This window comes from Protomyctophum parallelum (assembly GCF_964188405.1).
Source record: "Protomyctophum parallelum genome assembly, chromosome: 9".
Taxonomy (NCBI): Eukaryota; Metazoa; Chordata; class Actinopteri; order Myctophiformes; family Myctophidae; genus Protomyctophum; species Protomyctophum parallelum.
The window spans coordinates 48,438,398-48,582,576 of record NC_139706.1 but is presented as its reverse complement, the minus strand read 5'-3'; the positions used below and the strand labels follow the sequence as shown (position 1 = coordinate 48,582,576).

Sequence of the window (144,179 nt, the reverse complement as noted above, 5' to 3'; positions counted from 1 at the left end):
TAGTTGTGTGTGTTATTTGACTTTAGTTGGTGCTGAGAAAGAGAGATGTGCTCTGCTGTTTATTTAGTGGTCTCATCGACATGTTTCAGGACGTTCGTCAAAAAGTGTTTTTTTGTAGGGGATAATCTTTAGTAACTTAATTTTGTTTAGTAAATTAATTTGTTTAATTTATTTTAACATATTTATAGAGGACTTTGGGCTGTTTGATGTTTGTATCAAGTTTAATATATTTGATATTTCCTCTTGCGTGTTTTGTAACGGAAATAAACTTTTTTTCTTAAACTGATTTGCTGGTTTGTTTTTTCCTGTGCTGATATTTGGGTCTCATTTAGTTCTGTTCATACCGGGTAGCACACTGTTCATACCGGGTAGCACACTGTTCATACCGGGTAGCACACTGTTCATACCGGGTAGCACACTGTTCATACCGGGTAGCACACTGGGCAAGACCTACGCTGTAGAGAAGTTGTTCCCATACGTTTTCGACGACCCCCAAATTGACAGCAAATACCCCGAGGACCCCATTTGTAAAGGTAAGCCAGGGACACCATGAGAGATTTTTATTACGGCTCTAGCAGCGATTCTTCATTTGGACATGCATTAGTCTACGGTCCCCCATTTTTAATGGCATTTTTATGCCGGGACCCCAATTTATATCGTAAAATCTAAGTTGATTTAACTCAAGAGTGTACAAATGCCATTTGGTTCCATTTGTACACTCTTGTGTTACAGACCCATTAAGGTCCATTTGGTTCTTAACTACCATTTAGCTGGAGCCCCTGGAACTCACTCAAGGACCCATGGGGGTCCCCGGACCCCCACTGTGTACTAGAGTGTTTTGGCGGAAGTTGAGGCTTTACATTCTTACATTCTCCGTGAATTGAAACAAGAACTGCATCTGACGGATGTTCTGGCCGCCTCGACACTTTCACCGAGTGCCTGACACTCTCTGCCTTAGGTTGTGACCAGGCTTTTCTCTCAGTCTTATAGGTTGTGACCAGGCTTTTCTCTCTATCTTATAGGTTGTGACCAGGCTTTTCTCTCTGCCTTAGGTTGTGACCAGGCTTTTCTCTCTGCCTTAGGTTGTGACCAGGCTTTTCTCTCTGTCTTATAGGTTGTGACCAGGCTTTTCCCTCTGCCTTAGGTTGTGACCAGGCTTTTCTCTCTGTCTTATAGGTTGTGACCAGGCTTTTCTCTGTCTTAGGTTGTGACCAGGCTTTTCTCTGTCTTAGGTTGTGACCAGGCTTTTCTCTCTACCTTAGGTTGTGACCAGGCTTTTCTCTGTCTTATAGGTTGTGACCAGGCTTTTCTCTCTGTCTTATAGGTTGTGACCAGGCTTTTCTCTGTCTTAGGTTGTGACCAGGCTTTTCTCTGTCTTAGGTTGTGACCAGGCTTTTCTCTGTCTTATAGGTTGTGACCAGGCTTTTCTCTCTGTCTTATCTTATAGGTTGTGACCAGGCTTTTCTCTCTGTCTTATAGGTTGTGACCAGGCTTTTCTCTCTGCCTTAGGTTGTGACCAGGCTTTTCTCTCTGTCTTATAGGTTGTGACCAGGCTTTTCTCTCTGTCTTATAGGTTGTGACCAGGCTTTTCTCTCAGTCTTATAGGTTGTGACCAGGCTTTTCTCTCTGCCTTAGGTTGTGACCAGGCTTTTCTCTCAGTCTTATAGGTTGTGACCAGGCTTTTCTCTGTCTTATAGGTTGTGACCAGGCGTTTCTCTGTCTTAGGTTCTGACCAGGCTTTTCTCTCTGCCTTAGGTTGTGACCAGGCTTTTCTCTCTGCCTTAGGTTGTGACCAGGCTTTTCTCTGTCTTATAGGTTGTGACCAGGCTTTTCTCTCTGTCTTATCTTATAGGTTGTGACCAGGCTTTTCTCTCTGCCTTAGGTTGTGACCAGGCTTTTCTCTGTCTTATAGGTTGTGACCAGGCTTTTCTCTCTGTCTTATAGGTTGTGACCAGGCTTTTCTCTCTGTCTTATAGGTTGTGACCAGGCTTTTCTCTGTCTTAGGTTCTGACCAGGCTTTTCTCTCTGTCTTATAGGTTGTGACCAGGCTTTTCTCTCTGCCTTAGGTTGTGACCAGGCTTTTCTCTCTGTCTTATAGGTTGTGACCAGGCGTTTCTCTCTGCCTTAGGTTAACTTGTGACCAGGCTTTCCTCTTCGCAGATGATGAGCGAGGCTGGGGCCGAGGCTACTCTAGTTGGGTCTGACGGAAATGTTGAATCCAATAATACATGGACTCTGGGAGCTTAAAGAATACGGTGAGCGGACATCCTACCTTCTTTCTGTATGTATACGTTTTTTGTTCAGCACCCGTCATTTCTTTTCTGAGAGATTTTACTCTAGCCCATTTTGGGGGGGAACCCCTTTTGGTGTTTTAAGCATTATGTTATACTTTAGCTATTGAAAAATAGAAGATCTACAAGCTCATGAGATTGTAGATCTGCTATTTTTTAAGCATCGTGAACATGTGGCGCAAATCTTTGAATATTCTTTCAGAGTGAACGTTTTTTAACTCAAATCTTTGCTTCTGGGAGGGTCCCTGGAACAACATATTTTCAGATAGGGGTCCGCAGCCAAATACAGATAATTCTGGGGGTCCTTGACATGAAAAAGGTTGAGCACCACATGAGTTTTTCAGAAAACTGTCAGGATTTAGAAGACGTTAGAAGATTTGTAGAATCATCTCGGGTCTAAATGGGCTAGTAGTCTCTAGTTTTAAAAATCGCTCCAGTCTACGTCACAAGTTGCTGAGTTAAACTAGTTAAACTTGGCAGTTAGTGCTAGGTGTGAACGCTCCCTATAAAAACTAAAATATAACTCTGGTGTATGTATACACATTCCTATACACGTTATTGCCTCACATTGTGAATCCAAATGGTCGTTATGTAATACACTGACTATTATGTACCCTGTCATACATTACACACCCCATTATGTCTTGATTTGCATGAATTGTGGCAATACATTTAATTGGAACCTTGTATTGAGATTGGGTGACAGGAATACCTGTGATTTAAACTGTTGGATAAAGTACTATAGCAATTTGTTTTAGGTAAAAGTATCATTACTGAGGCCTGGGCCGTGGCTCAGCGGTCCAGGCACCTTGGCTGGTAAATCCAGTCTGGCAGTGTGCCGCGGGTTCGACTCCCGATCCCGACAAACCTTTACTCCCCCCTCATCTCTCTCCCCATTTCCTGTCAGCCTACTGTCTGTCCCTCCATAAAAGAATTAATAAAATAAAGGCCGAAGCCGCAAAAAAAAAAAAAACGTCTCAATACTCCAATGTAGAAATGCCATTAACCAATTCTGACCTGAGATCAGATTCATATGAGGTTTCCACTGGACACACACTGCATGGTCTGATTAACCCATTCTGACCTGAGATCAGATTCTAAAAATGTCAGTCGTTCTTCTGGCGCGATATGAGCTTGTAGATCTGCTATTTTTCAATAGCTAAAGCATACGTAACATGATGCCAACACCAAAATGGGTGCCCGGTCAGAATGGGTTGAAAGTATAAGTCTGGAAGTAGAAATGTACTTAAGTAAAAGTACAAAAGTATTGGTATGTCCCGTTGCACAAGTTTTCAAATGCATACGTTTTTCAAATGCTTGTAGACTAAAACATAACATAATGATAATGTACAGTTTGTGTCCATTGTTTATTCTGCATTCCAGCCACGACGGAACCACCATTTGACGAGATATTGTTGTTGTTCTTGCATATGTTTTTTTTTTGCAATTCCATGCTGTACTGATGTTGGTATACCGTTAGGAGATAAAAATAACAATTATTCTACATGCTATAATTCTGTTGACTTTCCTGTAAATTAAGTAATGCACATGATTAACAATAATGTAACTCTTCAGAGAGCGTCGAATGAAACCAACGGGTCCATTTAGGTTTCATTTGACGCTCTCAAGCGTTAAAGGAGAATTCCATGCTAGAATGCCTTCTTATCTTTCTTACCTTTCTTTGTAGTTGTTACGTCCCCACCAAAGAGGTCCAGGTGTTTTTTTGTGCAAAAACTCCTTATTGACTATTTTCCCTACCATAAGCCCTCAATGAATTGCATTGCATTGAATGGGAATTGAATGGGGCTATGGGGTGTTATGCTAGTTCGCTTATTTCCATCGAAAGAAATAGTAAAGTGAGCCGCTTGGGATATTATTTACATTATGAAGAGAGGATATATACAAAGAAATTATAATTTTAGCGATGGAAATAAGCGAATTAGCACAACACCCCATAGCCCCATTCAATTCTCATTCAATTCAATGCAATTAATTTAGGGCTTATAATAGGGGAAATATAGCCAATAAGGAGCTTTTGCACAAAATAACACCTGGACCTCTTTGGTGGGGACGTAACGACTACAAAGAAAGGTAAGAAAGCCTTTTAGTATGGAATTCTCCTTTAAGGATCTATAAGGGTCCATTTGGTTACCGACTCTCCAGCATAATTTAGCGGGGGGACCACCTGGAAACCCCCCTCGAGGACCACTGGTGGTCCCCGGACCACTGGTTTAGAGCCACTGACCACTGGTGGTCCCCGGACCACTGGTTGAGAGCCACTGACCACTGATGGTCCCCGGACCACTGGTTGAGAGCCACTGACCACTGGTGGTCCCCGGACCACTGGTGGTCCCCGGACCACTGGTTGAGAGCCACGGACCACTGGTGGTCCCCGGACCACTGGTTGAGAGCCACTGACCACTGGTGGTCCCCGGACCACTGGTTGAGAGCCACGGACCACTGGTGGTCCCCGGACCACTGGTTGAGAGAGCCAATAACTGACCTATAATGACATGCCTAACGTAGTGATGCCAGGTTGAGAGTAGCTAAGCTGCAAACACACACACACATACACACACACACACACACACACACACACACACACACACACACACACACACACACACACACACACACACCCCCCAGTGAGTGTCCACCGAAGCGTGGCCCTCCACTTGTGTTGCCATGGCGATGAGATTTCATATGGAGATAAGAAGTCCTTTGTTTGGGGGGATTTGGGGGGATTCCCCCAGCCTTCTTCTTCCACCGTCCTCCATCCATACATCCATGTTCTGGCTTTCATCCGTCCATCATTATGCCTTCATCCTCATTGTTTCTCCTTCAATTACCCCCCCCCCCCCCTCCCCCCCAGGCCCCTCCTTTCCCACTGTAAGTCCAGCTGAAGGCCCCTGAAGCAGTATACGCTCTAATGTCATTATGCAAATGCCCTCAAGTCGACTATTCAACTGAGTAAATCCACTAATGGCTGACCTTGTTGGTACTATAGTAGTTGATAAGAAAACTAAACTAAACTATTTTCCCGGCCTATATACCAGTGTTGTTTTCGTCGACTAAAACTAAGACGAAAAATGTTCGTCGACTACCTTTTTTCACTGACGAAAAGTAAATGGAAACTAAATGAAGAATAAGATATGATGACTAAAACTAAGACTACATATATTGACAATTTCGTCAACAGATAAAAACTAGACTAAAATGCTAGGAAGGGACTAGTGGACAAGAGATCCAGTATAAGTCATTTTGCACATGGTTGCATGCTGAAAATAGCTGATCTACAAGCTCACAAGCTCTCGTTGTGAGCTTGTAGATCGGCTATTTTCAGCAAGTGTAAAAACACTCATTAAGACGGCATCAAGACCCGCCAAAATACATTTTAGTCAACTAAATCAACTGTAGATTTAGTCGACTAAAATCTTATGACATTTAGTCGACTAAAACTAGACTAACACTAAGACTTCCCAGGTGACTAAAATGTGACTAAAACTAAATGAAGTTTCAGTCCAAAGACTATGACTAAACTAAAATAGAAATTTGCTGCCAAAAACAACACTGCTATATACCGGTACAACGTTTTTGTATATAGGCCTCAAGATCAGATAGAATGCTACATTATAGTCAACGATGTACACAGTTTTTAAATGTACAAAAAAAAGGAGAAAAAAAAAGAAAAGCTTTTTTTTTTACATAATAGGTTTGACCTGAGACCAGATTCTATAAATGTCTTCTACCTCCTGACAGTTTTCAGAAAAAGCTATGTTTCTATGTCAGTCGTTCTTCGATTTTTTTCAAAAATAGCAGATCTACAAGCTCGTAGCGCGCCACTCGGTGGCGCGCTATGAGCTTGTAGATCCGCTATTTTTCAACAGCTAAAGCATAACATGATGCTAACACCAAAAGGGGTCCCCGCCTAAAATGGGAGTTAAACAACTAGTCTACTAGTAAACTAGGCAACTAGTCAACTAGTTAAAAAGCCCTTCACATGCTCTCTCGTTGTTGTTGCCGAGCCACAGGTGTAAATACTAACTTATTCTTACGACCACTTTAACCCTCTATATTTGTAGTAAAACGGACCTTATTGTATACCGGTACTTTACCTGATGATTTTCATTTATATTTTGCTACTTTATACTTCTTCCCTAACATCATCAGAGGTATTGTTTACTCAATTACTTTGGTGGTGTAAGTATACATGCTGGTGTCAATATGTAGGCTACATACTTTTACTCAAGTAACATTTTGAACAGGTCTACTGGACTTTGTACTCTGTAACAGAGTATTTTTTTTACATTGTGGTATTGCTAGTAAAAGAAAACTCAAGTAAAACATCTGGGTCTTCCAGTCGGCTTCTACAACAGGATTTAAATACCCCAATTATTATTATTATTTAAACTTTAACCCATTTTGCGTGGGAACCCATTTTGGTGTTAGCATTATGTTATGCTTTAGCTTTTGAAAAATAGCAGATCTACAAGCTCGTAGCGCGCCACCGAGTGGCGCGCTACGAGCTTGTAGGTCTGCTATTTTTCAAAATCGAAGAACGACTGACATTTTTTAGAATCTGATCTCAGGTCAGAATGGGTTAATCAGACCAGTGTGAGTCCAGTGGAAACCTCGTATGAATCTGATCTCAGGTCAGAATGGATTAATGCGTAACACCTGTTGCTTTCGTGTAAAACCAGGCACCATAAAGGGCCCGAAATCAGAAAGTCACCTGACTCTCCTCCACGCGTTTACAATTCAAATGTAAAGTGAGTATATGTTTGATGCGAATATACATTTTCAGATTTCTTTTCCCTCCAGTTATTCTGCTATAAACCACCTAACTCCAGTGTTGTTTTCGTCGACTAAAACCAAGACGAAAAAAGTTCGTCGACTACCTTTTTTCACTAACGAAAACTAAATGGAAACTAAGCTAAGATGACTAAAACTAAGACTAAATATACTGACAATTTCGTCGACAAATAAAAACTAGACTAAAATGTTAGGAAGGGACTAGTGGACACGAGATCCAGTATAAGTCATTTTACACTTGTTTGCATGCTGAAAATAGCAGATCTACAAGCTCACAACGCGTCACAGCGCGACGCGTTGTCAGCTTGTAGATCTGTTATTTTCAGCATATGTAAAATCTGCCATTACGACGGCATCAAGGCCCGCCAAAATGCATTTTAGTCGACTAAATCAACTGTAGATTTAGTCGACTAAAATCTCATGACATTTAGTCGACTCAAACTAGACCAGCACTAAAACATTCCGGGTGACTAAAATGTGACAAAAACTAAATTAACACTATTCCAAAGACTATGACTAAAACTAAAATAGAAACTTGCTGCCAAAAACAACACTGCCTAACTCCCACATCTTTCAGGAAATGAAGAAAACCTTATATTTGGAAAACAAAATCTGCCTCATCAAAGTTGGCGTTGTGACTTGACTTTTATACTTGTGTCAATGTCTTGCAGGAGAGGGGGAGAAGTGGTGGAGTTAGCTGCTATAACAGGAGAGGGGGAGAAGTGGTGGAGTTAGCTGCTATAACAGGAGAGGGGGAGAAGTGGTGGAGTTAGCTGCTATAACAGCCTGAGGGTCCAATGGAGTTAAGAGGTTTTGCTTTGCTTTTTTTACTACTTTCCATTGGCTTAATATCCTTTTAACCAACACACTGACGTCTAACGGTAAATCAATAGCACTGATTTATGTGAAAAGAAAAGAAAAGAAAAGCTAAAAGAATTACAAAAAAATCGAAAACCTAAAAAATGCATGGAAGCTATAAAGAGCAAACTAAAAGCTAATAATTATCTGAGAGAAAGTCAACAAGGAACTAAACATGGTCCACGGTATAATCCATAAACCTCATGCAGTGCTAGAAGTTATCCATTTGTAACTGACAGCTGACAAATGTTACCAAATGGACCCTTACGGCTAAGCCTTGGGTCCAAATGGACCCTTTTGGTGACCTTTGGAGTCAATTGAACACAGACAACTTTATATTGCACCTTTCCTCATTGCTCAACCATTGATTTGTAGCTGTAACAAAATACTAATGCTGGTATGCACGCACGCACGCACACACACACACACATACACATAACACACACACACACACACACACACACACACACACAGACCGACCATTGTCTTGTAGTCACTTTTACAATTAAACGGGTTGGCTGGGAAAGGGTTAATGGCATGTTTCTGTTTGCGAGTGCTGCTGTGTGCATGTGAATGCAAGCACGTGTGTAAGTGTCTGTGTCTCTGTGTGCGCGTGTGTGCGTGTGTGTGTGTGTGTGTGTGCGTGCGTGTGTGCGTGCGTGCACGGTGTATTGTTTCTCATAGACATTCTCCCACAGTCCCTGCCCTGTGGGACAGAGGTAAGACAGGCAGATGGCTGCATTCAGCTCTGCTATGGGTCAACATATGGTCCCCAGAGAGTGTGAGTGTGTGTGTGTGTGTGTGTGTGTGTGTGTGTGTGTGTGTGTGTGTGTGTGTGTGTGTGTGTGTGTGTGTGTGTGTGTGTGTGTGTGTGTGTGTGTGTGTGTGTGTGTGTGTGTGTGTGTGTGTGTGTGTGTGTGTGTGTGTGTGTGTGTGTGTGTGTGTGTGTGTGTGTGAGAGAGAGAGTTTATTGCTCTGTGAAGGATGAAAGGATAGGAAAAGGAGTATGAACAAAGTGACAAGAAGTTATCTGAGTTAAGAAACTCGACTGAGGAGAGGAGAGACTGGAGGGACCCTTTAATAGGTCCATTTGGGACACATTGGGGTGCATTTCTACATTCTTAAAGCATTCTGACCTGAGATCAGATTCATACGAGGTTTCCACTGGACACACACTGGTCTGATGAACCCATTCTGACCTGAGATCAGATTCTAAAAATGTCAGTCGCTCTTCGATTTTTCAAAAATAGCAGACCTACAAGCTCATATCGCGCCACTCGGTGGCGCGATATGAGCTTGTAGATCTGCTATTTTTAAATAGCTAAAGCATAACATGATGCTGACACCAAAATGGGTGCCCGTTCAGAATGGTTAAAGCATTACAATATGAGGATTAATTTGACTCGTATGAATCTTAACCTGTGACGAGAAATGGCGAGGAGTGGTTTTACGGGAATGATGAATTAGTGAATGAAACATAAAGTGCTGTGTGTGTGGTGTCAACGCGTCGTACTGTCTGTCGTACATTGCGAGCTTGTAGATCGGCTATTTTTGGTGCGTGACACTAGTCTAATTATAAATTCAGTTTAAGATAATTAATTCTCCGAGATCTCCCTTAAGGGTCCAGCATGGATGGATAGATAGTACCTTTCAGCCTATTGACATTAAAGGAGCAGTTTGATGCAACGGAATGAGAAAGATTTCCCTAAACGATTACTAACGCAATACATTATTTCAACAGGCTAGCCCCCCCCCCAATCCCTTTTATAACAATTTGACCAACACCAAAACGGGTTCCCCGATCAAAATTGAAATTAAACGACGATAATTAGCATTCATTTCATGCCGTTGCGTCGGGTGGGGGGGGGGGGGGGGGGGGGGGGAGAAAAAAAAAGTCCCATCTAAAAAAAAGCAAGCAAATGTAAGTGAGTGACTTTGCAAAGAACAACCCCAGGGCCCTGCAGAATACCGGAAGACTCGCCCCGGTGCTTGCCCGTTTTTCCTCCCGGAATTGTCACCAGTGAGGGGGATAACTTTGTAATATGCTATTGGCTGTTTGTATTCTTTTTGGAAGAATATAAAAAGATACTCCTGTAGAAAGGCTATATTATATTACTTATATTGACCCTATAAACAATTTAGTATTCTTTAGTATTATGTAAGGTTTTGCCCACTCAAACGGTACCTCGTCAGATAATCCCCACATATCCTACAACAACTTCTGTGAACAGACTTCACTGTAGTAGCTTTTCATAAATTATATTTGTACTTAGGCTGTTAACTATACTATAAACTATAACTATAAACTGAAAGTTTATAGTTAGAGAAATTCAAAGTCCAGCCGTCTGCTGTCCAGCCTCTCCCACCAACCCCTCACATTGGGGACATTTCTGGGAGGAAAAACAGAAACGGGGTGAGTCTTCTTGTTACCCGAAGAACAACCCCAGGGCCCACAGATAGATGAATGGCACGTTAGCTGTCACCTTCCCGGCCGGGCACGGCCACACAAAAGAACTGAATAATATAGTAGAGGGAATCTAACTGTGTGCGGAGAGAGAGAGACTGTTACTGAATCGTAATGAGTCATCTATTAGAGAGAGAATTGATGCCAGCGTTGTCCCTTTATATATACCATCCTGAACGGGAACCCATTTTGGTGTTATAGCATCATGTTATTGCTTTAGCTATTGAAAAATAGCAGATCTACAAGCTCGTAGCGCGCCACTCGGTGTAGGTCTGCTATTTTTGAAAAAAATCGAAGAACGACTGACATTTTTTTTTAAATCTGATCTCAGGTCAGAATGGGTTAATCAGACCAGTGTGTGTGTGTGTGTCCAGTGGAAACCTTGTATGAATCTGATCTCAGGTCAGAATGGGTTATATACCCCCCCCCCCCCCCCCCCCACCACCACCTACACCTCTCCTACCATTCCTGCTCTCAATAATAACCCACCTCCCCTCCCCTCCCCCCATACACCCTCCTCCCCCTCCCTCTTGCTGAGGGTCTATTGGTGACATTGTGATGCAGGACAGAGGAAGAGGAGGAGGAAGGGGGATGGGGGGGGGGGGGGGGGGGGGGTGTGGCCATGTAGAACTATGTAGCTGACAACAGCTGTTCCTTCCTACCCCCACCCACCCACCCACCCACCCCTCTCCCAACAACACACCCACCTATACCAGGCATTATCCCCCCACCCACAGCACAGACCCCCGGCACTCGGCCCCAGCCTTTCTTATCCACTTACAAATGGACACCAGTGGCTGCTGTGTAAGAGACTCCAACCCAACACCCGCCGAGGTCGGGGCGAGAGCCCCATCTGGATGTTTTCATCTCCTCCTTTCTCCTTCTCCTTGTCTTCTCTATAGACGGTATGCGCATGCTTAAAGTGAATGGCACATTCTGTGTGGAGTTTGCATGTGTCCCCCTAGGGTAGATATACCCTCACAAAAAACATGCAGTAATCCTGGTCACTAAACTGCCTCCCCCTGCTGGCCAGCCGGGGGCGCCTGATGGAGGGGAAAGGAACTGGTCTCTATACTGCCTCCCCCTGGCCAGCCGGGGCGCCTGATGGAGGGGAAAGGAACTGGTCTCTATACTGCCTCCCCCTGGCCAGCCGGGGCGCCTGATGGAGGGGAAAGGAACTGGTCTCTATACTGCCTCCCCCTGGCCAGCCGGGGCGCCTGATGGAGGGGAAAGGAACTGGTCTCTATACTGCCTCCCCCTGGCCAGCCGGGGCGCCTGATGGAGGGGAAAGGAACTGGTCTCTATACTGCCTCCCCCTGGCCAGCCGGGGCGCCTGATGGAGGGGAAAGGAACTGGTCTCTATACTGCCTCCCCCTGGCCAGCCGGGGCGCCTGATGGAGGGGAAAGGAACTGGTCTCTATACTGCCTCCCCCTGGCCAGCCGGGGCGCCTGATGGAGGGGAAAGGAACTGGTTGGAATAACGTGTTCCTTCCACGCGCTACGTCCAACCAGGGAAACTCCCCCCTGTCAGGTGTAAAGGAGCAACTTGGACACTCAGGCATGAAGGAAGCATGAGTTCAAGTCCGTTGCTCTCCCCAGGTTGGTGGAGGGTGTGTAGAGCCCAGGATCACATTAGATGATTGACACAGGGGTGAAAAATGGGTTACAAAATCGTAGGATAAAAAAAATATATAATTATATTAAAAGTGAATGGCAAATTGAGTGGCAAAGCAACAGGCAAAGTGAGTTTAACATTGTTGAATGCAATCGGATAGGACCTTTCTGTGTGGATGTATGGGGTGTCGGGGCCAGGAAGTATAGTTTTCTGTGTGGATGTATGGGGTGTCGGGGCCAGGAAGTATAGTTTTCTGTGTGGATGTATGGGCTGTCGGGGCCAGGAAGTATAGTTTTCTGTGTGGATGTATGGGGTGTCGAGGCCAGGAAGTATAGTTTTTTTGCCACTCAGTAGGCGTTCCTGAATAACTTCCTGGTTTGATGATGATGTCACGCGCATATCCTCTATATAGCCCACCTTTTCCCCTCCTCACTTTCACCACTTAAACCGCATCTCCGTATCCTATTAGCCTGGGAGGGTCTAACCCATTCTGACCGGGCACCCATTTTGGTGTTAGCATCATGTTATGCTTTAGCTATTGAAAAATAGCAGATCTACAAGCTCATAGGTGGCGCGATACGAGCTTGTAGGTCTGCTATTTTTGAAAACGACTGACATTTTTTTAATCTGATCTCAGGTCAGAATGGGTCAATCAGACCAATGTGTGTCCAGTGGAAACCTCGTATGAATCTGATCTCAGGTCAGAATGGGTCAATCAGACCAATGTGTGTCCAGTGGAAACCTCGTATGAATCTGATCTCAGGTCAGAATGGGTTTAATCAGACCAGTGTGTGTGTCCAGTGGAAACCTCGTATGAATCTGATCTCAGGTCAGAATGGGTCAATCAGACCAATGTGTGTCCAGTGGAAACCTCGTATGAATCTGATCTCAGGTCAGAATGGATTTAATCAGACCAGTGTGTGTGTGTCCAGTGGAAACCTCGTATGAATCTGATCTCAGGTCAGAATGGGTTTAATCAGACCAGTGTGTGTGTCCAGTGGAAACCTCGTATGAATCTGATCTCAGGTCAGAATGGGTTTAAATGATCCTATTGGGAGCGGATGATAAGTTATACGTCACGTTGTAGTCAGTCACTGGTTTGTACTTTGTAGTCCTCAGGCCGGACGGAACCCCCAAACTGGAATAAAAATTACACCAAATAATTCCCTGGATCATAATTTTAGGGCTGCGACGCGTTGTGAGCTTGTAGATTGTCTATTTTCAGCTCTCTCTCTCTCTCTCTCTCTCCTCCTCCTCTGGCTCTCATTCTTCGCCACCTTTTATTCAACGTGAGATTTGCTCTCCCAAGTGCTTGGTGGACGGGTCAGAACAGTGCTTGGTGGACGGGTCAGAACAGTGCTTGGTGGACGGGTCAGAACAGTGGAGAGAGACTACTTATTCTTCCCTATAGCTGGTGGACGGGTCAGAACAGTGGAGAGAGACTACTTATTCTTCCCTATAGCTGGTGGACGGGTCAGAACAGTGGAGAGAGACTACTTATTCTTCCCTAAAGCTCCGTATCCTTTATCTCTTTCTTCAGGCTCTCTTTGCGTTCCCGTCTAATGGACGCTCTGATCATCACACTGCAGCCAATTGCTTCGCGTATACGCTTGTGCATCGAATTCGTTGACGACATCTACGTCTGTGTTTTAATTAATGTAACCAATTTCAAACTTGGTGTCCCTATTTTGAGGTTGTCAACAAAGTTAAAACGTTTTAAAAATCACACCTGTGTGAACTGAGTGGTGCCCCCCCCCCCCCACTCTCTCTCTCTCTCTCATTAGCAGCCAACAGAGCAGCCACTATCCCTCTCTCTGTTTCTGGCGCCCCCTACTGGTACTAATAAGTCATATAAACGTATGCTGGTTGTAGGAGTGGTTGCTGCACCACTCAAAAATAATAATCGTCAAACTAACTTCAAACTAACACGTTATAGATCAGCTGTTGGAGCTTGTATTTTGTGTGTTTTACTTTGTTTTTATTCCTTTTTACAGGTTAATACAGAGACAGGCAATTCAGACCAACATCTGAATTGCTGAGTGTTAGTGCTTTAGGGTCCACCCCCCCCCCCCCCCACCCCCCCCACCCCTTCACACACACACACACACACACACACACACACACACACACACAAACACGTTCAGATTGATGAACACTCTGGATTTTCACCGTGAAGTTCTAGACCGGAGCATTGAGATGCAGTGCAGCGCCGAGTCATTCTCTTCCTCCTCATCACCGAGTCCCCCCCCCCCCCCCCCCTGTTCTGTGTCAGCCATTGATACTTTTATGGCACTTTCTTTGTGACCGAACGTAGTTTATCGTCGGCTGCTGTGTGGCGGATCATTAGGGAACATAAAGGGCCCGTTCTGACTGAAGGACAAAGAGAGCCTCTCAACACAGATGTCAAGTGAGCCAAACTCTCGCTAACCCTGTCAACGTTATCCCATTCTGAACGGGAACATCATGTTATGCTTTAGCTATTGAACAATAGCAGATCTACAAGCTCATAGCGCGCCACCGAGTGGCGCGCTACGAGCTTGTAGGTCTGCTATTTTTGAAAAATCGAAGAACGACTGACATTTTATTTTAATCTGATCTCAGGTCAGAATGGGTTCATCAGACCAGTGTGTGTCCAGTGGGAAACCTCGTATGAATCTGATCTCAGGTCAGAATGTGTTATAACACTCTGAGGACCCTGTCAACATTATAACACTCTGAGGACCCTGTCAACGTTATAAGAATCTGAGAACCCATCGTCAAAAAAAGAAAGGAACAAAAACAGTGCCCTCTTTTCCGTGAATTGATGCGAGTCAACGGTCCGGTCTGTCTTGAGAGACTAACGTTATAATACCCAGCGGTGGAAAAAAAGTACTCAATTTACAGTATCTCGTTCAATAGATTTTAATAGCTTGATTGAACGAGATTATAACGCTCCTAAATGCTCTAGCCGAAAAGACTATACGCTCCACTTTATTTGCCCTAGAGACGTGAAAAACCGAAAAACACAAAACAAATGAATTATAAACATGTCCTTTTTGACAGTCGAGTTAATTTCATGAACCTGACTGATTTGTGTTTAAGCAAATTAATTTCCATTGATTTTATTTGAATTGTTTAATGTAGTATTATTTCAATATTATTTTTAGTTAATTTGATGACATATGGAAAAAAAGAAAAAGAAAAAAAAAAGATATGGACTTATGGAGGTATGGAAAACCCTTCCCTCTCTTTTGATGACGATGAAAATGTAAAATGTGAAATGTATCTCGTATCCTTTGTAAGTGAACCATTGTATGTTTGTGCGAATAGTGTGTTGTGTTTTGTGTACTGGACCCCAGGAAGAATAGCCATGCTTTTGCAAATGCTAATGAGGATCCATAATACAAGTAAAGTAAAGTAAAAGCTGTCCTTGGATCATGAAATGTCCATCAGATCATACATAAACACAATGAAATGTCCACATTCACATGTTCACAAACACATTATCCACGGGGCGGAACTGTTTACAAACAACCCAAATGACAACAGTTAACGTACCGTGTGCGCCTTCTGCCGATTATTTTAGGAGAGTTACGTTATCTTTGTCTTATATTTCTTTATTTTAAAGGACACTCTTAGTGACACAGGAAGGGCATACACCTCCCAAACTCACTTTTGAATGGAGTTGTCTTTGAGAATGTTTAACCCAAAGTCCACGAATGGTTTAAACCAGTGGCTCTCGAAGCATTTAGTCTCAATAATGTAATATGAAATAGAAACAGGACTCTGATGAAGACCGCGAGGTCGAAACGTTAGTCGTTTTTGTATACTCAGCACCTAAATAAAAGGCTCTAAATGTCCGTGCTGCTCCAGTCTCTTCTCCTTATGCAACTTTGGATGTCCTTATGCACCTTGTGAAGCACCGGATCAGCCGTTTCAGGCTTGAGGCGCGTTGGTTTGACTCCCTTTGTATGAAATAGAAACAATTACATATCCAAAAGAAAACAAGTTATTGTGCAATGAAAGGAAGAAGCTTGCTAAAGCCCAGTTCCTGAACGCATCACTGGTGTGGTGTGCCAATAATCACGGTAAAAGCACACCCTGTCGAGTATTATTGCTTAACCCATTCTGACCTGAGATCAGATTCATACGAGGTTTCCGCCGGACACACACTGGTCTGATGAACCCATTCTGACCTGAGATCAGATTCTAAAAATGTCAGTCGCTCTTCGATTTTTCAAAAATAGCAGACCTACAAGCTCGTATCGCGCCACTCGGTGGCGCGATATGAGCTTGTAGATCTGCTATTTTTAAATAGCTAAAGCATAACATGATGCTGACACCAAAATGGGTGCCCGTTCAGAATGGGTTAATTCATAATGAGAACAATAATCCACGTGACGTTTAATCGACGTTTAATAATTCATTATTAAAAGAACGATGTTGTCCTATCGCCATGGTAGGCCTAACAGTTGCACGGTTTACCCAGGATGCATTGCACAATTCATTTATTTGGTTAAAACCTTCATTAAAATGTTTTGCATAAAACAAAGATTCAGTCATACGTTCACTATTGCACATTATAGACCGACACCACAACGCGTATTCAGGGCGGAGTCACCATCCCCAGGGGAGTGCAACAAACCATGTACAACCCAGATTTGGCACAAACAAGGGACTCAATTATTTTCGCTCCTATGCCACCAAAATGTGGAACGCCCTACCAACAGTCATTAAGACATGTGAATCCCTTGACTCCTTCAAAACCGCTCTCAAAGGGCACCTACGGACGGCTGCAATTCGAAACTGGCCTCTGTAAAATCTGAATCCCCCCCACCCCCTTTCCCCTCACTGTATATGTATCTTTGAATTCCTGTTCTGTTCTTTAACTACATAGAAGTGTCTATTTGTATGTCTCTAAATGTTTTGATGAATTGAACAATGTGGACCCTGTTGTAAACAAGTGTAATGCTTAATTGGGTCGTCCACTCACAGTTAACAGTCTTTGTATTGAGTTTGTGCTTGAAATGTACTGTAAATTCTGCAAACTGTTAATAAATATTTCAATCAATCAATCAAAAGTTGTGATTTGCTCTCGTTCGCTGCCATGCAATTTGCGGCATTTTTCCAAAACAATATTGCGCAGAGTATAGCGATTATCAAACGTATTTGCAATGCCATACGTTGAAAGATCTGTTGCCCGTGGACAAGGCACGTTACCTCCGCAAGTTAGATATTATCGGCATAGATGTTTGTCCGTATGTGATTAAGGATTGGAAAAAGTCGCATTGGCAGCCATAGAAAATTCTGCCCAGGGAAAAAAAAAACGGATGTGACGTTTTTGGGCGTTCCTGTCTGATGTGGTGTCAGTGTATTATTGTAGTGGTTCTAAAAGTGTTACCTCAGGGGGTTCCAAATGGACCCTTACAGGTCTTTAAATACAAATACAAATCAAATACTCAAAACATCGGAGTACTTTTTTTTAATCAGACCAGTGTGTGTCCAGTGGAAGCCTCGTTATGAATCTGATCTCAGGTCAGAATGGGTTAATCAGACCGGTGTGTGTCCAGTGGAAACCTCGTTATGAATCTGATCTCAGGTCAGAATGGGTTAAAGCTGGGCGTGTCCCTTCCGCTTGAAGTGACGTGTCAGGTGGTGCACGAGAGCGAAGCTCCGCCCACACTGGGCACAGTGGTAGGGTTTCTCTCCGCTGTGCGTCCTCCCGTGTCTCTTCAGGTCGTTGGCGCCGATGAACCTTTTCCCACACTGGTCACAGCCGAAGGGTTTCTCCCCCGAGTGGGCGCGCTGGTGATCCTTCAACGTGCTCGACGCCCTGAAAAGTATTATATAAATGTCACCGTTAATGGGTTAATTCTCAAACGAAAAACATTTCAGATGACTAAACTACAATGTTTTCTTTTTTAATTCAAAGGACTATGAGTAGAAACTTAACCAACACTGGTGTCAGAGTCCTGCACGGGTCTAATTTAGACAACCTGTGCCCCGCCCCGTCAATAATCAGGTCCGTGGATCGCCCCGTCACCCATGATATTAATAATAATAATAATAAACTTTATTTGTATAGCACTTTTCATACATAAATGCAGCTCAAAGTGCTTCAGAGGGCAGGACACAAAAATAGAATACAATAAAACACAAGTAGTTAAAATGATAGAACAATAGCAGAGAACAAAACCGAATATAAGAACATAAAATAAATAAAAACACATAAAAAAATAAAAAAAAAACTCAACTAAAAGCAAGGGTGAAGAGGTGAGTCTTGAGTTGGGATTTAAAAATGTCTACAGAGGGTGCGTGTCTGAGCTCGAATGGAAGTTTATTCCAGGCTGTTGGGCCATAGAAGCAAAAAGCTGCCTCACCATACTTTTTTGTGCACATTCTTTTAGGCACTTCAAGTAGGCCAGCATTGGAGATTAAAGGTATATTCAGTGATTTCACTTAATTCAAATATCACTTATTTCTTTGTTTTGTTGTGATAATCATCCTCTCTACTATAGAGTGTGCTGGCCATATAAGGAGTTCCTCCCTGTCCCCAGTTAACCCCTGTGGGGGTCAAAAAACCTTAGGTTTCGTTTTTGGCTCTCTATCCTGATTGGATGAAAGGCTTTAATTGCCACCTAGCCAAAAACGAAACCTAATGGTTTTTTGAGTGAAATCACTGAATATACCTTTAAAATACAAACTAGACCCCCGGGTACCCGTCGGGTACCCGTCGGGTATCCGGGGTACCCGACAGGACCCGTTGCAGGACTCCTGACTGCTGCTGGTAGGGCTTTCTTCTCACCTGAAGCTCTCCCCACACTGCGCACAGCGGTAGGGCTTCTCTCCCGTGTGACGTGTCCGGTGCAGCTTCAGGTGGTTGAGGCTCCTGAAGCTCTCGCCGCAGCGCTCGCAGGAGAAGGGCTTGTGGTCCGCGTGCATGAGGCCGTGGACCCGCAGCTGCTCCGACCGCACAAAGCCGCTGCCGCACTGCGCGCAGCGGTAGGGTTTCTCCGCGGAGTGAGTGGCTCGTCGATGCCTCGTCAGAGCGCCTCTGTCGCCGTAGCTTTTGTCGCACTGGTCACATCGGTGGGGTTTCTCTGCTGCTGCTGCAGTGTGAGTGGGTTTTCTGTGACTCGCCCGGCGGTGCTTCTTGAGATGAGAGCGGTGAGCGTATCTTTTGTCGCACTGGTCACATTGGTGTGGTTTCTCTGCTGCTGCAGTTGGAGTGGGTTTTTTGTGACTCGCCCGGTGCTTCTTCAGATGAGACGGCCTGGCGAAGCTTTTGTCACAGCGCTCACAGCAGTGGAGTCTGGGCTGAGCTGATGCTCCTCGCTGCTTCCTGACTGAGGAGAGAGAGAGAACAGGAAAGACTCGTTAGAAGAACAAGGATGAACACGTTCCACAATAAAAAAGGACTATGTTTAGTTATTTGACTAACAACTGACATCAGCAGCGCTGAGTTGTTGATAAAAAGGTGACGGAACTAAAGATTATTAGAAAGATTATTATTTATAACTACAACCAAACGCAAATTTAAAAATAAAAATGAAGTGAGGGGTGCTCTTATTATCGTCAGACATCATCATGCATGGTCAACAAATCAAATCATCACAAGCGTCGACTAAATCAACTGTAGATCTAGACTAACCTGACGCTGCCAGATGGGGGCGGTATTGGGTAACCATGTTCCCCAACACCACAACCATCTGGGACCTCTCAGGGAGTTGAGCTAACACCGAACCGCTCCCGGTTCGAGCCAATCAGCGTGAGCTAAGGGCGGGATATGTGCGAAACCGGATGTGAAGCAATATAGACACGTCAATATGATTGGTTGTGTTTGCACGCCCACACGGTGATAGACAGACGGTCCCATCCAATCATCTACCAAGTATCTTGAAAAAAAGGAACAGCCCCGTCGAATTTGCTTCCACGATCCCAGATCCCAATAAGCTGTGAAACAAATTTGTGTAGCAAGCTTTTTGGATCTGGCAGCGTCAGGTTAGATCTAGACTGGAACTAAAACATTTCAGATGACGGACATGTGAGTAAAACTAAATTATATTTTTTATTCAAAACACTGACTAAAAGACTGACTACATCAAAATGTGCTGTCAGAATCTGTACTGTTCTCCATACCAGCTAACACACTGATGTCCATGTCACCTTCAACTTCCAGTTCAAGGTGGTCTTCAACTTCCGGTTTGACGACGTCTTCAACTTCCTGTTCAAGGTGGTCTTCAACTTCCTGTTTGACGTTGTCTTCAACTTCCTGTTCAAGGTGGTCTTCAACTTCCTGTTTGACGTTGTCTTCAACTTCCTGTTCAAGGTGGTCTTCAACTTCCTGTTTGGCGATGTCATCAACTTCCTGTTCAAGGTGGTCTTCAACTTCCTGTTTGGCGATGTCATCAACTTCCTGTTCAAGGTGGTCTTCAACTTCCTGTTTGGTGAGGTCTTCAACTTCCTGTTTGAAGACGTCTTCAACTTCCTGTTCAAGGTGTTCTTCAGCTTCCTGTTTGACAACGTCTTCAGCTTCCTGTTTGACATCTTCAACTTCCTGTTCAAGGTGGTCTTCAACTTCCTGTTTGACGACGTCTTCAACTTCCTGTTCAAGGTGGTCTTCAACTTCCTGTTTGACGATGTCTTCAGCTTCCTTTTTGACGATGTCTTCAACTTCCTGTTTGACGATGTCTTCAGCTTCCTGTTTACAATTAGAATTAGAATGTAGTCGTTAGTCACTGTTGATTTTGTTGACTAAGACTTAAGACTAAAAGACTAGATTAGATTTTGATATTTAGTCCACTAGACTAAGACTAAACAATGTCGGATGACATTATTGAGGACAATGTATTTGACTAGCCTGGAGTCCACCTATGCTTTCTATGGCATAGAGCACCGAAGTCCTGACGTAACTCGCTCATCCCTTCGATTCGGAGAATAACATGGGGTGATCTTAATATCGTCTACTATAAGCGTTGTGGTCCAAAAATAAACAAGCTGTCTCTGCGTTATTGTCAGGGAGGTTTCTCTGTATCGTTTGCAACAGTCAGTCACTCATATATGATACAGTCTGCTTCTAGAGAAAATGTAACTAATTCAGCAGCAGTAGCATTAGCGTTTTCTCTCAGTCAGTTGATTCTTCATATCCATATGAGTGAAGCGGCCGGGGTGACATGTTTATTTTTCAAACACAGTTCTTATATGAAGCAATCTAAAAATCCTCCTATGGCGATTTCAATGCAACTAAAAACATACATGAACCTGGGGACTGACGCCCTCTACTGAAAGTGATGTCAGACTTCGGTGCTCTATTGGTGGACTCATGGAATTAGTCTCATGTCGCGCTGTACATGAGACTAATTAATTAGAGCTACAGAGAGAGAGAGAGAGTGGTGTGTCTGTGTGTATGTGTGTGTGTCAATTGAAGTGGACTCGGACCCAGACTTTTTTAATTTCTCCCTGGAAATAAAAACGTCTGGGTTTTCGAGGCTACCGTTTGACTAACATTGCCGGCCGGCTTTGGAAATGACCGGGGAGTGTTGGTCGCATGGACAGTGTTACATGCTATAGTATGTGGCACCACCAGCCCCCATCCGCTTCTCATTGTAAATACTAATAGCAATATGAATGAAATAAAATGGCGATAGTATTCAGTGTGTATTCAGTGATGGTATTAAGTCTTGATCTCTCTTTAGAAGCATTAATATTCCAAACGCTTGGTTAAGTCAGCAATTAGGACAGAACATTGGCGTTCTGATCAAAACCATAGATTCAGAGATAAATTAATAGTTTTGTCGGCCCGTAAATGTAAGGAACTCCAGTCAATAAACGACAAGATAAATAGTCACATAAGTGTAGGATGGGTGGAGCGTTCACACACACACACACACACACACACACACACACACACACACACACACACACACACACACACACACACACACACACACACACACACACACACACACACACACACCTACCAGTGTGGTCCGCGTTGAGCTGGAGGTCAGGGGGTCAAGGTCGTCTTCAGGTTCCCGTTTAACAGAAACCGTTCCTGATGGTGGAGGAGAACTGCCCCCCATAGACTGTTCTGTAAGGAGGAATACATAGACTGTTCTGTAATGTTGTTTTTGGCAGCAGATTTAGATTTTAGTTTTAGTCCCTTGAATAGTTTTCATTTAGTTTTAGTCACATTTTAGTCACCTGGAATGTGTTAAGTGTTAGTCTAGTTTTAGTCGACTAAATGTCATAAGATTTTAGTCGACTGAATCTACAGTTGATTTAGTCGACTAAAATGTATTTCGGCGGGCCTTGATGCCGTCGTAATGACTGTTTTTACACTTGCTGAAAATAGCCGATCTACAAGCTCACAACGCGTCGCAGGGCGGCGCGTTGTGAGCTTGTAGATCGGCTATTTTCAGCATGCAACCAGTGTAAAATGACTTATACTGCATCTCTTGTCCACTAGTCCCTTCCTAACATTTGAGTCTAGTTTTTATTTGTTGACGAAATTGTCATTATATTTAGTCTTAGTATTATTGATCATAGCTTAGTTTTCATTTAGTTTTTGTCAGTGAAAAAAGGTAGTCGATGAACATTTTTTCGTCTTAGTTTTAAAGTCGACAAAATCAACACTGCTTAGTCGGCTGGTCCGGGGAATCTGTGCACAAACACAAGCACAGCTACCAGACGGAAAAGTGATTGGACTTCACCAGAGTATAAGAAACCAAAAATAAATCTACCTGGCATGCTGGAAAGATCGAGACAACCCAAAACCAAAGCAAAATGGAAAGCCTTATATAGCACTAAAAAGAGAATAATATTATATAGTATTGCCTGAATACTTGAGCACGGTAAACGAACCAAAACTTAGGAAAGCCTTGACTATGTTCACTAACAGACTCAGTGAACACAACGGTAACAAGAAGACTCGCCCCGTTTCTGTTTTCCTCCCAGAAATGTCCCCAATGTGAGGGGTTGGTGGGAGAGGCTGGGACAGCAGACGGCTGGACTTTGAATTTCTCTAACTATAAACTTTCATGACAGCAGAACAGCCTAAGTACAAATATAATTTATGAAAAGCTACTACATTGAAGTCTGTTCACAGAAGTTGTTGTAGGATATGTGGGGATTATCTGACGAGGTACCATTTGAGTGTGCAAAACCTTACATAATACTAAATTGTTTATAGGGTCAATATAAGTAAAATAATATAGCCTTTCTACAGGAGTATCTTTTTATATTTTTCCAAAAATAATACAAACAGCCAATAGCATAGTACAAAGTTATCCCCCTCACTGGTGACAATTCCAACGGGCAAGCACCGGGGCGAGTCTTCCGGTATTCAACACAACCTTGCAACAGAGAAAGGCCGCCACAGACAGACCCCGCTGATGAATTATTTGTAAACAAGTGTAATGCTTAATTGGGTCGTCCACTCACAGTTAACAGTCTTTGTATTGAGTTGTGCTTGAAATGTACTGTAATTCTGCAAACTGTTAATCAATCAATCAATCAATCAATCCCAAGGGAAGACAGCTTGTAGTCGAGTCCTAGCCTGGTGAAACCACTCCCCCTGCTGGACAACATTAGCACCTGTGCTCAGCTATATACCCTGGGTAAATACAGAACTAAATAAATTGTGTTGTACCTGTATGATAAGAGACAAATGAACCTTGTTGATTGTCCATTATTCACTCTGGACAGTGAAATCATCTGAAAGGCAAAGCAAAAATCAATCAATCAATCAATCAATCTCATTGTCTACAGTCTGCACAGTGACAGTTAACTGACGTCGAAATAATTAAAAAAAAGTCTTCTGAAAGAATATATGTTCAAAGATTTGTGCCGCATTTTCGCGATTTTTCAAAAATAGCAGACCTACAAGCTCGTAGCGCGCCACTCGGTGGCGCGCTATGAGCTTGTAGATCTGCTATTTTTCAATAGTTAAAACACCAAAAGGGGTTCCCGTACAGAATGGGTTAACAGTGAAACTATTACTCAGAGGGTATTCATAAAATCTGGGAATACATTTCTTACCAAGACTTTTCTTCACCACTTTGTAGCAATTGTAAGAAATATTCAACATTAATGTCGAATGTCCAAATCAAGTTCTAATCATGCAGTAAACTTGTCATTACCTTTTTTGACCAAACAGCCAATTATTAAGGATTAAGGATCAGGTCTTCCTGTTAATGTTTATTTACGAAGGAAGAGAATTAAGGAACATCCGCACACTAGTTTCATGAGCTCCATTTGAAACGTACTTTATTTATACAGGCAACAAATTGCAACGTTTCGACCTACTATACTAGTTCTTCATCAGGCAAATATCATGATTATATTTGCATATTTGCATCATATTTTCCCGATGAAGACAGAGTTTCATGGAGCTCTAAATACAGTGGTTCCCAAACTTTTTCCATCTCAATCAAGGACCCCCAAAATGATACTTAGCCTGCGGACCCCCATTTGAAAATATATGCCAGGGACCCCCATAAGAGAAGATTGTTACGGCTTTAGCAGTGATTCTCAACCATTTTCATTTCAAGGACCCCCCTGGCTTTACCTTGAATTAGGCTACGGTCCCTCATGTAATGGAATTTATATCTCTGGGACCCCAATGTATATTGTAAAATCAAAGCTAATTTTAACTCTGAGAGTGTACAAATGGAACCAAATGGATCCGTTAGGGCTCTGAGTTACAGAGCCATAAGGGTCCATTTGGTTCCTAAATTATCATTTAGCTGGGGACCCCCAGGAACTCTCTCAAGGACCCCACTTTGGGGGGGGTCGCATTTTGTTCAAACAACAATCGAAACGGTCAATGTGAACAAGCATAAGCTATATGTAGTTTAGTAATAGTAACTGTTACCATGACGACCAATGTAAACGCTCCGGCAGATTGAGAAATAAACTGCCAGGTCTATGAAAACAAGCCCAAGAGAAGCGATCACGTTAAACCACATTTGAAAATAGCAGATCCACAAGCTCATGACACAACATATTGTGAGCAGAGCTTGTATATCTGCTAGGTGAGCAAGGTGACAAAATAATGTGGAATATATTTTTTTTTTACATTTTAACAATGTTAACATTTTAATTATTATTTATGATTGTAGAGTGATATTTGTTATTTTGACGTGCTTTAGCTATTGAAAAATAGCAGATCTACAAGCTCAAATCGCGCCACCGAGTGGCGCGATACGAGCTTGTAGGTCTGCTATTTTTGAAAAATCGAAGACACTTTTAGAATCTGATCTCAGGTCAGAATGGATTCATAATGAAACTGTCAGGATGTAATAGACATTTCTAGAATCTGATCTCAGGTCAGAATGGGTTAAAGTTAATTGACTGTTGACTCCATTGAAGGGAGCAACTACCAACCACTAGCTGTGGGGTGTGGGGAACATGCCAACAGTGGGAGGGTTGTGTTTAGAGATGTCTTGACTTTGATTATATTATAGGAATGATTTATAGAGTAGTATGTGACACTTTAAAATGTGTGTTATTTATGACTTATGAATGATTTGTGATGTCTCTGGACATTGATGCACTGGTTCGATTGTGGAATCAATCCGGGGGTTGGTTTGGTCTAAATGGGAGGAGCCTAGCCTTTATAAGGAGCACCTGCCACTGCCAATCAACGTAGGATTGTAGGGAGCAGAGCAGAGCAAAAGAGACAACCTGGCCAGTGGGCTGTAAATACCTTGTTTGTGTTTGGTTCGTTTGAATGACCATTTATTGTGGACTCTGCAAAGGTGAAATAAAAACAGATTTTTTTTTGTATAGAAAAGACTGCTTGCTATTTTTGTTATTTTGCCATTTTTGAGCATTTTGGGAGTAGTTTGAGAGTTGGTTCAGTGCCAATTTTGGCCTACACTACCTTCACTCAGTGTGACACTGGCACAACCTATTTGTTTTATGTAGGGTCCTCTATCAAATACATTATCTACAAATAAACAACTACACTTTAGAAACAAGACCATGAAATAAACAATTCTACACTTTAGAAACAAGACCAAATAAACAACTACACTTTAGAAACAAGACCAAATACTACACATTAGAAACAAGACCATGAAATAAACAATTCTACACTTTAGAAACAAGACCAAATAAACAACTACACTTTAGAAACAAGACCAAATAAATAACTACACATTAGAAACAAGACCAAATACTACACATTAGAAACAAGACCAAATAAACAACTACACTTTAGAAACAATACCAAATAAACAACTACACATTAGAAACAAGACCAAATCATCATATTTGGTCTTTATAGTAGAAACTTTAGTAGAAACGACCAAAGACCAAATAAACCCACATCTACCAATATTTAACAAGCAATATTACAGAAAAACAAGCCCAGCGTCACTTGTAATAAGCAGACATGGCAACACTGCAGGAATAATGAACATAAACCAATGAAAACGGAATAAAAACCTGTTACAGCACAGCCGGTGACCTGTAGAATTCTGTGACTCCGTGCAATTGATGTCGTTGTTTATCTATAAACATTGAAACGATGTATCAGTCTGAAGTTTATGTGTGATATTATGAACTATAATATGAACAACATAAACATATTGATTTACATACCGTTACGTTCTGAAGAATCACTGTCTGCTTCCACGTGAAAAACAACAACAACAAAGTGCGTCAAGTGACATCTAATTAACAAACGTGACATCCCGGAGGTCGATTTCATAATAAAAGTTGTCTTTGTTGATTTTTAAACATGTCACAGTGCCACACTGCCACCTAATGGCCGTTTCTCAATATACCCAAACTTGGGAAGTTCAGACTTGAGTCCTTACTCCTTGGGAGTTTAGTTCAGACTTGCAACTTGCAAGTTCGCCCTCGGATACAAGTTGAATGTCTTCTAATATTATCATCACTTTACCCAAATACAGCTCAAGTGGTTTTTGACATTAATGTTTTGAAACGTTTGATTAGAATGACCACCTGCATCCAGCAATTTGAATGTATTCAATCAATCAATCTATCTATCAAATTATGATACATGCACAGTACAGTAGGCCTACTTGAGTAAATCTACTTTCCACCACTGGAGGATTAACACACCCACAAAAAACAGCCAACATAAAATTACTTTAGTCTTCCTAGAAATGTGCTTGAGTAAAAGTAAAATATTTGTCTTGGAAATGTACTCTAGTAAGTAAGTGTATACAACAATAATAATAATAATAATAATAATAATAATCTAATACTCAACTCAAGTAAAGTACAGATGCTCTGTACTTCTGTACAGTACAGAGGAATAGAAAGAACATTTACCACCAGTGATTTACACATTCTCCTCTCCCCTCTCTCTGCTCTCCTCTCTGAAGTCTGATTGGCCCTGAGTGTGATCACCTGTGAGCAGCAGCTGAATCAGGTTGGCTAATGAAACAAGACAGTATAAAAGCTCTGGTGGAGTCTTCTCTTCTCTTTTTTACTGAAGGAGGATGTATGTTGAAGTGGCAGGTTGTCTGTCTGTCTGTCTGTCTGTCTGTCTGTCTGTCTGTCTGTCTGTCTGTCTGTCTGTCTGTCTGTCTGTCTGTCTGTCTGTCTGTCTGTCTGTCTGTCTGTCTGTCTGTCTGTCTGTCTGTCAGTCAGTCAGTCAGAGCCAGTTTTTGTTTGTAGAATAGTGGGGCTTCCAGCTTCCAAGGGGGTTTTCTCCAGGTTACTACAGGGGGAAGCCATGAACTCCTTTTGTCATGATTTAGTTTTTGTTTTACATAAAGCATTTGAGCAGGTGCCAGCCTCTATATTCTAGCTGTGTAACATAAACAACTGAAAAGTGAAAACATCATATCTACAAGCTCACAATAAGTGTCGTGAGGATGTAGATTGCCTTTTTTTGACAACAATGTTTTGGGAAATGCTTGGGGTGGAAAAGGAGCAGACCAAGTACAAGTTGAGTGTTTAACCCATTTTGGGGCGGGAACCCCTTTTGGTGTTAGCATTATGTTATGCTATAGCTGTTGAAAAATAGCAGATCTACAAGCTCATAGCGCGCCACCGAGTGGCGCGATATGAGCTTGTAGGTCTGCTATTTTTGAAAAATTGAAGAACGACTGACATAGAAACATAGCTTTTTCAGAAAACTGTCAGGATGTAGAAGACATTTTTAGAATCTGATCTCAGGTCAGAATGGGTTAAGTGGTTAACTGTCTGAAATGCAGTTAAAACATGATTCCAACATTACACAACCGTAGAGCTGTCAAACAAGTCTCATGAAGGGGTCTGGCCTGCGTCATCTCTCCCTCAGCTAACTGAGCTAAGGGGTCCCTGCTTCATCTCTCCCTCAGCTAACTGAGCTAAGGGGTCCCTGCTTCATCTCTCCCTCAGCTAACTGAGCTAAGGGGTCCCTGCTCCATCTCTCCCTCAGCTAACTGAGCTAAGGGGTCCCTGCTCCATCTCTCCCTCAGCTAACTGAGCTAAGGGGTCCGGCCTGCTTCATCTCTCCCTCAGCTAACTGAGCTAAGGGGTCCCTGCTCCATCTCTCCCTCAGCTAACTGAGCTAAGGGGTCCCTGCTTCATCTCTCCCTCAGCTAACTGAGCTAAGGGGTCTGGCCTGCGTCATCTCTCCCTCAGCTAACTGAGCTAAGGGGTCCCTGCTTCATCTCTCCCTCAGCTAACTGAGCTAAGGGGTCCCTGCTTCATCTCTCCCTCAGCTAACTGAGCTAAGGGGTCCCTGCTTCATCTCTCCCTCAGCTAACTGAGCTAAGGGGTCCCTGCTTCATCTCTCCCTCAGCTAACTGAGCTAAGGGGTCCGGCCTGCGTCATCTCTCCCTCAGCTAACTGAGCTAAGGGGTCCCTGCTTCATCTCTCCCTCAGCTAACTGAGCTAAGGGGTCCCTCCCTGCTCCATGTCTCATTTCATCATGTATCATCGAGCCTTGCACCTAGCCCATTCTGACCTGAGATCAGATTCATACGAGGTTTCCACTGGACACACGCTGGTCTGACGAACCCATTCTGACCTGAGATCAGATTCTAAAAATGTCAGTCGTTCTTCGATTTTTTTCAAAAATAGCAGACCTACAAGCTCGTATCGCGCCACTCGGTGGCGCGATATGAGCTTGTAGATCTGCTATTTTTCAATAGCTAAAGCATAACATGATGCCAACACCAAAACGGGTGCCCGGTCAGAATGGGCTAGAAGCCTTGCTTCTCTAGTCTAAGCTGGAGCGTTGTGGGTTGTCTGCTTCTGCAATACTCTCTTCTCAACACTACTTTACACAAAATTGCCATCAAAATAGTAAAATACCATACAGCAGGGGTGCCCAAAAGGTAGATGAATTTTGATGAATTGAACAATGTGGACCCTGTTGTAAACAAGTGTAATGCTTAATTGGGGTCGTCCACTCACAGTTAACAGTCTTTGTATTGAGTTTGTGCTTTAAATGTACTGTAAATTCTACAAACTGTTAATAAATATTTCAATCAATCAATCAAAAAAGATAGATCACACAGTCTGTGCAGGTACAGACCACATGACATGCCCCTAAAAAATACAATTTAAACAAAAACAAAAACTATTTTTGTCATCTCCCACTTGAATTAAAGTGACTTGACTTGATTAATTATTTTCATTCAATTCATTTCACCCTCTATTTCCCATTCCAAGTGCGTTTGCCTAATATGTAAAGTCTATTTTCAGCAATGGGATATTAGGCCTATATATGTTTTTTTGGTGGGTAGAGATCTGGTTGAGCTGGTCATTTTGAAAGTAGCTATCAAGTCTAAAAAGTGTGGGCACCCCTACCATACAGGGTAACAGCTAGCATTGATGTGGCTATACAAACAATTAAGGCTACTGTGTTTTTGCTTGCTTAATTGTTATTTTGTGTTTGTTTTTTTATCTTCTTCTGCCCTGTAAAGCACTTTGCGTTGCATTTTATGACATGAAAGGTGCTATATAAATAAAGTTTATTATTATTAAAGATTATTATTATCTGCCAACAAACATGGTAGCCTACTGGTATACCACCTACAATTGACAGTATGATGATGCTTGTAATGTGTGTAGTCGCCACCAGGTGGTGTGATAATACCATGACGTGAAAACCTCATTCACAAGGTTGTCAAATAGAAACAATTGTTGTTGTTGTTGTTGTTGTTGTTGTTGTTGTTGTTGTTGTTGTTGTTGGATGCCAGGGTGTCAGATGCCCGCACATATAGAGGTCATGCCTATGCCGCTAAGGTCAAGGGTCACACACAGAAGAAAGCAGCATTCACAGCCTGTCTGGTACAGGTGAGGCGTCACTGCATGAACCACTGGTTTGACTTTAATCTAATTGTCCAGAATTGTAAGAATTACGTTTGTATGATTGTATCATTCCACAATAAGTGTTTTCTCAACTCTTCTTGTAGTCACAAGATAAGATGGATGGATGGATGTCATGATGAATTGAACAAGGTGGACCCTCTTGTATGCAAGTGTAGTGCTTTATTGGGTCGTCCACTCACTGTTAACAGTTTTTGTATTGAGTTGAGTTGAGTTGAAATGTACTGTAATTCTGCAAACTGTTAATACATTATTTCAATCAATCAAAAAAGCCTAAAAGTAACTTAAAGGTATATTCAGTGATTTCACTAAATTAAAATATCACTTGTTTTTTTTGTTTTGTTGTGATAATCCTCCCTACTATAGAGTGTGCTGACCATATAAGGAGTTCCTCCCTGAAAGGGCCTTTCTGTGTGGAGTTTGCATGTTCTCCCCACAAAAAACATGCAGTAATCCTGGTCTCTATACTGCCTCCCCCTGGCCAGCTGGGGCGCCTGATGGAGGGGAAAGGAACTGGTCTCTATACTGCCTCCCCCTGGCCAGCTGGGGCACCTGATGGAGGGGAAAGGAACTGGTCTCTATACTGCCTCCCCCTGGCCAGCTGGGGCGCCTGATGGAGGGGGAAGGAACTGGTCTCTATACTGCCTCCCCCTGGCCAGCTGGGGCGCCTGATGGAGGGGAAAGGAACTGGTCTCTATACTGCCTCCCCCTGGCCAGCTGGGGCACCTGATGGAGGGGAAAGGAACTGGTCTCTATACTGCCTCCCCCTGGCCAGCTGGGGCGCCTGATGGAGGGGAAAGGAACTGGTCTCTATACTGCCTCCCCCTGGCCAGCTGGGGCGCCTGATGGAGGGGGAAGGAACTGGTCTCTATACTGCCTCCCCCTGGCCAGCTGGGGCGCCTGATGGAGGGGAAAGGAACTGGTCTCTATACTGCCTCCCCCTGGCCAGCTGGGGCGCCTGATGGAGGGGAAAGGAACTGGTCTCTATACTGCCTCCCCCTGGCCAGCTGGGGCGCCTGATGGAGGGGAAAGGAACTGGTCTCTATACTGCCTCCCCCTGGCCAGCTGGGGCGCCTGATGGAGGGGAAAGGAACTGGTCTCTATACTGCCTCCCCCTGGCCAGCTGGGGCGCCTGATGGAGGGGAAAGGAACTGGTCTCTATACTGCCTCCCCCTGGCCAGCTGGGGCGCCTGATGGAGGGGAAAGGAACTGGTCTCTATACTGCCTCCCCCTGGCCAGCTGGGGCGCCTGATGGAGGGGGAAGGAACTGGTCTCTATACTGCCTCCCCCTGGCCAGCTGGGGCGCCTGATGGAGGGGAAAGGAACTGGTCTCTATACTGCCTCCCCCTGGCCAGCTGGGGCGCCTGATGGAGGGGGAAGGAACTGGTCTCTATACTGCCTCCCCCTGGCCAGCTGGGGCGCCTGATGGAGGGGAAAGGAACTGGTCTCTATACTGCCTCCCCCTGGCCAGCTGGGGCGCCTGATGGAGGGGAAAGGAACTGGTCTCTATACTGCCTCCCCCTGGCCAGCTGGGGCGCCTGATGGAGGGGAAAGGAACTGGTCTCTATACTGCCTCCCCCTGGCCAGCTGGGGCGCCTGATGGAGGGGAAAGGAACTGGTCTCTATACTGCCTCCCCCTGGCCAGCTGGGGCGCCTGATGGAGGGGAAAGGAACTGGTCTCTATACTGCCTCCCCCTGGCCAGCTGGGGCGCCTGATGGAGGGGAAAGGAACTGGTCTCTATACTGCCTCCCCCTGGCCAGCTGGGGCGCCTGATGGAGGGGAAAGGAACTGGTCTCTATACTGCCTCCCCCTGGCCAGCTGGGGCGCCTGATGGAGGGGAAAGGAACTGGTCTCTATACTGCCTCCCCCTGGCCAGCCGGGGCGCCTGATGGAGGGGAAAGGAACTGGTCTCTAAACTGCCTCCCCCTGGCCAGCCGGGGCGCCTGATGGAGGGGAAAGGAACTGGTCTCTATACTGCCTCCCCCTGGCCAGCCGGGGCGCCTGATGGAGGGGAAAGGAACTGGTCTCTATACTGCCTCCCCCTGGCCAGCCGGGGCGCCTGATGGAGGGGAAAGGAACTGGTTGGAATAAAGTGTTCCTTCCACGCGCTACGTCCAACCAGGGAAACTCCCCCCTGTCAGGTTGTAAAGGAGCAACTTGGACACTCAGGCATGAAGGAAGCATGAGTTCAAGTCCGTTGCTCTCCCCTTGTCCCCCATATATGGGGACTAGGTTGGTCTCCCCTTGTCCCCCATATATGGGGACTAGGTTGGTCTCCCCTTGTCCCCCATATATGGGGACTAGGTTGCTCTCCCCTTGTCCCCCATATATGGGGACTAGGTTGGTCTCCCCTTTTCCCCCATATATGGGGACTAGGTTGGTCTCCCCTTGTCCCCCATATATGGGGACTAGGTTGCTCTCCCCTTGTCCCCCATATATGGGGACTAGGTTGGTCTCCCCTTGTCCCCCATATATGGGGACTAGGTTGGTCTCCCCTTGTCCCCCATATATGGGGACTAGGTTGGTGGAGGGTGTGTAGAGCCCAGGATCACATTAGATGATTGACACAGGGGTGAAAAATGGGTTACAAAATCGTGGGATAAATATATATATATATATTAAAAAAAAAGAGTTACTCCCTGTCCCCAGTTAACCCCTGGGGGTCAAAAAAACCATAGGTTTAGTTTTTGGCTAAAAAAGAGGGCCCAGCCTTCCTCCAATCATGATGGGGTGTGTGATTAACATGCCCAATGAATGGGAAGGACCACCGATTGGTTGCTTTCTTGGCCGCAGGTAATTAAATCAAATGCACAGAGATGATAACCGAGGATCATAACAGTAGAATATCCAATAAATCAATTTCTATACAGTATGTACAGAGGTCAGAGGTGTGTGTGTGTGTGTGTGTGTGTGTGTGTGTGTGTGTGTGTGTGTGTGTGTGTGTGTGTGTGTGTGTGTGTGTGTATAGCATACAATACAATGACACAACTCATGATGATGATCAAGGGTTATATTTGCAATTGCTATCAAGCACACTGACAATGATCTCTATCAATGTGTCTCCTCCTCCCTGCTGGTCTCTTCATACAGTGTGAGCAGGTCGTGAATAGAAACGCATTTCAGTATCAAGCCTGCCTGACAATGTGTGACTGACTGACTGACTGACTGCAACTACAACACATCCAACAGTTACATTTCAGTATCAAGCCTGCCTGACAATGTGTGACTGACTGACTGACTGCAACGACAACACATCCAACAGTTACATTTGAATTTAATTTGATCCTTTGCAATTACTTCTACATGTCTACAGACGAGGACGTTGGACTCACCAGGAGCAGGTAAGGGCTGTAGACCTGATCACTCTAAATAACCCATTCTGACCTGAGATCAGATTCATGCGAGGTTTCCACTGGGACACACACTGGTCTGATTAACCCATTCTGACCTGAGATCAGATTCTAAAAATGTCCGTCGTTCTTCGATTTTTCAAAAAATAGCAGACCTACAAGCTCGTAGCGCGCCACTCGGTGGCGCGCTATGAGCTTGTAGATCTGCTATTTTTCAATAGCTAAAGCACGACACGATGCTAACACCAAAATGGGTTCCCGTTTAGAATGGGATAAAAGGCTATGATCACCTTCAACTGAAATGAATTGAATAGAATTTTTGAATGACAGATTGGTTCAGTTAGCAGAATAATTAAAGCACGTGAAATTACAGTTCAATACAAGGGGCTCTATATATTCGGCCATGCTAAACCCCTTCTCTCTAAACTATACTTTGCCTATTTTACAAATTTGAAAAACATTTTTGAATCGTTAAAATAGCCAGTACTGTAAGCTCACAACGTGTCAATGTAGATTGGCTATTTTAACTTAAAAATAGTTTTTCAAAATAGTAAAAACAAAAAAAGGCAAAGTAGTTTAGGGGTTTAGCATGGATGAAAATGCAGGGTCTTTAAACCTAAGAAAGCCTATTGGCTTAATTGTTTACATTGGAGTCATTTGTACTCAATTCAGCGAATTTAATTGAATTGAATCGAATCGAATTGAATTGAATTGAATTGGCAGAAGAAACAAAAGTGAAGCCGTTCAGTATTTTGATATTTGGAAAATGTTCAATGATCTTACTGGAGGCTTAGACCTGTTGTAACCAATACTTTAAAGGAGAATTCCATACTAGAAGGCTTTCTTACCTTTCTTTGTAGTTGTTACGTCCCCACCAAAGAGGTCCAGGTGTTATTTTGTGCAAAAGCTCCTTATTGGCTATTTCCCCTACCATAAGCGCTCAATGAATTGCATTGAATTGAATGGGAATTGAATGGGGCTATGGGGTGTTGTGCTAATTAGCTTATTTCCATCGAAATAAGTAGTAAAGTGTGCCGCTTGGGATATTATATACATTATGAAGAGAGGATATATACAAACAAATAATAATTTTGAGCAATTCATTTAGGGCATATGGTATAGGGAAATAGCCAATAAGGAGCTTTTGCACAAAATGACACCTGGACCTCTTTGGTGGGGACGTAACGACTACAAAGAAAGGTAAGAAAGCCTTCTAGTATGGAATTCTCCTTTAAAGTGCTTCAACTGGTGAGACAAATGAGATATTTCACTATTAAATTGTAAATGTGTTTTTGAGGTAATTCACAAAGGCTAATTTGAGCTTTGGGATACACAACATAAGTCGACGTGTCCAAAAATGTAGTTAACTGCACTTGATGTGATGCGTTGTGAGCTTGTAGATCGGCTGTTTTCAAATAACCAAAGTAAAAAAAAAAAATGCAACAGCAGTAATATAAATCTAGTGACCATAAAGCTTTAATTGTCACGTGTAGGTGAGGTAAGTAAGGACCCAAACGCAGGACAGCCAGGCATGTAGTGTTGGAAACCATGAATTGGTGTTTTAATTCAGAAGACAGGTGAACATGGAATAACTTAAAACAGACTGAAACAGGTGACAGGATACACAGTTTGACTCAACAAGGACTGACTGAAGGGGAACAAGACTGATATACACATACACATACTGATTACAAAATGAGACACAGCTGGAGCAAACAAACATAGAACCATGAAAACTAGACCAGGGAACAATACATAGAAATACAAGACCAGACTGTACAATAAATGACAAAAGTCTGTGACTGTGACATTAATGGAGTAGAAGCACTTAAAAGTATTCAAAATGTAAAGCAGAACCAGAACCTTTCCTCAAAGAACCCTTTCCTGAAGCTCTGGTATACCTTCAATAGTTTGTTTTTGTAGATTCTTCACCCAAAAAACCTGAACTTTGAACGTTCAGTGTGTTTTCTGTGGTCTGTTTATCAACCAATATCAACCACTATGCTTATCAGACAGCTTATCAGACCATGCAATGCAGCAGTATGGACATGTACTGCATGCTGCCTCAGCCCTTTCGCGGTGCGTGTCTGTCTGAGATTCTTCATTAGGAACAATCCCTTGACATGAACCATCTCGTTTTCAATTCACAAAATACACTTCATACATAAAGACCAGTGATGTAAATAGGTTTTCAATGTAATGAGTCCCGGGATGCAGGGATGGTCTTTTAGAAATGAGTCCCAGGGACATTTTATGAGTCCCACTTCAATGACGTTATTGGAGAGGAGTCATATTTTGCCATTTTTACAATTTGCAGCATTTAACCCCCATTCCATTTTATATGGTTATAATGTGGGTTATATTCATGTAGAAACCCGAAGAAGAAATGATTATTATAACTAAAGCTATAGCATAATAAACTAGAATAAAAGCAGTACAGTAGTACAGTAGTGCATCCCGTGGATGCAGAGGTCGTTGTTTTATTGAGTCCCTTAACTATAAACTGCGTTTTGGGATGCAAAATGCACCCTATTTTAATATCTGAAAGACACTTTTTTACAAACAATTCAACCAGACAAAACAAAACAAGACAATTCCTAGATAAACAAGAAACAAACAACAACAAAACAACAAAACAACAAAACAAAAACTGCAACAAAACAACATTTCACATAACATGGACATAACGTAGACATAACACATGGATCATTGCATCATAATGGATCTGCTACAGTGATAATTAGTGAAAACATGAACAGGTAGTCTCCAGATGAGAGGACAGCACAGTTTTAAACAAATGAAAAGATGTTATTGAACTAATATGGACAGTAGATTGTTCCAGTCACAAGGAGCTTTGAACATAAATTATCTTTTTGCCAACTGATGTGGGTATATTGAAGTAAACCTGTGAGCAATGTCTAAGTTGATGTGTAGAACTTGAAGTGTATGGTATCATTAAGCTGTTTATTGTGGCAGGCAATCATAGGCTACTACACTCCCATTGGCATGTCAGTAAGACTATCTGTCGTCTACATTTCATGAGCTTATATGCATTAGTTTCACCTGACAAAAATATATTCCAGTCGCTTGATTGCGACACGACCGTGGGAAGAATCACGTACTCTTCGACCCACCCCGGCCCTGCCGGCCACTGTAGCCTGTTGCCTGGGGATGGCACAGAGCCCCACGGTTAGCTCAACCGTCTGGGCCTCTAGAGGCTGCTGAGCCAGGCTGACGGTTAGCTCAACCGTCTGGGCCTCTAGAGGCCTCTGAGCCAGGCTGACGGTTAGCTCAACCGTCTGGGCCTCTAGAGGCCTCTGAGCCAGGCTGACGGTTAGCTCAACCGTCTGGGCCTCTAGAGGCCTCTGAGCCAGGCTGACGGTTAGCTCAACCGTAGCGCGCCACCAAGCCACCAAGTGGCGCGCTACGAGCTTGTAGGTCTGCTATTTTTTCAAAAATCGAACAACGACTGACATAGAAACATAGCTTTTTCAGAAGCTGCCAGGATGTATAGAAGACATTTTTAGAATCTGATCTCAGGTCAAAATGGGTTAAATGTTGTTCAAATGAATAAATGAATGAATGAATGAACAAACAAATAAATAAAGTCCTTAAAGATTTTAAGGATTAAACCTCTCTCTCTCTCTCTCTCTCTCTCTCTCTCTCTCTCTCTCTCTCTCTCTCTTCAGTGAACAATGGCACAGTCCTGCTCCACTGCAGCGATTGGTGCACAGAGTCTGGGCAAGAACTGGACGGTGATTGGTGCAGGTGGATTCTCCCAGGTGTTCAAGGCCAGACATGACCAATGGGGACGCGACGTGGCCATTAAACTATTAGGTCGCGATGACGGGTAAGTGGAATTAATGCCAGTGGGGGACAAAGCACTCAACTCCTTGTGTAGGGATGGAGCTTGTTGTTAACCGATTCTGACCTGAGATCAGATTCTAAAAATGTCTTCTATACATCCCGACAGTTTTCTGAAAAAGCTATGTTGTCATGTCGTCAGTCGTCAGTCGTTCTTCCATTTTTCAAAAATAGCAGACTTAGGGCCGATTCATACTCCTATATTTTTGAGCAGAATAAAAGTTGGTTCGGCTCTGTAGAGCCTACAATGTGACGTCATTTGAGGTTCGGGGGGGTGGGGGGGGGGGGTCCGAAACAGCGGTAAAATAGGAGTATGAATCGGCCCTTACAAGCTCATAGGGCGCCACTCGGTGGCGCGCTATGAGCTTGTAGATATGCTATTTTTCAATAGCTATAAAGCATATCATAATGCTAACAACAAAAGGGGTTCCTGCCCCAAAATGGGTTAATTTGTATTGATCATGAGCACCGTATCGATAAGGCTCGAGCCGAGGGTACTTATCGAGCATTCTTTCTATAATATAATAACTATAATACAATAAATTCTGAACAGAACCAATATCTTTTACTGGGGCCTATACTGGTTTCGGCAAGCCAAAGTTTCCACCAGGTTGGCCAACCTAAAAGCAGCCACATTTCCCCACATTTGACATGTTGCGTTGCACCTCTGATTCTGAATTAATTTCCCCCAAATGTTTAGCAAATATCATTTGTACAGGCATTGGAACAAAATTCCCAAAGTTTTTTGACGTTATATTCACGTGTGTGTGTGTGTGTGTGTGTGTGTGTGTGCGTGCGTGCGTGCCGTGCGTGCGTGTCATCTACAGATCGATGGAGGACGATCTAAGGCGTGAGGCTGAGATGATGCTACGTGCAGAGTGCCCGTATGTCATGAGGGCTCTGGGCGTCTTCAGGGGCGTAACGCCCAGTTGCCCCTACCAATATGTGGGTCTGGTCATGGACGTGATGGAGAGAGGCTCCCTCTACTCCCTGCAGGTCAGCTTCTATAAATGCCATTGATTGACGAATGACTGACTGTCAGCTTCAGTTCTTTAGCGATTCCCACGACCCTCTACCATATTATTGCCGAATCTTCGTGGAAAATGACAGCACACAGTTTACGCCAAAGCTGTAAAAAATGGCGTCTATAGTGTGAAGAATGTCGTCTAATACGACCACGTTTTTTTTAGGATATTTCCATTTGAAGAAAACCTAGTCTGATATGTCCGCCCTGAGACTGGGAGGTCGGGGTTCGATCCCCGGCCGGGTCATACCAAAGACTCTAAAAAAATGTGACCCAGTGCCTCCCTGCTTGACACTCAATGGGTTGGATTGGGGAGTAAGTCCCTGCTTAACACTCAGCATCAATGGGTTGGATTGGGGAGTAAGTCCCTGCTTAACACTCAGCATCAATGGGTTGGATTGGGGAGTAAGTCCCTGCTTAACACTCAGCATCAATGGGTTGGATTGGGGGGTAAGTCCCTACATACTAGCGTCATGTCCAGGGGGTGTACTTGTACATCAAGCTGCCTCACGCTACAGAAAAAGGACATAGCAGCAAGCCCACATACAGTATAGTGTAGTAGGATATCTACAGTGTGTGAGCCCACAATCTAACCTGTTTAAGGCATTCCTTCGTTCCTTAGGGGGGAACTTTATCCTGTATCCAAGGCGCTTTACATGTAGTGCATTACATTCACCCACCCACATTCATACACCGATTGCGGCGGAAAACCTGCAAGGTATACCAACCAGCACATCGGGAGCAATTCGGGGTTCAGTGTCTTTGCCCAAGGACACTTCGACATGTAGACAGGAGGAGGAGCCGGGATTTGAACCGCCGACCCACGGATCATTGGAGTCCAAAATGGTGGCATCTTGTGATGAGCATTAGAGAGGACAGATTATAGAAAGATACGGTTGAGAAAATGTGCTCCTTGAAGAATTGTATAGCTTTGAACCCATTCTGAACGGGCACCCATTTTGGTGTTGGCATCATGTTATGCTTTATCTATTTAAAAATAGCAGATCTACAAGCTCATATCGCGCCAACGAGTGTCGCGATACGAGCTTGTAGGTCTGCTATTTTTTGAAAAATCGAAGAACGACTGACATTTTTAGAATCTGATCTCAGGTCAGAATGGGTTAATCAGACCAGTGTGTGTCCAGTGGAAACCTCATATGAATCTGATCTCAGGTCAGAATGGGTTAAATGACTCTATATATTTTTGTACTTTGTGTCTCTCTGAGATTGTGAATTAACCGTCTCTGTTTGACTCCAACCCCTCTCCAGAAAAAGGTAAAGGACCCTCTGCCCTGGCCTCTGGTCTGTCGGCTGGCTCACCAAGTGGCTCTGGGCATGAACTACCTCCACAGCCTCACACCCGCTCTGATCCACAAGGACCTGAAGCCTGCAAACATACTGCTGGACGCAAGCCTGAATGTCAAGGTGACTTATTCCTTTAGTGGCCTCTTCTGGTACTGTTCATGTTAACCCATTCTGACCTGAGATCAGATTCATACGAGGTTTCCACTGGACACACACTGGGTCTGATGAATCTAACCATCATGCTGTTAAAACTGTTTTAGCCTGCTAATATAGGCACAATAAGCAGTGTTTTTATTTATTTAACACATGACGTCAGAAGAGGTCCATGCAGAACCTGCAGTATTAAGGATGTGACCTCTCTCTCTCTCTCTCTCTCTCTCTCTCCCGCCCCTCGCTCTCTCTCTCCCCCCTCTCTCTCTCTATCTCTCTCTCCCCCCTCTCTCTCTCTATCTCTCTCCCCCCCCCCCCCTCTCTCTCTCTCTCTCTCTCTCTCTCTCTCTCTCTCCCCCCTCTCTATCTCTCTCCCCCCTTCTCTCTCTCTATATATCTCTCTCTCCCCCCCTCTCTCTCTCTATCTCTCCCCCTCTCTCTCTCTCCCTCCCCCCTCTCCCCCCCTCTCTCTCCCTCCCTCCCTGTCCCATGTATGTCCCCTCCATTCTCCTCTCTTATTCATTATCATCTACAGATCACTGACTTTGGCCTGGGCAAATTTGCCGACCATGTGACCATGCCTCATCTCAAGGGGATGGGCACGGCCTTCTACGCCCCCCCAGAGGCCCTGCAGGGCGGTGCCACCTGTGCCTATGACGTCTACAGGTATATTAGCCCTTTCCACACATAAAAGTGCCACGCACAGACAGAATAAGCTGTGATGCGTGTGTGTGTGTGCGCAGCTGGTTTTTAGACAGCTGGTGGATGGGAATGAACCCATTCTGACCTGAGATCAGATTTAAAAAATGTCTTCTACATCCTGACAGTTTTCTGAAAAAGCTATGTTTCTATGTCAGTCGTTCTTTCGATTTTTCAAAAATAGCAGACCCTACAAGCTTGTAGCGCGCCACTCGGTGGCGCACTATGAGCTTGTAGATCTGCTATTTTTCAATAGCTAAAGCATGACATAATGCTAACACCAAAATGGGTTCCCGCCTAAAATGGGTTAAGCTCCACCTCCACGGGCGATTGACGCGGAGGAGGAGAGCGCTGCCGGGAATCTGGCCGTCGCGAAAGTCGTCCGCGGAAGTGGAGCTTTTTTCTCCATTCACCAGCTGTCTAAAAACACGGTTTTGAAGCTGTGCGCAGCCGAAAACGTGCGCGGCTCTTTTGATAGTGTGGCAGCACCCAGTGGCGTGCACAGATAGCCCTTTTGGCAATTTTGCTCTTAAAAAAAAAGAAATTAATTTGTAGTGTGTGGACCATGCGGTGACATTGATCAAATCTTGATAAAAAAAACGCTTCTACTATATTATTTAGGCCCTGTCACGGGGCAACCCGTGCCCTATATACAAAGACACAAACTGCTTTCTATAACATGCAAAGACTATTCCATTATTGTGTGGTGGAATGAAAATGATCACTGATTGGTTAGTTGTCTCTCCTGCACTGCTGGTGGCATTTCCCTTGATGAGGAAGTGGCCAAGTGCTGTGCAGGAGAGGGGTGTTTTGAGTCAGTCATTGAGTTTTCATTCTGATTTATACTTGTTTAATTGTAACACATTATTGAGAATGTTTAGGTTACTGTTTATTCAAGGTGGTTGATGGAAGTATTTATATTGGTGAAGTATGTGAGAAGAAATGTGCTAATTGAGTCTGTGCCCAGTGGTAGGATCCACTCCTATTTAAAGGAGGCTGCAGGGACAGGCTAGTTAGTTAGAAGTAGGCAATGACACAGCCAGGTAACATCCCTGAGGGAGAGCTGCAGGGCCTTGTGTGATCAGGGTACAGCCTGAAGAGAGCTCTTATCCAGTTGGGTTTTGTTTGTAGTGTGTAGTGTTCATTTCATTTCTCAGTATTATTATTATTGTTATTGTTGTTTTCCTGGTTTCACACTGTTGAATCTGTACTGGACTTTGGTGGAGGAGTTTTAGGGAAAAATAAAGACCCTTAAACTGCATTACTGACTGTTCTTGGAGCCCCCCACAATCTAAAGCTATGTTTCTATGTCAGTGGTTCTTCCATTAAAAAAAACAAAATCAATAGCTAAAGCACCAAAATGGGTTCCCGCCCCAAAATGTGCTGCACAAGGTGCCCTTTTTTTTCACTTGAGCACCTGCCCCTCTAAATGTCTGTGCACGCCACTGGCAGCACCTATTCATGCAATCCCTGCATGTGTCATTTTCTGTGCGACTGGAATTCAACAAGTCGTCACTAGTGTCATCACTGCAAAAAGCCCTGTGAATATCCACCACAATGCATTGCTATAGCTGCTTAAAACCCATTTTGCGCGGGAACCCCTTTTGGTGTTTTAAGCATTACGTTATACTTTAGCTATTGAAAAAATAGCAGTTCTACAACCTTCATAGTGCTGCGCTATGAAGGTTGTAGGTCTGCTATTTTTTTTAAATCGTGAAAATGTGTTGAAAATGTGTTTGAATATATATTCTTTCAGAGCGAACGTTTTTAACTCTAATCTTTGCTTCAGGGGGGGTCCCTGGAACAACATATGTGACCAGATTTGACTGAGAGACTGCCATCGCGCACATTCCAGCTTTTCAGGAGAAAAACTTTTTTTTTCTTATTTTTCTTTTCAAAATGAGTTAATTGCACAGGCAGACTCTTCACATACTAGAGCAAGTCTGAAATAAGTGTCAAAGCTGAAATTGACATGTAAATATGAAAAAAATGCTTAAACATGTAGCTATTGTAATGTTAGAGACCACAGAAGTGAACCTTTCAAGCCTGTTTTCTCAACTCGCTGTTTTCTGCAAGACATTACTCTATAAGCCATATCTCCTAAACTGGTGGGTCAAACTGAACAACCAATATGTCAATTTGAAGCTATGATTCCCTGCTTTCAAAAAAAAATCCAATGGCAGTCTCCCAGTCAGATTTGGTCACATATTTTCAGACAGGGTTCGGTGGCCAAATACATACATATTGAGGTCCTTGATATGAAAATGTTTGAGAACGACTGACATAAAAACATAGGGTCAGGATTTAGAAGGCATTTGTAGAATCTGTTCTCAAGTCTAAATGGGTTTATTGGAAATCTCCAACACTGATGCTGATAATGAGTTGCTATAATGCTATCTGTCCCATGAGTGATAATGTAATCCAATTGCTGATCAATTATGTCTCCTTTTATTTTAGTTACGCAATACTGCTGTGGACCATTTTAAGTGAGTAATTCTCTCTCTCCCTTTTAGATTTTTTTAAACTTTTTTTATTTTAATTTTTTTAGACATTCTGCGCACAGAGCCTTAAAGGAGAATTTCATATTTTCATTTCTTACCTTTGTTATTTTGTGCAAAAGTGCCGATCTACAAGCTCACAACATGTTGCAGAGCGACGTGTTGTGAGCTTGTAGATCGGCTATTTTCAGCATGCAACCAAGTGTGGATCTCTTGTCCACTAGTCCCTCCCTAACATTTTAGTACTCTAGTCTTTTATTTATTGCCGAAATTGTCGATATATTTAGTCTTAGTTTTAGTCACCATAGCTTAGTTTTCATTTAGTTTCTATTTTGTTTTTGTCAGTGAAAAAAGGTATAGTCGACGAACATTTTTCGTTTAGTTTTAGTCGACGAAATCAACACTGGTTTCTGCCTCACATTATAGAGTATCCATTCTGTGTATAAATAAGGTTTCTCTTCTCTAGATCTTGTAGATCGGCTATTCTCAGCAAGTGTAAAATCAGGCATTACGACGGCATCAAGGCCCGCCAAAATACATTTTGTTCGACTAAATCAACTGTAGATTTAGTCGACTAAAACCTTATGATATTTAGTCGACTAAAACTAGACTTAACACTAAAACATTCCGGGTGACTAAAATGCGACTAAAACTAAATTAAAACTATTCAAAAGACTATGACTAAAACAACACTGTTCCCATCCCATGCGATCATGACTGTCTTCCTCTCTGCCCTCTCAGGGGAACTGCCCATAGATCCGAAGTCCCGTTAGTCCGAACATGCACTGCTCCCGTGCTTGCGGTTAGGTTTAGGTGTGCTCCCGTGCTTGCGGTTAGGTTTAGGTTAGGGTTAGAGATAGGGATAGTAATTTCGGAAACAATGAACCTTCTGACTAATGACACGGCACCCCTCTCTCTCAGACCCTGGTTACAGCCACGCGCGCTTCGATGTTTCCAACGGAGCGAGGCCATCCCTGGAGGATGTTAAAACGATGAAGGCCCCAGGCCTGGAGCAGCTGGTGGACCTCATTGAGAGGTGCTGGAACCAACATCCTGACCAAAGACCCACTTTTAAAGGTGATAAATAGGACTGTCCTGCAACAAGCACAGGGGAGGATGGGGGAAGATGAACCATTTTTTACTTAAGTTGTCCTGGAAGCAAGGCAAAATGAGATGGCAGTCAAATCTAATGATCTACACATATTTCAGGATGTCCTCTATCAATTGAAATGATGAGTAAGCAGCTATGACAAAGGGCCATGAAAATATGACCTTTTCAAAAAAAAAAAAAAATGGCTCAATTTGCCCCAGGTAAGGGGTAAGTTGATCCAAAATTGAACCACATGATATTTTAATGTAAAGAGCTTAAACTTGAACAGATAATGTATTCACGTATTGAAAATAATTTAATAACAGTTTTCCCTTTTGCAAATAGTCTTATTTATCTGTTTATTTATTATTTAAACAATATAAAGACAATTAAATAAAGTTTGTTATTCAGAACCTTATAATATTTGCAATATTGTTAATACAATATAGCAAATTTGCAAACATTTGCAAACATCCAAATTATAGGTCATTCAGTATAATTTGAGTAGCTAATACTTAATACAAAAATATGAATGGTGATTCACATTAAGAAAATTGGCTCAATTTACCCCAAGGAATTGGTTCAACTTGCCCCATGGCCACTTTTTGACAAAACATGGCTAGCTTAATGCTCCAGGCTAATGTTTAGCTAAATGATTCACATGGGTTTTATACATTGGTATATCACCAACATGCATGATATATAAGTTTAGACCTGGGTGCTTTTGCTTTAATATAAAAATGATTATTCCAGAAAAGTTTATTTTTTTTACTTTGACCAGCAAAAAACACTTTTTTGTGTATAAATGTACTTTCCACTTTGTCCATGTGTCTCTCATCTTCATAGTCAGGTTGAAATGGTGGGTGTGTCCTGATTTTGAGGTCACATGACAACTCATGTGTGTAGTTTTAAAGATACAGGGGGTGGTTCAACTTACCCGAAGGTCCATCTTCCCCCATCCTCCCCTATATATCACTTTTCAGGGATTTATTGTTTGGCTGTTGTATATCTTGACATATACAGTAGAATGTAGCGTTGAAAGTGTAATTATGTGTGCTGGCGACGTGTTTCCTCTGTGACGTGTTTTCTTTCATGTTATTGCCCAAAATTGTAGCTTGTAACTTCAGTAGCTAAGCTACAAAAAATGACCCAAAAGGTAGCTGAGCTACTTGACGAGGTACACAAATATGAATGTAGCTAAAATACCACAAGCTACAGCAAAATGTAGCTCAGCTACGTAGCTCAGCTACATGTAGCTTAATACTCCCCAACACTGATAATCGGGGACTAAACTATTTGACATTCAATGTTAATTCAAAGGTCGTCTTATATCTGGGACAATACGGTAACACCTCTCACCTAGATACCGGTGAACTGCTCACCAACGGGAGAAATATTATATGGCACTGAACAGAACAGAATGTATAAATATGATTATCTTTGGGGGGTCCCCAGTTCAAATATGATTATTTTGGGGGGTCCCCAGTTCAAATATGATTATATTTGGGGGTCCCCAGTTCAAATATGATTATTTTGGGGGGTCCCCAGTTCAAATATGATTATCTTTGGGGGGTCCCCGGTTCAAATATGATTATCTTTGGGTGGTCCCCGGTTCAAATATGATTATCTTTGGGGGTCCCCGGTTCAAATATGATTAGTTTGGGGGGTCCCCAGTTCAAATATGATTATTGGGGGGGGGGGGGGGCAGTTCAAATATGATTATCTTTGGGGGGTCCCCAGTTCAAATATGATTATCTTTGGGTGGTCCCCAGTTCAAATATGATTATCTTTGGGTGGTCCCCAGTTCAAATATGATTATCTTTGGGGGTCCCCGGTTCAAGTCTGAGCAGCTGATCATACTCCGTGTCTGTGTTGTTCCCAGAATGCATCGCTGTGACAGAAGTCCTGTATGAGAAGAACAAGAGTGGGATGAATCACGCCGTCTACCAAGTCCAGCAGGAGCTGGTAAAGAACGTTTGATGCATTCTGAACTCATTCACTCACTCACTTTAAAACATTTATTTTCATGTTTTTCTTATCTCTAAATCTTACGTTGCACAATCAGGGGCGTTATGCTAGTGCTACAGCTACGCAGACAACGCTATGGAGTTGACCATATACTGTACTTAACTGTAAATAACATGAATGTGTTCAACAGGATGGAGTACAACAGGTTGACCCCCCAAAAGACGTCATTAGGGGTAAGTGAGTTCATTTCAAAGAATTAATTACAAATCATCTAATTAATTAGATTGCTTTTGTCGAGCCCCAACTCAGGGCCTATACGTATAGGCCTATAGGCATGCATGCATGTCACACACATGCACGCACGCACGCTCCTGCAAAAGATGAAGTCTATGTTCCCTATCTTCCATTTTGTATGTATTTTTAATATTAAAATATTATATTCCAAGAGAGAGACAGAAAAAAGAAAAAGAAATTACTAAAAAAAAGAAAAACTTTTTTTACCTTCTGTCCTGTCAATTTTGACTCGTAGCACCACAGATGTCACTTTTGTTATAGAGACCATCAGGGAATTAACTCATGGTGATGATACATTTTGTTGCGTTAAAAAGAAATGTAAAGGGGGAATACATTTTACCCATTTTAACATGAAAACGGGTTAATTTTTTTTACCCCCAATACAATGGAAGGGAATCAGGGCTATAAGAGATATTTACATAGAGATATCTACACCGCACGCATTTTAAGTCCACCCCCCCCCCCCCCTTCCATTCCTGTGAATCCCTGTGGGACCATTTTGTTTTGTGGGACCCATAATCTTTTATTATGCAAATTGCAAATGGGAAAAAAATATATTTTAATTTAACCATGATAACAAAATAAGCTCAGATAATTTATATTCCAGCCTGTGACTTCGATAGGCCTATACTGTTTAGCTCCTTAATGCCACTTTTAACCCATTTTAGGCTGGAACCAATTTTAGTGTTAACATTACGTTATGCTTTAGCTATTTAAAAATAGCAGATCTACAAGCTCATAGCGCGCCACCGAGTGGCGCGCTATGAGCTTGTAGGTCTGCTATTTTTTTTAAATCGAAGAGCGACTGACATAGAAGACATTTTTAGAATCTGATCTCAGGTCAGAATGAAAACTGTCAGGATGTACAAGACATTTTTAGAATCTGATCTCAGGTCAGAATGGGTTAAGGATACTTTATATTACTCTGGCTAGTCTCGCGTAGCCAGAGTCTTGAATTCGAGTAAGGAAGCTGGCATTTCCGTTCATGAAAAAAAAAAGTAATTTTAATAGTAGTAGTATAGTATATATATATATATATATAGTTGTAAAAAAAAATCAATTTCTGCTAAGCAGCAAGCTATATATGCTATATAAACAAAGTGTCTTTTCTGAAATAATTGTAAAGAAGTCTCATTAATCCTTTATTTTTTTTATCCTTTATCCTTTTATTTGACTACTTATTCAGAATGCTTCAAGCTATTGGAAGAGATCGAGTCATTTGCCATGACTTAGACTTATTCATGTCCTCTGTTCTTTGGTCATTCAGAAACTCCAGCTCCTCCTCCTCCTCATAATCAACAACAACAACAACTACAACAACAACAACAACTCAAGTCTAATCTGAGGAAGAAGTTTCAGATCCACAAGAAACAAGGAAAACAGATCTTGGTAGAGCCAGAGCTCTACATCCTAGAGAAGGACAGTGGAGAGGACAGTAAACTAAGTGAGGTCAGGCTGATTGAAATAGCAGCCTGTAAACAAGGCGAACAAGAAACACCAATCAAACTTGAAGACCTCTTTAACCATTCACCTGGACAAAAAGCGATCAGAACAGTGATGACGAAGGGGGTGGCTGGCGTCGGTAAAACAGCCCTAACTCAGAATTACACTCGCGACTGGGCAGAAGACAAAGGCGACCAGAATATCCATTTCGTCTTTCCTTTCACTTTCCGAGAGCTGAATTCAGTGAAGAAGGACCACAGCTTGGAGGAACTTGTTCGTGCCTTTTCTGGCATCACGGAAGCAGGGATCTGTGGCATCCAAGAGTCCAATGTTGTGTTCGTCTTCGATGGCTTAGATGAGTGCCGGCTTCCGCTAGACTTCCAGAACAACGAGACCGTGAGCGATGTCACGAAGCCAGCCCCGGTGGGTGTGTTGTTGACGAGCCTCTTCAAGGGAGCGCTGCTTCCTTCCGCTCGCATCTGGATAACCACGCGACCTGCAGCGGCCGGCCAGATCCCCTCCGAGTATGTTGACAGGGTGACAGAGGTGAGAGGGTTCACTGACCGCCAGAAGGAGGAGTACTTCAGGGAAAGGTTCAGCGATGATGAGGACCAGGCCAGCACGGTCACCTCGCACATCAAGACCTCACGGAGCCTCCACATCATGTGCTACGTCCCGGTCTTCTGTTGGATCCTCGCTGCGGTTCTCGAGGATATGTTGAGAACAGAGCTGCACGGTGCGCTGCCAAAGGCCCTGACCGAGATGTACATCCTCTTCGTGGTCTTTCAATTCAAACAGATGAATCTCAAGTCCCACGGCAAGGCTCACAAACATACTTTCTCCAATTCAAAGAACAGGGAGATCATTATGTCTCTGGGAAAATTGGCGTTTGAACAGTTGGAGAAAGGCAACCTGAACTTCTATGAATCCGACCTGAGAGATTCTGGCATTCTTATCAAAGATGCATTGTGGTACTCCGGAATGCTGACAGAGTTCTTTAAAGAGGTGCGTGGGGTGTTCAGCTTTGTCCATCTGAGTGTACAAGAATTCATGGCAGCTCTTTATGTCCACCTCTCGTTCGTCAATGACGGCGTCAACGTACTGTCAAACTCCAAGCGGTTCAAGCTATTCAGAGACAAGCCTACGTTAAATGACCTCTACCAGGCTGCTGTGGACGAGGCCTTAAAGAGCCCAAACGGACACCTGGACATGTTCCTCCGTTTCCTCCTGGGCCTCTCGTTGGAGACGAACCAGGCGCTTTTACGCCGTGTGATAAGACAGACGGGAAGCAGCGCGCCGCCACAAACCAATCAGGAAACGGTCGTCATCAAGTACATCAAGAAGAAGATCAAGGAGAATCCCTCCCCGGGGGAGAAAAGCATCAATCTGTTCCACTGTTTGAACGAGCTGGACGACCACTCCCTGGAGAAGAAGATCCAACGGAACCTGCAGACCTCCGGAAGCCTCTCCGCCGACGGGCTCTCTTCTGCTCAGTGGTCGGCCCTGGTCTTCATATTGCTGTCGTCGGCAGAAGAGCTGGACGTGTTTGACCTGAAGAAGTACGGCGGTTCAGAAGAGGCTCTTCTGAGGCTCCTGCCCGTGGTCAAAGCTTCCAACAGTGCTCTGTAGGTGAACCGGGATGGATTTATTTATTTATGCTTCTCTTGACTTACAGGAAATGCATTTTTTTTCCCAGTGCACGGTGGCACAGTCGGTAGTGCTGTCGCCTCACAGCTAGATGGTCCTGGGTTCGATCACCGCTCGGGGCGCTGTGGGTGCTGGCGGCGTGTTTCCTCCTCCGCGTCATCAGTGCCCATACCCGAAGGCGGGGTTGGCGAAAGGGCCTTTCTGTGTGGAGTTTGCATGTTCTCCCCGTGTCCCCTAGGGTAGGTAGTAGGTACCCTCACAAAAAACATGCAGTAATCCTGGTCACTAAACTGCCTCCCCCTGGCCAGCCGGGGCGCCTGATGGAGGGGAAAGGAACTGGTTGGAATAACGTGTTCCTTCCACGCGCTACGTCCAACCAGGGAAACTCCCCCCTGTCAGGTGTAAAGGAGCAACTTGGACACTCAGGCATGAAGGAAGCATGAGTTCAAGTCCGTTGCTCTCCCCTTGTCCCCCATATATGGGGACTAGGTTGGTCTCCCCTTGTCCCCCATATATGGGGACTAGGTTGGTCTCCCCTTGTCCCCCATATATGGGGACTAGGTTGCTCTCCCCTTGTCCCCCATATATGGGGACTAGGTTGCTCTCCCCTTGTCCCCCATATATGGGGACTAGGTTGCTCTCCCCTTGTCCCCCATATATGGGGACTAGGTTGGTGGAGGGTGTGTAGAGCCCAGGATCACATTAGATGATTGACACAGGGGTGAAAAAAAATGGGTTACAAAATCGTGGGATAAAAAAAACATATAAAAAAAAGGAAATGCATTTTTTTATTACTGACGTTTCTTTGTGTTTTATTCACAGGCTGAGTGGTTGTAACCTCTCGGAGAGAAGCTGTACGATGCTGTCGTCTGCAGTGCTGAGCTCCGGCTCCTCTCGGCTAAAGGAACTGGACCTGAGTAACAACAACCTGCTCAATTCAGGGGTGAAACTGATCGCTGACGGACTGGGAAGTTCACAATGTACCCTCGAGACTCTCAGGTCAGTATTCCCGAAACCTCGTTCAACGGATGACCATTTGTGACCCTTTTCTGCCTCGCGGCGGGTCCTCCCGCATGCAGTGTTGTTTTCGTCGACTGAAACTAAGACGGAAAATGTTCGTCGACTACCTATTTCCACTGACAAAAACAAATGGAAACTAAATGAAAACTAAGCTACGATGACTAGAACTAAGACTAAATATACTGACAATTTCGTCGACAAATTAAAACTAGACTAAAATGTTATAGGAAGGGACTATAGTGGACAAGAGATCCAGTATAAGTCATTTTACACTTGGTTGCATGCTGAAAATAGCTGTTGCGACGCGTTGTGGGCTTGTAGATCGGCTGTTTTCAGCAAGTGTAAAAACACTCATTACGACGGCATCAAGACCCGCCAAAATAAATTTTAGTCGACTAAATCAACAGTAGACTTAGTCGAATAAAATCTTATGACATTTAGTCGACTAAAACTAGACTAACAGTAAGACATTCCAGGTGACTAAAATGTGACTAAACTCAAATAGAAATTTGCTGCCAAAAACAACACTGCCCGCATGCACGCAACGTTGAGGAGAAACAAGGACACAATAATCCTGAAATAGAATCCAAAAGAAAGTATACTAAAAATACGTTCAGGTGCTGAACGAAAAGTACAGTACGTTCAGGAAAAGGAGACGTCGTCTGCACACTGTTTAGTAGCTCCCAAGGACATTTTTATTTAAGTTTAGGATGACAACGTTTCAAGCCCAAATTGGTCTTCGTCACTCAGGTGTACCATTCACCTGAGACATTAGAGCTTAAATCAGTGTGTAATTATTATACATAGACGTACAGTAAATACAAACGTAAATTGGTCATGCTTGGTGCATCCTAACCTTTAAAACAATTAAAACAGCAGCTAAAATCATCGGCACTACAGAATTACCCAGTCTCCATAACATCTACACCACTCGCTGTATGAAAAAAGCCCATAACATCATGGAAGACACCAGGCACCCCGCAAATACCCTGTTCAAACTACTCCCCTCCAAAAAACGCTACCAGAGCATCAAATCTCGCACCACCCGTCTCAGTAACAGTTTTTACCCCCAGGCAGTCAGGCTGCTGAACAGCTGACATTGAACTGTATATTGCACTGTTTTGTCACTTCACTTGCACTTTTCTTTTACTGTTTTTGTCTTTTTCTTGCACTATAGATGTTTGTTTATGTCCTGTTTATGTAAGACTGAGAGTGCTCTGAGCAAAATATTTTTCATTGTATTTATACAATCTGGTATATATTAATATATACCAGATTAATATACCAGATTTCTCCTCCCATCCACTTGCTTTAAGTTGCTCAAAAGCGCATGAGGCGAACGTGCTGGCCGTTGACTATCATTGCGCCGTTTGCGTGCGTTCACGTATGAAACATAGCTATGTTCACGTGTCACGGGCCCAGCGCTGGCTCGAGCTGCAATACCAAATTCGGCCACTGTGTCCATTCTCGCCTCAGGGTTTCCTTTCCTCCCGGTGCCGTCTCTATTCATATTTACTCTTAAGATCCTAACATGCTACACAAAAGGCCCAATCGAAATACACCACGTTAGTGACATCATAAAACCATCCCCTCCCCTAAACCCTCCCCCTTAATCATACAACACCAGCGTGGGTCGTTGGTTCTCCACCCAGTGCCCACACAGTCGTAAGCTAAATTCCAATACCGCAACTTTCACACTCGCTCACTCTCCTCGCGTCCTCCACTCGCTCCTCGGCTCCGCCCCCAGCGAGGAGGAGAGGAGGAGGAGAGGATTCAATGCGAGGACAGAGTGGTGGTCGAATTTTCCTCTGGAATCGGATTTCAAAGCGACGGCACATTCCGCGATCACTAATGACGTGTATCAATTCAATTCAATTCAAAGGGCTTTATTGGCATGGGAAAACATACGTTAACATTGCCAAAGCAAAAGTGGTGTCACACAGCTGGATGCCTGGATCACTGGAACTCCAAACAGAGCCGTACAGTCTACAGAATAGACAATTCATCATTTTGTACATGTAACCGAGGGTCCGAGGCCAATGTGTATGTATTGGTAACATGTGCAAGGCAAGGCTATTTATTCCTGAAATAGTGAATAAGCGCCAGGATGCGCACACGTATAAATCACACCCCCCCCCCCCCCCCCCCCCCACTCCTCCGACAGTCAGTCCTCCTCCGCGGTCTTTGCAAATAACGGACACTATAACAGGAATTAGGTATAGTCTCTCTGACTTACATATTCAGTGCAGTCCACATATAAATAAATACATTTTTCATTTTTGTCACCGTCATTCATAGCAGTCTGTGCATTCAGGCATGCACAGAGATAAATTAACTATAGCTTTTGAGGTGCGCACAATATAGCCGGCCTAATTTATATATCCTACTTTTATTATGCTTATATCACACAACGCAATAAAGCCAGTGGCTTGTTGTGGTCCTTTCACTTTCACATAAGTAGGCTAGATAGGCTACTTTATCATTCTGAAGCTCTATTCATTCAGCGAAAATGTGTCTCTTCAACAAACAGTTGAACAGTGCGTGCATGTGTGTGTTGGCCGTTGGGTCGGCGACTTCAGCCGGCCGGCAGCTAGTGGATGGGGGGGGGGGGGGGTACACAGTATCGGGTTTCATCAGTGTTTTCTGTGCCACATGTGGAGGAGGCGGACTTATGTCACTGGAGAAGGAAAGAAAACATGTACACGTGATGCGGAAATCCGCTGCGAGGAGACAAAATACCCCACCGAGCCTGCACCTGATGTACACTCGCTCTATGCGGTCTCGGAGAGCTCACTCGGCTCCTCCACTCGACTCTCCTCTCCTCCTCGATGGAGCGCTTTAACAATCGGAACGTTAACCATTTCCGGGTCACGCTGGAATGACCCCGAGTGACCGAGTGGGAGTGAGCGAGTGGCCGAGATTTTGGGTATTGGAATTTAGCTATAGAGTATTATATGAATAGAGAAGGCACCCAGAGGAAACACTGAGGCCAAATGGACATAGTGGCCTAATGAAGGTATTGCAGCCTGGCCCCAAACACATGAACGCGCTGGTCCGTTGACTATCATTGTGCACGTTCACGACGGCAGCACGCTCGTTCGCGTTCATGTGTTTGGGGCCAATCCATCCCAGAGTGCACTCTGTTCCTACCCGGAAGGAGGAGTGAAATCGCCTCATGCGCTTTTGAGCAACTTAATGCAAGTGGATGGAAGGAGAACTCGGGTGTCTTCTCTATTCATAATACTCTATGGTGTGACTGTGAACCTATAAGTCCCAGAGCAACCGCTTGTCTCCTGCATGGCTGCTGTAACAATAAGCACCCACTGCATGTTAGAATGGATAAATGCGTACATGAGGACAAATGTAATGTATGTGCAAATGTGTGTTGTGCGTGCGTGCGTGCGTGCGTAGGTTGTCAGGATGCATGGTCACAGAAGCAGGCTGTTCTTACCTGGCCTCGGCTCTGAGATCCAACTCCCGTCTCAAAGTGTTGGACTTGAGCTACAATCACCCAGGAGGAGACTCGGAGAGGGAGCTGCTCTCTGCTGCACAACTGGAGATCAACCTCTGGTATGTAGAGACTTAACCCATTCTGACCTGAGATCAGATTCATACGAGGTTTCCACTGGACACACACACTGGTCTGATTATAACCCATTCTGACCTGAGATCAGATTCATACAAGGTTTCCACTGGACACACACACTGGTCCGATGAACCCATTCTGACCTGAGATCAGATTCTAAAAAATGTCAGTCAGTCGATTTTTCAAAAATAGCAGACCTACAAGCTCGTATCGCGCCACTCGGTGGCGCGCTATGAGCTTGTAGATCTGCTATTTTTCAATAGCTAAAGCATGACATAGTGCTAACACCAAAACGGGTTCCCGCCCAAAATGGGTAAACAGTAGGCTTTTTTAACCCATTCTGGACGGGAACCCCTTTTGGTGTTTTTGGCATTATGTTAAAGGACAACTTTAGTTTTTTTCAACCAAGGTTCATGTTTTAGGTTGTTATTAGAGAAACTAAAAGATGACTGTTAATCTTTTTTCATTTGCTGCTTTCTTTCGTTTTAGGGATTTTAGCTGTTTTTGACAGGGGGGCGGGGGCATTCGAGCATGGGGCTAAATATGTATTTTTTAACACAATTTTATGGTGATTTATTTTTTTATGGTTTACTATAGTCCTAATAAACGCCAGGAAATTACATCTGGCCACAGAAGATCACATGATCTACTGAATGTGAAGGTAGCCTACTGGGGGGAGGCTTATACTGTGTGTATAGGCTCAATATGTCAGTTTGTCACATTCAGTAGATCCTGTGATCTTTTGTGGCCAGATGTAATTTCCTGGCGTTTATTAGGACTATAGTAAACCATTAAAAAATAAATCACCATAAAATTGTGTTAAAAAATACATATTTAGCCCCATGCTCGAATGCCCCCGCCCCCCTGTCAAAAACTGCTAAAATCCCTAAAACAAAAGAAAGCAGCAAATGAAAGAAAATGAACACTCACCTTTTAGTTTCTCTAATAACAACCTAAAACATGAACCTTGGTTGAAAAAAACTAAAGTTGTCCTTTAAGTCCTGACGTCACTGTCCAGTAGAGGGCGCCAGTCCACAGGTTCGTCTACTTTTTATTTGCATTGACATCTCCATAGGGGGAGATTTTAGATCGCCTCATATAAGAACTGTGTTTGAAAGATAAACCGATCACCCCGGCCGGCCTTATATGAAGCATCGACTGAAGGTGGAAATGTACAAATATACCCAAAGAGTAACAAAATAAGCGTTAGAAAGGAGTCAAACAACCCATGAGAGACTACATTTCCGGGTAGGCGGGGTGGCTGCATCTGCCCGTCGTCGCACAACAGAAACTGAATGTTATAATTATGTTTATTTTTAATTTAATTTGATTGATATTGAATGTTTCGTGGTTAGTACGAGTCGAGTCACCACCAGCGGAGCTTACGTCAACGAGGAATCTCAGGAACGCAATGTGTTGACAGCTGGGCGTGACGTCGTATATTAGCAGCGACATTGCCTTCATATGTAGTTTCAAGGCTTTTGCGGCCACATTAATTCCATTTTCTCCAGAAACTGGCTGTATCAGATATGAATGGACATCATTAACGACGCACAGCCACTCCCCTGACAGAAAGGCTGGGGTGGTGGGTTTATTTTTCAAACACAGTTCTTATATGAAGCGACCTAAAATCGCCCTATGGAGATTTCACTGCAAATAAAAAAATACATGTACCTGTGTATTGGCGCCCTCTACTGAAAGTGAAGTCAGACTTCGGTGCTCTATACTTTAGCCATTGAAAAATAGCAGATCTACAAGCTCGTATCGCGGCACCGAGTGCCACGCTACTTGTAGAGCTGCTATTTTGGAAGAATCCTGGAAATGTGGCACAAATCTTTGAATGTATATTCTTTCAGAGCGAACGTTTTTAACTCAAATCTTTGCTTCCGAAGAATAACATAATTATTTTCAGATGGGGGTGGGTGGCCAATTAGTAAATTACATATCATTTTCGGGGGTCCTCCTTGAAACATGAAATATTGAGCACCATTGATATTAGAAACACAGGTATGTCATTTAGAAGACATTTCTTTAATCAGACCAGTGTGTGTCCAGTGGAAGCCTCGTAGCCTATGAATCTGATCTCAGGTCAGAATGGGTTAAGATAACATTATTATAAGTCACTGTTTCTATTATCAGATGGCCTGACTCTGTGTCTTCTCCGTTCCCCAGTGTCGACTATTGTGGAGTGGACCGGCTGAAACCAGGGCTGAGGAAGTGTGAGTGTGAAGTATTATACATCAGATCAAAGTATCACACTATCCAGCTACTGTATATATACAGACAATATACAGTAGATGCATGATATATTATGAGCTTGTAAAAAAAAAAAAAAAGAATCTCGTCGTCTCTAGTCTCCAACCAGCAAACGTCACAAGCTTTTATGAATGAATGCATTATATTTATACCTTTCCAAACATTATATACAAAGTGCTTTACAGACAGGTTAAAAACAACAATCATAAACATTAACAACATCAAGAACATCACATCACAAAGTTAGGTATGCGGTCTAGCTTAACTTGGACTCTGCCTTGCATAGTCCCCAGTGAATAGGCAGTTTGCCCTTCACTGGTAACCCTATTTTGGACTTATTTTTAAATATATGAAGGTATTGCGGGCAGGGATTTTTACAAAAAAGCCCCCCTTTTAAAATACATACACACACACATACATACATACATTTTAGAAGTTGAAGCAGTTTTTAAGGACCCACTTTTAGGCCAGTGCACCAGAGCAAGCTTTTGCCTTTTTTTAAACCCTACCCATTTTAACCAAATACATACATACATACATACATACATACATACATACATACATACATACATACATACATACATACATACATACATACATACATACATACATACACACACACACACACACACACACACACACACTCACACACAGCGATGGTGCGCGGGCCGCAAAAGCCCGGTCACCTCGGGTGACAATAAGGTCTTATCTCTATATTTACTTTCATTATCCTAAGAATAGGAACAGCTCATATACACAAGCAGCAGCATGTGAAATTCACTCAGTAACATACTACTGTGAATGTAAGTATAATGAGTCAATATTAACAAAACACACACACACACACACGCGCACACACACAGACACAGGTTTGTATTAGGCCTACACTAAACATCAACATTTTAGGACGACAATTTTATCAATGCTATTTTCACTTGTTTTTAGCAATTTTAACCATACACCTAAGACATGAGAATAGCTACAAGATCACAATACGTCGTGTCCCTAATTTTTTATAATACGGATTCAGTGGTTAATTATGTTCTGAATGTGTGCAGGGTTGAGTATGTCGAATCTAGTTTGCATTCATGAGGATTTAGTTGCCACAATGAAATAAAATGGCGATAGTATATTCAGTGTGGGGCAGACAGACAGCCTGTCACAGCCATATTTGGGAGACCAGTATTTGGCATATTATTATGAAGTCATAATATGTTTGTTGTCTCCACCAGGCCGAAGGCATGTGGGGAGAGTATGTTTTGCACTCCGTCCGTCCGTGTGTCCGTGTGTCCGTCCGTCCGTCCGTCCGTCCGTGAGCAGCTAATCTCGGCCACCGTTAACCCGATCGATGCCAAATTTTGCACACACACTCCCTGGATGCCAACGATGAACCTCTGCCCCAAACTTTCCACAACGGCCTGTTATAGCGCCACCAGGAGGCCGCTTTGTGCAAAACAAGTTTTTGCACAGTACACCTACAGATTTTGTCCAAACATCACGCAAATTGGTACACAGTCTCTCTAGAGCCATTCAACGAAACCGGTCTTTCAGATTTCTCACACTCCATCCTGATTGGTTAAGATTGGCTTCCAAAATTCACAGGAGTGCTCAGTTTCAAACAAAATGCTGCAAATCATGAGCACATAGCGTGATTTCCGTGACATTGTGCACCCACATTCCCACTAGGCCGAGGACGAAATGCCACATGAACAATTTCAACTCGGATCTGTGGATAACTTTGTATGCCAACTCCCTAGAGGCCAAGGAAAAACCTTTGCCTGGAATCTTTCACATCTGCTCTTTATAGCGCCACCAGGAGGCCGACATATGTAAAACACATTTTCTATTATTACTCCTTCAGATTTTATCCAAATGTCACGCAAATCGGTATACACTATCTCCATAGTCATGTGATCAACACGGAGCGGCACCATTTCCCATCTTCCATCCTGATTGGCTAAGATTGGCTTCCAAAGCTCACACGATTCGTCCATTTCGAAAAAAGGCCACAAATCACAAACACAGTGTGCAATTTCCGTTAAATTATACACGCACATTTTCACTAGGCCGAGGACGACATGCCACAACTTTTTCCTCAAAATCAGCCTTACGGTGGCGCTATAACAGGCCAATTCCTGTTTTTAGCTATAACTGCATCGATCTGTATACAACTTATGTATGCACACATGGAAAAACATTGTACCTGCATCCCTCCAACACGAACCTCCGGCCCAAATCTTCCTCAACAGCCTGTTATAGCGCCACCATGAGGCCACAACCTGACCTGCCCTGGTGGAGACCTGTGCCGATTGGCACTTTGTCTAGTTAACTATAGGTTTGTGTTGTGTGTCATCATCAGATGCGTGTGAACTCACGCTGGATCCAAACACGGCGCAGAAAAGCCTCTCTCTGTCCGAGAGCTACAGGAAGGTGACGAACGTGGGAAAAGACCAGGGATACGCGGACCATCCGGACCGATTCAGCGTCTGGGAGCAGGTTCTGTGTCGAGAGGTTCTGAGCGGACGTTGTTACTGGGAGGTGGACTGGAGCAACAGGGTCAACGTGTCGGTGGCGTACCGAGGGACCGACAGGTTCGGATACAACAGCAAGTCCTGGAGTCTGTTCTGTTGTGACGACGGTTACTCTGTCCTCCACGACGGGAAGCAGACGAGACTCTCCGTCCGTCCCTCTGACTCCGTCCTCCGTCTCCGTCACTCCAACAGAGTGGGAGTGTATTTGGACCGTCCTGCCGGCGCCCTGTCCTTCTACAAGGTGTCCTCTAGCTGCACGCTGACGCACCTTCACACCTTCCAGACCACGTTCACTGAGCCGCTCTATGCCGGGTTAGGGTGCTGGTACATGGCTGGCTCCTCGGTGTCTCTGTGTCAGATCTAGGAGGAACAGTAACACCCCTGTACCTGGATGCACTGCCACGTATGCACAGCTTTTCACCGGAGGACAAAAACTGAAATTATTTTCTTTTTTATCCAAAATGAGTTAATAGCACAGGCAGACTCTTCACCTATACTAGAGCATGCCTGAAATGAATGCCAGAGCTGAAATCGACATGTAAATACGAAATGAATGCTTAAACATGTAGCTAGGTGTAATGTTAGAGACCACAGAAGACATGTAAATATGAAATAAATGCTTAAACATGTAGCTATAGGTGTAATGTTAGAGACCACAGAAGACATGTAAATATGAAATAAATGCTTAAACATGTAGCTAGGTGTAATGTTAGAGACCACAGAAGACATGTAAATATGAAATAAATGCTTAAACATGTAGCTAGGTGTAATGTTAGAGACCACAGAAGACATGTAAATATGAAATAAATGCTTAAACATGTAGCTATAGGTGTAATGTTAGAGACCACAGAAGACATGTAAATATGAAATAAATGCTTAAACATGTAGCTAGGTGTAATGTTAGAGACCACAGAAGACATGTAAATATGAAATAAATGCTTAAACGTGTTTGCTTAAATGTTTGTGTAATATAATAATGCTGACAAGCTGTTATATACATGGACTCTATCACCATATTTCAAACTCACCTCAAAACCCACCTGTTTAGGCAGGCCTATGACTCTGTGTGACCTCTGTGTGACCTCTGTGTCTTCACCTCAAAACCCACCTGTTTAGGCAGGCCTATGACTCTGTGTGACCTCTGTGTGACCTCTGTGTCTTCACCTCAAAACCCACCTGTTTAGACAGGCCTATGACTCTGTGTGACCTCTGTGTGACCTCTGTGTCTTCACCTCAAAACCCACCTGTTTAGGCAGGCCTATGACTCTGTGTGACCTCTGTGTCTTCACCTCAAAACCCACCTGTTTAGGCAGGCCTATGACTCTGTGTGACCTCTGTGTCTTCACCTCAAAACCCACCTGTTTAGACAGGCCTATGACTCTGTGTGACCTCTGTGTGACCTCTGTGTCTTCACCTCAAAACCCACCTGTTTAGGCAGGCCTATGACTCTGTGTGACCTCTGTGTCTTCACCTCAAAACCCACCTGTTTAGGCAGGCCTATGACTCTGTGTGACCTCTGTGTGACCTCTGTGTCTTCACCTCCAAACCCACCTGTTTAGGCAGGCCTATGACTCTGTGTGACCTCTGTGTCTTCTGCTGCAACATGTGCCCTAGTTTTCTCCTGCTTTTTAACTGTGTTCTTGTACTGTTTTAAACCTGTACGGCGACCTCGAGTGCCCTGAAAGGCGCCTTATAAATAAAATGTATTATTATTATTATTATTATTATTATACATGTGTGTATAATATGTTGACTGTGTCTTGCCCTTTCAGTTATACCTCAGGCGCCCCCGGTACCGTGCTTATATTCTCTCAAAAGCCTTATAGACTTAAATTAAAACAGTTTCCGTGCCGGGAATGGATTACTCCAGGTTAATGTCGCTGCCAATCGCTAAATAAAAAGAAAATCCGTCTTCGCCGCGGAGATAGAGAGTAGATGCATTTGTTTTGATGACGAAACCGGAAATCGTCACATGCTGTGGGCTGCTAGGGCTTCTGGGAAATTGAGGCCAATGCAAACGAATGGGGTTCAACGCCTCATGGAGGAGGGTCCTGTGCTGCGTCTTCCGGGTGTACCAAGATGGCGGGTGGTGCGATCGTTCATAACAAACGGGGGAAGCTTTTTTCGCTCGATTTTCACGGATTAAAAGCCCAAATAATTCAGCGTATGCTCTAAAGGTAATACAACAATCTCGGCAGTGAAGGGGGGTTGATTAAAATGCGGGTTAAGCGTGTAAAACAGTCAAACTGTTATCTCCATGCCTGACCTTTCATTCCCCTCTTATGTCGATGATTATAATATATGCATACTGTGGATTGTGTCTGAGATGTTATGACCTAACTGTAAAGCACCTGGTTTCTGCCCTGCCTGTGAAGCACTTTGAACTGCAACTCTGTATGAAAGGTGCTATACAAATAAAGTTTATTGTTATTGTTATTGTTATTATTATTTATTATTTATTATTATTATTGACTGTGCATGCAGTCAGTGGGGCTTTTATCCCATTCTGACCTGAGATCAGATTCTAAAAATGTCTGTTTGAAAATGACAGTTTTCTGAAAAAGCTATGTTTCTATGTCAGTCGTTCTTCGATTTTTCAAAAATAGCAGACCTACAAGCTCGTAGCGCGCCACTCGGTGGCGCGCTACGAGCTTGGAGATCTGCTATTTTTAAATAGCTAAAGCATAACATGATGCTGACACCAAAATGTGTTAAATGACTATTATGTCACAATGAGTCAGCTATAACCACGGAGTGCCACGGTTCTGGGCCCGTTTATGGGCATATGGTTTGGATCGGCGGTTCTGTACAGGTGGATATCCAGACTACTCAACGGCGGGCACCGCACTGCTCAATGCCCAGTTTGAAGTGGGTCGATCCCCTATAATATATGCATATGACCAAATATGGGGATAACGCTTGAATCCGTGGCGTTATAGTTTAGACAACCGGATCTGAGATTGCTGATATAGAGGGTATGCGCATGCTTAAAGTAGATGGCACATCGAGTGGCAAAGCAACAGGCAAAGTGAGTTTATAACATTGTTTAACGTTGTTTAATGCAATCAGAGAGGACGTTTCTGTGTGGATGTATGTGGGCTGTCAAGGCCAGAAAGTAGTTTTTTGCCACTCAGTAGGCGTTCCTGCATAACTTCCTGGTTTGGTGATGATGTCACGCACATATCCTCTATCCTCAGTAAATGCCCCTATATGGGCACCCCCGCCCCTATACATGGAGGGGAGGGGAAACAAGGCAATAGTTGGCAGCGGTAGGTAGCCCCTTTGCTCCATAGTCGAGTCCTGGTTGTCAATTACTACTGGTTGTCTCACCACGTCATGGATCTGACTGACACGGTGGACTCCATATTGAGACATGGCTGACCTTTGGCACTGCATTGTGATTGGCTCATGGCTCATTGTGACATAGCGATGACACAACAAAGGTCTAAAGGACATTAAGCATCCTCAGATAGAGGAAGATTCAACCAACGTGCATGGAAGAGACGTGCACGTTTGACCAATAATGCGCTCGAGGGTCTATGACTGATCATGGAGACGACCTGCACGCTCCAGCTCTAATCTAACCTCACAGACCAGGATATATATCTGACCGTACAACGCAGATATCTCGACCGTATAAGAGACTCTTCACACCCACTCCTTTGGCTTAAACTAGGCCTACTAGTTTCCTTAATTGAACCACCTTCTATTCCCAACAAACACAGGTTAGATATCTTGGTTTAGGTTCAGACACCACGGCGGCGTGTCCTATACCCAGTCTTCCTTGAGTCACTGTTTATACATGAGGCTGTGTGTGTGTGCCTGTGGGGGAGCGTGCCGCTAGTGGACACCAGGTGTCACTATGAATGGACAAAGTCCACCAGCGCCAGCAGCAGCCAGCAATGGCCTCACTCCACTTCAACAGATCGTGGCCTCCTGCTCCGGAGCTCTCCTCACCTCCCTTTTCGTCACCCCGTTGGACGTGGTGAAGATCAGACTCCAGGCGCAGAACAAGCCCTTCCCCAAAGGGACATGCTTCGTCTACTGCAACGGCCTGATGGACCACATGTGTTGTGCGTGTGAGAACGGCAGCTCCCCCCGGGCCTGGTACAAAGCACCGGGCCACTTCAACGGCACGGCGCACGCCTTCGTCAACATCGTACGAGTCGAGGGCATCGCGTCTCTGTGGAGCGGACTCCCTCCGACGCTCGTCATGGCGGTGCCGGCCACCGTCATCTACTTCTCCTGTTACGACCGGCTGTGCTCCTCCCTGAGGACGAGGATGGGAGAAGAGCACGCCGAGACGGCGCCTCTGGTGGCGGGCGCCGTGGCCCGGGTGGGCTCGGCGACGGTCATCAGTCCGCTGGAGCTGATCCGAACCAAGCTGCAGTCGGAGAGGCAGTCGTACCGGCAGCTGGCGGGCTGCGTCGGCCGGGCGCTGCGGTCCGAGGGCTGGCCGTCACTGTGGAGGGGCTGGGGAGCCACGCTGCTGAGGGACGTGCCCTTCTCCGCCCTGTACTGGTACAGCTACGAGAAGACCAAAGCCTGGCTGTGCCACAGAGCCCAGAGCGGCGGCGGCGAAGTCACCTCCTCCGCCGTCACCTTCGTCTCCGGAGCGGCGTCTGGCGCCGTCGCCGCCGTCGCCACCTCGCCATTCGACGTGGTCAAAACCAAGAGGCAGGTGGAGCTGGGAGACCTGAAGGCGGCGAACATGTCGTCCTCGACCCTCGGCGTGCTGAGGAGGATCGTAGCGGAGAACGGCGTCGGGGGACTGTTTGCAGGCGTCATGCCCAGGGTGATAAAAGTGGCTCCGGCGTGCGCCGTCATGATCAGCACCTACGAGTTTGGAAAGGCCTACTTCCATAAGCGCAACCAGGAGAGAGCTGGACCTCTGAAAACCATCGACACCTGACCTCTGAGCTGACCTTTTCTGTTATCCTTTTAACGCAAGTGTGTTTCAGTTTGTTTCAGTTTGCAGTCCGGCTACTCCCACAGATTCTCTACGGCCAGAGGTCTACAGGAGGACAACGAAGGCCCTATAAGGACCACATGCCGGTGCTGCTCACGCGACATTCCACCCTCCAACCTGGAAAGGACAGCAGCGGATCGAGACACCTGGCGCTCTTTCTGCCTCACGGGTGTTTCCCACCTGGAGGCCGAGACATCCCTGAGGCGCGCAGAGAAGCGCAGGCAGCGGCATGCGCGCGCTGCGAGACCCGTCCAAGCAGGTTCAACACAGCCGTGTGTGTGGATCAATAAGTGTGCGGATCAATAATTGGTCTAAACAGCCACATGAGGGTGCATTAGTGCAACAAGCACTGAAACCCCCCACCCCCTACCCCCCCCCCCCCCCCCCCCCCCCCCAGGAGATATGAAGTCATCATCGACAACGATGGACTGCCATAAGCAAGTGTGCGCGCGCGCATGCGTGTGTGTGTGTGTGTGTGTGTGTGTGTTATTACTTGCGCAAGCAGAGCGCGCAAGTATTGTGCTCGTGCTGGCTTTTTTATGCGTATGCTCGGAGGTATATAATTATAGTAGATGTTGATGGTAGATGTAGATGTAATTGACGTGACTATAACAACAGCATGGAAAACTACAACTTAACCTGTCGAAGGATAAGCAAAGTTTAAACCAACGGAAATGAAAAGAAAACAGCTAGAGCTTAGGTTAGCGATGTCATCTCAAAGAACAACATGGATGGAGTCTTTTAGGTGACGACTCGTGGCCAATGAGGAGGGATCAAGACCTCACATGGTTTCCACCGGTTCTCGCGAGAGATGGCGAGCGAGAAGGGACAACCTTCATCTGTACTTGAGAAAACAGAGACAGTAAACATAGCAGCAATGCTGGCCGCAATGGCACAGCGTAGACAACGCTGCTGGCAGTCTTGATATACAAGCTTATAGCTCCACAACTGTAAGGAGCGAACGAATGGCTAACGTAAATATATATATATGGAAATAAGAATAAGTACATAATATATATATTTAACGAACCATAATCAGAAAATAACAATAATAAACGGCTCGCCGTTACAGTATACATGTATGTAATCTGAAACCTATCTTTATTACGTCACCAGTTATAACCCGACTTTAGTATTTCATTTCAATGTCTTACAGAGAGGCTGAGATTTGAACGTTTGTAGCGGTCGACAGTACTTGCGTGCTCTGCTTTGCCCTGCCCTTATATGGAGACAGGTGTGCATCAGGGCTCTGTCTTGCGTGTTATTGTCGTACACAGACTACACAGTTGGTAGGCGGGCTGTAGGCTGCCCACCCAATCAGCAGTTAGAAATGCTACTGTGTAATGCATTTGCTCCCCCCCCTGCTACACACACACACACACACACACACACACACACACACACACACACACACACACACACACACACACACACACACACACAGCTGTGCATAGGCCACTCAAAAATATTGTGAAATCGATGGCATGCGATTGTAACAGACGTGGTCTTGCGTTGTGTCATGAAGCACCATAGACCAGGATCTCAGCAGTGAGTAGATTTATTCTGTACAAAGGACAATGAGGCAATCACTGCTCTGCTCTGACGTATATGTGTTTTCCACATTAAATAAAGCAGATGCAGTACTATGAAAACACAGCATGTGTCTTAACAACTTTGGGTAAATAATATGTAAATAATCTGCAGAACAAAATAAACACAACCTATACCGCTTTCAAAGCCAATATGAAATAGGAAGTGCGGTAGGTTACGTCATTTCCTTAAAGTTCTCCATATGTCGTGTGAGGGTTGTGTAACTTTGGACAGATGAAGCTACAGATAAACTGTGGTTACTAGCTTCCGTTTGTACGGGGGAGGGGGGGCACAATGCCTATATGAAGGAATTGTGCCAAAAACCAGCCACAGGCTGACATGGTGATATTCTTGCTAAGCTAGTTATGGTTATATAGTTCATACAACGTAGTTACTATTTATTTGTACTCATGGCTCAAGGCTCTCATACTTCTATGGAATTAGATATTGATGCCAGGCCAGACATGACAAAGACGGTGAGAAAGAGAGATGGAGACACAGAATCAGATATTTATGCCGAGCCAGACATGAAAAAGAAGGTGAGAAAGAGAGATGGAGACAGAGGACAGAGGGTAGATTGGGAGGAGAGAGTGGTGGAAATCTACCAGAGTGTGGACGACTGCGTCCCTGGACCACAGGAGGACACGACGGACAACGCAGCAGGAAGACAGGCTCAGGGTGAGTTTATGTCACAATGAGTCAGCTATAACCACGGAGTGCCTGAGTTTCAGGGTGAGTTGTGAATCCTTGTCAAGGTCCCTTTTATCCCTTTAACGTGTAAAAAGAATACTACAACTGTCTGTCCTTAATTCAAGAAAAGATTATTCAGATTTCATACAGAATTTATTGCAGCACAAAACATATAATAAGTGCACATTCTTATGGCCTGGCTCTATAAGGCCATAACAAAAAAGGTTGAGAGCCCATGGCAGACCAGACCGGAGGTAACTAAAAAGTGTTTTATTAACAAACGAATGAATTAAATCTGAAACTTAAGTTTCCAACTCATAACGGCATGCTGCCCAAAACGCAGCCTGTGAAAGAATGGAGAGAGAGCATAGTGGAAGCATGGTCTGGATGAGGAAGACACCGGCCAGCCAGGCCAGGGCTGCATCCGAATTGCTAGGGTTGTTCCCTACTCCCTACTCCCTACCCCCCATACGGGGATCCAGACTCTAGTGGACTCTATAGTGATGAATTCGGACAATACTCCCTGTATGGGGAGCACCGACTCTGACGTCAATATCGGTAGAGGGCGCTGTAGGTCCGCGGGTTCATGTACATTTTATTTGCATGAAATCCCCATTAGGTTAGTCGATCTATAAGCAACGCGACGTCCGTGTTGTGAGCTTGTATCGAGTAGGCCTACTTTTGGTAAAGAATTACCAAAAGTAGCCGATCTACAAGCTCCGCTCACAATAATAATACGGACGTTTGGTGTTAACAGAAACAGCAGTCCAATAAATGACTGCCTACATAATGAAGTTTTAATGTATTTATCGCAAATCAATGAAATAATGTTAGATAGCATATTTTTTAATGGCAGGAATTAATGAATATTAATAAAACATATGTTCGGACACAATTAATGTGTCTCACATGCATGCATTTAGCCTACGTTTGTGATAAAGAATCTCACAAATATATTCTACAGCAAGCAACTGATTCCTCTCCTAACGTCATGCGCTGGGCCTGGGTGATACAATGGATCAGTAATACTATTGCAAATGAGTAATTTATTATAAATAAAATAAAACAATTTCAAATAAATGCACAAATCATTTGTCTCGAGATCTGTAGCTTCGAGATCCGCCAGGGAAGGGAAAACGAAAGTTTAAAAAGTACATTTGTGTTGAGTTCTTTCGCTGGTTCTGAGTTGGAGCGCAATGAGCGCATGCATGCAGAAGCAGCGCACGTGCGCAAACGCGTGCATGTGCGCTCAAGAGCGAGCTTGAGCAATGCATTATGGGGCAGATTTGCTTCGCTGTGTTTTTGTAGTGACCATCGGATGCTCCCTACAATTCCCGGTGCATTGTGGGATACTTCAGTCCACTATGTTAGGGTGCAAAAATGCTCACTACACATTCGGACACTACAACAAAATGGCGGAACGCCAAAGTAGTGCACTATATGGGGCATAGGGAATGAATTCGGACGCAGCCCAGGTGTCTCCCTTCCTCCCATTGCCTCTGGCTCCACCCTGCACTGCAATAGAGCACCGAAGTCTGACGTCAATATCGGTAGAGGGCGCAAATCCACAGGTTCATGTACTTTTTATTTGCATTATAAATGTATAAACCCCATAGGGGGATTTTAGATCGCCTCATATAAGAACTGTGTTTGAAAAATAAACATGTCATCCCGGCCGCTTCACTCATATGGATATGAAGAATCAACTGACTGAGAGAAAACGCTAATGTTACTGCTACTGAATTAGTTAGATTTTCGCTAGAAGCAGACTGTATCATATATGAGTGACTGACTGTTGCAAACGAAACAGAGACACCTCCCTGACAATAACACAGAGACAGCTTGTTTATTTTTGGACCACAACGCTTATAGTAGACGATATTAAGATCACCCCATGTTATTCTCCATAGAGAAATTACTTCCGCGAACCAGGGAATCGAAGGGATGAGCGAGTTACGTCAGGACTTCGGTGCTCTATGGAATAATATCCTTCACTATGGGGCGATTCACACTATGGTCCCGGGTGCGCACTCGGGACCACTTGGCAGATGTTGTGGTAGTGTGAATGATGCGTACCGTTCCCGGGAGCGGATTGCCCAACCCTCCCCGGGACCGCATGGGGGGCGGGTCTCTGGACCGTTGAAGTGTATTCAGATCGTTCCAATGTGAATGCATGCGTACCTAAAGAAGGAAGTGGACTGTTTTTTTTAAAGAACGTGACATAATCTCTAGTCGACAAGCCAAGCGTCAACAAAAAAAAACACACAGCCGCTGCAGTGCTGCACAACGCGTAACACCAGCTCATTTCTCAACGCCGCCCGTCTTCTGTTGAATCTGCCTATACGCGCAGCACCGCAGTACGTGCTGATCTTATTACACGTGGCTCTTGGGCTTTGCTTGGCATAGTTTCCAAAGTAAAACAAAATAATAATAATGCTAAAGTAGAATCCATAGCACACTAATATCAAACACGACACTGGAGCACAGAACTGACTGACACAGTGAATAGCAGGCAGGCTGACAGTATAGTAGTATAACGGCAAAGAGGCAATGCAATTCAGTGTGTCTGGATTTATTTGAGACAATGTCGCACAGTTGATGGTCAGTTGATGGTCAGTTTCCGTGCGCGCCAGCCATCAAGCACACCGTCATCAGGAGGATTAAAGTGTGTTATGCAAGTGTACCCGGGTGCGCTGTTGAATCTTGGGTAATGTGAATCATGGCCATCGGGGACCAGGCAACTGTATTCGGAAACGGTTCCAATGAAACGGATTCAGTCCGTCTCAGTGTGAATTGCCTATATAATTCCTTTGATGTTTTAGAGACTTTCACAGACTACAGTCTTGTTTTTTCTCTTTCTATCTCTCTATCAGTCACTGCAAACCTAGTAGCCGTTTCAGGACAGCGCTCTAAAACAGAGAGGAGGCCTCTCGGAGTGGTTGCTGGGTGTCTGGGGATGCTGTGTCTTATACTAATGGGTGTGATCATAGGCCTGGGAGTGAGCTGTGAGTATTGCATGGAGGCCATCTTTTTCATTTTTATTCTTCTTCTTTTGTAATCAAATTCATTGTTTCTTTTTGTATTATTGCAATGCATGATATGCATCTGAAAAGTATGATGAATAAAGTAGTGTTGACAAGTGACAATGCACATAAAAAAAAGGATAATTAACAACATTGAGATTTTCTTCTAAAAGAAATGCTTGACCTCATCATGAACAGCAGCGATAACTGTCTTTATCATCCATTTCTGTCCTTCGCAGATCGTTCACCCTGCAGTAACATCATGGCCAACGACACCCTGGTACATGATCATAACACGCTGTCCAACAAGTCCAACTACCAAACTCTGATCTTGGAGAATACTAACCTGACGCAGGAGAAGGACCGGCTTCAAAGTAAAGTAAACCAGCTGAAGACACAGATAGCAGGTGAGAGAAGATAAAAAATAACTTAAATAATATCATTGATATTTTAATTATTATCTGGGATATAGAGGTAGAGATTCTGGTGTATGACAACTATCATTCCTCTGGGATGTAGTGGAGTAGTAGTAGGAAGTAGGTACCCATGCAGCCAAGACCCAGCCCCCCTTTTTTCCCCTCACTGTATATGTTTCTTTTCCGTTCTGTTCTTTAACTATATAGAAGTGTCTATTTGTACGTCTCTAAATGTTTTGATGAATTGAACATGGTGGACCCTCTTGTAAACAAGTGTAATGCTTTATTGGGTCGTCCACTCACAGTTAACAGTCTTTGTATTGAGTTGTGCTTGAAATGTACTGTAATTCTGCAAACTGTTAATAGTTTTGCCTCCACTCCACTACATCTATGACTACTATTATTATTACAACTATGTGTTAGAATTCATTATCAGTACATTGAAAATCCATCAGTAAATCTCCTGTTTGATGTTTTTAGGCAAGTTGTGCTCCACTGGATGGGAGAAGTTTGGATGCAGCTGTTACTACAGAACTACTCGAGATAAATCATGGCAGGAAGGTAGAGACGAATGTCAGAGGCTAGGAGCTGATCTGGTAGTCATTAACAGTGGAGAAGAACAGGTTAGTTGTGTCCGTGTCCGTGTCCGTGTGTGTGTGTGTGTGTGTCCCACCCCCCCCCCCCCCCCCCCCGTGTGTGTGTGTTTGAGCGTGAGTGTGTCCAGGTGTTCATCATCCAGATACGACTCAAGGAGATAGGGTGCTATTTTTGAGTGGTGCAACCACTCCAAGGAACAGCAATGTCCGTGTTCATCTATGTTTTCACCTATGTATGTGTTAATGAGCACCAGTTATTACCAGTTAGTACCAGTAGGGGCGCTGTTGTGCCAGAAACAGAGAGAGGGATAGTGCTGCACTGTTGCCTGCTAATGAGAGAGAGAGAGGGGGGGGGGGGGGAGTTGCAACACTCAGTTCACATTGGTGTGATTCTTTTTAATTTTTTTTGACGATGGGTTCTCAGATTGTCCACATAGTTGCATGTGACCTAATTCCATGATTATAGTGAAGAAGTGAATGTATTGGATACAATTAATGATGATTCAATCATGTACAAATAATCAGGTATTCATCAATGGATTGAGCCCTGCTGGTCATTATTCATGGGTTGGTCTGACCAGGACTCAGGGCAGCTGGACGTGGCTGGATGGAACACCACTGACAACACAGTGAGACATGTTTTTATATTCTAATTCTATCAAAGTCACTGCATGAGGTTCAATACATTGTTGTTTATTGTGCAGGTACTGGGGCAGTGGATATCCCAATGACTATGGAGTCTGGAACTGTGCAATGTACCGTCACGGGAACCCTGGAACTGACCCTGGAACATGGTTGAATGGGTACTGTTCACCATATACAACATACTCAATCTGTGAGAAGTGATGGTTTTCACTTCATTGATCAAACTGCAGCTCAGTGTTCTGCTACAGTAAGATCATATAAACCCAAACATTTAAGTACAAACAGTGGTGGAAAAAGTACTTTCTACTTATGTAAAAGTATCAATACTGCAGAATTCAAAATGCACTTGAGTAAAAGTACAAAATTCTAGCATTAAGATTGACTTAAAGTACCAAAAGTAAAAGTACTCATTATGTAGAATGTCTATCATTTCAAGTTTCCAAATATCTAAAAATCGTTTGAAAATAGCAGATCTACAAGCTCTCAATGCGTCAGAGTCACAGTAATGTTAGCTAGTAGATCAAATGATCGAAATGTATATTGGGCTTAGTTACTCGTTACTGTAATAATAATAAAAATTTACAAAGTAACTAGTAACTAAAGTTTTCAAAAAAATGTAGTGGAGTGAAAGTACAACATTAGGATCTGAGACGTAGTGGAGTAGAAATACTTATAGTATTTGAATTGGAAATACTCAAAAAAGTACAAATACAGCAAATAAGCAGTAGCCTACTTAAGTGAAAGTCTCAATTACTTTAGACCACTGAGTACAAACTGTTGTAGCCATAACCACTTTAACGCATTAACACCAGGAAAGCATGTGTCATTTTAGATTCAAGCGTTCAAAAATAGAAGATATTCAAGCTGTCACAGCTTGGTGCCATGCACGCTGACGCCATGCGAGCTTGTACATCTGCTATACAAGTGAGCTTGTACATCAGTGATTTTCACAAGTGTTGCCTCTTTCTTATGTTATAGAATAGTTTGTTGAAAAGGAAGGGTTGTCCGCACAACTGTACGGACAACCCTTCCTTTTCATTGTACGTATATTTCTTGTTCAGAACCTGTAGAATTTCTGGAGATGTGCGTGCTTCCTGTTGGCTCCTATCTATAGTCTAGTTTGTTGCATTAGTTTTGATGCTTTTTTTTAAGTGCTTTCTTTGTAATTATTTCATTGGTATTTTTCAATTTGCTGTCATCTGCGGCTCTGGAACTCCCTGGCCTTGGCCCTTAGATTAGCAGAATCAGTGCCTTCTTTAAAAAAGCTTTTAAAAACACATCTGTATGCCAAGTGTTTTTCCTAATATTGTTTTTAAATTGTCTTATTGACCTGTTATTTTCTTCATGTTTTATTTTCTCTGATGTTTTGATGCTTTGTTGTTTTGATGTTTTTATGATTACTGTTTTATAACCTGTCTGTAAAGCACGTTGTAGCTATGTTTGGAAAGGTGCTATACAAATAAAATGCATTCATTCATTAATCTGTGGACGGTAGCCCCCAGGGGATCCTGACCCACAGGTTGGGAACAACTTTAACTACTTGAGTCCCTATAAAATAGCCGCTCTAAGCTCAGAGAGCGTGTTTTGAGTTTGTACATATATGAATTTTTTGAGCTTTAAAAAAAAAAAAAAATCTGGAGTAATATGTGTTTAGTGTATGAATATTCATGAATATGTTTAAAATGTATGAATATTGACAAATAATGTTGTTCAGATGTTCAGCCAGAACGGCATGGCCAAGATAAGCAGAGCAGGTTGAAAGATCTTAAAGGGATAGTTCACCCCCAAAAAATATCTCTTTATTTAGGGCAGGGATTTTTTATTGATTCATTTCGAATGTATTAATTATAGAAAAAAAATAACGCAAATGTACACATTTTAATCGCGCACCACAATGTACATTCCACTGTTTTGAAGTATTGTGCAGTTTATAAGTATTGTTTTTTTTTAATACAGAAGGTCCTTTATAGGCTATCTATCCTGAATATATTCCTATAATTGTTGCTACAAAATTGCACTGATCTGTTCAGTACCACCTTGATCAAACAATAAACTATATTTTGTTGCTTAAGCTTATGTATTTATTCACTATTTATTGATTGACTCGTATTCAAAGGACGCCATTTCCTTAAATTGTGTACATTGCTATAACCCATTTTGAGGCGGGAACCCCTTTTGTGTTAGCATTATGTCATTATGTTGTGGCGCGCTATGAGCTTGTACGTCTGCTATTTTTTGAAAAATCGAAGAACGACTGACATAGAAACATAGCTTTTTCAGAAAACTGTCAGGATGTAGAAGACATAGAATAGAATAGAACATATAATCTGATCTCAGGTCAGAATGGGTTAAAGGACCACTTCACCACTTTTCCACCTATCTTCATATAATAGGTCCTCACTAATAATCATGATAAAATGGCACGATGTTTTCCTAATCACACTCGTGTGAAGTGAGGGGCGCTCTTATCAATCAGACATCCTCATGCCGGCCAATCACAATTTGCGTCCTCACTTTTCCGTCTTCGCTTTTCTGCCCTCACTTTTAGCTTCAATATGTACTTTGCTCAGCCAATCAAAGCATTGCTATATGGGGTGATCAGCCAATCACAAGCCAATGTTTGTGTTCACCCAAACCCGGAAAGCTGGGCATAGGAGGGGCTAGCACCCCCTCAAATAATATGATGGTTGTTGAACACCTGTTTGGGGGTTTAGGAAAAGTTTCTGTCTGAGACATTTGGACTTTGGACATTAAACAAAGAGCTCTTGAACCAAACGTTGGAGAAATATGTCGCTCACACCTTTAGAAGCACCTTATCCAGACCTTTTTTTTCATATAAGCTAACCCTAGTGATAGTTGGTGTTAGCCACAGGGGGGCAGTCAGCCAGATATTTCGTGAAGCCTCATTTGAAATCGGTAGTTCATATAATGGCCTGTTGTGGCGCTGGACTGGACCCAAAAAGCCCCATAGCTCCATAGAGGCCCATGTATTTTGGCCCAACTTCACCTAGACTGTATTACCTTAATAAACATGGTCATGAATACTTTCTTCTTCTAGTCACTAGTTTAAAGTCTCATTTCTAATGTCATAATATTCTTTTTGGAAAATTATGGTCCCATTAATTAAAAGAATTACCATAAAGTCGCGTATGTTCTGAGGGGCGTGGCTACCGTTACAGTCTATGATCGGGATTCCCCTCCCACTCAAGAGTCTTCTCCTCCCACTCGAGTCAAAATAAAAACCAACGGAGAAGAAGGGGAGAAGTCCCGCCTCGTTGTCTGGGCAGCCAATGACCAGCTGGTACAAAACGGAGCCAGCCAATGGCCAGCTGGTACCAAACGGATCTAGAAAGATGGCGACTTACATCAGGAATTAGCATATTATTACAGGCTTCATTTTACGTTCATGTTAGACCCGGCGAACGCTTTGTCCATATTTTTTACAGTCTATGGTTAGCCAGAGAAATATGACCGTTGGTCACTTTCAGACCGTGTGCTTGTTGACAAAGTGAATTTTTCACAAAGTTGTACAAATCCATAAGAAATCACACTCATGGCATCGGATGCGTCTTTGAAAGGCCTTTCTTAGTGTATGTGGTTCAGTGCTGATAGTCACTCCAAGCCTGAGTAATAATTTTAAAACCTTCTAACATGCATACATTACATTACAATCAATGGACAGATCATCAATCTGGTTCAGGCTGCACACCTGCTGCTTATTCCTGATTGCAGACCCCGCCCACACACACACACACACACACACACACACACACACACACACACACACACACACACACACCCAATAAAAGGCCTCTGATTCCACTACCACCTTTCTCACTCAGTCAGTCAATGCTGTGCAGCACAAACAACATGACCGTTACACTCATGTGATTTTTAGTTTAGTGGATGGAATGTTCCTATGTGGGACTTGCCTAGAGCTCCTCTCCATTCTTTTCTTCAGTTTGGCTGACATATCCGGTCATTTTCGCTTCTTTTTCTTTCTTGAGTTTATGCTTTAAAACGACTCATTCCTTCTTTCCTCATCCACTTATTTCCTCGGTGGATTGACTGATCGATCTCAACATTGTAGGCTCTACAGAGCCGAAGCGACTTTTATTGGGCTCTAAAATAGGAGTATGAATCGGCCCTTAGTGTTTGTCACGGTGGATCACATACATAGTTTCATCACTTAATTAGTAAATAATGTGTAAACAAATGTGTCAAACATTTCAGTGAGAGAAAATTTAGTGTACTACAAAAAAACACCCAAAGGACACACAAGTGTCCGCTGAAATAGGAACACCAAGAAAAAGTAATTACAATTAACAGAAAAAAACAAAAGACACGCACAATGCAATACAATGCAGACACCAGGTACATGGCCATCATAAAGCAAGGAGCAAATGGAATATATAGTTAATGGTTTATAGTACAACACCAGGTACATGGCCATCATAAAGCAAGGAGCAAATGGAATATATAGTTAATGGTTTATAGTACAGACACCAGGTACATGGCCATCATAAAGCAAGGAGCAAATGGAATATATAGTTCATGGTTTATAGTACAACACCAGGTACATGGCCATCATAAAGCAAGGAGCAAATGGAATATATAGTTAATGGTTTATAGTACAGACACCAGGTACATGGCCATCATAAAGCAAGGAGCAAATGGAATATATAGTTAATGGTTTATAGTACAACACCCATGTCAACATCCTCATTTAAACCCAGAGGTTCTCAACTCTTTACGGTATGGATCATGGCTTTCTTTCTAACAAAACATTGGTCACATCGGTAATCTGTGGTCTAGTACAGTGTTTCCCAACCTTCTTTGTCCCAGGGCACACTTTTCATAGCCTAGAAATATCGGGGCACACCTAGATATACGGTTTATATATATATATATATATATATAGTAAAACTTTTTTAATTGATACCAAACACATTATACATTTGACAAGAGTAAACTTGTCTAAAAAAAGGACAGAGACAGTGCCTCAGTTTCACCAATTTATTTTTGAAAACTCATATACAAAATATAGCACACACACATGTTCAATTTGTCAATGCAAAGTAATACTTCTCAAGCCCCCAACACCAAGCCCACACCCCCCCGCGAGTTTGAATGAATTGGCTATTACGGTTTCTGCCAATGTATGTGGCAGACTACTAGACCATCGGGGTTGGAATAAAACCTACATTAAGACATGCAAATCCCTTGACTCCTTCAAAACCGCCCTCAAAGGGCACCTACGGACGGCTGCAATTCGAAACTGGCCCCCGTAAAATCTGAATCCCCCCTCACCCACCCCCTTTCCCCCTCACTGTATTATGTTTCTTATTTTTTCCCTTTTTACCTCTATGATGAGTTCCTGTTTTGACTATATAGTTGTGTATATCCGTACGTCTCTAATTGTTTTGATGAATTGAAAATGGCGGGCCCTATTGTAAACAAGTGTAATGCTTTATGGCAGTGTTTCCCAACCTGTGTGCCGCGGCACTTTAGTGTCGCCTGATTTGACCGAAAGTAACACTGACCATCCCCCGAAAGCTGCAGGCTTCCTATTGTTAATTTGATATATTCAGTTATTCATTAATTTTTTTGATTCGGAAATTCGTTCGAATATGGAATATTCGTTGGCAGCACTGCTGTCTCTGTCCTTTTCTTTCTCTTTAAAGTTATTTGATGAGTGCTGTCATGTTCAAAGAAGCTTTACTCTGTCAAAAGTATAATGTGTTTGGTATCAAAGACGTTTTACTATATATATATATATATACACACCGTATATATCTAGGTGTGCCCCGAGATTTTTAGGCTATGAAAAGTGTGCCCTGGGACAAAAAAGGTTGGGAAACACTGCCTTATGGTGTCGTCCACTCACAGTTAACAGTTGTTGTATTGAGTTGTACTTGAAATGTACTGTAATTCTGCAAACTGTTAATCAATCAATCAATCAATCAATCAATCGATCAAAAACAGTATCATCGATAGGGCTATACCGATCTGCTAGCAGCCGGAGGTGGAGGTAACCAGCAGATTCTCAGTAGTCTCAGTAGCGGCTTCTGCTCTCCCCGCTCCGTTCACACCCTTCACAGCATCCCCCGTCTCCCTCAAGACACCAAGGACATTAACACCCTTCACCGCATTCCCAGTCTCATTCCCAGCATTCCCAGTCTCCCTCGAGACACCGAAGACGTCCCAGGCGGGAGGCAGCATGTGGCGGGTGAACACCAGGCGTGCCAGCCAGGAGGCCGAGGGAATGGTGAGCAACGTTATCAACGTTATCAGAGACCTGAAGGGGAAACGCTGGTGGACGTCCCCCGTCGACGCGTCCTCCCGCCACCCGGGAAACCTCAGCACGGGGGGGATGTGGAGGGCGGGCTCCCCGCTCAGGAACCTCAGGAAGGTGCCCAGGAGGAGGCCGGCGCTCGCGCCGTATCCGTTGGCGAAGGGACAGTGCAGGACGCAGACGATCTGCGGGAAGATCATGCAGTACAGCAGGTCCGAGCTCATCAGCCACAACGCCATGACGCCTTCCCCGATGAAGGCCAGCCCGGTGCCGGCCAGGCCCACTAGCAGCACGCTGAGCCGGATCACCCACGCACACTCCCTCTCTGACGCCTGGAGAGAGAGAGAGGAGAAGACTTATTACAACCCACGCACACTCCCTCTCTGATGCCTGGAGAGAGAGATGGAGAAGACTTATTACAACCCACGCACACTCCCTCTCTGACGCCTGGAGAGAGAGAGAGGAGAAGACTTATTACAACCCATGTACACTCCCTCTCTGACGCCTGGAGAGAGAGAGGAGAAGACTTATTACAACCTACGCACACTCCCTCTCTGACGCCTGGAGAGAGATGGAGAAGACTTATTACAACCCACTCACACTCCCTCTCTGACGCCTGGAGAGAGATGGAGGAGAAGACTTATTACAACCCACTCACACTCCCTCTCTGACGCCTGGAGAGAGAGAGATGGAGAAGACTTATTACAACCCACGCACACTCCCTCTCTGACGCCTGGAGAGAGAGAGGAGAAGACTTATTACAACCCACTCACACTCCCTCTCTGACGCCTGGAGAGAGAGAGAGGAGACTTATTACAACCCACGCACACTCCCTCTCTGACGCCTGGAGAGAGAGAGAGGAGACTTATTACAACCCACGCACACTCCCTCTCTGACGCCTGGAGAGAGAGAGAGGAGAAGACTTGTTACAACCCACGCACACTCCCTCTCTGACGCCTGGAGAGAGAGAGGAGACTTATTACAACCCACGCACACTCCCTCTCTGACGCCTGGAGAGAGAGAGAGGAGACTTATTACAACCCACGCACACTCCCTCTCTGACGCCTGGAGAGAGAGAGAGGAGACTTATTACAACCCACTCACACTCCCTCTCTGACGCCTGGAGAGAGAGAGGAGACTTATTACAACCCACGCACACTCCCTCTCTGACGCCTGGAGAGAGAGAGAGGAGACTTATTACAACCCACGCACACTCCCTCTCTGACGCCTGGAGAGAGAGAGGAGAAGACTTATTACAACCAACGCACACTCCCTCTCTGACGCCTGGAGAGAGAGAGGAGACTTATTACAACCCACGCACACTCCCTCTCTGACGCCTGGAGAGAGAGAGAGGAGAAGACTTATTACAACCAGCGCACACTCCCTCTCTGACGCCTGGAGAGAGAGAGAGGAGACTTATTACAACCCACGCACACTCCCTCTCTGACGCCTGGAGAGAGAGAGGAGACTTATTACAACCCACGCACACTCCCTCTCTGACGCCTGGAGAGAGAGAGAGGAGACTTATTACAACCAACGCACACTCCCTCTCTGACGCCTGGAGAGAGAGAGAGGAGACTTATTACAACCAACGCACACTCCCTCTCTGACGCCTGGAGAGAGAGAGGAGAAGACTTATTACAACCCACGCACACTCCCTCTCTGACGCCTGGAGAGAGAGAGGAAGACTTATTACAACCCACGCACACTCCCTCTCTGACGCCTGGAGAGAGAGAGAGGAGAAGACTTGTTACAACCCACGCACACTCCCTCTCTGACGCCTGGAGAGAGAGAGGAGACTTATTACAACCCACGCACACTCCCTCTCTGACGCCTGGAGAGAGAGAGAGGAGACTTATTACAACCCACGCACACTCCCTCTCTGACGCCTGGAGAGAGAGAGAGGAGACTTATTACAACCCACTCACACTCCCTCTCTGACGCCTGGAGAGAGAGAGGAGACTTATTACAACCCACGCACACTCCCTCTCTGACGCCTGGAGAGAGAGAGAGGAGACTTATTACAACCCACGCACACTCCCTCTCTGACGCCTGGAGAGAGAGAGGAGAAGACTTATTACAACCAACGCACACTCCCTCTCTGACGCCTGGAGAGAGAGAGGAGACTTATTACAACCCACGCACACTCCCTCTCTGACGCCTGGAGAGAGAGAGAGGAGAAGACTTATTACAACCAGCGCACACTCCCTCTCTGACGCCTGGAGAGAGAGAGAGGAGACTTATTACAACCCACGCACACTCCCTCTCTGACGCCTGGAGAGAGAGAGGAGACTTATTACAACCCACGCACACTCCCTCTCTGACGCCTGGAGAGAGAGAGAGGAGACTTATTACAACCAACGCACACTCCCTCTCTGACGCCTGGAGAGAGAGAGAGGAGACTTATTACAACCAACGCACACTCCCTCTCTGACGCCTGGAGAGAGAGAGGAGAAGACTTATTACAACCCACGCACACTCCCTCTCTGACGCCTGGAGAGAGAGAGGAAGACTTATTACAACCCACGCACACTCCCTCTCTGACGCCTGGAGAGAGATGGGGAAGACTTTTTACAACCCACGCACACTCCCTCTCTGACGCCTGGAGAGAGAGAGAGGAGAAGACTTATTACAACAACCCACGCACACTCCCTCTCTGACGCCTGGAGAGAGAGATGGAGAAGACTTATTACAACCCACGCACACTCCCTCTCTGACGCCTGGAGAGAGAGAGAGGAGAAGACTTATTACAACAACCCACGCACACTCCCTCTCTGACGCCTGGAGAGAGATGGGGAAGACTTTTTACAACCCACGCACACTCCCTCTCTGACGCCTGGAGAGAGAGAGAGGAGACTTATTACAACCCACGCACACTCCCTCTCTGACGCCTGGAGAGAGAGAGGAAGACTTATTACAACCAGCGCACACTCCCTCTCTGACGCCTGGAGAGAGAGAGAGAGGAGACTTATTACAACCCACGCACACTCCCTCTCTGACGCCTGGAGAGAGAGAGAGGAGACTTATTACAACCCACGCACACTCCCTCTCTGACGCCTGGAGAGAGAGAGAGGAGAAGACTTATTACAACCCACGCACACTCCCTCTCTGACGCCTGGAGAGAGAGATGGAGAAGACTTATTACAACCAGCGCACACTCCCTCTCTGACGCCTGGAGAGAGAGAGAGAGGAGACTTATTACAACCCACGCACACTCCCTCTCTGACGCCTGGAGAGAGAGAGAGGAGACTTATTACAACCCACGCACACTCCCTCTCTGACGCCTGGAGAGAGAGAGAGGAGACTTATTACAACCAACGCACACTCCCTCTCTGACGCCTGGAGAGAGAGAGAGGAGAAGACTTATTACAACCCACGCACACTCCCTCTCTGACGCCTGGAGAGAGAGATGGAGAAGACTTATTACAACCCACGCACACTCCCTCTCTGACGCCTGGAGAGAGAGATGGAGAAGACTTATTACAACCCACGCACACTCCCTCTCTGACGCCTGGAGAGAGAGAGAGGAGAAGACTTATTACAACCCACGCACACTCCCTCTCTGACGCCTGGAGAGAGAGAGGAGAAGACTTATTACAACCCACGCACACTCCCTCTCTGACGCCTGGAGAGAGAGAGGAGAAGACTTATTACAACCCACGCACACTCCCTCTCTGACGCCTGGAGAGAGAGAGGAGAAGACTTATTACAACCCACGCACACTCCCTCTCTGACGCCTGGAGAGAGAGAGGAAGACTTATTACAACCAGCGCACACTCCCTCTCTGACGCCTGGAGAGAGAGGAGAAGACTTATTACAACCCACGCACACTCCCTCTCTGACGCCTGGAGAGAGAGGAGAAGACTTATTACAACCCACGCACACTCCCTCTCTGACGCCTGGAGAGAGAGAGGAGAAGACTTATTACAACCCACGCACACTCCCTCTCTGACGCCTGGAGAGAGAGAGGAGAAGACTTATTACAACCCACGCACACTCCCTCTCTGACGCCTGGAGAGAGAGAGAGGAGAAGACTTATTACAACCCACGCACACTCCCTCTCTGACGCCTGGAGAGAGAGAGGAGAAGACTTATTACAACCCACGCACACTCCCTCTCTGACGCCTGGAGAGAGAGAGAGGAGACTTATTACAACCCACGCACACTCCCTCTCTGACGCCTGGAGAGAGAGAGGAGAAGACTTATTACAACCCACGCACACTCCCTCTCTGACGCCTGGAGAGAGAGAGGAGAAGACTTATTACAACCCACGCACACTCCCTCTCTGACGCCTGGAGAGAGAGGAGAAGACTTATTACAACCCACGCACACTCCCTCTCTGACGGCTGGAGAGAGAGAGGAGAAGACTTATTACAACCCACGCACACTCCCTCTCTGACGCCTGGAGAGAGAGGAGAAGACTTATTACAACCCACGCACACTCCCTCTCTGACGCCTGGAGAGAGAGAGGAGAAGACTTATTACAACCCACGCACACTCCCTCTCTGACGCCTGGAGAGAGAGAGAGGAGACTTATTACAACCCACGCACACTCCCTCTCTGACGCCTGGAGAGAGATGGGGAAGACTTATTACAACCCACGCACACTCCCTCTCTGACGCCTGGAGAGAGATGGGGAAGACTTATTACAACCCACGCACACTCCCTCTCTGACGCCTGGAGAGAGAGAGGAGAAGACTTATTACAACCCACGCACACTCCCTCTCTGACGCCTGGAGAGAGAGGAGAAGACTTATTACAACCCACGCACACTCCCTCTCTGACGCCTGGAGAGAGAGGAGAAGACTTATTACAACCCACGCACACTCCCTCTCTGACGCCTGGAGAGAGAGAGAGGAGAAGACTTATTACAACCCACGCACACTCCCTCTCTGACGCCTGGAGAGAGAGGAGAAGACTTATTACAACCCACGCACACTCCCTCTCTGACGCCTGGAGAGAGAGAGAGGAGAAGACTTATTACAACCCACGCACACTCCCTCTCTGACGCCTGGAGAGAGATGGGGAAGACTTATTACAACCCACGCACACTCCCTCTCTGACGCCTGGAGAGAGAGATGGAGAAGACTTATTACAACCCACGCACACTCCCTCTCTGACGCCTGGAGAGAGAGATGGAGAAGACTTATCACAGAATGACGACATAGATGCATCGTTAACCCTCTAAGACCCAGTGTTGCTTTTTAGCAACAATTTTATTTTATTTAATTACTAAATTATTATTTTTCTGTTCTTTTTTCACCTAAACATCATCAGTGATGTTCATTGCAATGCCATTTCAATGCCATTGGTCATGATATTTGCATATAAATACCCCCCACAGAGGCTGAAATTCACACAAATAAAAAATGTCTGGACTCTGTGCAATTTTGAACATTTTTTAACCTAAGACTTTTGACCTTTACCCTAATAAAAGTAGGTAAAATAATTGTAATATATGTTTTTTTGTGATCATTAGAATGTCTAGAACATGTTTTATTCATTATTGTGAAAGATATCCCCAAAATGTAAATTATTAATTTATTATATTATATAATTATAGATTTTTCATCAAACTTTTTTTTTTTTAACATATTTTTTAGTCTTAGTCCTAGTAGTACAAAGTAGTAGTAAGGTTGAAATCTATTTTTTGCAAGTATAAATTAATGCGGGTGTTAGAGGGTTAACCCATTCTGACCTGAGATCAGATTTTAAAAATGTCTGTTTGAAAATGACAGTTGTCTGAAAAAGCTATGTTTCTATGTCAGTCCTTCTTCGATTTTTCAAAAATAGCAGACCTACAAGGGCTCATAGCGCGCCACTCGGTGGCGCGCTATGAGCTTGTAGATCTGCTATTTTTAAATAGCTAAAGCATAACATAATGCTAACACCAAAATGGGTTCCCACCTAAAATGGGTTAAATCTAGGTATATTTGCTGCGTTGTGAATGAGCGTGTAGATCTGCTATTTTCAATGCCACTCACATAATCACATTCAAGTCTTTTTTTTTATCTTGGATACCGTCAGGGCTAAAGTTACAACACTTGGAGGGGAGGTTCATAATAATTACTAAAATTAAATAACTTATAATTATATCGGTCGGCCTCATGGTGGCGCTATAACAGCCCACTTTACGTTTGGGCTTATAACTCTTGAACCGTAGGTCGTAAATTTTAAATAACTTCCCCCCTGGATTCCTTGGCTCATGACGCATCTCTCAATGTCAGGATGGACTTTCCGCCATTTAGAATTTTCTTCAAAACACACTTTTAGAGCACCAGCATCTGCTATCACACCAAAACCTACTTTGCTTATATTAGCTTAAAGCCCTGCAGGTCCTCTGTGCGTAGACACAACTTTGCTTATATTAGCTTAAAGCCCTGCAGGTCCTCTGTGCTTAGACACAACAACACTTTAGCATAATATTGGCAGCAGGGGCCCTTGGCTCTCAGGGGCCCTTTGAGGAAATTGGACCGCACGGTACTAGGTTTGACGCCCTGAAAAGGGCTTCTGGTGATTGATTTAGTTAAATGTAGGTCAAAAAGATGATAAAAACACAGAAAAACAACAAAATGTCGTGTGCGCGCTATGGGGGGCCCTGCAAAAATGACCGGCCCAAGGGCCCTCGTGTGGGTTAATCCATCCCTGATTGGCAGGATGCAAATAAGAAAGAAAAGAAAACAAACAAAAAAATGACTTTCTCTTCAATGTTGTTTTTGGCAGCAAATTTCTATTTTAGTTTTAGTCATTAAGTCTCTTGAATAGTTTTCACTTAGTTTTAGTCACATTTTAGTCGCCTGGAATGTTCTAGTGTTAGGCTAGTTTTAGTCGACTAAATGTCATACGATTTTAGTCGACTAAATCTACAGTTGATTTAGTCGACTAAAATGTGTTTTGACAGGCCTTGATGTCGTTGTAATGACATATTTTACACTTTGGTTGCATGCTGAAAATAGCAGATATACAATCTTACGCTGCGACGCGTTGTGAGATTGTATATCTGCTATTTTCAGCATGCAACCCAGCATAAAAATGGATCTCTTGTCCACTAGTCCCTTACTAACATTTTAGTCTAGTTTTTATTTGTCAACGAAATTGTTAGTATATTTAGTCTTAGTTTTAGTCACCATAGCTTAGTTTTTATTTCGTTTTTATTTAGTTTTCGTCAGTGGAAAAAGGTAGTAGACGAACATTTTTCGTCTTAGTTTTAGTCGACGAAAACAACACTGACGCACAAATGCAGATGGAGACACATATAGTTACAGTACTATACTGTAACTACATACAGCAACGTTTAACCGACCTGTTTCCTGAGGTAGCTCTTGTAGATGTTCTGAGTGAACATGGACGCAGAGGAGAGCAGGGCGGAGTCCACGGAGGACATGACGGCTGCCGCCAACGCCCCGATGCCCAGCACGGACACCCAGGGCGGGGCCAGGTTCTGCAGGACCAGGGGGAGCACGTTCCCCGCCTCCCCGCGCTCAAACGGAGGTGGAAGACCATACTGAGTCTGGTTCCAGTCTGAGAGAGAGAGGGGGAACCAAAGGGATGAGAAGATGAACCCATTCTGACCTGAGATCAGATTCTAAAAATGTCTTCTACACATCCTGACAGTTTTCTGAAAAAGCTATGTTTCTGTGTCAGTCGTTTGATTTTTCAGAAATAGCAGACCTACAAGCTCGTAGCGCGCCACTCGATGGCGCGCTATGAGCTTGTAGATCTGCTATTTTTCAATAGCTAAAGCATGACATAATGGCAACACCAAAAGGGGTTCCCACCCAAAATGGGTTAACTTGAACGTGTTGTTTTGTCAGTGGACCAGCAGAGGGCAGCCCAATGACAAAATGTGTCACCCTTGATCAGCAAGACAAACGTGTGTGAGATATTGTCTTTGGTAGTTTGGAGCCACATACATCACATGTGATTGAATTTAGTGCAAATCCCAGTGTTCTGTAATAATGAATGAATGAATAAATGAATGAATAAATGAATAATTATGAGGACATTCAGGACGTAGTATTTATATTATTAATAATTCATTTCGTATGGATTTATAAAATGATCACATTTTTAAAACTATGTCACTGTGATTGTGACACAATATGAGACCTGTGCGTGTGCGTGTGTTTTTGTGAGGCCATCGCGCTTATCAGTCAATCATAATATCAATCATAATATCAATCAATCAATACGCTCTCTCCTTCAGTCTCCTGAGCAGGCCTCCAACTGTGTTGGTCTTTATCTCAACCAGACGAAAACTGAATACGTATAAATATATGCAAATCTAACAATAACCACATTATATACAAACACTTAACAACAAACAATGTTGATGACTACAAGTATTTGGGTTCAGACCAGAGGTAGAAAACTGTCGTTCCCTGATGTCATCGCTATAGGGACACATGATGCATCAGTAAGCAGGAACTGGGGATGGCAATGAAGAACAATTGGTCCAAAACAGAGCCGCACGTATTGCTCTGTGCTGTACACAAAAAGAACAAACAACCAACAGAATGCATGCCACTTTGGGATGGCCACTGATGGATGGAGGACAGACTTCATATTCCCCTGCTGTCTTTTGTCAGAGGTTTTATTGCATCTAAAGTTTCCGGCTGTCCTGTATTGCAGGCTGAAGTTCTTTAATATATTTTTTATCCCACGATTTTGTAACCCATTTTTCACCCCTGTGTCAATCATCTAATGTGATCCTGGGCTCTACACACCCTCCACCAACCTAGTCCCCATATATGGGGGACAAGGGGAGAGCAACGGACTTGAACTCATGCTTCCTTCATGCCTGAGTGTCCAGGTTGCTCCTTTACACCTGACAGGGGGGAGTGTCCCTGGTTGGACGTAGCGCGTTATTCCAACCAGTTCCTTTCCCCTCCATCAGGCGCCCCGGCTGGCCAGGGGGAGGCAGTTTTAGAGACCAGTTCCTTTCCCCTCCATCAGGCGCCCCGGCTGGCCAGGGAGAGGCAGTTTAGAGACCAGTTCCTTTCCCCTCCATCAGGCGCCCCGGCTGGCCAGGGGGAGGCAGTATAGAGACCAGTTCCTTCCCCCTCCATCAGGCGCCCCGGCTGGCCAGGGGGAGGCAGTATAGAGACCAGTTCCTTCCCCCTCCATCAGGCGCCCCGGCTGGCCAGGGAGAGGCAGTTTAGAGACCAGTTCCTTTCCCCTCCATCAGGCGCCCCGGCTGGCCAGGGGGAGGCAGTATAGAGACCAGTTCCTTCCCCCTCCATCAGGCGCCCCGGCTGGCCAGGGGGAGGCAGTATAGAGACCAGTTCCTTTCCCCTCCATCAGGCGCCCCGGCTGGCCAGGGGGAGGCAGTATAGAGACCAGTTCCTCTCCCCTCCATCAGGCGCCCCGGCTGGCCAGGGAGAGGCAGTTTAGAGACCAGTTCCTTTCCCCTCCATCAGGCGCCCCGGCTGGCCAGGGGGAGGCAGTATAGAGACCAGTTCCTTCCCCCTCCATCAGGCGCCCCGGCTGGCCAGGGGGAGGCAGTATAGAGACCAGTTCCTTTCCCCTCCATCAGGCGCCCCGGCTGGCCAGGGGGAGGCAGTATAGAGACCAGTTCCTTCCCCCTCCATCAGGCGCCCCGGCTGGCCAGGGGGAGGCAGTATAGAGACCAGTTCCTTTCCCCTCCATCAGGCGCCCCGGCTGGCCAGGGGGAGGCAGTATAGAGACCAGTTCCTCTCCCCTCCATCAGGCGCCCCGGCTGGCCAGGGAGAGGCAGTTTAGAGACCAGTTCCTTTCCCCTCCATCAGGCGCCCCGGCTGGCCAGGGGGAGGCAGTATAGAGACCAGTTCCTTCCCCCTCCATCAGGCGCCCCGGCTGGCCAGGGGGAGGCAGTATAGAGACCAGTTCCTTCCCCCTCCATCAGGCGCCCCGGCTGGCCAGGGGGAGGCAGTATAGAGACCAGTTCCTTTCCCCTCCATCAGGCGCCCCGGCTGGCCAGGGGGAGGCAGTATAGAGACCAGTTCCTTCCCCCTCCATCAGGCGCCCCGGCTGGCCAGGGGGAGGCAGTATAGAGACCAGTTCCTTTCCCCTCCATCAGGCGCCCCGGCTGGCCAGGGGGAGGCAGTATAGAGACCAGTTCCTTCCCCCTCCATCAGGCGCCCCGGCTGGCCAGGGGGAGGCAGTATAGAGACCAGTTCCTTCCCCCTCCATCAGGCGCCCCGGCTGGCCAGGGGGAGGCAGTATAGAGACCAGTTCCTTTCCCCTCCATCAGGCGCCCCGGCTGGCCAGGGGGAGGCAGTATAGAGACCAGTTCCTTTCCCCTCCATCAGGCGCCCCGGCTGGCCAGGGGGAGGCAGTTTAGAGACCAGTTCCTTTCCCCTCCATCAGGCGCCCCGGCTGGCCAGGGGGAGGCAGTATAGAGACCAGTTCCTTTCCCCTCCATCAGGCGCCCCGGCTGGCCAGGGGGAGGCAGTTTAGAGACCAGTTCCTTTCCCCTCCATCAGGCGCCCCGGCTGGCCAGGGGGAGGCAGTATAGAGACCAGTTCCTTTCCCCTCCATCAGGCGCCCCAGCTGGCCAGGGGGAGGCAGTATAGAGACCAGTTCCTTCCCCCTCCATCAGGCGCCCCAGGGGGAGGCTGGCTGAAGTTCAGCTCTGATGAACACGCCTACAATACCAGACATTCAGCCCTTCGGTCTTTTTACGTTTCCCCATCTCAAAAAACGAATGCAATGCAACACACAGTAATATATATAGAGCAAATGAAAGAGCTGCATTGTCTTCCATCACAAATCAGACAGGCAACAAATAAATCTGATTTTAAAAACAAGTTAGTGTGGAGTTTGCATGTTCTCCCCGTGTCCCCTAGGGTAGATACCTTCACAAAAACATGCCTTAATCCTGGTCTCTAAAACTGCCTCCCCCTGGCCAGCCGGGGCGCCTGATGGAGGGGAAAGGAACTGGTCGGAATAACGTGTCCCTTCCACGCGCTACGTCCGGCCGGGGAAATTCCCCTCTGTCAGGTGAAAAGAAGCAGCTTGGACTCCTCATGCATAGAAGGAGGCATGAGGTCAGTCCGCTGCCCCCCCCCAGGTTGGCAGAGGAAGTGTAGCGCCCAGGATTACATTAGATAATTGGCACTGGGTGAAAAGAAAACTGGGTTACAAAATCGTGGGATCAAAATTAAAAAAAAGAAAAAAAAAGAAAAGAAAAACAAGTTAAAGAAATATCTCATGTCACTTGCTTTTGATGATGGTCATTGAACACTGTTTAAAATCTTTCATATACTGTAACGGTATAGGCTACTCAAACTGAAATTGTATTCATGGTTTGCGATGTTATATTTATTATAATTAATTAATTTATACTTGTTTTATATTTTAGTTGTATTTTTTTTTGTGTTTTTCTTACAGTCTTGTAAAAATGTATTTCATATGATGTAATTGTAATGTATTTTATGTGATGTAATTGTAATGTATTTTATGTGTGGACCCCAGGAAGTGTAGCTGCTACTAAGGTAGTAGCTACTGGGGATCCAGATAAACAAATAAACAACCAGTGTTGTTTTCGTCGACTAAAACTAAGACGAAAAATGTTCGTCGACTACCTTTTTTTCACTGACTAAAACTAAATAAAAACTAAATAAAAACGAATCTATGGTGACTAAAACTAAGACTAAATATACTGACAATTTCGTCAACAAATAAAAACTGGACTAAAATGTTAGGAAGGGACTAGTGGACAAGAGATCCAGTTTTATGCTGGGTTGCATGCTGAAAATAGCAGATCTACAATCTCACAACGCGTCGCGCTGCGACGCGTTGTGAGATTGTTTATCTGCTATTTTCAGCATGCAACCAAAGTGTAAAATATGTCATTACAACGACATCAAGGCCTGTCAAAACACATTTTAGTCGACTAAAATCGTATGACATTTAGTCGACTAAAACTAGACTAAACACTAGAACATTCCAGGCGACTAAAATGTGACTAAAACTAAGTGAAAACTATTCAAGAGACAAAACGACTCAAACTAAAATAGAAATTTTGCTGCCAAAAACAACACTGGTTTGTGAATTACCTGCAGAAACAGCCACGGCTCCTATGATGACTGAGGGAATGCCCATGATGAAGGACAGTATCATGGATGCAAAGCACGTGATCTTGGCCTGAGCAGGTGAGGCAGCGGAAAGGACCCTCTGGTAGAACGCCTGGTAGGACAGGCCTCCGAGGGACTGCAGTGTGCACACACACACACACACATTTAACTCATTCTGACCTGAGATCAGATTCATACGAGGTTTCCGCCGGACACACACTGGTCTGATTAAACCCATTCTGACCTGAGATCAGATTTAAAAAATGTCAGTCGTTCTTCGAATTTTTCAAAAATAGCAGACCTACAAGCTCGTAGCGCGCCACTCGGTGGCGCGCTATGAGCTTGTAGATCTGCTATTTTTCAATAGATAAAGTATAACATGATGCTGACACCAAAATGGGTGCCCGGTCAGAATGGGTTAACATCTTTATTTGTATTCACATTTTACAAGACATTTCTTGAACACAAACAATAGTGGATGCGCAAACTTGAGAAAACTCTACAACAAGTGCTTCAGGATACAGATCACGGGTACAGAAAGCATCGCCTTCTCCATATATGGCGACTGCCAATTATTGCAGACACTGAACAGAATTTTGCCGACGCCTGATCAGCTCTCGGCTTGGGCATGCCTGATGCCTGATTTGTGGACATTACCGAGGCTTCCAAATATGAACACAAGTAGTTTACATCTGTGGCCAAGCTGTATAATAGCATCCTTAAGACGCACACGCGCACACACACACACACACACACACGCACACACACACACACACACACACACACACACACACACACACACACACACACACACACACTTGTATTGCTGTAGCCGATATTGTGAGGGCATAAAAATGAGGATGGCAACTGAACTTTATAGCTGCCATTGTTACAAAATGTTTAGCGGTGGGTGCCAGCTGCTTTACACTTACAAGGCTGCTGTACTTTATACCTCATACTTTAAATGCTTAGTATGAGGTATAAAATACAGCAGCAGTGGTGGATCATATTTTGACATTCCGTTTATTACTTTTAGACTGATGGAAAACCTGTGTGGTGTCCCTGTTGGGACAGGCCTGACCATGCAGATATATGTAGGCCTAACCACTAAACACATGACGCATATACCCCTATCCCACAGCGGTAGTTGCACTCAATGCTGCTAAAAAACGATCTGTTGCTGCGACACATTTTAGTTTTCTCTGCTATCATAAGTACAATAAGGGTTTGTTGTGCGATAACAGCTGAAATTACATGTTTGTGCATTAGGGCTGCTGAGGTTGTGCAATAACAAGAAGTCATGTGTGTTTTGTTTTAGCTTGTGCAGTATGTTGTTTTTGTGATATAATGCACTGATTGGTTGGCACTTTTAATTTCGTTGTACACGTTGCAATGACAAATAAAGATCTATCTTTCTTATCTATCTATCTATCTATCTATATACGGTACAATTTATAGGATTTGGGGGGAAACAACTACTAACCAATAAGAGGAATTCATCGATCCATTTTCCAACATCCTCCGTCTTGAGCTCCCCCAGCCAGGCTGGTGAGAGGACAGCTGTGAGAGTCACATTAGATGCTGATGATGATGATGATGATGATGATGATGATGATGATGATGATGGGTGGAGAATTACAAAGGGAACACACAGCCACTGGGGAAGGAGAGATTACAACAGAACAAGGAAATAGGTCAATAACATATAATTATATTCACCGCTCGTGAAGAAGTGCTAATAATATCAGGGATGAGGGGATGGAGGTTGCATTAAAGGAGAATTCCATACTAAAAGGCTTTCTTACCTTTCTTTGTAGTTGTTACGTCCCCACCAAAAGAGGTCCAGGTGTTATTTTGTGCAAAAGCTCCTTATTGGCTATTTCCCCTACCATAAGCCCTAAATGAATTGCATTGAATTGAATGGGAATTGAATGGGGCTATGGGGTGTTGTGCTAATTCGCTTATTTCCATCGCTAAAATTATAATTTCTTTGTATATATCCTCTCTTCATAATGTAAATAATATCCCAAGCGGCTCACTTTACTACTTCTTTCGATGGAAATAAGCGAACTAGCACAACACCCCATAGCCCCATTCAATTCAATGCAATTCATTTAGGGCTTATGGTAGGGGAAATAGCCAATGAGGAGTTTTTGCACAAAAAAACACCTGGACCTCTTTGGTGGGGACGTAACAACTACAAAGAAAGGTAAGAAAGCCTTCTAGCATGGAATTCTCCTTTAACCACTTTCCAAAATGTATCAAAATGTACCAAAACTAAATTGCCACAAAAAAAAAAAAATAGAAAAAAAAAAAACATTTTTCCAAAATATTTCCATGATAAAACATACAATTGGGGGAAAAAAGTACTGTAGATCCATGAAGTGCATTATACTCAGGGCACCTCCTCAACATACATATTTTCATGGCCCGGGAATCAAAACCCGAGATTCTCTGCTTCCCAATCCAAGGCAATCTACAGACAGTACACAGCCAGGTGGTTTTCAACCCTTTTCACATCATCCATAATGTATTCAGCATTTGAGCCACGGACGGACCACCATTTGACGAGATTTAATTAGCCTCTCGGACCCGAGACGACAGAATACATTTTGATGTCGGTTAATCAGTAACTCCATGCTGTATTAAAAACGTTGATACGCGGAACGCAGCGAATCAGGCTGGAACTAGTGTTGTTTTTGGCGGCACATTTAGATTTTAGTTTTAGTCATAGTCTCTTGAAACGTTTTCATTTAGCTTTAGTCACATTTTAGTCACCTGGAATGTGTCAGTGTTTAGTCTAGTTTTAGTCGACTAAATTAAATAGGATTTTAGTCGACTAAATCTACGGTTGATTTAGTCGACTAAAATGTATTTTGGCGGGCCTTGATGCCGTCGTAATGGCTGATTTTACACTTGCTGAAAATAGCCGATCTACAGCTGCGACGCGTTGTGAGCTTGTAGATCGGCTATTTTCACTTACACTGGATCTTTGTCCACTAGTCCCTTCCTGACATTTTAGTCTAGTTTTTATTTCTTGACGAAATTGTCGATATATTTAGTCTTGGTTTTAGTCACCATAGCTTAGTTTTCATTTACACTGTAAAAACTGAGACTGGGCTGAAGTAATATGTAATTAATAAATATGTATTCATATTGCTTATAAAAAGGACTGTGTGCCGTTTTCAATGAAATTGAGTTGAATTAAACAATATAATGCACTGTATTTTACTCAACTTTCTTTGCATAAAATCAGGTAGGAATCACTGAGTATAATTTAATTGTATTGTTGAGTCATTGCAATTATGCAGGAATTATGTAAGTTTTATTCATATGGGAGAAGCTGTTTTCATACCAATTTTAGTTATTTATGAATTGCATTTACACAATGTTGTCTGAATAAAATCAGCTCTCCATAACTGACTAGAATTTAATTATATGTGTCACTAAAAACGATAGATGTAGAAAATGGGTAAATTTTACTCATTGGTTGTATATAGATGTTAATCACTGCCCCAATCAGTTCAACACGGTGCAGGTGTTGGAACTTCTAGCTGCTGGCCTGCTGCTTGTATTTTCTTTCTTTCGTCTGGAACTATATAAACTTGGACCATTTTCCCCAAAGAAAGGTAAGATATGTTTATTATAAGTTGCTGTAGCAGCTGAACATTGTTTTGTGTTACTGTCTGCAAGTTTAGTTTAGCCCTGGCTGAAACTGAAACATGTCGTCTGTCGTGTGATCCATGGATGGAACCCGTCTGCTCTGTCATGATTTGATGTGACTTCATGTATAACATTTATCCAGTGTGTACATGTGACTGTGTGGTCCCTTGGTTTAAAGTTATTGAGAACGCGTTCATTTCTGTCCTGTATAACGTATCACTTTGTTCATGGGTGTCAGATTTCAATCGAACCTTCTAGCCAGGCAAACCCCCAGCTAAAACGCAACGTTAACAGGCCTTAATGTGTCACGCCACTGGTGTAAAACCCACCAATAAACCCAAATCCGACACGAATTTAATGTAATCATCAATCTAGCGCGCATATAAGTCTATATGGGAGCGCGCAGCTCACATGTAACAGGATGATGAGGCGTGATGCACGCAGACAGTCACTGTAGTCACAGCCAGATACAGCACAAATGAGAACATATGTCCCGACCCAAAAACACTGAGTTAAACTTGTTGTTCCACGGTGCCACCGAAAAAATAAAAAAATATTTATGTTGCGTTGCGTCTGTAGCCTACTCTGTACATTAATCGCCTCGGAAAAAAACCCTCCCACAGTGAATTGAGTGAGTGGAGGCTGATGTATATTCGTCGTAGGCCTACGTGTTCCATGCTGTCGTGCTGAAAATGCGCGCTGATCTACAAGCTCACAACCCGTCACGTCCGTGACACGTTGTAAGCTTGTGGATCAGTTATTTTCGGCAAGCAGAAATATAGAGGCTGTGAGTGAGAGTCATTGTCAGTGACATTCAGAAACTTTTGCCTTAACAATAAAAGCATATGAGCTTTCACAAGTTGGGGGTTCATTTCCCTATATGAAGACAAGCAAAGTGGAAAACTATTACACATTCGGTGGCATTTCACATTGCAAAAAGGTGCAGGAAGGTTGGGCACAGGGCACCTAAACGTTGTGGGCACCTCAGTGTTAGCTATGTTTTCCAAAATGTAAAAATATAGGCTAACATAAAATGAATAATGATGATGATAATAATAATTAGGAATTCATTTGGATAAGCCCAAAGTGATTTGGGCTTACTTTAAGGTTTGGACTTTATTCTGTGGTTCTATGGCTATGGGTTGTGGCAATAATTTTGGTCTAACATTCTGAAATTTAATTTAATATCTGGACAGCTGACAGTAGGCAAAACTGTGACCTGAACTAGTTTATGTAGAAAGTGAACTTTCCTAACACTGCATGTAACATTATAGGCTTTTAATGGGCATATATGCTAATCTACTTTCATTTTTGCAGGACTCTGCTTGTGATTACACCCACCGCTCGCTCACATTCTTGTTCTTGGACGTGACTCAGGTGAGTAATTACGAATTACATGTGACTGCATTTCATTTCCTCAATTTGTAGACTCAAGTTGCAGCCTACCTATAGCCATAGGTCCATAGACCTAATGCCGTTGCTGCCATTGCATTAGATTAGAGCTATGGCGCTTTCGATATAATGCAGAAAAAAAATCACACCTGCAGTGAGGGGCGCTAATATATTAAAGTCTAACTCATGTTGATTTGGTTTGGTGATGTAAAACAAACGGTGCCAACACAAACATTAAATGCCATTATCAATGAAGAGACAATATGACGTAATGAGTTACATTATGATGTAAATTTTCCCTTCATTGTCAATGGCGTTTGCAAAACAAACATTGAACTAAAGACTAACTAAAGGCTAGCACCCCTCAAAAATGTAATTCTAATTGAGTGTATAAAGAAACCAAACTGACCCTTACTCATCCATTTGATCTACAAGGGTCAATTTGGTTGCCAGCTTTCCATCAATTAGCTGGGGACCATCTGGAACCCCCATTATGATTGCATGGTGGCCACATAATAACACACAGGAAACACTGCTATGTATGTACCCTGTTATGTGTATACAATAGTATTGATTACACTGAAAAAGTTCATCTAAATATCTCTTCAGATGCAGTTTCCAGGATTCCAGGAGCAGGGTTCCTGGTTAAACTACTGACTGAATCATATCAATAGGTATGTAATGTATAATGTACATGCAATTCAGTGGTTCTCAAACCATTCCTGTCAAAGACCCCCACATGAATGTACATTGGACCGCAGACCCCCATCTAAAATAATGTTAAATTATATGTGGTTTGAACATGCACGGTACATCATTATGAGTCCTAGATTTACACTTCAACTTATTGATTTTGCGCCAGGCTTGACACAGTTCCTGTAGCCATTTGATAAAGGTTAAAGGGATATTTCACTTTATCTTTTGATTGTCATTTTATCATCTACTCAGGCTTATGTGACCACACCAGACAGTGCAGGGCAGCAAAACTTTATATGAAATATCTAAATACTGAATCAAGCAACTTAAAAACTGTCTGGGGTGTTCACATAAGACTGAGTAGGAAAGGAAATATCCCTTTAAATGTTCAAGCCAAAAATACTTTGCATTGAACTTCCTCCCTCCATACCCGGCAGGTGAGGATGAAAAAAGTCAAGAAGAAGAGAGGATTCAGTTGCTTAGTGAAGTAATGAAAAGAGACAATAAGACATTGATAAAAGAAAAAATGACAAAGACATTCGCACATCGAAGACAAGAAATCATCAACAAGTCACCCAGCATGGAGGACCTCAAAGCCAGATGGCCTGCTCTATTTGAAATACCTCATGTGAGTTACAAGTGCATCCTAATTAGAAATATTAGCAGATTGTTGTGCAAATGTACATGTGTAATTGTACAGTTATAACAATACTAATTTAAAATCATTAAGTAAATGTGAAAACACACACACACACACACACACACACAGTATGGTCAGATGATTTAGCTATCCGCATAAATGGAGTTCATAAAATGGTATTGTATGTTTAGGTAAGATAGTTCCATTGTTTTGTCTTTCAGATCGTGGATGAGTTCCTGAGGATAACAACGGTGTCCCTTGAATCAACATTCATGTCCAAGCTCGACGAGTACACTCCTAGTCTAATGGACCTCTTCAACACCAAGGGTGGAGCCATGGGGGTGAAGTTACAGGCCATACTACTCATGGTATTGTTCAAATACTCTTTGATTATTATATTTGCTATTTTATTTCAAGCATTTTGTGATCATACTACTATGAGATACGACTGTATGATGCAGGTTGGATTTAAAGATTAATCTACAACCCGGATCATATAGTAGCTTCTCATACAAAGTGGAAACGGGGAAACTAGTCTGGCTAGACATACCATTGGTCCGATATCTCAAACCCTCACCCTAACCCTAACCTCCCCAAGGGGCAGCACACCTAAACCCTAACCTCCCAAGGGGCAGCACACCTAAAACTAACCGTAACCCTCTCCCAACCCTTAACGCACCCCTCACCAACCTTTATCTGGTCGTCTTAACGCACCCCGGCCTGCCCCTCACCAACCTTAATCCAGTCGGACCAATGCTATGTGTAACCAATGCTATGTCTAACCAAAGTATGCCCCCCCCATAACAAAAGCGGCTCCAACGCACCTCAAGCCAAGTTCAGTCTGGGACTGGTAAGTGTAGAAGAAGGAAGGCACTGGTGCAAACTCTAACAATTTAGTGCCTGTTTTAATAACATGGTTTGAAATGATGTGACTTTTCAAGGTCAATACTTAGGACCAGTGCCTTCCTTCTTCCTAACAAAAGTTGCCTACCAGTACATATAAAGCTCCCTGCTTAACATATTCACATTTGGTTCCATTGCCAATGAACAGAGTTTAATGTTTGTTTTGTCTGTCACTGAGCAAATCGGCATATGATGTTATGTTATGATATTGCGATGATGTAAGATGATCAGGGTTGGTAAAGTACCCCTCACTTCACATGGGTGTGATTATTTAAATGTTATAAAAAGAATAATCTGCCACTTGTATTAAGGTGACTAAATTGACAACAAAAAAGGGCTGTCAGCTCAAACCCAAAATGCAATAGATTTTTTTTCAAGTATTGTATCACAAATGTCAGTAGTATTACAACATTATATGCAAGAAAACCTTACCAATTAAAAATGTTCCCTCTGTATTTCCCATTCCAAGTGCCACTATTCCAAATCCCACTCAGGGACATTGTTTAACTATTTTCAGCAATTGGATAACATTTTCTTTGGTGGGTAGATCTACTTCAGCAGCTTGTCATTCTGAAAGTATACTCTCAAATCAAAAAAGGGTGGGCACCTCTGGAACTTTAATCCATACAGTACGCAATATGTAGTAGTTGTAGGAGGTGTATGTGTAGGCTCATGTGCTATACATTTTCTTTATTTACTGGGAACAATGACCTCCTGAAGTCAGCTGGTGTCCTAGAAAACGGACAGAAAAATGACAGGAAGTGTTTTCATTGGACATAGTGACATATTACCTGAATGATTTTGATAGGGGTTTCCTTATAAGCCTGATATGTTAATAAGATGCACTTTTAGTTTGAATCAGTGTTTACAACAACTTTAGATCGGTGGACAATATTTGCATTATGAACTTGAATCTTTGTTTCCTTTTGTAATTTCAGTCTCCAAGCAACCCTGACATCAACAAGACCAGAGAGGTCATCATTTGCTGCTTGATGGTTTATCTGGGAGAAGACACTGGACTACTTTTGAAAGTGTATGATGTAAGTCGAAGTGCATCTTAAAATATAGCAGGTGACTTCTGTCTACCTGGCATGTCTTGGTGGTGGTGGTGGGGTCTGCCCTTAAGTCAGACCTCCCGTTAGTAACTGCATAATATAGTACATTGATTTATCCCTGCAATTCTTGACAAACAAAGGTTTTGTTTTCAGTACTACTTCTGAAATAAGAGGGTTTAAATGCTCATCCTCGTTTAAAGTCTATATAATTATTTAGACCCACGAATGTCAGAGTTCTGGTTAGACTGGTTGACAGGTGACCAGCCTGAGGGTGAAAGTAGAGTAAGATATTCATCAATACACAGTTGGCAGGAAAAAAATATGTATTTTATCTAGAATTTTGACTCTGTTCATCAATGGTGTCACTGAATTGTTGAACTGATGTGATGTTTTTAAATAACAAACATTTTTCAAAAATAGTAACACTCGTTACTGGCTTACACAATAGTAACCCACATTGTGGGTTTGCAAATTGACTATTTTTGCATAATAAATTGTATAAAGAACCCTTTTAAGTGACATTATGCTTTTGCACATTATACAAAATAATAAAGGATGTAAATTGATTGCTTTATTTGAAATAGCAATGACAGGCCCAGTCCAAAGTGTTGGCACCATTTTGGGAGATGTTCCATTATAACTTTCCCCTCTTTGCGGGGCACGTGGCACAGTTGGTAGTGCTGTCGCCTCACAGCTAGAAGGTCCTGGGTTCGATTCCCATACCCGAGGCGGGGTTGGCCAAAGGGCCTTTCTGTGTGGAGTTTGCATGTTCTCCCCGTGTCCCCTAGGGTAGGTACCCTCACAAAAACATGCAGTAATCCTGGTCTCTAAACTGCCTCCCCCTGGCCAGCCGGGGCGCCTGAGGGAGGGGAAAGGAACTGGTTGGAATAACGTGTTCCTTTCACGCGCTACGTCCAACCAGGGAAACTCCCCCTGTCAGGTGCAAAGGAGCAACTTGGACACTCAGGCATGAAGGAAGCATGAGTTCAAGTCCGTTGCTCTCCCCATGTCCCCCATATATGGGCACTAGGTTGGCGGAGGGTGTGTAGAGCCCAGGATCGCATTAGATAATTGACACAGGGGTGAAAAATGTGTTACAAAATCGTGGGATAAATTTTTAAAAGATGTATAACTTTCCCCTCTTTGACTGTCTGACAATTTTAGCATGCTGATGACCCTGTGGCAGAAGACCTTGATCTTACCAAGATGACCATCTACAGCATCAGAGCTACCTCCGAGGGTCCAAGTGAAGTTGAAATTGTCATAGATGGCATCAAAGTAGTGCGTAATGTGGGCAACTTTTCAAGGGCCTGTGCCATACTCATTGGATTGACATACGTCGTCAATTTGGCATATCCCAAAGAGCTCAAATATACATTTGAGTTCTTCCAGAAAGTCCTGCTGGAGCTTGATTCCCTAAAGCTGACCCCAAAGGTGCACAGCCTTAAAAAAAAAAATAGATTAAGAAGCCCTATGTTCCCTCATAGGGTTTGGGTTAGTGTTAACGTTGATAAATAACCTGGCTCAGGGAACATATACATACTGTATGTGCCATTAAGGAAATGACTGTATCACATGGTGACTTAAATATTTTAGTTTTTCTACAAAATCTAAATATCTTTGGGGTAGTGGCATCATATTTTGATTTAATATTGGGACAGGCTTTTGCACCTTGTCCAAAAACACATGAGTGTTTTAGATTTTTTTTTACATGCCCAGGTTGTCCCGGTAATTTGTTTTATATATATATATATATATTTATTTATTTTTCTTGAAAATGTCTGCCTCTTTAACAGGTCAAAGTGTGTGTGTGTGTGTGTGTGTGTGTGTGTGTGTGTGTGTGTGTGTGTGTGTGTGTGTGTGTGTGTGTGTGTGTGTGTGTGTGTGTGTGTGTGTGTGTGTGTGTGTGTGTGTGTGTGTGTGTGTGTGTGTGTTGGTTTTATTGTACCATGTTGTATTATTATTTTTTGTTGAATATGTCTATGCCTCTTCAAGAAGTCAAATCAAATTGTGTGTGTGATGGTTTTATTGTGTTTTATTTTACCATGTTTATAATTATAATGTATATTGTACCATGTTTATAATGTATACATTGTTTACTTGAGTAAACTGCAGTTGTGTTGAACACATTTACAATGGTATTCTTATTCATCTGTACCTGCAATGTTTAAACCTGAGTTTTAATATTATGGACACCAAATTACTTTATTCTTTTTATTAATATTTATTTGTTCTGTCCTATTTGTTTATTAGAAATTGATATTTTTTTTACTCATCATTTCTTTGAAATTGATTTATTTTACTTACTATTTCTTGAAATTGAGTTTTTTTTACTAATTGTGTGATAATTGATTTACATTTATAATGTTTTTCTTTTAAATTGATTGTTTTAATTGATATCACATTACTTTAAATCTATTATTATAAATGTCACTTTTGTTACCATAGTGTATAATCTGCTCAATACATCGAGTAGATTATATACTGTATATATATATATATATATATGGTAACAAAATTACATTTATAAAATATTTAAAGTAATGCGATATCAATTAAAACAATACTTTTCAAAGAAAAATATTATAAATTTAAATCAATTATAATCACACAATTAGTAAAAAATACTCAATTTCAAGGAAATAGTAAGTAAAAATAAATCAATTTCAAAGAAATGATGAGTAAAAAATAATCAATTTATAACAAATAATTAGTAAATGTTAATCAATTTAAATCAAATTATGAGTAAATAACAATCAATTTCAAACAAATAATTAGTAAATTTAAATCAATTTCAAATAAATGATGAGTAAAAAATAATCAATTTCTAACAAATAATTAATAAATGTTAATCAATTTAAATCAAATAATGAGTAAATAATAATCAATTTTAAACTAATAATTAGTAAATTTAAATCAATTTAAATCCAATGATGAGTAAAAAATAATCAATTTTGAACAAATAATTAGTCAATTTAAATCAATTTCAAATAAATGATGAGTAAAAAATAATCAATTTCTAACAAATAATAAATGTTAATTAATTTCAATCAAATAATGAGTAAAACTTAATCAATTTCTATCAGAATCCAGTCAAATTATGAGTAGAAAATAATCAATTTCAAAGAAATAGTTAGTAAATATAAATCAATATCTACAAATATCTAGTAAATATTACTCATTTTTCAGAGCTTAAATTCTATTCAATGTTATTAGATGTCACACTGTGACAGCATTTTTATTGAGTAAAACCTAGTCATAGTTTTTACAGTGTAGTTTCTATTTAGTTTTCGTCAGTGAAAAAAGGTAGTCGACGAACATTTTTCGTCTTAGTTTTATAGTCGACGAAAACAACACAGGCTGGAACCCTGCAGGCTATACCCATCCACGTCTGCTCTCACCAGACTGATGAAGATGATGACCAGCTGGATGACATCGGTGTAGGCCACAGAGTACAGGCCTCCCAGCAGCGTGTAGGTGATGGCGACACCGGCAGAAAGGACGATGGCGTAGGCCGAGTGAAGGTCGAGAATCACGCTGACTGTCCCGCCTGCAGAAACAAACAATATACACACAATTTGTCAGTGGCGTGCACAGACATTTAGAGGGGCAGGTGCTCAAGTGAAAAAAAAGGGCACATTTTGGGGCGGGAACCCATTGTGGTGCTTTAGCTATTGAAAAATAGCAGATCTACAAGCTCATAGCGCGCCACCGAGTGGCGCGCTACGAGCGATGCAGATCTATAGGTGATAATCCAGTCTTGTATGGCTATGAGGTCAGTGTTGTGATCTTCATATATGGAGACGGCCATACATGGAGTGTGTCACGACACGAGGCGTGACGGACGGACTGACTGACATGTTTTGCAGGTTTTCATGATAAGCAGAGCCATATAAAGTGTGACTGACCCAAGGCACCCAGGATGCAGGACACCCACAGCAGGTCACTGAGCAGACTGGGAAGCAGCAGGAGCGTGGTGAACGCGTTGCCGTAGCGATGCTGAAACGGATCCATCATGGTCACGTAGCGCTTCGACCTCATCTGTTTGGCAAAGAACAAGCCTCCTGTTGGGACACAACGGGAAGGTGACGCATTAGACCAAAGGGTTCCACAACCTGGGGGTCGGGACCCCTATAGGTGGGTCCCCAGATTAATAATGTGTACTCAACACTAGTAAAGTAAGTAATTGTAATGGTTAAAACCCATTTTGGGGCGGGAAACCCTTTTGGTGTTAGCATTATGTTATGCTTTAGCTATTGAAAAAATAGCAGATCTACAAGCTCATAGCGCGCGCTACGAGCTTGTAGGTCTGCTATTTTTTTTTTAAATCAAAGAACGACTGACATAGAAACATAGCTGTTTCAGAAAACTGTCAGGATGGAGAAGACATTTTTTAGAATCTGATCACAGGTCAGAATGGGTTAAGGGTTAAGTCTTTTTCACATCCACATTCCGGTAAAACAATATTCAGTCATAGGTATAGGACCTCATGTTTTTGTATCGTCTTGGTGTAATGTGCTACTGTATGTGTTGTTCTTGATGTGGGTGTTGAACAGACTGTGAAGACGAATATCCTTCGGGACAATAAAGATTATAATTATTATTATTATTTGCAATTTCCAGTACTTTTACTTCTACTCCACTACATCTCAGAGACAAATATTGTACTTTTACTCCACATACGATTATTTTAAAACTTTAGTTACAAGGTCAAGGTCAAGGTTAGCTTTATTGTCCCTTGCGGGAAATTGGTTTGCAGCCAGATCATAGTAAAAGTACACACAAAACCACACAACAACAACAACATTCAATACAGGACTAAGAACAGGGCACTAGAGACAGAGAATTCATGACATACAGTAGTAGCAAAGTCAGCAAAAGTGCATCAAAAAAAGGGCAGTAAGTGCAAAGGGGCAAGAATAAAGTGCTATTTGCTGTTCAGCAGTTGAATAGCAGCTGGGACAACTAATTTGGTTACTAGCAGCTGGTTACTAATTTACTTTGTAGATTTTGACAATTTATAATGGAAGAAGCCCCAGGAAGAATTCATCCAATATGTATTCATTCAGACAATAAGCAAATTCACTAGTTGGAATGAACACACCATTGTGGAAGGTTTAAAGATTTTATTGAATGAATGAATGAATGAATGAATGAATGAATGAATGAATGAAATGATGAGGAGAGTGGGGGGGAGCGGGTCGTGGGTTCCGGGGGGGGGGGGGGGGGTCGCTGACCATGGAGTCTTTGGGGAGGGGGTCGTGTGGTGGTCAGTGATCCCCCCGTGGGAACTGCGAGGAAGGGAGGAGGAGGTGAGGAGAGAGGGAGGAGGAGATGGAGGAGAGTGGAGATGCTGCTGGTCCTGTGGTGATGGTGATGGAGGAGGTGAGGAGAGAGGGAGGAGGAGATGGAGCAGTGGAGATGCTGCTGGTCCTGTGGTGATGGTGATGGAGGAGGTGAGGAGAGAGGGAAGAGGAGATGGAGGAGAGTGGAGATGCTGCTGGTCCTGTGGTGATGGTGATGGAGGAGGTGAGGAGAGAGGGAGGAGGAGATGGAGGAGAGTGGAGATGCTGCTGGTCCTGTGGTGGTGGTGATGGGGATGGAGGCGGGATACGGAATGCTGGGTTGTGTTGGGCGGGTATAAACTGGCTCGGGTAGATTGGCGTGGAGGGTCGGAGGATGGCGTGAAGGTGTGGTTAAGGTGTGTTCCTCCGCCTCCTGCAACATCTGTTGTTCCAACTCCATTAATGGCACAATTGGACAAATACACTGAGGCACCATGTTTGAATAATTGGTTGTTTTATTGATCGTGCACTATAGTACGTGTAAACTATACGTATATAGATGACATGTTCTAGTTGGCAGCGAGGGTCTGGTCGATCCAGGCCCGTAGCTCGGTGACGCGGGCGTACACACCGGGCATGGAGGGACTGCACTGCCCACTGCCCCAGGAGACGATGCCAACCAGGGTCCAGGCTCCGGCCTTCTCACAGACCAGAGGCCCCCCAGAGTCACCCTGAAACAACAAGCAAGACATTTTTGTTATTTTGTTTTGCCATGGACATATATCAGGGTTCCCCAATAAATTTTCCTCAAGGGCCATATTTTGACTAGGGTAACACCAGGCTGGGGGCCGAGTCGGCACGCGCGAGATGGAGGTCTTGCCCTGAAAATTAATTTTCAGGGGAAGACCCCATTTGAAAAGGATGCCCAGTTTGAAATGCATAGGCTACTGACCCCCATAATATAACATTTAATATATACCAGATAATATTACCAGAAACATGAATGAATAACAGGTGTTCTCAGAGTTACAGTAAGCGGGTCTTTGCAAATAAAACATGTGGGAACCACTAGTAGGCCTACTAGTTGCTAATAATGCCATATTGCTATAGTGTCATAGTAAATCATTGTAATACACATTATGATGAAAACATGGAGACTTTGACATTCAGTTTGTGGGCATCATGATCAAAATAGGAACATTATAATGGTGTGTAAATAAGACAATTGACAGAAATGGACAAGACCAAGTCATAATTTGGTGACTCCATGGTTTCTTTTTTTTAATATATATATTTTTATCCCAAATCTTGTAACCCATTTTTCACCCCTGTGTCAATCATCTAATGTGATCCTGGGCTCTACACACCCTCCACCAACCTTGTCCCCATATATGGGGGACATGGGGAGAGCAACGGACTTGAACTCATGCTTCCTTCATGCCTGAGTGTCCAAGTTGCTCCTTTACACCTGACAGGGGGGAGTTTCCCTGGTTGGACGTAGCGCGTGGAAGGAACACGTTATTCCAACCAGTTCCTTTTCCCCTCCATCAGGCGCCCCGGCTGGCCAGGGGGAGGCAGTTTAGTGACCAGGATTACTGCATGTTTTTGGTGAGGGTACCTACCCTATAGGGGACACGGGGAGAACATGTGAGGGTACCTACCCTATAGGGGACACGGGGAGAACATGTGAGGGTACCTACCCTATAGGGGACACGGGGAGAACATGTGAGGGTACCTACCCTATAGGGGACACGGGGAGAACATGTGAGGGTACCTACCCTAGGGGACACAGGGAGAACATGCAGACTCCACACAGACTCCATGGTTTCATGTGTAAAATCGCTCCCGGTCACTCACCATGCAAGACGAGGCCCCCGAGGCTCCGGCACAGATCATCCGGTCAGTGATGCTGTTTCCCCAGAAACGTTTGCAGTCGTTGTTGGAGAGGAGAGGGAGGGCAGCCTGCTGGAGCAGGGCGGGGGTGTCGGGAGCTGGAGAGAAAACACACGTCAGACCCATTCTGGTGTTATACTTTAGCTATTGGACAATAGCAGATCTACAAGCTCAGAGTGCCGCGCTACCAGCTAGTAGATCTGCTATCTTTGCTAAAATCGCTAAAAATGTGGCGCAAATTTTGAATATATATTCTTTCAGAGCGAACATTTTAACTCAAATCTTTGCTTCGGGGGGGGGGGGGGGGGGGGGAGTCCCTGGAACAACATATTTTCAGATGGGGGTCGGCGGCCAATTACATAGGCTATAATCTTGGGGGTCCTTGACATGAAAATGTTTGAGAACGACTGACAGAAACATAGGGTTTTTCAGAAAACTGTCAGGATTTAGAAGAACTTTGTAGAATCGTTTCTGGGTCTTACTGGGTTTGAGTTTAATTTCAGCTATAGCTGCAGAACATAAATATTTGTCATATGGAATTCTCGTTATGCTTGATGAGAAGATCAGGGTGAAATCAATCACCCTGAAGCTTATACACCGAACAAGAGTATAGAATATCTTACGATAACTTCCCTTCACGATAAAGACATTGGTGGTTGAGACACCAGTTTGCTCCACCTTCCACTTTGGGACATCCTATTCTATTCTAGGTAATTGAACTGGTCACTGAAACGTCCTCCCCTCACCAGTGTGGTGGGTCAGGCCCCATCCAGTGGTTGTGCGGTCAAAACTCAGTAGTGGAGCTTTTGCTTAGCATACCAAAAGAACTACACTTCCCAGAGTCAAAACACAAAATGGCCGCTGCTCATTAAGAGCACCTGCAGACTTTAAAAGGCCACACAAACAGAAACCAGGGAGAGAAGAAGCTGTAGTTCTTTCAGGAGTCGAGTTCAGCCCCAAAGACGCCCATGGTCTGTAAAAATGTTTATATACTTGCATGTTTGAAATGCCACTTTATGGTTTAACTGCAGTGCTACCAAATTGGATAAGGAACACATTGCAGCATTACCTGCTATGTGTTACTTTGGGCACACTGCTGTGTTCAAACACACTTGTGACTTGACAGTGTTTGGGGAAAATTAATTCATTTGTGTTTAAAGTATAAATTCACCAGTGTGGTGGGTCAGGCCCCATCCAGTGGTCACACACATCATCCCGCCGGGGAAGTGGTCGCCGCTCTCGGCCACGCACACGGGCGACACGACGCGGCCCATCTGGGCGGGGCCGTCCAGCTTGATCAGGAGGATGTCGTTGTTGACGTTGTACTGGTTGTAGTCGGGGTGCTTGAAGACCTGATCGGAGGAACGAGGCAAGTCAACGTTGTGCATGGTGTAGCTGTCGTCAAGATTAAAAGCTGCCTTCAGAATTAAAAGTTAATTTATAAATAAGTACATAAGTTAAGAAGTTCATAATGTTTTTTGTTTCATGTCAATTTCATGTGTTTTTACCGGTACTTTGTTTTCAATGAGTATTGAGGTGATTTATGTTTGATTGATTGACTAAGGTCACTTTAACCTCTGAGCAGCTGAAGCCTGATCTGCTGATTGAGCAAGGGTGTTTTCGATCACTGGTAATTAGCAGAGCAGGGCAGAGCCAGTTCATTCTGAGAAGAGAGCTTCAGCGTGCAACAGCTAACGCGCATTGCTGCTGCCCACATGTAGATCTGCTGTTTTGAGTCCAGCTCATGATATCAGTTAAAGAGTCAATTGTGCTGATACTAAGAGGATTAAAGATTTCCCCCGTTTATTCCCCCCAAAGTGGATGCGGCCAATGAGTTCTCACTGTAGCCGGTATACGTCACAAGGCATTTTGGCATTTGGCATACGCAATAAATGTCTGTACAACAAAGAACGCCTTCTGACATATCTATCTACCGGAGGGGGCTACACATGGCCTCTGTAAGATCTGAATCCCCCCCACCCCACCCCCCCCCCCCCCCTCTTTCCCCTCACTGTATATGTATCTTTTCCCATTTTGCTTCCTATATGATGAATTCCTGTTCTGTTCTTTAGCTACATAGAAATGTCTATTTGTATGTCTCTAAATGTTTGTACGTCTCTAAATGTTTTGATGAATTGAACAATGTGGACCCTGTTGTAAACCAGTGTAATGCTTAATTGGATCGTCCACTCACAGTTAACAGTCTTTGTATTGAGTTTGTGCTTGAAATGTACTGTAAATTCTGCAAACTGTTAATAAATATTTCAATCAATCAATGGCTTCAACTGTATTTTCCAATAATAGCCCACAGGGACATGACAGAATGTATTATGAGCAGGTCAAGGAGAGGAGTGTAAAGATTGAAGCCTGATAAGAGTATCCTGATAATAAATGTACAGTAAAGGAAATCATGTTTATGTGACCCTCCTATGAAACAGAACATCATACTGTACCTTTGCAACATTCCGGATATGGGCGTGGTCAGGCTTGGAGACCTTGCTATGCTCGCCCAGGTGCACGCGGTGGGTCGTTCTGAGAAGGTTGCAAAGGAAACGATGGGCTTTAAAGGACCACTTCACCACTTTTCAACCTATCTTCATATAATAGGTCCTCATTAATAATCATGATAAAATGGCACGATTTTATTCTACTCAGTCTGTGTCTCATAGGAGGGCTGTGGGCAGTTTAGAAACCGTCTTCCAGTGACATCATCATTAGGCAGATTTTTTTTTTTAAACAATTTTTTACAAAAATGTTTAGATTGTCATTATCGTGAGAACGATGGCTTCCATTTTCGCATTGCAACTTTTCAGGACTAGAAAGCCTGCCGTTTCTATTAGCTTGTATTCCCCATCGATGATGTCACTGGAGGACGGGTTCTAAACTGCCCACAGCCCTCCTATGAGACACAGACTGAGTAGAAAAAATCGTGCCATTTTTTCATGATTATTAGTGAGGACCTATTATATGAAGATGGGTTGAAAAGTGGTGAAATGGTCCTTTAACACTAGCATGACTGAAGTAGCATGTGCTTAAATTAGTAGTCGACTATTCAACTAGTCGACTAGTAAATATCCACTAGTGGACCTTGTTGGTACTATAGTTGACTAGTCGATAGATTTATTTCCCCATTTTTGTAGGCCTCAAGATCAGCAAGATTATAGTTATAGTAACCAATGTACACCGTTTTTAAATGTACAGCTATTATTTAAAGAAAATAGGTAGGCCTAGTTATACAACTAGTCGACTAGGAAACTAGTCAACTAGTAAAAATCACTAGAAGCGAAAGCCCTTAGAGGTCTCATTTTTGTAAATGATCCCCTGCATCATGTTCTGTATGAATAGAATATGAATGTCAGAGGGAGCTGCTGGACTGATTGAGACATTTACAGCAATGATTTTACATACATGACAAATATAATACACAAGCATACACACAGAAATAAAACCTTATGACCAAATATTACAGAAAGCAGGTGCATAGATACTGTATGCCTTCCTCTAGTGTGAGGTCAGTTAAGAGTCTTTTAAAAGTAGTAAATGAAACAAGGACATTCAACTTCAATTTGTTTTGACAATTATTCCATAAATGTGGAGCATACTGTACACCCTGAAGGCAGTATCTCTAAATGTGGAGCATACTGTACACCCTGAAGGCAGTATCTCTAAATGTGGAGCATACTGTACACCCTGAAGGCAGTATCTCTAAATGTGGAGCATACTGTACACCCTGAAGGCAGTATCTCTAAATGTGGAGCATACTGTACACCCTGAAGGCAGTATCTCTAAATGTGGAGCATACTGTACACCCTGAAGGCAGTATCTCTAAATGTGGAGCATACTGTACACCCTGAAGGCAGTATCTCTAAATGTGGAGCATACTGTACACCCTGAAGGCAGTATCTCTAAATGTGGAGCATACTGTACACCCTGAAGGCAGTATCTCTAAATGTGGAGCATACTGTACACCCTGAAGGCAGTATCTCTAAATGTGGAGCGTACTGTACACCCTGAAGGCAGTATCTCTAAATGTGGAGCATACTGTACACCCTGAAGGCAGTATCTCTAAATGTGGAGCATACTGTACACCCTGAAGGCAGTATCTCTAAATGTGGAGCATACTGTACACCCTGAAGGCAGTATCTCTAAATGTGGAGCATACTGTACACCCTGAAGGCAGTATCTCTAAATGTGGAGCATACTGTACACCCTGAAGGCAGTATCTCTAAATGTGGAGCATACTGTACACCCTGAAGGCAGTATCTCTAAATGTGGAGCATACTGTACACCTTGAAGGCAGTATCTCTCGATTTAGTAGTAGTGTTTGGTAACAAAAGCTTATCTTGTGATCTGGTACCTTAAAATGATGTATTAAGATCCAGCTAATCCAGTTAAATACAGAGGTAGTTTACCAATTAGTGCTTTATACGTGAACAGGGTAGCATGTTGTTTCCTTCTGTGCTGTACTGTACTGTACTGTACTGTACTGTACTGTAACTGTACTGTACCTGACATTGCAGTGGGCAGCAGTCACAACCCAGTTCTCGTTGATCAGGGATCCGCCACAGAAGTGGAAGCCGGTGTAATCCTGAATTCACACACACACACACACGCACACACACACGCACACGCACACACACACAGTAGAAAAGAAAAATAAAAGAAAATATGATGATGGAATAAATGCATCGTCCTTTTTTTCTTCAAACTTGACTACGGTAGCGGTGGTCTCAACAACATAAGGGGAACTTTGACAGGAAAAGACTCGCTCAGCGTATAGAAAATAGAAGTAAAACTTTTTCATTTTGTTTCACTCCATTACTCCATACACTCCCCTAAATCGCCTGAACATCATTTTTTAATGTGGCTAGAGATTTAGGGGCTGGAGCCAGGCTACCTTAGACTGAGACTTAGAAAAATATATTTTCTTTTATTTTGCATTGCCCATTAAATGATAGACACATAGATAGAAGCACACACACTAGATAGACCCACAGACATGTCCATCAGAAGGGACACAGTCAGAGACAGGGATGTTGTAAAGATCAGTTCCCTCGAAAACTTTAAATTCACATTAAAAGCTGGTTGGCTGATAACATGACCTACATTTTTAAATCCATACTGACCTTTTAGATTAGAATAGGTTAAAAATAATAATAAGACAAAAAGAAAATCTAGTTTTTATTGGTTATTGGTTGGGGGTTTTTGTAAAATTGTTGTGTCTTTGTCTCCTGTCCCTCCTTCCCCTAAAGCAGGGGTTTTCAACTGATTGTGAACCAGGGACCACCACCCTGATTTATATCAACCTGGGGACCACTATTGTGTTGGGTGGGGATATGGGCTAAGATTAGTGCTTTTGTAAGTTAACACTTGCTATGCATCCCATGTGTATACATCCCAACCGTTGACTACTACTGGTAAAATGTCCTAATAATAATAATGACTCAACCAGGCAATCCGGTGCACTTCCCCCTTCTTGAGATTCTAACTCCCTTTTTCTGTTGAATTTCTTGACCTCCATCTTGTCAGTAAATGACTACATGGATGGACTCATCATAGGTCACCAGGTCATTCAATTCACGGTTTCTCAACTAGTGGAAAGAACATTTAAAACAAATCAACAAATCCTACATTACTAAATGCATGGTCAGGGACCACATGCAATACCTCCACGGACCACCAGTGGTCCACGGACCACCTGTTGAAAACCCATGCCCAAAAGGAACAGGGTCAGCAGGGCAAAATACAAACGCTATTTAGTTTATGTCTGTTTGGTTTTGTTACTCCCTGTGTCCCCTTTCCCCTAAAGGGACACAGCGGAAACACTGTGTCCCCTTTCCCCTAAAGGGACACAGTGTGTCCCCTTTCCCCTAAAGGGACACAGTGTGTCCCCTTTCCCCTAAAGGGACACAGTGTGTCCCCTTTCCCCTAAAGGGACACAGCGGAAACACTGTGTCCCCTTTCCCCTAAAGGGACACAACGGAAACACTGTGTCCCCTTTCCCCTAAAGGGACACAACGGAAACACTGTGTCCCCTTTCCCCTAAAGGGACACAGCGGAAACACTGTGTCCCCTTTCCCCTAAAGGGACACAGTGTGTCCCCTTTCCCCTAAAGGGACACACTGTGTCCCCTTTCCCCTAAAGGGACACAGTGTGTCCCCTTTCCCCTAAAGGGACACAGTGTGTCCCCTTTCCCCTAAAGGGACACAACGGAAACACAAGCCTATAACGGCCTTCTTGTGTCTGTATCTTCTTCAATTAATTTTCGATAAAGTTTACAATCAATCAATCAATAAAAAATAAACAGCGGTAGCTATTTATCCCATTCTGAACGGGTTAGGAAAATTCTGAAATTTAGCATCATGTTATGCTTTAGCTATTGAAAAATAGCAGATCTACAAGCTCATAGCGCGCCACCGAGTGGCGCGCCACGGGCTTGTAGGTCTGCTATTTTTGAAAAATCAAAGAACGACTGACATTTTTAGAATCTGATCTCAGGTCAGAATGGGTTCATCAGACCAGTGTGTGTCCAGTGGAAACCTCGTATGAATCTGATCTCAGGTCAGAATGGGTTATTGTACCTGCAGGGAGACCTGCCAGGGCCAGGAGTGAGGCACCACCGTCTCCCCGTGACGATACGGGGCGTATCCAGTGACCACCGGAGTGACGGCAGGAACGCCACAGCCTGACAGACACACACACACACACACACACACACACACACACACACACACACACACACACACACACACACATACAGTACCTCAGATTACTGTACTTAAAGGACCACTTCACCACTTTTCAACCTATCTTCATATAATAGGTCCTCACTAATGGCAGACCTATTATGGCGCAATTTTTTTCTACTCAGTCTGTGTCTCAAAGGAGGGCTGTGGGGCAGTTCAGAAACCGTCTTCCAGTGACATCATCGATGGGGAATACAAGCTAATAGAAACTGGCAGGCTTTCTAGTCCTGAAAAGTTTGCAATGCGGAAATGGAAGCCATCGTTCTCACGATAATGAAAATCTAAACATTTTTGTAAAAAAATCTTGTTTAAAAAAAATAATCTGCCTAATGATGATGTCACTGGAAGACTGTTTCTGAACTGCCCCACAGCCCTCCTATGAGACACAGACCGAGTAGAAAGAAATCGTTGCCATTTTATCATGATTATTAGTGAGGACCTATTATATGAAGATAGGTTGAAAAGTGGTGAAGTGGTCCTTTAACCCCTTCTGGGTGGTAAGGGAACCCCTTTTGGTGTTTTAGGGGTTATGTTAAACTTTTAGCTATTGATAAATAGCAGATCTATACAAGCTCTTACGAGCTACCTGGAACAACATATTTTCAGATGGGGGTCGGTGGCCAGTTACATATATAATATATATATATATCTTTTAATATATTTTTTATCCCACGATTTTGTAACCCATTTTCCCCCCTGTGTCAATCATCTAATGTGATCCTGGGCTCTACACACCTCCACCAACCTATTCCCCATATATGGGGGACAAGGGAGACCAACCTAGTCCCCATATATGGGGGGACAAGGGGAGACCAACCTAGTCCCCATATATGGGGGACAAGGGGAGACCAACCTAGTCCCCATATATGGGGGACAAGGGGAGACCAACCTAGTCCCCATATATGGGGGGGACAAGGGGAGACCAACCTAGTCCCCATAATATGGGGGGACAAGGGGAGACCAACCTAGTCCCCATATATGGGGGACAAGGGGAGACCAACCTAGTCCCCATATATGGGGGACAAGGGGAGAGCAACCTAGTCCCCATATATGGGGGACAAGGGGAGAGCAATCGGACTTGAAACTCATGCTTCCTTCATGCCTGAGTGTCCAAGTTGCTCCTTTACACCTGGACAGGGGGGAGTTTTCCCTGGTTGGACGTAGCGCGTGGAAGGAACACGTTATTCACCAGGTGCCCCGGCTGGCCAGGGGGAGGCAGTTTTAGTGACCAGGATTACCAGTTACATATATTTCTGACCAGGATTACCAGTTACATATATTTCTGGGGCATCATGACATTGTTTGAGAACGACGATGGCATAGAAACAGGGTTTTCTTTCTCCAGAAAACTGTCAGGATTTAGAAGGCATTTGTAGAATCGTCCTCAGGCCTAAAAGTACAGTACTTTGTAAGCAAATGTACATGCACGCAGGACAGGTATACTCACCATAGGACAGGTATACTACAGTACAGTACAGTACAGTACTCACCATAGGCAGCGCCGACAAAGGCAAGGCAGGAGAGGATGGACAGGAAGGCCATGGTTTCAGGTTGACTGTATAGCGCGCATCCAGCAGGGTCTTTTATACTGGAAGGAACGCATGGCTTCTTATCTCTTCGCTGGGAGTTTGTACAAAATGTACAGCCTGCGTGTTAGTTATGACATGGGTTTTTCCTCTGAAGGCACTAGTGGGGACGTGTTAACATGTCATGTGAATTATATTTCACAGTTTACATACATAGATACTGTAAAAGAGCTGAGTTTGCGCTCCTCTGTGGCAGTCAGAACTCTGCTGGGTGTTTTACAGCAGTGGCGGATCATGAAAATTAACAATATTCATATGCAGTATTCAATAGTCCCTAATTGTGGATAATTAGTGATTAATTAAGTTTTAATGGGGATGAATACTGGTGTTTTGACAAATTAAATACATTTTAAAATAAATAATAATAATAATAATAACTAGAAACGTCGCTTTCATAGGCCCCTCCCTTTTGATTGATTGATTGAAATATGTATAACAGTTTGCAGAATTACAGTACATTTCAAGCACAAACTCAATACAAAGACTGTTAACTGTGAGTGAGTGGACGACCCAATTAAGCATTACACTTGTTTACAAGAGGGTCCACCATGTTCAATTCATCAAAACATTTAGAGACGTACAAATAGACACTTATATGTAGTTAAAGAACAGAACAGGAATTCATCATGAAGGAGGTAAAAAGGGAAAAGAAACATATACAGTGAGGGGGGGGGGAAAGGGGGGGGGGGGAACTTGAATAGTTCAAAGGAACTCATGTCTAACATCCGATTGCTTAATATTTGTGGGAATGGCCTCTCACTCTCTCTCTCTCTCACTCTCTCTCTCTCTCTCTCTCTCTCTCTCTCTCTCTCTCTCTCTCTCTCTCTCCCCCTCCCTCCCTCCCTTTCTCCCTCTCTCCCTCTCTCTCTCTCTCTCTCTCTCTCTCTCTCTCTCTCTCTCTCTCTCTCTCTCTCTCCCCCTCCCTTTCTCCCTCTCTCTCTCTCTCTCTCTCTCTCTCTCTCTCTCTCTCTCTCTCTCTCTCTCTCTCTCTCCCTCTCTCTCTCTCTCTCTCTCTCCACACGTCTAGCTGTCACAATGTTTAGCGACAGACGCTGTCCCACTGCCCGCCCTGAATGTGTGAATGAATCACTTACCTTATTTTTCTTCTGCTCGTCTTGAAGAAATAAATCCAAAGTTTGTCATATTATGTTTTAAAGTAGGCATCAACTATAGCTGGTCAGTGAGCGTGTGCAGAGTAGAGTGAGAACGGGCGCTGCTCTGCTGCTAATTAATGTTAGCAGCACAGCAAATTAATGTTAGCAGCACAGCTGATTAATGTTAGCAGCACAGCTAATAAATGTTAGCAGCACAGCTAATTAATGTTGGCAGCACAGCTAATTAATGTTAGCAGCACAGCTAATTAATGTTAGCAGCACAGCTAATTAATGTTAGCAGCACAGCTAATTAATGTTAGCAGCACAGCTAATTAATGTGAAGGAGGCCTACTGGGGGTGAGCCATACATGTGTCACATGTGTCATAGGCTCAATATGTCAGTTTGACACATTCAGTAGATCCTGTGATCTTTTGTGGCCAAATGTAATTTCTTGGGGTCTAGTAGGACTATAGTAAATAATAAAATAATAAATCGCTGCAACATTTTGTAAAACAATACATATTTAGCCCCATGTTCGAATGCCCCCGCCCCCCCTGTCAAAAACAGCTAAAATCCCTAAAACGAAAGAAAGCAGCAAATGAAAAAAAGATTATCCCTCACCTTTTACTTTCTCTAATAATAACCTAAAACATGATCCTTGGTTGAAAAAACGAAAGTAGTCCTTTAAGCATTTATTTCATATTTACATGTCGATTTCAGCTCTGACACTTATTTCAGACATGCTCTATTATGTCCTAGTAAGAGTCTGCCTGTGCCATTAACTCATTTTGGAGAAAATAAAGATTTCCTCTGGCGAAAAAACATACATCAATACAATACAGTTTGTGCAATCTGCAGCTATATGACAATAGCATAAAAGAGTGCAACTTGCAATATACTTACAAAACTAACTGTGAAATACAGAATTAACGTGAAATATTAAGTAGACCCCACTAGTGCCCACATGTCAACTCATGTCATAACTAATACACAAGCTGTAAAAACTCCCAGCGAGAGATAAGACATGCATGCAAAGTGGATTGTCAGCAAATTGTCGGAACATTTCGAGCGAGAAAGGAGGGCTTTTGCAAAGGTGTTGTAATACAGTATGGGCTCCATTTTCATCACCGCTAAACCCCTTAACCCTAAACTTCGTTGCCTTTTCTTTACTATTTTGCAAAACATTTTTGAATAGTTAAAATGGCCAGTCTTACAAGCTCACAACGTGTCAATGTAGATTGGCTAGTTGGACTATTCAAAAATGTTTTTCAAAATAGTCAAAGAAAAGGCAAAGAAGTTTAGGGATAAGGGGTTTAGCGGTGACGAAAATGGAGCCCTATGTGTCTAGCACTCAGTTAACCATTTATCTACTGAAAATTGAGGTTTGGAATAAGAGAATAGACACTTTTAAACACGTCCATCATAGAGACATACGTTCACTTTTGAATTTTACCAATGGTCTCCCTCTCATGTTTTCTATTTCTATATTGTATTTTGATTTGAATCATGCATTGTTCAACCTCACAAGCTATTCTATCATGCATTGTTCAACCTCACAAGCTATTCTATTGTCTGTTAGGTTGACAAACGTCCCAGGCACCTTATAGGCCATACATGGGCAACTGGCGGCCCGGGGGCCACATGCTGCCCCCACCTTCACTTAATGTGGCCCTCAGGTTAATGTCAGAATACTGATATAATATCGGTTTCAGCTGTTTACAATTCCACAACATGCAAACATGACCCGCTTTAATTACTTCTAGTCTAAATTAGTAGCTCAATGCTTCAACACACGTATAATTAAAGGCATTTCAAATAACATAAAAATGTTAATTTTCAGGATTCCAATTCAAAAATAGCAAAAAAATTATTCAAGATTTCAATTCGAGTATAGCAAAAATAGCCGATCTACAAGCTCAAAACGTGTCGCAGCGCGATGCGTTTTGAGCTTGTAGATTGGCTATTCTCGCTACGACAGTAATATATGGCCCTAGGGAGTGAGTGTGGAAATATAGTGGCCCTCTCCATCGTCAAAGTTGCACCACCCCTGTTATAGGCCCTGGCCTGTAGTGGCCCTGCCTTCTTGTATATTGGCTCTATGTGATTGTGTAAATTTTTACTATTTTTCTATACTATTTCACATGGCAGTTATCCTGTCTTATAGGTCGCATTCACACCTCTAATTCGGTATAGAGTCGATGCGAATGGGTGCAGGGACAAATTAGCCATTGGGCCAGTGGGGCCGTGGCCCAGGGGCCCTTGGCTCTCAGGGGCCCTTCAGGGAAATTGGACCGTAAGGTACTAGGTTTGACACCCTGAAAAGGGCTCCTGGGGCCCTTCATTGGCCATTGATTTTGTTAAATTTAGGTCAAAAAGATGATAAAAACACGGAAAAACACCAAAATGTTGCGCGCACGCGCGCTATGGGGGCCCTGCAAAAATTACCGGCCCAGGGGCCCTCGGGGGGTTAATCCGTCCCTGAATGGGTGCATCATTTTTGCATATAAAATTTGCTGCGTTTGCCTTCACACAGCACGCTGTCATCCACAGCCATTGGAAACGCAGCAGGGACCTTTATCAATGCGTTCAATTCATGAACTACACAGTGACATATATGGTGTTAAAAATTATACTGAGTATATACTGAGTAATAGTTAGGACGTCACGTACAATTAGGTGCATGCAGTGGGTCGTCGGGCCGTCAAGTCGGGGACTCTCTCTCTCTCTCTCTCTCTCTCTCTCTCCACACGTACTGGTTGTTTGGGCATGGAGGCACATCGCTGAATGCACTGAGCGCAGACAGCAGCGCAAAATGACCTCCAACCTCCAACGTTTACAAGTTCATTGAGATGAAGAAGTCCCTACTCCCCACACAGCGACAGCACTCCATGTTTACAGACAGACAGACAGACAGACAGACAGAATATTCTGTAGGCCTACACTGCAGTGTTTCCTTATTAAGCAATATTGATTAACATACTCGTCCTCATATTTCGATGAGGGCTTCATATCAGTCTTCTCATTCGACCACGTCTATCCACAGTAAAACGGAACATCTTTGCGCTGCGTAAAATATGCCTTCTCCGTCTCCAACTGTGTTTCCTCATCATTCATCCGCCACATTGTTTGCTTCATTTCCTTTTTATTTGATGCAGGTTGCATTCACACCTAACCTGACTCCGCCAGATGGGGGGAACCCAGTTTACTCTCATTTCATTTCTTTCTCCATTATCTGTTGGTATGGTAATCTCTGCATCAGAGACAAAAATTCCCTAGGGAGAATTGTAAAAGTGGCCTCTAAAATCATTGGCTCACAAATGAACAGCCTAGACCAGATCTTTAAGAAACAGGTACTTAACAAAGCCCTGTGTATCCGATCTGATGCTGCTCACCCACTACACGGAGAGTACATCCTTCTCCCATCCGGCATTCGCTTGCGAGCCCCTTTATTGTGCCACAAAAAACAGGCACAAACATTCCTTTGTCCCGGTCTCTATTCACACACTGAATGCTGCTGTGCGTAGATCGAGGATATAACCTTATGATGAGCACTTTCACTTTTTACTGTATTATCTCGTGCCTATGTCTATGCACATGCACTTTTATGACCCATCGCATAGCACTTTAATGGTTGTGTGCACCTTTGTACTCTGGTATCCGCTGTGTGAACTGTTTGTTTGTCTGTACTGTTTCATTCATTGTTTAATGTACTGTCTATGCTGCAACCCAATTTGCCCTTCGGGGACACTAAATAAACTTGAACCTTGAACCTTGCCCCATCTGGCGGAGTCAGGTTAATTCACACCTGCAGTGAATCGAAGTCAGGTGCACTTGGAAGCGAAGTGAAATTCCCCCGTTTTCTTTTGGCGAAGTAGAATGCGGTTCTTTGATCCGCATCAAGCCCAACACACACCGGGGGTGCAGCGACGCGTGTAAAACAGAACAGTGGCGTATCGGAGCGTCAGGCGAGGCGTGAACGTGCGTCGGTGTGGGATAGGTTCATTGGAAATAACGGAGGCGGCTGTTTTGACGCGCGTCGGTGTGGGATAGGTTCATTGAACATAACGGAGGCGGCGGCTTTTTTGACGCGCGTCGGCGTTCGCAAACGGAGTGTGATGGCCTTCAGACTTCGATTGAGCCTTAATTCACACCTGCCAAACGAAGCGCACTTTCCAACAACACGATTCGTTTTAATGGCAGTAAAGCATTCTGGTGTGAATGCCACATAAAGTACCATATTAATGCAAACATTGATTCTTCATTTGACAGCTTTCAAGGTGATGAAAGTTGGTACCTGTATTCAATTGCACTTGATTGTATCATGAATATACAGTACTATATACCTCACCTTGTCACAACGCATGAGGAAGGCCCGTCAGGCCGAAACGCGTCCGTTTGTCCATCAGAGGTAAATAAACCATGTGAAAATATCTTGTGTGCTGGCTATTATTCCTTCATTTCTATTTTCACTCAACTGTAAGCAAATCAACATACATTATAAGTGTATATACTGTACAGTGCATCTGCACATTTCTAAAGTGACAATTTAAGGACTTTTAGGTAGAAATGCACAACATACCGATACCGATATACAGTGTTGGGAAAGTTCACTTTCTTCATTAAATAGTTCAGTTCACAGTTCACAAATTTAAACATGAACTAGTTCAGTTCATAGTTCATCATTCCAAATTGTTAGTTATTTTTGTCCCCAGTATGTTGCTGCGAGCTATTGTCAAAATGATTGATTGCCACGTACAGCCCACATGAAACCATGCACATACTTTATTCCTATTGGGAATAAAGTTGAAACCTTAAAAAAAATCACTTCGGGATTAATAAAGTGACAACTTTTACAATATGTCCATTACCATTATCCAAATTAATTAAATCATCTTTTTTTTTTTTTTTACTTTGTTTTTGTTTACTTATTTTGTAAACCTTGTTTTAACTTTTTTGTTAAAAATAGCCAACTTAACACACAATGTTTATGCGCCCACTCTTCCTGCACCCTTTTGCAGAAATCCTTTTCCACTTTGCTTCTGTCTTTATATGGGCCATGTGATCTGATGCTTTTATTTCTGAACGTCTCACATCCTCCATATTTCCGCGTGCTGAAAATAGCTGATCTACCAGCTCACAACGTGTCGCGGACGAATCGCGTTGTGAGCTTGCAGATCAGCTATTTTCAGCATGCACCACGTCATACGACATTAAATCAGGCTTCACTGTGGGAGTGAGCATTTTCAAAGCCATTAGGTGAAATTACATTATTATTATTATTATTATTATTGCGGCAATATCGGTCAATACTGGTGAAATATGGGTCAATATCGGTGAAAATGTATGGGGTCAATATCGGTGAAAATGTATGGGGTCAATATCGGTGAAAATGTATGGGTCAATATCGGTGAAAATGTATGGGTCAATATCGGTGAAAATGTATGGGTCAATATCGGTGAAAATGTATGGGTCAATATCGGTGAAAATGTATGGGTCAATATCGGTGAAAATGTATGGGTCAATATCGGTGAAAATGTATGGGTCAATATCGGTGAAAATGTATGGGGTAATATCAGTGAAAACATATTGGAAAGATACACATGCATGCAGCTTCTTACCGACGAGGAAGGTCAGAATATACGAGGCGGGCCCTAGGGCCCAGACGACGCCACGGGAGGGAGTGTAGACGGCCTCGGCAGTACCCATGATGTAGGCTCCTCCCACCCAGGTGGCTGAAGGAGGAATGGAATGTAAAGCAGTTAACACGTACAGTCAAAGGAAAGGAAAGGTACTATGTTTACCCAGGGTAACTGGACTAAGGAAAGGAAAGGTACTATGTTTACCCAGGGTAACTGGACTAAGGAAAGGAAAGGTACTATGTTTACCCAGGGTAACTGGACTAAGGAAAGGAAAGGTACTATGTTTACCCAGGGTAACTGGACTAAGGAAAGGAAAGGTACTATGTTTACCCTGCAGGGTAACTGGACTAAGGAAAGGAAAGGTACTATGTTTACCCAGGGTAACTGGACTAAGGAAAGGAAAGGTACTATGTTTACCCAGGGTAACTGGACTAAGGAAAGGAAAGGTACTATGTTTACCCAGGGTAACTGGACTAAGGAAAGGAAAGGTACTATGTTTACCCAGGGTAACTGGACTAAGGAAAGGAAAGGTACTATGTTTACCCAGGGTAACTGGACTAAGGAAAGGAAAGGTACTATGTTTACCCTGCAGGGTAACTGGACTAAGGAAAGGAAAGGTACCATGTTTACCCAGGGTAACTGGACTAAGGAAAGGAAAGGTACTATGTTTACCCAGGGTAACTGGACTAAGGAAAGGAAAGGTACTATGTTTACCCAGGGTAACTGGACTAAGAACTCAAGAACTTGTTTACAGCCAGGCCCTGCTCATAGAACATTTCATGGTAGAGGTTCAATGCCTTGTCCAAGGGCACTTCAGCGGTGGTAATTTGAACGTGCCGGTCCGAGGATACGAACTATAGCGACCTTCCGATATCAAGACCGCTCCGCAAAAAAAAACGTTCGGCCACCGCTGCCTGCATATACACAGCAACACACATACATGATGCATATAGCCTGCGGAGTTAGTTCATGCAGACATACTCGAGGGGGTTCATGCCGTGCTCAAAGGCGCATACATACAGTATACTCAAGGGGTTAACGGGCTGCATTACTGTGTGGGTGTATTCAGTGTGTGCAAGTTCCACACGTCATTCGCTGATGTGGCAGTCAGCTGACCAATTGGGCGGGCTACTTAAGCTCACCAGTCTGCACGCTCTTCCTGCCCTCCTCCCAAGGAAGCTCTGAGAAGGAAGGGAAGTGGTCACGTGACTGGGCCGCGCCATGACACTTTCATGGGAGCCAAACTATACCCGGAAGTTTGGCAGAATGCACTGGAGTCAATGAGAGCTCAGTGACCAGCTCATGAACAAACATTATTTATGAACAATTGAGACCTTTTGTAAAGTAATCACTTCTGGAAAATAACAGAAGACATCATGTATTAAACACATTATTGTCTGCTGTGTTGTTATTCGATGTGTACACTGTGTAATTTTTATAGAGCACAAAGTACCTTTCTGAACGCACCAAGTATCGCGAGACTTCCCACCGTTTCCTGTCTGGCAGCCAAATCTTGCGATACTTCAGAGCCAGAAACGATACATGCTGCTGTTTAGATCCTCAGATAAAATGATATACATCGAAAAGTAAGTGATTAGAAAACAACCTGTGATTCTGTTATTTTCCAGAAGTGATTACTTTACAAAAGGTCTCAATTGTTCATGAATAATGTTTGTTATGAGCTGGTCCAGCCGGCTCCATTCACTGCCATGTATTCATTGCACTTCCGGTGTGAGTTTGGCTCCCATGAAAGTGTCCATGAAAGTGTCATGGCGCAGCCCAGTCACGTGACCACTTCCCTTCCTTCTCAGAGCTTCCTTGCCCTCCCTCCTCTTGCATATGGTTCCTGGTTGTTATCAAGGAAGCTCTGAGAAGGAAGAGAAGTGGTCTGTGAAGGTTTGTGAATCCCTGATGCAGGTATCGTCAGACAATTTGTATTTTCTCACCTGTCATTGTGAAGACGCCGATCCACGCGTTGATGTTGCGTCCTCCTATCATGGTGACCTCACTCCTGGACCCCACGCATTTCCTCTCCTCCGTCCTGGACTTCCTGGAGGCCCAGACGCCCATCCCCAGGATCAGGGCGTAGAAGACCAACGTCGCCACCAAGCCAGCGATGTTTAGAGCCATCGTGGAACTGTAACACACAAATACGAGCAGACAGGATCAGTGTTGTTTTCGTCGACTCAAACTAAGACGAAAAATGTTCGTCGACTACCTTTTTCCACTGAAGAAAACGAAATGGAAACTAAATTAAAACTATGCTATGATGACTAAAACTAAGACTAAATATTCTGACAATTTCGTCAACAAATAAAAACTAGACTAAAATGTTAGGAAGGGACTAGTGGACAAGAGATCCAGCGTAAGTCATTTTACACTTGGTTGCATGCTGAAAATAGCAGATCTACAAGCTCACAAGTGAGCTTGTAGATCGGCTATTTTCAGCAAGTGTAAAATAAGTCATGACGGCAACAAGGTCCGCAAAAATACATTTTAGTCGACTAAATCACCTGTAGATTTAGTCGACTAAAACCTTATGACATTTAGTCGACTAAAACTAGACTAACACTAATACATTCCAGGTGACTAAAATGTGACTAAGACTAAGTGAAAACTATTCAGGAGACTATGACTAAAACTAAAATAGAAATGTGCTGCCGAAAACAACACTGGACAGGATGTGTCAACAACAATGCCATTGAAATTACCTTGAGCAAGATATTGAATCCATAACTGCTAAATATGTTATTATGTCATAGTAAAGTAATAAAGAGATTGCCGTAAAAAATTAAAAAACATATTTAGCAGTTATGGATTCAATGTCTTGTATAGCCTATATACTAGAGTCAGAAGTCCTACTAGATCCCAGGAAATTAACATCTGGCCTGCACGAAAGATCACGGGCTCTACTGAATGTGACAAACAAGTTATGTACTGTATAATACCTTCAAATGTACATTATTTTTTTGTATTGATTGTATTGCTGTATTGTTGTATTGTTCTTTCTGCTTTGGCAATGTAAACGTATGTTTTCTCATGCCAATAAAGCCCTTTGAATTGAATTGAATTGTATTGTATAATAAATGGCTGACAAAGTATACTCACATATTTGTTTCATTGGCCCACACCGAAAAGGAACGTTCACGTGTTTGGGCTATGAGCGACTCTGATGAAGGCTCATATTATAGCAGAAAGGAACGTTTACGTGTTTGGGCTATGAGCGGCTCTGATGAAGGCTCATTATAGCAGAAAGGAACGCTCACGTGTTTGGGCTATGAGCGTCTCTGATGAAGGCTCATATTATACGTGTTTGGGCTATGAGCGGCTCTGATGAAGGCCCATATTATACGTGTTTGGGCTATGAGCGTCTCTGATGAAGACTCATATAGCAGAAAGGAACGTTTACGTGTTTGGGCTATGAGCGGCTCTGATGAAGGCTCATATTATAGCAGAAAGGAACGCTCACGTGTTTGGGCTATGAGCGACTCTGATGAAGGCTCATTATAGCAGAAAGGAACGTTTACGTGTTTGGGCTATGAGCGTCTCTGATGAAGGCTCATATTATACGTGTTTGGGCTATGAGCGGCTCTGATGAAGGCTCATATTATGAGCGGCTCTGATGAAGGCTCATATTATGAGCGGCTCTGATGAAGGCTCATATTATAGCAGAAAGGAACGCTCACGTGTTTGGGCTATGAGCGTCTCTGATGAAGGCTCATATAGCAGAAAGGAACGTTTACGTGTTTGGGCTGTGAGCGTCTCTGATGAAGGCTCATATTATAGCAGAAAGGAACGCTTACGTGTTTGGGCTATGAGCGGCTCTGATGAAGGCTCATATTATAGCAGAAAGGAACGCTTACGTGTTTGGGCTATGAGCGACTCTGATGAAGGCTCATATTATAGCAGAAAGGAACGTTTACGTGTTTGGGCTATGAGCGACTCTGATGAAGGCCCATATTATAGCAGAAAGGAACGTTCACGTGTTTGGGCTATGAGCGGCTCTGATGAAGACTCATATAGCAGAAAGGAACGTTCACGTGTTTGGGCTATGAGCGGCTCTGATGAAGGCTCATATAGCAGAAAGGAACGTTCACGTGTTTGGGCTATGAGCGGCTCTGATGAAGGCTCATATAGCAGAAAGGAACGTTTACGTGTTTGGGCTATGAGCGACTCTGATGAAGGCTCATATTATAGCAGAAAGGAACGTTTACGTGTTTGGGCTATGAGCGGCTCTGATGAAGGCTCATATTATAGCAGAAAGGAACGTTTACGTGTTTGGGCTATGAGCGGCTCTGATGAAGGCTCATATTATAGCAGAAAGGAACGCTTACGTGTTTGGGCTATGAGCGACTCTGATGAAGGCTCATATTATAGCAGAAAGGAACGCTCACGTGTTTGGGCTATGAGCGGCTCTGATGAAGGCTCATATAGCAGAAAGGAACGCTTACGTGTTTGGGCTATGAGCGGCTCTGATGAAGGCTCATATAGCAGAAAGGAACGCTTACGTGTTTGGGCTATGAGCGGCTCTGATGAAGGCTCATATAGCAGAAAGGAACGCTTACGTGTTTGGGCTATGAGCGACTCTGATGAAGGCTCATATTATAGCAGAAAGGAACGCTTACGTGTTTGGGCTGTGAGCGTCTCTGATGAAGGCTCATATTATAGCAGAAAGGAACGTTTACGTGTTTGGGCTATGAGCGGCTCTGATGAAGGCTCATATTATAGCAGAAAGGAACGCTTACGTGTTTGGGCTATGAGCGGCTCTGATGAAGGCTCATATAGCAGAAAGGAACGTTTACGTGTTTGGGCTATGAGCGGCTCTGATGAAGGCTCATATTATAGCAGAAAGGAACGCTTACGTGTTTGGGCTATGAGCGGCTCTGATGAAGGCTCATATTATAGCAGAAAGGAACGCTCACGTGTTTGGGCTATGAGCGGCTCTGATGAAGGCTCATATTATAGCAGAAAGGAACGTTTACGTGTTTGGGCTATGAGCGGCTCTGATGAAGGCTCATATAGCAGAAAGGAACGTTCACGTGTTTGGGTTATGAGCGACTCTGATGAAGGCTCATATAGCAGAAAGGAACGTTTACGTGTTTGGGCTATGAGCGACTCTGATGAAGGCTCATATTATAGCAGAAAGGAACGTTTACGTGTTTGGGTTATGAGCGGCTCTGATGAAGGCTCATATAGCAGAAAGGAACGTTCACGTGTTTGGGCTATGAGCGGCTCTGATGAAGGCTCATATTATAGCAGAAAGGAACGTTCACGTGTTTGGGCTATGAGCGACTCTGATGAAGGCTCATATTATAGCAGAAAGGAACGTTTACGTGTTTGGGCTATGAGCGGCTCTGATGAAGGCTCATATAGCAGAAAGGAACGCTTACGTGTTTGGGCTATGAGCGACTCTGATGAAGGCTCATATTATAGCAGAAAGGAACGTTTACGTGTTTGGGCTGTGAGCGTCTCTGATGAAGGCTCATATTATAGCAGAAAGGAACGTTTACGTGTTTGGGCTATGAGCGGCTCTGATGAAGGCTCATATTATAGCAGAAAGGAACGTTTACGTGTTTGGGCTGTGAGCGGCTCTGATGAAGGCTCATATAGCAGAAAGGAACGCTTACGTGTTTGGGCTATGAGCGGCTCTGATGAAGGCTCATATTATAGCAGAAAGGAACGTTTACGTGTTTGGGTTATGAGCGACTCTGATGAAGGCTCATATAGCAGAAAGGAACGTTTACGTGTTTGGGCTATGAGCGACTCTGATGAAGGCTCATATTATAGCAGAAAGGAACGTTTACGTGTTTGGGTTATGAGCGGCTCTGATGAAGGCTCATATAGCAGAAAGGAACGTTTACGTGTTTGGGCTATGAGCGGCTCTGATGAAGGCTCATATTATAGCAGAAAGGAACGTTCACGTGTTTGGGCTATGAGCGGCTCTGATGAAGGCTCATATTATAGCAGAAAGGAACGTTCACGTGTTTGGGCTATGAGCGACTCTGATGAAGGCTCATATTATAGCAGAAAGGAACGTTTACGTGTTTGGGCTATGAGCGGCTCTGATGAAGGCTCATATAGCAGAAAGGAACGCTTACGTGTTTGGGCTATGAGCGACTCTGATGAAGGCTCATATTATAGCAGAAAGGAACGTTTACGTGTTTGGGCTGTGAGCGTCTCTGATGAAGGCTCATATTATAGCAGAAAGGAACGTTTACGTGTTTGGGCTATGAGCGGCTCTGATGAAGGCTCATATTATAGCAGAAAGGAACGCTCACGTGTTTGGGCTATGAGCGACTCTGATGAAGGCTCATATTATAGCAGAAAGGAACGTTCACGTGTTTGGGCTATGAGCGGCTCTGATGAAGGCTCATATTATAGCAGAAAGGAACGTTTACGTGTTTGGGCTATGAGCGGCTCTGATGAAGGCTCATATTATAGCAGAAAGGAACGTTCACGTGTTTGGGCTATGAGCGACTCTGATGAAGGCTCATATAGCAGAAAGGAACGTTTACGTGTTTGGGCTATGAGCGACTCTGATGAAGGCTCATATAGCAGAAAGGAACGTTTACGTGTTTGGGCTATGAGCGACTCTGATGAAGGCTCATATAGCAGAAAGGAACGTTTACGTGTTTGGGCTATGAGCGACTCTGATGAAGGCTCATATAGCAGAAAGGAACGTTTACGTGTTTGGGCTATGAGCGGCTCTGATGAAGGCTCATATTATAGCAGAAAGGAACGCTCACGTGTTTGGGCTATGAGCGGCTCTGATGAAGGCTCATATTACAGCAGAAAGGAACGTTTACGTGTTTGGGCTATGAGCGACTCTGATGAAGGCTCATATAGCAGAAAGGAACGTTCACGTGTTTGGGCTATGAGCGACTCTGATGAAGGCTCATATTACAGCAGAAAGGAACGTTTACGTGTTTGGGCTATGAGCGACTCTGATGAAGGCTCATATAGCAGAAAGGAACGTTCACGTGTTTGGGCTATGAGCGACTCTGATGAAGGCTCATATAGCAGAAAGGAACGTTCACGTGTTTGGGCTATGAGCGGCTCTGATGAAGGCTCATATTATAGCAGAAAGGAACGTTCACGTGTTTGGGCTATGAGCGGCTCTGATGAAGGCTCATATAGCAGAAACGCGTAATCATTCGATCCTTTTTGGTGTGTTCCTATCATAGACTGTAAAAAATATGGACAAAGCGTTCCCCGGGTCTAACATGAACGTAAAATGAAGCCTGAAATCCCTTGCATTCTAATGCACTGTAAGTCGCCATCTTTCTAGATCCGTTTTAGCCCAGCTGGCCATTGGCTGGCTCCGTTTGGGCCCAGCTGGCCATTGGCTGCCCAGACAACGAGGTGGGACTTCCCCCCTTCTTCTCCGTTGGTTTTTATTTTGACTCGAGTGGGAGGGGAATCCCGATCATAGACTGTAACGGTAGCCACGCCCCTCAGAACATGCGCGACTTTATGGTCATTTTTTTAATTAATGGGACCATAATTTTCCAAAAAGAATATTATGACATTAGAAATGAGACTTTAAACTAGTGACTGGAAGCAGAAAGTATTCATGACCATGTTTATTAAGGTAATACAGTCTAGGTGAAGTTGGGCCAAAATACATGGGCCTCTATGGAGCTATGGGGCTTTTTGGGTCCAGTCCAGCGCCACAACAGGCCATTATATGAACTACCGATTTCAAATGAGGCTTCACGAAATATCTGGCTGACTGCCCCCCTGGTTCCTATAGAAGCTTTGCCATTGGCCGATTTAAGCCTGTCTGCTTCCTGCTTGCTTAGTCATTGCGACCGGGTTTCTTTTCGACCAATGACAAAGCTTCTATAAAGGAACATCTTTGAATTCAGATTGCGGCCCCTATAGATGTGTCACAGAGACTACAATTATCCCATTCTGACCTGAGATCAGATTCATACGAGGTTTCCGCCGGACACACACTGGTCTGATGAACCCATTCTGACCTGAGATCAGATTCTAAAAAATGTCAGTCGTTCTTCGATTTTTCAAAAAATAGCAGACCTACAAGCTCGTATCGCGCCACTCGGTGGCGCAATATGAGCTTGTAGATCTGCTATTTTTAAATAGCTAAAGCATAACATGATGCTGACACCAAAATGGGTGCCCGGTCAGAATGGGTTAATTTTTAATAAAAAGGTGGCCCAGGCGGTGGCGTAACCGTCTGGGCACCCGACTGGTGATCCAGTCACAGTGTGCCGCGGGTTCGACTCCCGAGCCCGACACGGCCTTTACTGCATGTCATCCCCCCCATCTCTCTCAGTGTGGCCGCGGGTTCGACTCCCGAGCCCGACACAGCCTTTACTGCATGTCTTCCCCCCCCATCTCTCTCCGTTTCCTGTCAGCCTACTGTCTGTCCCTTCAAAAAGCAAAAAACAATAAAAGGCATAAGCCGCAAAAATAATATCTTAAAAAAAATAAGAAAAAGGTCATTAAAATGTGGACATTTTATTGCTTATAGCAGCTTTAACAGACTATAATGCCTCGTTTGGCCAAAAGCCATGGGTCCTGTTTGAGATTGTGCTTGTTGAGATATTGCATCATGTGCTTATAGTTGCAACATGGGGTCTTGCAACATGCATGTTGTTTTGAGTGACATTAACGTGACATTCCAGAGAGAGAGAGAGAGCGAGAGAGAGAGAGAGAGAGAGAGAGGTTTCCTTCTTTTGGAAAGTTCCATGATGTCATACAATACAGGTATAATGAGTATATTATCGTAAATGTCAAAAACCTTTCGCTGGCATGCAACTGCCGCTCTCAACCGCCGCTCTCATGCCCCGCCTTGACATTCTTGAGGGTCAATAGGCCAGTTTGCCTGGAGCTAAACGCATCCCTGCATGCCCCCCCCGACGCGTAGAGAGAGAGAGATGTCAGTATGGACAGAAAGAGGAGCTTGACATGTTACATGGGGCCAGTGGTGGCCGAACGGTTTGCGGAGCGGTCTTGATATCGTGAAGGTCGCTATAGTTCGTAGGCTATCCCCGGACCGGCACGTTAAAATTACCACCGCTGAAGTGCCCTTAAAACAATTAAGGCATTGGACCTCTACCATGAAATGTTCTATGAGCAGGGCCTGGCTGTAAACAAGTTCTTGAGCTTAGTCCAGTTACCCTGGGTAAACATGGTACCTTTCCTTTCCTTAGTCCAGTTACCCTGGGTAAACATAGTACCTTTCCTTTCCTTAGTCCAGTTACCCTGGGTAAACATAGTACCTTTCCTTTCCTTAGTCCAGTTACCCTGGGTAAACATAGTACCTCTCCTTTCCTTTTCATTAAAGAGAGCTGGATGACACTTAACAGGGCTTGCAAACCTCGCACGAAATGCAAATTTCGGTGGGTGCGCCATTTTGGCAGTGATGAGTCACTATACTATACCTGGCCAACGGATAGGCATATTGTTTTATTGTTTTAAGTACAATGGCGCCGGTAGGCGTGAGAGCCTACCGTGACGCCAGCCTTGCGAGGCCTACGTATTGTGCTTCAGCTTGCTTCAGCGGTGGCCGAACGGTTACCTCCGCCAAGTTAGATATTATCGGCATAGATGTTTGTCCGTATGTGATTAAGGATTGGAAAAAGTTGCATTGGCAGCCATGGAAAAGTCTTACCCCGGGCGGGCTGAAACCGGATGTGACGTTTTTGGGCGTTCCTGTCTTATGTGGTGTCAGTCTAGTCTATTGCATGGATGAAAGATGCCGCCGTACAGGATGAATTCAGAGTTCCACCTACTTCCATTCCTTGAGTGTTATGTTTTCACTGTCAACTTTCCTCTTTGATTGATTGATTGAAATATTTATTAACAGTTTGTAGAATTTACAGTACATTTTAAGCACAAACTCAATACAAAGACTGTTAACTGTGAGTGGACGACCCAATTAAGCATTGCACTTGTTTACAACAGGGTCCACATTGTTCAATTCATCAAAACATTTAGAGACATACAAACATTTAGAGACATACAAATAGACATTTCTATGTAGCTAAAGAACAGAACAGTAATTCATCATAATGGGAAGCAAAAAAGGGAAAAGATACATTATACAGTGAGGGGACAGAGAGAGGACAGTTTCGAATTGCAGCCATCCGTAGGTGCCCTTTGAGAGCGGTTTTGAAGGAGTCAAGGGATTGTGTGGATGTCTTCCACATTTTGGTGGCATAGGAGCGAAAATAATGTAGTCCCTTGTTTGAGCCTCTTTTAGATGACAAAGCATCTTTCATACTGAAAGCCATCCACACTGTGTTTCACATGCCTTAACCATTGCATTGTTTCTCCCTGTCATTTATTAACCGTTGCATTGTTTATCTCTATTATTTCTTCATTAAATAGCTATACCAAATGTGACCCATTCGAGGGTGGTATACCTGCACAAAATGATTACACAATCATTTCTGTGTGCACTTAATTGTTACCTTTGATTCAATAAGCATTTATACAACTCTTTTATTTATTGTACTATATAAGGCAGGGGCTTTCAACTGATTATGAACCAGGGACCACCACGCTGACTAATAATCAACCTGGGGACCACTGTTGAGTTGGGTGAGGGGATATAAAAAATAATATCAAATTTGTTCATTTGAGGTGAATTAAATCAAGCCCTTAACAGTCAGTATAATTTAACTGGCATATGCTATAGTCGTCCGGAGCTATTCCTTTCCCATGGTTGCCCTTACTCTGTTCTCTTAACCTTCCATATTAAACTCATAGATAGCAGACACATGTGATTGCATGATTATATTATGGGCACATTTGACATTTCCTAATAGACTCAACCAGTCAATCCGGTTCACTTTCCCTTGAAATTCAAACTCCCTTTCTGTGGAAGTTCTTGACATCCGACTTCCCAGTAACTGACATTGATGTCATCAATACCTTCATGGACCAACAGTGGTCCACGGACCACCAGTTGAAAACCTCTGATATAAGGTGGTTTGCCCTAAATTGGGCATGGATGGTGTTGTTCTGGCTCAGCTTCTAGTGCTAGGGGTGGGCAACTGGTGGCCCGGGGGCCACATGCTGCCCCCACCTTCACTTAATGTGGCCCTCAGGTTAATGTCAGAATACTGAAATAATATTGGTTTCAGCTGTTTACAATTCCACAACATGCAAAACATGACCTGCTTTAATTACTTCAGTCTAAATGAGTAGCTCAATGCTTCAACACACGTATAATTAAAGGCATTTGAAATTACATAAAAATGTACATTTTCAGGATTCCATAGGGAGTGAGTGTGGAAATATAGTGGCCCTCTCCAGTTGCCCACCCCTGTTCTAGTGGCTTAGAATAAAACAAATCACACCTGTGTGAACTGAGTGGTGCAACTCCCCCCCCCCCCCCCCCTCCCCCCCCCCTCTCTCTCTCTCTCTCTCATTAGCAGGCAACAGTGCAGCACTATCCCTCTCTCTGTTTCTGGCACAACAGCGCCTCTACTGGTACTCATTATGGTGCTCATTAACCAACACTATAGGTGAACACACGGACACGGACATTGCCTCTCCTTGGAGTGGCTGCACCACTCAATAAAGAAAAGGGCCCACAGCCAGACTTGACTCCTGCAGTATGTTATCTACTATAGAGGGTATGTGCGTGTGTGACATCGTCATACCTGGAAGTTATGCGGGAACGCCCACTGAGTGGAAAAAACTACTTTCTGCCCTTGACTATACAGCCCATTCATCCACACAGAAAAGTCCTGTCTGATTGCATTAAAACAATGTTAAACTCGCCAACATTAAAGTCCTGTCTGATTGCATTAAACAATGTTAAACTCACCAACATTAAACAATGTTAAACTCACCAACATTAAAGTCCTGTCTGATTGCATTAAAACAATGTTAAACTCGCCAACATTAAAGTCCTGTCTGATTGCATTAAACAATGTTAAACTCACCAACATTAAACAATGTTAAACTCACCAACATTAAAGTCCTGTCTGATTGCATTAAAACAATGTTAAACTCACCAACATTAAAGTCCTGTCTGATTGCATTAAACAATGTTAAACTCACCAACATTAAAGTCCTGTCTGATTGCATTAAACAATGTTAAACTCACCAACATTAAAGTCCTGTCTGATTGCATTAAACAATGTTAAACTCACCAACATTAAAGTCCTGTCTGATTGCATTAAACAATGTTAAACTCACCAACATTAAACAATGTTAAACTCACCAACATTAAAGTCCTGTCTGATTGCATTAAAACAATGTTAAACTCACCAACATTAAACAATGTTAAACTCACCAACATTAAAGTCCTGTCTGATTGCATTAAAACAATGTTAAACTCACCAACATTAAAGTCCTGTCTGATTGCATTAAAACAATGTTAAACTCACCAACATTAAAGTCCTGTCTGATTGCATTAAAACAATGTTAAACTCACCAACATTAAAGTCCTGTCTGATTGCATTAAAACAATGTTAAACTCACCAACATTAAACAATGTTAAACTCACCAACATTAAAGTCCTGTCTGATTGCATTAAAACAATGTTAAACTCACCAACATTAAAGTCCTGTCTGATTGTATTAAACAATGTTAAACTCACCAACATTAAAGTCCTGTCTGATTGTATTAAACAATGTTAAACTCACCAACATTAAAGTCCTGTCTGATTGCATTAAAACAATGTTAAACTCACCAACATTAAAGTCCTGTCTGATTGCATTAAAACAATGTTAAACTCACCAACATTAAAGTCCTGTCTGATTGCATTAAAACAATGTTAAACTCACCAACATTGCAGCTGTACGAAAAGCTTGAATTATCCTCTTTCTATATCTGCAAAGTTTTTGTTTCATAAAAATCCATAGAGACGTTAGGAGCTACTTTCTGTCAAGAAATGTCCTGCATAATATGATGTCAGAGTTTGGAAGTGCTTGTTTTCAATAACACAACATTTTGCTGCCTCCTGCATTATTATTGTGACATTTAGAAACAGGTGGTACGGCAGGACGGTTGAGTGATTTCCAACGAGCGCTTCCAAACTCCCAACACTCCATGCTGCTCAATGTTTTGCCACTCAGTCTCTGGCCCATTCTGACCTGAGATCAGATTCTAAAAAATGTCTTCTACATCCTGACAGTTTTCTGAAAAAGCTATGTTTCTATGTCAGTCGTTCTTCGATTTTTCAAAAATAGCAGACCTACAAGCTCGTAGATCGAGCTTGTAGATCTGCTATTTTTCAATAGCTAAAGCATTACATAATGCTAGCACCAAAAGGGGCTCCCGGCCAAAATGGTCTAGATGAAGGGGGGGGCGTGTCCTGATGGGAACATCATGCATAGCAGTCCTGTGGTGGATCAGTGGTACTGCATGTTACCGTTTCAAGGACCCCAAATTGATATTGAAAAATCCATGTCAGCGACCTCCATATAATAAGAGAAGATGTTTACGGTGGTTCTATGGGTGCGATTCCCTAGCCTAGGTTAATAAACCAGACCGAATCAGCCGTTGGCAAAGAATAATTGCCTGCCGGCGGATTACGGTCTGGAGAGGCTCAATTGTATACGCCCATTTCCTACACCAGAGAACTGGTGTAGGCCAATCGGGACACGGTATGCAATATGGGCGGGGCTTTGGTACAGTGACGTTCAATCAATGCCTGAGACCTTTGACTGACAGTATAGCTCTGACCAATTGCGTCAAAGAGAAAATGTTTGAACCCGCCCCACCCCCCGGGAAACAAGATCCATACACAGCATCTCCAGACTCAAATACCACACGACACACAGCATCTCCAGACTCAAATACCACACGACACACAGCCTCTCCAGACTCAAATACCACACGACACACAGCATCTCCAGACTCAAATACCACACGACACACAGCATCTCCAGACTCAAATACCACACGACACACAGCATCTCCAGACTCAAATACCACACGACACACAGCATCTCCAGACTCAAATACCACATGACACACAGCATCTCCAGACTCAAATACCACACGACACACAGCATCTCCAGACTCAAATACCACACGACACACAGCCTCTCCAGACTCAAATACCACACGACACACAGCATCTCCAGACTCAAATACCACACGACACACAGCCTCTCCAGACTCAAATACCACACGACACACAGCATCTCCAGACTCAAATACCACACGACACACAGCATCTCCAGACTCAAATACCACACGACACACAGCATCTCCAGACTCAAATACCACACGACACACAGCCTCTCCAGACTCAAATACCACACGACACACAGCATCTCCAGACTCAAATACCACACGACACACAGCATCTCCAGACTCAAATACCACACAGTGTGTTTTGAGTCTGGCTTATTAGCCAGGCTAGCCATTCCCAACATTTCAATCTAAGGAACCCCAGTAGACCATTGCTTGACCCCCCCCTCCCCCCATTTGATACTATAATAGTTACAGACCAATCAATATAAAAGCGCCAATTATTATGTTCAAAGGAAAGAATATGATTGCTTGGATGGGTCAAGGTGATTGCATGCACTGCAAAACATTTTGAAGAAAAAAAAAGGAAAAAAAGAGAGAGATATTTTGCAGGGGACCTCCTGGACCCTCCTCAAGGACCCCCTTGGGGGTCCCCAGACCTCCTGGACCCTCCTCAAGGACCCCTTTGGGGGTCCCCAGACCTCCTGGACCCTCCTCAAGGACCCCTTTGGGGGTCCCCAGACCTCCTGGACCCTCCTCAAGGACCCCTTTGGGGGGTCCCCAGACCTCCTCAAGGACCCCTTTGGGGGGTCCCCAGACCTCCTCAAGGACCCCTTGGGGCTCCCCAGACCCCAAATTGCAGTGCATGCAAAGAAGCATCACTGTACAGTGACTGAACACTAGGGGATAGTCCCTCTGGTGTGTGTGTGTGTGTGTGTGTGTGTGTGTGTGTGTGTGTGTGTGTGTGTGTGTGTGTGTGTGTGTGTGTGTGTGTGTGTGTGTGTGTGTGTGTGTGTGTGTGTGCGTGTGTGCGTGTGTGCGTGTGTGCGTGCGTGCGTGCGTGCGTGCGTGCGTGCGTGCGTGCGTGCGTGCGTGCGTGCGTGCGTGCGTGCGTGTCACTCACCTATGTTGTTCACAGTCACCGTCTAACAGCTGCAGGTGCCAGATGAGTCCTCTTAGATCAACAGAAACAACACTGGACTGGACTAAAACAACACTGGACTGGACTAAACAAACAACACTGGACTGGACTAAAACAACACTGGACTGGACTAAAACAACACTGGACTGGACTAAAACAACACTGGACTGGACTAAAACTGGACTGGACTAAACAACACTGGACTGGACTAAAACTCAACACTGGACTGGACTAAACAACACTGGACTGGACTAAAACAACACTGGACTGGACTAAAACTGGACTGGACTAAACAACACTGGACTGGACTAAAACAACACTGGACTGGACTACACAACACTGGACTGGACTAAAACAACACTGGACTGGACTAAACCTCAACACTGGACTGGTCTAAAACAACACTGGACTGGACTAAACCTCAACACTGGACTGGTCTAAAACAACACTGGACTGGACTAAAACTCAACACTGGACTGGACTAAAACTGGACTGGACTATAAAACTCCAAGGGAAACCTCCAGGTCTTCCTTATGCTGATATCACTCCGTCCTTCAGAACACTGCACTCAACAGGCTTAAGGACATCATGCCGTTCACAGTTAAAGCCAGACTGCAGGTCCTTCCCTCCCTACGGCGTGATTCAGAATCACGACAGGCCTTTCGCATAACGACCCACCCCCCCGCACGCCTCTGATTGGCCTACCCCGCCACTAGCCTCGTCTTTGCCCCGGGGGGGGAAATATTGCTCGGTGTTGCGTTGCTTTTTTTCTTTTTTTTTTTTTGAGAAAACGGACCTAGGGCTAAATATGTTGCACAACCACTTAACCCCCCTTATCCCTTTTACTATTTAAAATAAAACCTTTTTAAATAGTTTGAATAGCTGATCTACAAGCTCACAATGTGTAGACGTATAGTTCGGCTAGTTGAACTATGTTAACCCATTCTGACCTGAGATCAGATTCTAAAAATGTCTTCTACATCCTGACAGTTTTCTGAAAAAGCTACGTTTCTATGTCAGTCGTTCTTCGATTTTTCAAAAATAGCAGACCTACAAGCTCGTAGCGCGCCACTCGGTGGCGCGCTATGAGCTCGTATCAATAGCTATAAAGCATTACATAATGCTAACACCAAAAGGGGTTCCCGCCCCAAAATGGGTTAAAATTATTTTCAAAATAGTAAAAAAAAAGGCAAATAAGTTTAGGGATATTTAACGGATAATGGCGGCGCAAGAACTCATATCAAAGTACAGATCTAAATATCTTGCATAATCCTGCAGTGGAAATGTACAAACATTCCTGAGTCATATCCCATCCATGTTCCAGCTCTGTCATTACCACAGACACCTGCATGTCTTTGACAGCTATAATGTTGCTGTGGTTGATGAAGAGTCAGGAGATAGCCCAGCTGCACCTTTTGACCTTTTAATAGCCAAGAGCCTTTATGAGGTCAAGGTCATTAAACACCTAGCACTTCTACATACCATCTTAGAGCTCGGCTATAATAGGTGCAGACTATTTGTCTGTGGGTATGCCCGGTTGTTAGATAATTTGTCCTCAATTCCATGCTGTATGGTTTTAAACAACCCGTCTCGTTGCAATCATACTAAATAGTAGGCTATGTATTGCCAGACCCCTGCACCCCTGCAACATGGTGCAACCCAATTTGAATCCTCCACCTATAAAAGGAGCAGTGGATTCAGTGGTGACTCTTTTGTGTAACTTTGACCAGGAAATGAGGATGGTGTGTAGTGGGTGTTTGACAACATAGCAATGATAATACTTAAACTGTTGGACTTTGAAAGGAATAAAAGTATGTTTGACCAACCTATTGTCTCTGTCCAAATTATGAAATGAAATGAATGAATATATGCATATAAAACTGTAGAACAAGTCAAGATCAGTTTGATAATGACTGAATACTGACATGTGGGAATGCTGAGTATGAAATGAGGTTATGCCAAACAGAAAATGAAATGTGTGGCTCAAGAGGATAAGTGAGAAAGCATTCTGTCTTTATCACAGCAGGCATTCAGCAGGTAAATGCCCATGTGGGCTTAATGTGGAAAATGGCTCTGTGTCTTGGTTGATGGTATCAGTCCTCACAATCTGTAAAAACAAAACTATAATAATAAACTCAGTAGCATTAAAATGTATATTTGTAGCGGCCCTCAATTATGAATGAATGACGTGAAGTGGGATGGTCTCAACGGGTGCATTTATTTTCTCTTTATAGACGAAGCATTGTTCCAACACTGAAAACTATAAGAAAATATATATAATAATAATAATTCTGTTATACAATGATATTAATTAATTTCATAGTTTCAACAATAAAACTGTTCCATTTCAATTCATCACTTTCAATAGTTCAGATCAGATAAAGGCCTTCTTATCATCCCTGCTACCGAGATGAGAACAAAAGGTGATTCTGACCTGAGATCAGATTTATACGAGGTTTCCACTTGACACACACTGGTCCGATTAACCCATTCTGACCTGAGATCAGATTCTAAAAATGTCAGTCGTTCTTCGATTTTTCAAAAATAGCAGACCTACAAGCTCGTAGCGCGCCACTCGGTGGCGCGCTATGAGCTTGTAGATCTGCTATTTTCCAATAGCTAAAGCATAACATGATGCTAATACCAAAATGGGTTCCCGTTCAGAATGGGTCAACTTAGAAAATGCAGAGTCAGTCGACACTTTTTAAAAAGCTGCTAAAAACACACTTGTATGGTAAATATTTTGGTCTACTATAGCAATTATCTTTATATTTTGTTGAGTCTTGTTCTGCCTGTATATATTTTCATGTATTGTTTTCTGTTGCTTTGTTTCTTATTGTCATTGCTGTTTTGCTGTACAGTGTTGACTGTGTTTTCTTGTTTTATTTTATAATTTTACTTTGTAGGCTACAGCACCTTGTAACGGTTGTTTTGAGAGGCGCTCTATGAATAAAATTACCTGACCTTACCTTACCTAGAGCGCGACCCTAAATCACCCGGGCGACTGTGGCTCAGTAGGTAGAGCAGGTCGTCCAATGATCCATGGGTCGGCGGTTTGAATCCCGGCTCCTCCTGTCTACATGTCGAAGTGTCCTTGGGCAAGACACTGAACCCCAAATTGCTCCCGATGTGCTGGTTGGTACCTTGCATGGCTTCCGCCGCAATCGGTGTATGAATGTGTGTATGAATGGGTGAATGTAATGCACAATCTCTGTAAAGCGCCTTGGATAAAGGCGCTATATAAATGCACCATTTACCCATTGGAATGTAAATTCCTGCCTTTCAGCCTTTGTATCCTACTCGTCTGGCAGGTATATGTCTTTGAAAACCTCTAGTGCAGGGGTGGGCAACTTTGACGATGGAGAGGGCCACTATATTTCCACACTAACTGCCTATAAGGCCACCATATATTGCTGTCGTAGCAAAAATAGCAGATCTACAAGCTCAAAACGCGTCGCGCTGCGACGCGTTTTGAGCTTGTAGATCGGCTATTTTTGCTATTTTTGAATTGGAATCCTGAAAATTAACATTTTCATGTTATTTGAAATGCCTTTAATTATACTTGTGTTGAAGCAATGAGCTACTAATTTAGACTGAAGCAAATAAAGCGGGTCATGTTTTGCATGTTGTGGAATTGTAAACAGCTGGAACCAATTATTATATCAGTATTCTGACATGAACCTGAGGGCCGCATTAAGTGAAGGTGGGGGGCCGCATGTGGCCCCCGGGCCACCAGTTGCCCACCCCTGATATAGTGCTATACGATCGTGCGCGGGGAGACAACAATTAACACATCTTGGCTGCCCAAAATGTAATTCCTGGAAAGGCCCCTGCTCTGCACGGTACATTGTGTACTGGGGCGGGGTCTGACATAAGGGTGCATGCTTTCCTGTCTCAAGCATTCCCTGGATGGTTGTCATGTTCTACGTTTTCATGTGACACCTCTGACAGCTTTGAAAAACAGTGAAATGTGTAGATTTGCATCTCTGTCTGACTCACTCACTCACTCACTCACTCACTCTCACACGCATGCACACACACACGCACGCACACACACACACACACACACACACACACACACACACACACACACACACACACACACACACACACACACACACACACACACACGCATAGGAGGCCTTAAGTATTTTTCACCAGTTTCAATTGAAACGGGCCTCCACCCTCAGGGGGGCCTCAACAAAATAATGATGTCATAGGTATATGGAGGCCTCATATTTGGTCTTGGAACAGGCCTCCAGATTCCTAAGGCCGCCCCTGAGAACACACAAACACACCAAGCTGGCCATAGGGGGCGCTAGCTCCCCTCAAAGAGCCAGAATGCAAAATGTTTGTCATTCAGCCTCACTTTGAGTTGCTCAGTGGACTGTCTCTCACACAGCGATATGGAGAAAAATATCACACCCGCGTGATGTGAGCGGCACTGTTATCACCATACATCACATTCCGTGCTCAGCCAGTCAGCTTGAGCACATTCCGCACACGTGCGCACGCACGCACACACACACACACACACACACACACACACACACACACACACACACACACACACACACACAGCCTCAAAATACAACACAGCTCAGTGTTAGGGAACACTGTAGCAATTTACAATTTAGGCATTTAGCAGACGCTCTTAATCCAGAGTGACTTACATTAAGCAAGAACAAAAAAGCATGGGAATGCATCACATAAAAAGCATTTATCATGAAACATGCGTAAGCTAAGAACGTAACAGTGGAATATCTATATAATGAAACTATATTATAAACTATACATATATACTATACTATGCTATACGTGTGGAAGACCCATAGACCCATAGATCCATAGACCCCAAGGTAGCCGCAATGAAGTAATAAATATAGCAATAGAGTTCAAAGGGTGCAGATGAAGAACAGCTGCACTAATTGGCGTCGTTAAGGTGTGCATGGCAACAGTTTGTGTCGCGTGTGATTTCACACCAGAAGATATATAAGAGGATGCACCGTGTTGAAAATGACTGTAGACTTTGAGACAGACAGACAGACAGACAGACAGACAGACAGACAGACAGACAGACAGATGTTGTCTTGGACCGTTGCCAAAGCAGGAGGACCAAAGCGATTCTATCATGCTGCTGTAGCAGTGAGGAACAAACTGTATTCCTTTGGAGGCTGCTGTGATGGAGGGACCTTCATGGAACAGATGGATGTCCATGTCTTCAACACAGTGTCTTTATGCTGGAAGAAGTTACCTCCAGTGGAACCAGGAAGAGGAGACGGTCACCTTGAGGTTCCATCCATGCGCCGGGGCCACACAGCTGTGTTGGTTGAAGATACAGTCTACATCTGGGGAGGCTATCCTTACTGCAATGTGCTTTATGCATTTGATGTTGACTCCCACAGATGGTTCCAACCCAGGGTTTCTGGGACTGTTCCAGAGGAGAGGAGCTTCCACTCAGCCTGTGTGTTGGAGAAGGTCATGTTTATCCATGGAGGAGACACCAAGCTGACTGGAAGCACTAATGACATGTACAAGTTGGACACCAGCACAATGGTCTGGACTTTAATTAACACCAGAGGAACTCCACCTCCTGATTCATCAGCTCACTCTGCCACCATCATTGGTACCAAGATATTTGTATTAAGGGACTGGAGTGTGTTCCAGCGGGTCTACAACAGCATCAGAGTGTTTGACACAGAGACAAACGCCTGGCTGGCAAACACACCTTGTGCACAACTTATACCAGAAGGACGCTATTGTCATTCAGCATTTACCTACAATGGAGAGCTGTACATATTTGGTGGCTGGAACGGTAACCAGAGCTTCAATGATGTGTGGAAATTCAGTCCAGAGACCTTCTCCTGGAAGAAGGTTGAGCCCAAGTGGAAAGGACCATGTCCAATGCGTGGTATGTGCTGTTGCATTGTGGGAGATCGTATCATCCTCTTTGGAGGAAGGAAAGGAGATCACACTATCTCTGATGAGCTGTTCATCTTAGACTTGAGTCCTTGTCTTAAGACGTTATGCAAGCTAGAAGTTATTCAGTACGCTCTGGACCAATCAGAACTCCCACACAACATCAGGTGGGAACTGGCAGCCATGGCAACCAATGACAACAGACGACAATAACAACCGAGACCACATTCCAGACGAAGGAACAGCAGAAAGATCAAGAAATGATGGATCAACATGGGTCAGGTGGCTCACCATCAGGTGAGCCACCTCTCAGCATCACTTACTGAGATTCAAACCTCAGGAGACTCCTTCTCTCCAGACAAGCTCTCAACCATTCAGCTAGGCATCAAACAATGACAATTGTTCCGTCCAACACAATGCGGTGGAAACACAAACCTGTGTCTATGTTCCAAACTGAACACGGTGGAACTCTCTTTATTGTATATTTAGTTCTATGATCTTTTTTTATTTAAAGGACCAAGGAGTCCTGAAAGGACTTGGTCCTTTATTGTTATTGTTAGTTTTCTTTTTTCCTTCTCCTTCTGCCAAAAAAATTATAATAACGAAACTCGGCCTACACAAAAAACAAAACTCTTAAGGGCGACTGTGGCTCAAGAGGTAGAGCAGGTCGTCCAATGGGTCGGCGGTTCGAATCCCGGCTCCTCCTGTCTACATGTCGAAGTGTCCCGATGTGCTGGTTGGTACCGTGCATGGCTTCCGCCGCAATCGGTGTATAAATGTGTGTGTGAATGGGTGAATGTAATGCACAATCTATGTAAAGCGCTTTGGATAAAGGCGCTATATAAATGCACCATTTACCATTTTATCTGGTACACAGCAAGCTTAAAGGAATCAATCAACCAGCACGCCAGAGACCAGAATACTTCAAACCCAAACAAATAGTTAAAAATAGAACTACAAAACGCACGTTGGAGATTAACAGCCAGCACCAGCAACTGTGTTTATTTAATCACATGTGAAAAATGGCTTACAATATGTCGGAGAAACGAGTAAAACAATAACTACAAGGCTGAGACAACACAGATACAATATTAACAATGCAAAAAAGACAACTAAAAGGATTGTTCAACATTACATGGCACATGGCATTGAAGCTCTAAAAGTATATCTGGACTTCAACACAATCCCAACTGGACAGTTTTAGGACAAAGACGTTTTAATGAAAAACAGTGGATTAAGAACCTCAACACGGATTTTCCTGGAGGTTTAAACATGCCAAAATATTAGACAAGTTGTTTTGATTTTGTACCAAAACTCCACTGCCATATACATGCTAAACACAGCCAACAATCAATGGAAATCAGACTTTGAATATAGGGGACAAATTAGCACATTCCACACCAAGCCAACCTGGGACACGAAGCAAGAGTGTACAGTGGACTGAAGTCCCCTCAGTCAACCGCCTCCACTCTTGGCCCTCTCTCTCTCTCTCTCTCTCTCTCTTGCTCTCACTGCCTTGCTCTCTCCCACAATGTTAATGTTAGTAAAGTTACACCTATTTTATGTAAATAACATGGTAAAATGTGCAGCATTGGGAGGTAAAGGGGAGACACTTTAATTGTGAAGGGACGACAGGATGGTGGTGTTGTTGCTAATTGTCGAGAGTAATGGCTGCGTGTGATATTGAACAGTCAAACTATTCCTATCAATATACGGCTGTATCAACAAAATAATGATGTCATAGGTATATGGGGGCCTCATATTTGGTCTTGAAACGGGCCTCCAGATTCCTATGGCCGCCCCTGCACACACACACACACACACACACACCACACACACACACACACACACACACACACACACACACACACACACATACACACACGAGGCTTTCATACACGAGGCAATTCAAAGTGCTTTACAGAAATAAAAACAAATACAGAGTGCAACAGTGCACTTCAAAAATAGACAAAGATAAGATAGACAATAGACACAATTAAATACAATCAAGGCCTTCCTCCCCAGTGTCGATCTTGAGACAACTTGTTGTGATTTGACACTTACATAAAATTGAATTGAATTGAATTGAATTGAATTGAACACACGCGCGCGCACGCGCACACACACACACACACACACACACACACACACACACAGCGGCGCTCTGGAGTGGTGGGTGGAGGTTGCCTGGCTCGGCTCTCTGGAGTGGTGGGTGGAGGTTGCCTGGCTCGGCGCTTTTGAGTGGGGGGCGGAACCTGCCTTGCTGGTTGAAGGGTTGCCTCACCCCCAGCGGAGGCGACAACAGCCGAGTGCAGCCTTGATACCGGGCCAGCCCGCAGAGGAACCGCCTGCTGCATCGTCCAGCCAGGCAGGCTCCGCCCCCCACTCAAAAGCGCCGGTGTCGGTTTATGGAAACTGCATGGAATGTATAATGTTTGGCCTGCCTAATTGGGCATCATGTATATATATATATATTTGACATATTATAGTTATAGGTATGTTTATGTTTCATATATGATTGATTGATGCTTTCCTTATCTATTTGGCCTGCATTGTTCCTGATTGATTATTTAACATAGAGATATAGTTTCTCATATATATATTTGAAGCTTTGAGATATTATATATATATATATATATATATATATATATATATATATGTATATTTGATGCTTTAAGATATTATATATATATGTTATATCTGATCTCTAATTATGCATGTTTGATTTAATTATGAATATTATTTATACTCTTGACGTTATTGGATGTAACTGCTATTTATGATTTGGATACGTTTACTGATGCCACACCTTGTATATTGTTTGTCCCCTTTGTACAGCACACACCAATTAAAACCTTAAAACGAATCCTCTGCCTCTGCCTCCTCTTGGTCAGCCTGGCCGGTGGCCTTGCCTGCTCACCATTCTGTCCATTCCACATATACGAACTATTTCCGAGTGCCAGCACTCTTTCACACGTTATATTCAAGGTGCCGGCTGCCTTATTTGGTAGGCCTACAGTACATCTGCACCACGAGAAGGGCAACACAATTCAGGGACTATTGAATATTGCATATGAATATTGTTAATTTGCATGATGATTGAATTACTATGACACTATAGCAATATGGCATTATTGGACATGATGACCATGGAGTCACCAAATTATGACTTGGTCTTGTCCATTTCTGTCAATTTTCTTATTTACACACCATTATAATGCCCAAAAACTGAA

General features: G+C 43.7%; 6 protein-coding genes and 1 long non-coding RNA gene across 7 annotated transcripts in view; 4 read left to right on the top strand and 3 right to left on the bottom strand.

Moving 5' to 3' along the window:
* Positions 1–277, top strand: part of LOC310864733 (uncharacterized protein) — a 7,783-nt gene extending 7,506 nt beyond the window's left edge. The window contains exon 2 of the mRNA XM_083773457.1: positions 1–277. This exon is cut by the window's left edge and continues 3,499 nt beyond it. The gene's annotated coding sequence lies outside the window, so the exon portion shown is untranslated.
* A 17,223-nt stretch (positions 278–17,500) lies between these two features.
* LOC310864621 (uncharacterized protein) lies at positions 17,501–26,529 on the bottom strand. The gene is made up of 6 exons (XM_083773309.1): positions 26,471–26,529; positions 23,670–23,734; positions 22,000–22,135; positions 20,159–20,720; positions 18,825–19,365; positions 17,501–17,852 (listed from the first exon to the last, which is right to left on the bottom strand). Exons 2-6 carry the CDS (start codon positions 23,732–23,734, stop codon positions 17,630–17,632), a joined length of 1,527 nt encoding a protein of 508 aa, XP_083629435.1. The 5' UTR covers positions 26,471–26,529; the 3' UTR covers positions 17,501–17,629.
* A 16,647-nt stretch (positions 26,530–43,176) lies between these two features.
* Positions 43,177–59,412, top strand: LOC310864620 (protein NLRC3-like; the record flags this gene model as incomplete). The annotated part of the gene is made up of 8 exons (XM_083773308.1): positions 43,177–43,201; positions 46,186–46,268; positions 46,462–46,504; positions 47,842–49,633; positions 50,478–50,654; positions 54,087–54,245; positions 56,434–56,480; positions 58,877–59,412. Exons 2-8 carry the CDS (start codon positions 46,233–46,235, stop codon positions 59,410–59,412), a joined length of 2,790 nt encoding a protein of 929 aa, XP_083629434.1. The 5' UTR covers positions 43,177–43,201; positions 46,186–46,232.
* A 3,498-nt stretch (positions 59,413–62,910) lies between these two features.
* Positions 62,911–63,960, top strand: LOC310864619 (mitochondrial glutathione transporter SLC25A40-like; the record flags this gene model as incomplete). Its single annotated transcript, XM_083773307.1, has 1 exon — positions 62,911–63,960. The coding sequence occupies one exon, from the start codon at positions 62,911–62,913 to the stop codon at positions 63,958–63,960; it is 1,050 nt and encodes a 349-aa protein (XP_083629433.1).
* A 2,227-nt stretch (positions 63,961–66,187) lies between these two features.
* Positions 66,188–69,611, top strand: LOC310864352. The gene is made up of 3 exons (XR_014569736.1): positions 66,188–66,285; positions 69,171–69,302; positions 69,560–69,611. It is a non-coding gene; the product is annotated as an uncharacterized lncRNA (long non-coding RNA).
* A 7,378-nt stretch (positions 69,612–76,989) lies between these two features.
* LOC310864617 (high-affinity choline transporter 1-like) lies at positions 76,990–122,051 on the bottom strand (the record flags this gene model as incomplete). Its single annotated transcript, XM_083773305.1, has 8 exons — positions 76,990–77,604; positions 84,576–84,793; positions 89,311–89,464; positions 90,812–90,985; positions 101,079–101,227; positions 101,586–101,741; positions 119,901–120,014; positions 121,868–122,051. The coding sequence occupies 8 exons, from the start codon at positions 122,049–122,051 to the stop codon at positions 76,990–76,992; spliced, it is 1,764 nt and encodes a 587-aa protein (XP_083629431.1).
* On the bottom strand, positions 103,532–113,143 carry LOC310863923 (chymotrypsin A-like; the record flags this gene model as incomplete). Its single annotated transcript, XM_083772458.1, has 7 exons — positions 103,532–103,693; positions 104,820–104,953; positions 106,027–106,207; positions 107,309–107,387; positions 109,364–109,443; positions 111,437–111,540; positions 113,092–113,143. The coding sequence occupies 7 exons, from the start codon at positions 113,141–113,143 to the stop codon at positions 103,532–103,534; spliced, it is 792 nt and encodes a 263-aa protein (XP_083628584.1).
* Positions 122,052–144,179: the final 22,128 nt, after the last annotated feature.

Bases quoted from the DNA above. Each gene is read 5' to 3' on its own strand.
- LOC310864621 (XM_083773309.1), bottom strand. From the start codon at position 23,734: ATGATTTCACTGTCCAGAGTGAATAATGGACAATCAACAAGGTTCATT. The intron at 20,721-21,999 runs GTAGGTGTGTGT...AATTGTAAACAG, and splicing joins GCTCAACGCGGACCACACTG to GAAGCTGAAGACATCGTCAA. The intron at 17,853-18,824 runs GTGAGAAGAAAG...AATACTTTTCAG, and splicing joins CAGTGTGGGGAGAGCTTCAG to GGCGTCGAGCACGTTGAAGG.